This window comes from Amblyomma americanum, chromosome 4, assembly GCF_052857255.1.
Source record: "Amblyomma americanum isolate KBUSLIRL-KWMA chromosome 4, ASM5285725v1, whole genome shotgun sequence".
NCBI lineage: Eukaryota > Metazoa > Arthropoda > Arachnida > Ixodida > Ixodidae > Amblyomma > Amblyomma americanum.
Window position 1 is genome coordinate 218902647 of NC_135500.1, and position 143021 is coordinate 219045667.

Genomic DNA, 143021 nt, shown 5'->3' on the forward strand with positions numbered 1-143021 from the left:
AAGTATGTGTTGTTCTGAATAAACCCAGTCGCGAGTCTGCGCCCGTCCTTGTGCCCTTCTCGTCCATGTTTGTATTATTTTGCGCAGTACCTTTACTCAACGATGTCGTAACCATTCGACCAACGCAGCGGTGACCTACTGATTAAAACCTCGTGGCCTAGTGGTTAGAGCATCCGCGTCGTTATGTGTTCTCTTGTACAACGCTGTGTCATCTCCAGGTAAAGCGACGGACGAGTTTGAACGGGAGATGCGAGGCAGTCTGTTTGGCCACTGCAGTTAAACCGTCTAGGGAACCATATAATTCTACTATAGCTAAACCATTAGCGACGGCTTTCGCTTGAATTTAAGCATAAGCTAAACCGGTGCTTAGCAAACTTTATTATTCCCGCCTTCAGTCACTTCCGGAAGTACCGGGCATTAACTCGGCAATGGAAGACACGAGAGTGCCCTCTTTCACTCGGAAGTTTCGAAGGCGTACATTTCCAATGAACTGTGTGAGCCCTGGCGTGTGTGCTTGCCTACAGAATACATTTTAAAGGCAAGAAAACGTTTAATTTTCATTTTTTAGTCTTATGGTGACGTAATGGGACGTCACTGTTTACCCATGCTACATTGCAGTTTTTAATATGTCGTCCGCCATGTTTTGAGGCATCCAGAATCGGTCCTTCAAATCCACTCCATCCAGGTAAATTATTCGATGATGCAGCTCTCGTACCCGAAAAATAAAGTTTTGACTTCTTTGACGAAGCGTCTGCTTCCGTTCGTATGCGGTGCAACGTTTTCATCACAAAACTATGGGCACCTCCCGCAGAGCTCCTGCATGTTTTTGTAGTCGCCATGACTGCATTGTCTTATGAAAGAAGTTGCAGTGCGTAATTTTTTCTCTAGAGCACCGCTTTTTGTAGCAGCTAGACTGTTATGTTTCTCTGTGTTCGGGTTTAATAGCGACGGTTTTTAATGGTCCTTGTTTGCAGCGTGAATGAAGTGGTTTGAGCAACAGGACCAGCAGCAATGCTCGCCAACGGCCAAGAAATGAACCCCGTGTCTAATGTGAGGCATGGGGCTACTCGATCGCAGGACGATGCAATGGTCGGATACTTCTTCCAGCGCCCACAAAGTGACCCGGATTTCCAAAACTACAACAAGCAATCCCGCTGGGCATTAGGCGACGACAGCGTACTCGAAGTAAGTGCCGTCCCTCCTGACCACCACTTATCTTCGGGTGCAGTGCATTTGCTTTCGCCCGGAGAAAGATCGCGAGGACGACGCTCAACTTTCTTGCGTGCGCTTCGTAAAACCGCGTGCTTCCTCGCGCAGATGCGCACCATCCTGTCTGTTAGCTTCGTTTTCTCTCTCGGGCGTCTGAATTCTCTATCGTCGTGGTAGGCCTACGCATGAACTGTGTTTTGTTTATTGTTGGCCGTGACTAATACACTGCTCGCAATCGGCGATCGAGCTCGTGTCCCCGTGCAGCCGGCCAGTCGGCTTCCCCCGTGAATGCCTGTGGCTACTGGTGTTGACACCACTTCACCTTCGTCGCCATTTGACCAGTTTAGACAGAAAAAGCACTCGTCCTTGCGCCGCGATCATCGGTTCGGTCACCTTCTTGCGGCCTGAATGAAAACGGACCTGCGGCTTTCAATTTTGTTTTTATTTTGCCTTCTGTAGTGAACATTTTCAAGAACCGAGTGATTGAACCCTGTTTCTCACTCGCCCATCCGGTGTCGTGTTTCACGACTTGCCGTTGCTAGCGGAAAAAAACAAAAATAGAAGTCGAGGAGCCGGCGCAGGAACTTTGGGTCGTTTTGTAACACCGCCAGAACTGCCTAGTTAATCCTTATTTAGCGATGACAACCTTCCTGTAGTCTGGCGTGTTGTGATGGTGTCATTGAGCTGCTGTCAGTGCCTTGGCGATGCGACTTGCTTGCTACCGGTAAGCCTAACGTATACACCCGCGCGATTGCATCGCACTTCGGCTGTACACATACTAAACCTTCGCCGGTCTCTTCAAATCAGCCGCACAGTCACTTGATTTGTGGCGTATTGCTACTACAGCTCGGTCGAACGGAATAGCTTCGACCCGAAGAAAAAAAAAATGCGTTCGCCATTCGCGATGGGCTTGCCCAGGCATATTCGCGGGCCGGCTCTCTGTACGACGGTCAAAACCAAGTTATGCTGGTAAACTGCAGCTTGCTATTTCCAACGTCTTTAGCGGTTTTTGTTGTCTCTTGCTGCGAAAAGTTCCCACTAGTATCCACAACCTGGAAGAGACGCGTCAGTGCTGAAATGCGATGTGTCATGCATCTAAAGATAGCCTTGGCTGTTAAACGGAATTTTTGCTTGCTGTTTCGGTCTGCTCCTGTTAGCGGGAAGCGTCTGTAGTCTTATCGGAACAGCGATTGCGCTGTGTACAAGAACTGGGAACTTTATTGAATTAAAAAGCCGCCCACTATTAAGGTTTTTAGCTGGTCTCAAGGCTTACCCAGTGGCTGCCGAATCCAGTTGCTGCTAGTTTTTTTTTCTTCTCTCTTATAGTCTTTATACAGTTGCAGAACCCCTCACCTTGTTGCAAAATAAGCTGTTAGATGACCTTGAGTTGGTTGTGCAAAGGTGTATAGGGCTTTTTAGTTTTGTATTATTTCGGTGTTGTCCATATCATTTCGTGTCAACAAAAGCTAGGTCCTGGTACTGATCGAAAAATTCGGACCATGAAACTGTGTTGGTGGGACTTTTTTTTTCTTATCCACACCTTGCCACCAGTACAATGGGCCATGGTGGACTTATGCAAATGTTCATTGGAAAAAGCAGGGAATTTGCGCACTGCAACACATCTGCTGATATGAGAGTGCTGGCATTTGTGGGCAGTTCTGCTTTCAATAATTGCTTTGCAGGCATCTTGCAGACATGATGTTTGTGCGGGGCTGTTTTCCTGTTTCACCTCCCATTTATAGTTTGCTAAATGTGTTTAGGCTGTAATTTTTAATCTGCCACAGGACATCCTGTTTGAGCACAGTTAGGAAGGGTTTTAACTGAGGTTTTAGATGATGGGTAACTGTATAGTAAAACATCCAAGGAGGCATGAAAGTGACTTTGTGATGTCGTACTGTTTGTCATACTTGTTTTGTGAATAAGGTCTTGAGTGAGTAGTAGTGGGTCATTATGGAAAAAAAATTAAAATTGAGACAAATTATCAATGGTGGATAAAATAATAATTCAGGTTGTTGGCTGTGTGCCTGGAGGGCTTCGCATTACGAGGAATGAAATAAATAAAAACTAATCCTGCAGCTTTGTATAGCTTATTTGCTAAAGGTGCTTAGGATAGCTCTTTTTGTGGACTGATTTTTAGTTATCTTGTTTCATGCAGCTATGTGTGCAAGCAGACATTTTGTTAGGTGTTGGCAGTTCATTTCTTTTTCAAGTATTACTTGAAGTAATTTATTTGTAATTGTGGTAGTTATTTTTTAATTGTGAATTATCTTCATTTCACGATTATTCCATAGCTCATTTCTGCTCGAACTGAATGTAAATTGTGTTGCTAGTATAAGATGCATCACACAGTTTAATGTAATAGGTTTTGGTTGAAATGTAACTGGTTAAAGACTAATTGCAATGCACCTTAAGTGCCTTGTTTTATTGCTCTATCCTGTGATAATATTGTAGTGCAGGCTAGTGTGAAACATGTTGCCAAACTGTCTCATTTGTTATGCAAGGAAAGCAGGATTGTGCTGTATTGTAGTACTTATGTGGTGTCTGTATCAGTGCATCAGGACTGCTTACTTATGTAGGCACACACACAGATTTATTATTGCACCACTAATTTACAGTATTTTTCTACACTGTTGTTCTTTGAAAAGAAACAAGTCAAGTTTTTACTCCTTGGTTTCAAAGACAATAATTTAAGATGAATTTGTTCTGGTCGGACACTTCATGTAAAAAGTTACCAACCGTAAAACTTTGTGTGCATTGACTAACAAAAAGGTGGCATGAATGATGCTTGCATTTTTTTGTCTGTTTTCTTTTCTATTTGCTAATTTTGCTTGGATCATCCAGCCGATGTTTCCAGTTGCGAACACTAAGACCCCTTTATATATCCATGTGAGTTTTTTTTTTTTTTAAATTGGGCTCTCTGACTTGCTAAGCGTGCTGCATATGCTACACTGCAGGAATGTAGTACAACTGCTAATAAGAAATATCGTACAATATAGCAACATCCACAATATGCTAGGTCCTGAGTGATGTTAGCATAACTGATAAAGAGCTGCCATGTACAGCACAAGCTCGCCAAGGTTAACTAAAGCTGAATATTCTGCAAAAAGATTGTTTGAAGCTGGTAGAGAGTAAAATTGTAAAAGAATGATAGTTATTGGGTTAATGAAATCAACAACAAACTGAAACTGGTAAAGATTCTCCGGCAAATTGAAATCATGTCAACACCAAGAATGCTTTTTTGAAGTTATCTTATGCCGCCTTCGTATTGGACGTGTGCACCTTACACACAATCTTGTACTCATGTAACAAGGAAGTTCTCTTTGTGAACTATGTGGTGAAAGGGATCATGGCAAATCAAATCATTTTCTTTTAAAAAACCCTTGAACTAAGCAAAAAGCATTCACGGTATTAAACGGCAAACACGTTCCTTTCCACCCTGGCTTACTTTTTGCAGAAAATGCAGTAGTAAACTTATCACAAGTTGCTAAATTCTTAGAAGGAAAGGTCTAACACTTTGAAAACTAGTAGTTAGCACAACAGGTCATTCCAATTGTGCGCCTGATATTGCAAGGTTTCTGGCTTGTGAACCTCAGTACTTAAGCTGCATTGCCATCCAAGCATTCGGAGCAGGAAACAGGCAGCTGGCAGTGTTTATTTTTGCTGGGCTTTGCTTGGACAGGGTGCTATCTTGCTGAAAAGAAGGTACACTTGGAAACGGTTTTATTTTTCTTTTAGTTTTTCAATAGCCAGCTATCTTACTTTGCATACTTGCCCACCCTCCCTAAGTGGAGAACCGTCTGGTGGGGGGTCCTTTGCATTGCATTGAGGGCAGGGCTGATCATAGTCTGGAAAGCGGCACTTTGTCGCCGAGTTTTCCTTAACTGTTGCCAGCGCAGTCTGCTTTAGTGGCAGTCTTTCCCCCGATATTTTGTTTCTTTTAAAAGCTGGTTTTTCAGTTCTAGCCTGCATGCTTTAATGAAGTGGAAAAGGAGGGGAACAAATGAAATAAAATAAATTGTGTTGGCAGTGTTTTGGGAATACAGTACCCATGATGCCTTCTTTGAGGGCCAGCTAATGTGCAGCACTAAAGGAGCAGTCTTGATGTACTGTTGTACACCTAAGAGAAAGTTTCGTTACCACGTGGAGCTAGTCATGTAGACAGTATGCTACAGCAGTAGTGGCATTCAAAACATCTGTGGTGGTCAGTTGCCTTTTAAAAAGCACTAAGTGAAAATATGCCAGAAACTGCAACAAAATTGAAGGGCACTAAGGTTGTTTGAAAAGACTGGAGGCTCCCTTGTAATGATCGTGGCTCCCGTGTAATGATCGTGATGCTGATTTAAAATGACTACAGGCATTATCCGGTGAAACACCATCTGCGTAGCTGATGCACAGGTCTGTTTCGTGCTCCCATAGTGGGTCCTCGAATGTTCTTTGTGTGATTCTGCTCTGTCTCTCTTGTTGCAGTTCTGACGATAGTTTCTGAGGTTAGAAAACGGGAGTCTTTTAAACTTTTATGGACAAAAAACTCTAGTGGCTTAGGTAGGTAAAATAGGTTGCAACAAGCGTAACGCTCTTGCCATGTAACTGGGGAGGTGATTGAAACATCATTTGTGTCCTCTTTCCTGCAATTTCATATTTTTAAAAGAAACTTATCAGAACTAGTGCTGCTTGTAGGTCCTTTTTTTGCAGATAGTATCATTTAAAGTTTTGAGACTGTGTTTAAGGCCCCACAAAATGTCTTTTTCTCTTTTACACAAAGTTTGTTGTCCATTTTATCTCATTTTGCCCTTTATGCAACAGAAAAGTATACAGTTGAACCTTGCTACAACGAAACTGACGGGGCGTGCGAAAAATTTCGTTGAGGCGAGAACAGCAAAAAAAGAGAAAAACAGTGTCAGGTTGGACAACATAGTCCAAAAACATCAATTATTTCCAAAGAAGTCGGCCAGCTTCTCCTGCTCATTCTTTTTTTTTTTTTTTTTGCCACGAGTGCCGCGCCGACATTCATACTCGGTGAGCAGTTGTATCGCGACGTCGTCATCGTGAGCACCAATAAATCTACGGAGCACATCAAATCCTTCTACCACATTTAGTGCAGATGCTGGTGCTAAATCCTCTGCGTCGCTGTCGTCATCCCATGATACGTCGGTATGGCAAACGCCCTCAGTTATGGCTGCATCACTCAGCTCCTCGGAAGAAAGGAACTTACGCTTCCAAGACAAAGTCGCCATGCTCGTGTCGATTGCAGCGCTCAAGCACGAGTGAAAAAAACTAAGGCAAACGCGCTGCTGCTGTTGCCAAGCTGCTGCGTCCTTTGGCAGCGGATTGGTTGCGGCTCTGGCTAGGAAGAAAACAGGAGCTGGCACCCGGGCCTTGTCGCAAGGCAGCCAGCCCGATTGTCATCACTACCAAGCAATGGCGGTCTTCATGTTGGTTCCAACGAAAGTTTAGTGAAGCAAAGCAGCGGGACCTAGAAAAGTGCACAGATGGGCGGCGATATGCTTTTTTTATTGTAAGATGGATTTTTAAACGCGGCTTTGCATAGCAAAAATTTCGTTGAAGCGGAAACGCGCCCCAAAAATGGTTCGTTGTGATGAGAAATTTGTTCCATTACTTTCTATGGCAAGCTGACGGCGAATTGGAAATATTTCGTTTAAGTGAAAATTTCGTTTAAGCGATGTTCGTTGTATCGGGGTTTACTGTATTTCCAAATAGAGCTGATGTAGCTTGGCTGTTAATGCCTGCATCAGGATGCTGCAAGTGGTGGTTACATAGCCTGATTCTAAGCCTGTATATTACAGCATACCATTCAAAGCAGTTACGTGCTATTTCAAATTTAATGTTTTCTTTTTTTTTTTTTGAACTCATCTTGTATAACTGTTGTGCAGGTGCCTTGTTTATCATTTTACCTAAGATGGCTGCAAAATTTGCTGAAAATGTAGTTTACAGGTCTGTTCGATTCGCTGCCACTTGCTGCACCAGTTCTCTATAAAGTTTTGAAGTGGTGCCACTTAGGTGCCGCAAGTGTGCAGCGCCACTTTCGGCAGTTCAAGTGCAGCTTAGCACTGACTGCTTTCAAAACGAATGGTCGAGTGCAGGCCTGGCCGTCTGCTAGCCTTGGCGTCTCCCACCTCAACGACCTAAGGAAGTGCACAGTTTTCATGAACTTTTCCTGAACTAGACCTGCACAACGTCTGCACTTTTTTGAAATGAATGGCTTCGTGCAGAGGGTGCCATCTTGAACTGCTGAAACGAATGGCGAAGTGCAGCACCACGAGAATCAGTTCACGTCGCGCAGGCAAATCGAACAGACCTTACATGTCAGTGTACATGAATTGGCACATCTTCACGCCCCACCCCTTCATTTTTTTTCCTTTCCATATCAAAAGCTGTCATATTGCGAAGGAGTACTTAGAATCAAAGTGTTAATGCTTTACAACAGTATTGCTCTGGGCACTAAAGGATTGCTCTCTCTGCTGTTCATTCTAACCATGACTGTGACATAAACATACATGCAGTCCCTTTTTTGCATGTACTGTTCTTTAAAGCTGTGGTCTTGGAGTACATGTAGCACAAAATGTGAAACTGTGAAGCCGTTTTGTTGTAGGTTTAGTGCCTGGTTTATGATATTTACAATACCCTTAGTGGTGTTAAATGCTTTGGTTTCAGTTTGTGCAGCTCTAGCTTGCAGTGGCGGTGCAGAACGAAGAGAAGTGAACTTTGATTTTTTGTTAGGCACTGGAATGTAAAGGTTATTTTCTTGTATTTTGCTGAAGTACTGTTCAAAATACGAACTTGAACCACATGGCACCAGATATCCTAGTGCATTATCCCAGTATTGGATTGTTGTTTTCATTATGGAAAAACACCCAAGTTAACTTAAGGTAGCACAAAGCTGTGTGTTGGAGAGATGCACAGTGGCACATTGGCTCAATAAACAGCTTTGTTGTCATTTTAGTAAAATGTGCTTGCATATTTTCAGGAAAGTTTTAGGCTTTTTTTTTCTTATTCTGATTGGATAATTGGGTACTAGGGGCTGGAATTGTCTTGATACATTGTGTGTTGAATAGACTAAAAGAAAAAGTATTGCAAATTCAAGCCACGTCCAGGTTATTGTTATGTTTGAAAGAGCATGGTTCAAATTTCATTGTACACAGAGGAAGAAGAGGCAAAAGTTATTTGAGGGGGTACTAGCCGTCCCAGGAGCCGTTTTCGGACGTTCACAAGAATTGAGTTTCAGATAACGGAACGGCCTAGACTAGCATATGTAGGTAAATAATAGTTCATCAGGTGCAGCCATTAAGGGAGCTTGCATTGAAAATGCAGACAAAGCCATTTTTTTAATGGCTGCTCAGAGTGTGCTCCTGGTATTTAGCACTTTACTATGGCCACGGCTCCTTGCCATAATACATTTCAAGCGCCTGTGCAAGGTTTGCACATGTTGCAAGGTTTGAGTAGTTCACAGGTTTTTAATGAGGTAAGCAAATATTAATGGCTAAAAAACTTGCGAGGGGCAATTTCACAAAGCTTTTTACTGAGAGGGAGAGAGTGAACTTTATTTGGCTATACCAATTTCTTGCCACTCTGTGGGAGGACAGTGATTGCCTCGGTCTCCGTGGGACTCCTGAATTAGAAGTCGAGCGACTCACACTGCTCTCACCAAGAAGCCTTTTCACAGCTAAAGTTTATTCTTCTTGCAAGAATTTTTTTTAAAAAGTCTGCAGGGCTTGTAGTTCTAAAGTAGAAATTCAGGGCATGATCATCGTAAATGTGCTTAGCTAGGAAAGCAACCACTTTGATATCTCCAGATAGCAGAGGCCAGCGGAGACAGCGTCACCTTTTCGCTGCCACCATTCCTGAGCTCTGCAAAATGAACTGAGTCCTTTGAGCAGTGCTTGCCTACACAGCATGTGCTGTCAAGAAAACTCATACATGATGGTCTTTTTTTTTTCTCTCTAACCTGGCTGCATGTTCGCTTCATGCCTAGTCATGAATGTCTGCATGCTTGTCATACCAGGTGACAGAATTACATGCTATGACACAGGATTGCTGTGATATCAGGCAGCGTGACCTGAATGGGCTTTCTAGCAGCAGTGCCATCTGTGCCGTTTTGATACACTAATTGTTGGGCTAGATTGCTATCACAGCCAGCACTTCAGCACATTGGTACACAAATTATAGCTGCAAAACAAGAGGGAAATGTGGTTGCATTGTCTCAGATAAATTGATGGGCACATTTAAGGGATGTGAGTGGGTGGGTAATTCATGCCCAGCCCTGCAATGCCTTGATTGATCGCAGCGGTGGCCTAGTCGTTTGAGCATCCGCCTCGCATGCAGGAGGTGCGTGGTTCGACCCCAGCACCGCCTGGTGCTGGGCTCCTTTAGAGTGAAGTGCTTGGGAAATGGGTCGTTGACACCACCTTGAGTAGTAGAAGTAACCTTGTGCCATGGCGCTCTTTGGCCACAGATGCCCTTGCGCCATAAAAAATCATAATCATCAGCAGTGCCTTGATTGCTGCTTGGTACTCTGTAGCACTTCCTGACGGATAAGCTCCTGTACGTAATGTGTGTACTGGACTCATGGCTGGTGACATGGCAGTGGTGAAGTTTACTAGACAGTTAAGTGTTAAGTGGATTTTTATGTGACACCGCACCATCATGGGTTTTGAGGCATGCTTTAGTAGAGGACTCCTGATTAATGTGAACTGCTATGAATTTTTTAACATGCACCAAAATCCCGCAACATGGGTGTTTTTGCACTCCACTTCCACGAAATTGTGGCTGCTTCAGCAGGGACTGTACGTCCAGTCTCGTGCATTGAATGTTCATGTGGCAATACTAGTGTTGCAAGTAGTGATTGGAAGCTGTTAAGCTTTTTTGTCTGCATTGAGTGCTGCTTGGATTGGGCATGTGTGTGCCCAGTGCTGAGAGTAAAAAGGATTCCTGTTTTTCTTGCAGGCTCGTGGCACAGAAGCACCAGAACTGGAGACTGAATTTCAGGCCCTGGCCCTAGAAACTAGTCACCAACTAGAGGTGGGCTTTCCTATATTTTTTCTTTACGCTGGGTTGCCTTCTTCCCCTTAAGTCCTTTTTTTTTGTGCGTGGTTCTTGCAGCACTTCAGCACAAGGCACTGACTATTGAGGTGAATGGCTTTAGCACAGCTCAGTCTGATAACCACAGGTGTCCACATGGGCCTAGGGGTGGGAGCTCTCAAGTCTGTGCCCTGTGTGGCCTGTGGAAGAAGTGGGGTGGGGAGCTGATGCTGTAAATTTTTTTCCCTAAAAGGGGGTGAGAAGTCGGAAGGTTGTTTTAGAGCGCAGCTCTTGGCGCCTGTTCCTGCATTGAGCAGCACGCCTCGGCATTGGTCTCTTTGGTAACCGTGCGAGCGAGCACATCAGAGGATAAAAGAGGGTGTGCAGCGGAGGACGAAAGACTGCGATACCAAAGAGCGCGAGGAGGAAAGCGGAAAAGGAGGGAACGGCAGCAGTGTGAAGAGTCGTTGGCCCAAAGTGAGGCTTATTGGCGGCAGAACGCTGCGCACGCTGTCCAAGTCTAAACCCAGAGCTGCCTCCGTTTGGCACTGCATATTCTATATTCAATTGCCTACGGTTCGAGTATTGCAGCAACTGCACTAAAAAATCGCATTACCGAGAAGCGTAATCGTCTTATAATTTTTATTCTTGAGAAGTATTGGAGTATCGGGGCAGTGCAAAAGGCGTGATATATATTACCTCTAAAGGCGCGTTTATACTCCGACGTAGCGAGCGCGTGGCATGGCAACGTCACGTCGGCCAAAGCGAGACCCTCTATACTCCAACTGCACTTGACAGCTGGCACGCTCGGCGGCTTCGGCGCACTCTGACCGTGCTGGCGGAGACTTGGAGCATGTCTCTATTTCGTGCCGAGTGCGCCAGCTGCCGCCGGCCCGGCCAGACCGGTTCCGCGTGCTTGTCAGGGCGGCGCTGCTTCGCAAGCCTACGAGAGATGGCATGTCGAACGTTCTGCGCAGCCTGCGCATGCGCTACTCCTGGCGCAGCCGCTGAGCCGCGTCGGGGCGGCCGGACTGTAGGAGGGCTGAATTCGCACCTGGCGTGGCGTCGCCAACCTGACGTGACTGACCACTGCCGGCGCTCGCCCGCACGCCGAGGAAGTCTGAGTATGAGTGCGCCTTAAAGGTACGGACGGGTACACTGCCGTAAAACTGCGCGCGGCGTGCCAGCGGGGGCAAGGCGTTTGCCGCGAAACCTGCCGCGGCAGCGGGTTGATCTGCCGCTCAGCGAATGTGTCGAGGAGCCATTTTTGGCGGCTTGCCATGTGCCGCGGAGCAGGGAGACCAATGAGGGATGCCGGGCTTAGTCATGAGGGGAGCGTCTGTGCTGCCACCTCTCCGCTCCTACTAAAGTTACATGCCAGCTGCAGCGGCGGAGCCGCATGCGCTCCTACAGAATCATGGACCTCGACCGGTTTGGCATGGAGGGAGCTTTGCATGATAGCACTTTCCCGCATACTCTTCGCTGCTGGTTTAGCCTTCCCTTTCGTGGGGGGTGGTGTTGTGTTGCCAGCGGCGTGTGGGTTTTTCCGCTAACGTGTTCGTAACTTAACTGTGGATGGAATCATTACCTCAGTTTTTCTTTCACATGTGATCCCCTGTTTGCTATCTCTAGTCTCATCACTTCTTGCTGTGGATTGTTATGCTAGCTGCGTCACTATAAGAGAGCATTAAGAACAGCATTGCGTGCACCAGACTACCTGAGCTGGCTCACAGCGCACTGCTCAATAATTGCATCATACTCTCGAAATAGGACCAACTCTCATGTTAAACCAGGCAGAGATAAGCTTACACAAAACTGCTTTTTTTATTTAAGTTTTATTTAAGTTCATATACTAAGGAAAATGAATATCATGCTGTTTTACATCCAACTCATTTCCTTTTGGAACCCTTCACTACGGCGTCCCTCATAGCCTTAGTCGCTTTGGGACGTTAAACCCCTGTAAACCAAACCTTTAACCCCAGCTTACATTTAGGAGAACATGCAGTTGCAGGCCATTCATGTGACTGTATGTTCCTAGTAGAAGGAGATGTTTTAAACAAACTGACTTCTTAAAAGACTTGTAATTCTTCAGCACAGCAGACATTTATATAACCCTGTGTTTGGCACATAATAGCGACACACAATAGCCTCGGCCACTGATGCTCCATGAAACCTATCAAACCAAACAAAACCGTTTGCAGAGACTTCAGCCTTGCTCTCAACATGCATGGGTAGATGTAAAAAAGAAATTTGCTTTCATAAAGAGCATTCTTTCGGTATGGGTGTGCCTCCATCAGTGTGATATGCCTTGGCACAAACAAGAGGCTATCTGTTCCCAGTCGATAGTTTTCTGAGTAGTTGCCGCCGTTTCAGAATCTTAAGGTCCACTGAACCCTACTTATAACAGATGTGACTGTCTCGTGGCTTTCGTTTTTTATTTCGTGAAATTTGCAGCAAATGGACTCGTTAAAATGATGTAACTCAGTCTTTCGTGATGTACTTTTTGGTGTCGTGGGCAGCCATCTTTGGCCAGTGAAATTTTGGCACGCGTTTTCGAGCCTCTGCTTCTTTTCTCTGTCGATTTCAAAACACAAGCAGCTCGTGCATCTAGGTGGAGGCCGAATGAGGTCCTCAGGCTCGCATGTCTTTAGAATTTTTGTTACATCTGCATGATTTCGACTGGCTGGTCGGTTAGGCCGAGTGCGAGTCATACGATCGAAGGTTGCTTTAATTATGATGCAGTTATCATTTGGTGATATAATTCACACACGCAGACATGCCGATTTCCGCGTATACTGCACGTTGCACCTGCCAGCGTAACGGCTTTGATGAGAGCAGGTGAGCAGCTTGTGGAAAGAGCCTGTGCCGACACAACGTGCGGGAATGGCAGCAACTAGTATACAGCGTTGCACGCAAGGCAGCCAAATTTTTGGCTGCATTGCAGCCAAATGGAGCACCGCTGCTGGGAAAATTTGCTCGATGCGAGATTTTGTTCAAATGTTTAGTTTTCATTGCCAGAGCTATAATGCACATTTCAACTGGCATGTCAATCTCGTTTGTACTAAGCCATTGCGTGTTATAAATGGGCACAACTCTATGTAGTTGCTATGTTTGTGCTTTGCCATTCGTTTCAGTTGTGCATTATGGTGACCCCGGCGCTTCATCATGTGTGTAAAAAAAAAAAAAACGCTATACATTGTGCAGTGTTAGTGCAGGCTTTGTGTGCACCCCAGGCAGAATTATCATTGGTACATAACTGATCAAGACTGGCTTGGCTCATAAGGATACGGAGGAGACTGAATCTGGTCAACTGATGGAAATGACTGATCAACGCTAACAGACAGGACGGAAGAAAAGAGCACAGACACGTGCTGACTAGCAACCAAATGATTTATTTCAACAGGGAAGGCAGCAATATAAAGGAAACGTGGCAAGCAAAACACAAAGGGAAAGTCCACAATCCGAACACCACGCAACGGCACTTCTGCGGCGTCTTGCGCAGCACTGTCTAGCAAAGGAAGTACACATGAAATGCTTCCGCACAACTTTGCGCCACTGTGCGTAGAAGCTGCCTTGCGGGGAAGCTTTCTTGCCAATGCGAAAAAGGCAGGGCACCTTTGCTCTTGCCTGTGTACGGCGCTGAGATGCCAGATCGCGGAACCGTGCACACGTCACGTGCCACACGATGCCTACTGGTGGGCTAAAAGGCATGTAGTACACCCGCTCATTGACTTGGGGCTGTTGTGGGCCGGGATTGAAGCATCCCACCGCTGGTACCAGTTGTTATAAGTCGGGTAGCATGGCCGGTTGGTTCGATGCAGGGTAGCGTTGTTTGGCCGGAGAAGGGATGAGGAAGGATGGAAGCTGACATTTGGGGAAGGAAGACACAAGCAGATTTACTGGCACTTAGGGAAACATTTACATAATTTAGAAGGAAACAGAAAGAGCAAACAGTCAAGAATTAAAACTTATAGCGTCGAGCGACGGAATGGGCCTGCTCACCAAGGCCCAGAGCCACTGGTTGAGCCTTCTCGCTACGGCCCAGAGCTATCGTTCGAACTCAGGACGCTCGTTAAATACACTGAGGCTCTGCCTATTCCATCACACGAGACACAGATCAGAACAGTTGCTGCACATAGCCCGCTGAGCCCCGTGGGAATGGGCGAGGAGGATACGGAGGTCCGTGGCTACTTCTTCCGAAGCTGTCAATCACGGCCTGCTTCCCATTTCGACTGTATGCCGTCGGTCGCGTCTTGCGAGGAACTGCAGACAAAGGGAAGGTCATCTCCCCCTCTTCTTGTGCGTGGGAAAGATTCCAGCGACTGCCACCCCGGGAGGCTTTTTTTTTTTTTTTGCAGGGGTCCTCGTGGGTCAACGATCTGTCGAAATTGCCGCTTCCACGTGTTCATCCCAGTCGTTGAATCTTCGCTTTAATCGCCAGTGTGGATCCCATTCATAACAGGGCTTAAACAGCTGGTAGTCTAATTTCTAACTCACATGGTGTATAGATGGCCAGAAATCGGCGCTACATGGGCACTGCTCGTGACAGACGGAAAGGCACATGGTGCACTTGCTTGTGAAATTAATAACAGCTACACTGCGGAAGGAGCAAGATACTAGGAGAGATGCACAGCTACCCAGCTGGGAGTGTTCAATGTACTCGGAGCCTCAAAGGTCAAGTCGGGAACGACAAAAAAAATTGCAGTCTAAAAAGAAACTATGAAAAAAAAGAAAACTATAGACCACTGCTGTTGTTAAATATGATAAAATGACTTCGTTCTGTGCTGTTAGTGCTCGGCTCACTCTATGAAAAATTCCATATATGTTCAATCTGCAATTATCCTCTCAAGGTGGTCTTATTTATCGTTTTCATGTAGCACTTTTTTTGGAATGCATAGTGTGAACACATATCTGTTATGGAGGCACTTCTCTTAGAACGAACTTCTGATAAGACTGAACAAATTTTCTGGTTCCTTAAAGGGAGACTTCTGTACTTTTTGTTGCAACCACGGAAACAACTTTTGTTTTTGCTATAGGCTGTGCTGTATAAATGGAAGCTCAAGGTTGTTGCACTCTTAGCTTGCGATGCTGATGCTGGTTACTGGCGCCTGTCGGTCTGAGGCACGCATACTAGGAACGGTCCTGTGTATATTTGATAGCACTGCATCGCTGGGGCCCGGGACGATGTTGACGGCAGGTGTGTGCGGCTTGCGCCTTGCTCTGTGACGCAGCTACCGGCAGCTGCACTGTGAGAGAGAGAGTGGGGAAATGGAGGTGTCGCTTGGTGACACTGTAGCCTCCTCGTGTGGCGTGCAGATCCCCGCCTCAACCAAGAAGCTGTGGTCCCTGGAGGAGACGGGCCCCAAGCCCGAGGACAGCAAGGGCCTCTTCCTGGGAGATCAGTGGAGGGACCCCACGTGGAGCACCGGGGGACATGCCAGCACCTCTGGTACGCTCCATACTTTTTGGGCTGAGGGGAGAGCACTCTGTGTGGGCTGTTTTGCTGCTTTGCAAGATTACTGGAAATCTAACACTATCGTATGCGAGTGGCTGGCCAAGCCCTCTGGAACTTGGCCATTGATTGTGATTATTATTTTTGTTGGACGTGCTTAGTGCATGGGGAAGGTTTATGAAGAGGTTTCACAGCATGGCAATTTTGATCTGTCAGATGAGGTCGTCACAGTGTTGAAGGGCTCTGCAACACTATCCACTAAAGTTGTGGCATGCCTGGTACCCACTTCACCCAATTATAATGAACCTGGGCAGAATGAATTATGGTTTAGATCAAACACGCAAAGCTCTTTCGTCACAATTCATATGAACTGTGCAATGTCAGTGCACGTTAAAGAACCCCAGGTGGTTGTAATTTCTGGAGCCCTTCACTATGGCATCCCTCATAGCCTGAGTTGCTTTGGGACGTTAAAGGAACACTGAGGAGAACTCTATCAGATTTTTTTCGTTAGCAAAATCAGATATTTCGGCATTTCATGGCTTTGTTGCCGCTTCTCCGGGAGCGAAAGATGCATTTATTTAAAAAAAATTTGGATTCGAAGTTGAAAAAGTTTTTCCCGCCGCTCCGACTCAAACCCGAGAACTCTTATGACGTCGCAGGACGGAGTGACGTGAAACGTGATGTAAACGCAGACTCCGTGATTTTTGGTGGCTACCGGTGCGGTCTAGCAGCTGCCGAAATGAAAGCTACCGCCGGCACACGTTGAATGCATCTATCGGGGGTCGCTGCCGTCGCTTTGTTTACGTTTGCACCGGCGTCTTGCCAGCGTTACGATGGATCCCGTTCCCGAACACGACGACGTAGTTCTCGCAAAAACTGCGGCCTGCATTTCAGCGACCTCAGCCCCACAGAGCGTGCGATGCTTTTGAGGGAGCATTGTTAGGTTAGGCGCCGGCGGGTCGTTTCCCCCTTCCTCAGTGAGCAGCCGTTGCAAACTAAATATCGTAACCCGAGTTCGGGGAGTCACGGGGGGCCAGGACAAAGTCGGCGCGTTGCACCCATCGGAGGCTGGCTAGGGCTTCGGGGCCAACGGATTGTGATTCCTTGGAACGGCGCGGAAGGGCCAAGTTATTTATTTATTTTTTTGCCACAAGAAACAGGTGGGTGCTCAAGGGCGGTCGTGTTTAAAGCTGGCGACTTGAAACTAAAGCCGTTGCACGACGCTTCAACGGCTTCCGCTAGATCCAACGGGTCCACTGGATCGGGCTCTCTCGCCCACTTGCATGTGCCTTCAGATGTGTACTGCAAATGAATTAAATTAGCCGAGAGCTCGAAAAGAACAGCTCCGCCCAACTGCCAAAGCTATTGAATTACGTCACAATGTGCACCTCGCCGCGGAGCTGAATCAGTCTGGCCAGGCGGGCGGCGGCTGGTGCACTCCGCGCGAAATAGAGACGCGCTCCAAGTCTCTGCCAGTGTGGTCCGAGTGCACCGAAGCCCCCGAACGCATCGGCAGTCAAGTGCAGTTGGAGTATAGAGGGTCTCGCTTTGGCCGATGTGACGTCTCCGTGCAGCGCGCACGCACGTTACGCTGGAGCATAAACGTGCCTTAACAGAGCCTGTGCTTAACCGCTAACCAACGTATTCAGTGGCGGCATCTATGGGAGCCACTGAAACCCCCCGCCCACTCACTGAATAAAAAAAAAAATCCTGTGCTTAGGCTCGGAATCGAACCAGGGCCTTAGCTGTTTAAGGTGGAGTCGCTACCACTCCGCCACGACGTCTCAAGGTAAATTCATCAATAAAGGCGCATCTAGTGAATGCACTCTTCCAATGCAGAAATCCACGCTTTCGCAACGTATATCCTGGCCTAACAGAGCTAGTCATCAGCAATTTTTTCTTAACTGCCTTGTACCTTGGCTCCCGTCCCTAATAAATGATTTCCGTTAAGTAGTTTGAAGTTGATTGGCATAGCTGGGAATGTTTCGCCGGGCGAGCGTGCGAAGACACAAGTGCTCTTTATACTGTGAGCTGCCTTGTACGATCACCGACCATCGTGCCATCATAGTTTTTCATTGACCGTGGCGATCATCTGACAAGCCTTAACACTCCTTCAAAGGTTAATCAGCACTTGAAGCGGCACTTGGAGTTCCTCTGCTGTTTGGCACTTGTAAATCGAGGCGCGTCAAAAACAAAATCATGGAGTACGCAAAGCTCATAGATGCGAAGCACCATAATAAATCGAAACTCTCCTGGCCGCCAAGCATCGGTTTTCTTTGCTTCTATCATTCAGGTTGTCTTTTGTCTGTCTTCCGTGTGTGATAAAAATGCACTATCGGTTTTAAAACAAAACTTACTTCAATATTGAACCGCGCAACCTTCCTTTGTCAGCCTCATAGATTCGCGGCTCCATGTAGGAAGGAAAATCCCTCCAAGGTGGCATCTCTTGTCCTTTGACGTCGCCACGCTTGTACTTGGAAGATTGGCCTGTGGTGGCGATACCTGCGGTTCTTGCTATTTTCTACCTTACAAGAGCTTTGTTTTCAGTAAGAGCGGCGTTTTTGTGATCAGGAGCTGGTATTCTATCGATACAAGTCATCTACAATTTCTCCTCAGTGTCCCTTTAAACCCCCATTCGCCATATACCATCAATGATTCATTTGAAATATAATTTCTACAAAGAACTGCACATTGCATATGTCGGAACTCTGAGCACGCACAGTCCGCCCCCTTGCAGCCGTGCATGGTCACACCATTCCGGAGGGCCGATTAAGGGAAAGGGAGCCCCCTTTGAACTTCACGCCTTCATCCCGCCTTGGATTGCAGCCCTCCTATTCAGGTAGCCACCCCCCACGTGACCAACTGTGCGCAAGCAGCTTTGAGCCTGTCGCGCTTGAACCAGGCAGAAGTGGCGTTGGCCGACGGGGGGAAAAGGAAAAATTTGTTTGCAAAGGTTATGTGATGTCTCCGGTGCTACACGCTTCTGGTTTTGAGTCATTCACTATGTACTAAAAATAATAACTTCAGGTCTGCGTGCTTGTTGCTTAGTCATGAGAGACGTCACATCTGGTAGGCGATCGGTGTTGCGGCGCGAGCTGTCGCAGCTGCGTCGGCGGGGGTATCTTAGCCAGTGTCGCGGGTTGCATTCATGTTCGGTGCTGTCATGCGTGACGCTTTCTCGTTAAAGAGTGAGTGCCCTCTGTAGTTATATATATATATATCACCTCGTTGCATTCGTTGCATTTTCAGACAGGAACATTGCAGAGCCATTGAGTGGAGCAATTTTGCGTTAGGCCTGTTTTTGCCTCAAGTGGCTGCAGCGTATCATGTTCGGGTACCAATGCTCTCTTCTGCTGTTTTTTTGCCGACACTGTCATTCTTGCGATCAACGAATCGGTGCTCTGTGGGTATTTGGCAGTGGTCTCGTGCGAAAAATATCGCACGCAATATCAAACGCAACAATGATAACTGCATTGCCACTGCCATTGACAATGCTATCGTGTATTAGATAACGCTGCACACTGTCTAGACAAGTGAAATATGTTTTTAAAATAAAAGAATGTATTCGTATGTCTTAAAGATTATGGCAGACGTGATTACAAAACATAAAACTGAGCAGGGGACAAGACACAGGAAATGAGCAAGCAGGACGAGCTCGTCCTGTTTGCTTGTCTTTTGTGTCTGGTCCCTGCTCAGTTTTATGTCTTGTTATCATGTCATACCAGCTATCCCCTTATCGTTCACTCGTGGAAGACATAACTGATACCAATACTTCCATGTTTTTGCGTATTTAATAAGTAAAGAAAATATCACATGAGGTCTAGAACTATATTGGTCCGGAACCAGCAAAACAGTGCATGCCACTGATATGAAAAACGTAAAGGCCATGAAATTAGCTAGTAGAGGACAAATATTTTAATAAATGTTTGTCGTTCAAGAACCTTTACATTTTTGCACGTATCCAACGGCCAGGGAAAAATCTCAATGACGCTGTACTTCGTTCCAGTGTACTGCGCAGCAGCAGCTGTCACCGGTCATGTGTTGCGAGTAATTGCACCGAAATTTTAGTCGCAACAGCGAGCCATCGATAGGCCCTTGAAAGTTCGTGCTTGGATGGGGCCCCTTGTGTTACATGACTCCAGACGCATGGGCAATGCCACAAAATTCAAACCGAGTTAGCAATGTTCGCACCAAAATATCCATTCTAGCCTGAAAAAGACACTGCTGGTGACAAAATCCATAATTTCTGGCACCTGTGGTTGTTTTGGTCAGCGGTGCGTGACAGCTCGAAAAAATCTCAAGGGGGGGGGGGGGGGGGGTGCTGAATTCCCCCCCACCCCCGGCTACGCCCCTCACATAAGGGAATTGTTGTTTCTTTCGGGTTGAGCCAAGGCAGTTCAGCGCTCGTGTGTGCCAGTGCTTAGTAGAGTCAAGCAATGAAGAACAAAAGATGCTTTGTGTAAGTGTAAGATCTGTATTGTCAGGGCGGATACAAGAACTTCCAGTACTGGGCAAGTCATGTTAGAGATTGTGGGGTTTTAATCGTGGGATAAATAGTTACTCCCCGCTTAACCGCGGCTGACATGGTTCAAAGCCGCCCGGACCCCACCCCGTGATCGCGTACGATACCGAGCGCACGCCAACCACGGCGGGCCTTGCTTTGAGGGAACAAAGGAATGACACATTGGCTGACACAAACAGGCATTTATTGCTACAGCAACAATAACACCAGCTAGCAACAAGATATGCTAATGAATCGAGGTAGTCCGACTCACCAGCAAGGTTCCGAGCGAATGTCCGCCCGCGCTAGGGCAAGGAATATACTCCAAGGCCGGATGGGACGAGATACGGGAGCCAGTGTTCCTGCTGGCGTAGAGCGGAGCGGCGAGCGGACGTCGACGATCCCAGCAGAAGAGCCTTCCTTCCTCTCTCCCGCGCACGAGCTGCAAGCAGTCTCGCGCTGCGACGCTGGCGCCCCCTCTCGTTAGTTAAGGTAACTAACAAGGGAATGGGCTCCTCCCCGGGGCGAGGCTGCTGCTGCTGCTGTACGGTGCATTGCGGGAAAGGCTACACGGGACTTCGGGGCAGATTTCCTCAAGATTTTTAAAAAAATGTGAGGACGAAAACATGCACAACATGACCACATTGGCGACTGTCCGTCTGCTTCAACTTGTGTGAGCATAGTGGTGCCATCTCTTGGGAAGCGATGCATACCTTGTAGGTGACGCCATCGACGAGCCGACGATAGCACACGCTACTCTAATCTTCACTCTGGCACCGTTCCCTCCCTCTCCACTTTCCTCTTTGCTCTCTTTTCGCTATTGCCGTCTGTGCTCCTCCGCTGTGCTCTGTGTTTTCTCTTTTATCCCCTGATGTGCTCGTTTGCTTGTTTAGGTAGACGCCGAAGCATGCCGCTCAGCACATGAACAGGCACAGACTGTTGCCGCAGTGGCGACATTTTTCCCAGATTTGAGATTTGATTTTTTTTCCCCGATTTGAGGGCCAATATTTTGGGGTGTGGCACATACACACGATTTACAAAAAAAAAAACTTTTTTAACGTAAAAACACACCAATCAGCGCCATTTATTCTTCAATCGCCACTCGCGGTGTATTCCCACTCCGAGATGCTGCTGTGCTCCGGTGCACGCTCATCCCTCAAGAACTCGTGCAGCACGTCCTCTGTGAACGCGTAGCCGTTGTTCTGCGCTTCCATCACTTAGCAGAGCAGCTCTTTCTCCAGTTCAGGAAACTTGCACGGCTTGCCTCGGAAAGCGCGTTTTTTGCAGCTTGTGTTCCTCAATGCATCCTTTTGGTTGCACCATTGTCGGACGCACTTCTCGGCCACGTCGAATGTCCTGCCCGCCGCACGCTTGCCGGGTTCGATAGCAATGTCCCAGCCGTGTAGCTATTAAAGTGCTTGCCTTATTGTGCTAAAACTGTTAAAACTACAACGCTCCGCGGCAGCACGCGAAAGCCACAACTAACACCCCTGCCTTTGGCAGCAATAAAACGCTAGAGCTGGTGATACTGATGGCGATATGAATAGCGGGAGCTCGCGGCGGAGGAAAAGTTGACGATGATGATAATGAGCTGCTGCCTTTGGCGCCATCCGTGTGCGGCACCTGGAAGCTCTTGTGCACATGCGTCGCCTCCGTGATGAAGCGCGCCGTTGCTCGCAGCCGGAGCTGATCATGGAGGCCACGCTGCGTACATTTCGAAGGCTATTCCCGCATGGGTCATGTGGAAAGCATGGGTGCGGCCCTTACAGGGATATTATTTTTTTCTAATATTTCCTTGTGGAAAACGGTGCAGGCCATACACGGGTGTTCCCCTTACCTGTGTTTATAGGGTAGCTTTTTAGGCTGCTTGTTTTAAAAAAGTTTTAAGTCATTCAGGCTATAATTTAATAATTGGTTCCTTTCAGATTTCTTTCTTTCATTCACATTTTCTATTCTCTCAGAGTTGTATTATTTTTGTCCCTTGTACGGTAAAGAATTTAAGGTAGCCGAAATTATCTGGAGCCCTCCACTATGGTGTTCCTCATAACCTCGGTCGAATTTGGGACATTAAACCCCATAAACCAATAACTATATTTGTTACTCCTATGTGGGCTTTTGCTGCAGCTGTTTTATGTGTGGCATTTTAGCAGGCAGGATTGACTATCAACGAATGTGGATGGCCAGGAAACTGAAACTTAAACTGTTATTTTCCTGCAAATAATAAACTGGTTACTGGCTAGTCTTTGTGTGCAATACCAACATTTTCCTGTAGTTCTGGTTCTGTGTTTCATCCTAACTGGAGCCTTCAAAAGTTCCAAGAGCAAAAGTAATACATTTTTCACAATGGCAACAAGTGGTTCTTGTGGCTGCAGTCAAGCATTAAAGGGACAGAACACTGAATTTTAGGGATCCAAATTTTTTCTGATGCAACATAAAGCTTGCTGTGTAAGATGTGTGATTCTGCAACGGTTTTATTAGAAACTGTGTAGATGATTTTTACTGAGAATTTTTCTATCAGTGTGTGTGCCCGCTCTTATGTAGGCCAATACTGGAAACCATGATCATATGGGAAAGAAGGCAGAATAGGAGTCCAATATATTGTGAGACTTTTCTACTTTACACAGAATTTTCAAAAGGATAATCTGTGGGTGCTATATATATCCAGTAATTCAAAATATCTGGGTTCGACCTGTGGGCAGCCTGGACCTCTAGTGCACATTGCCAGCTGTGTGATGCTCTTGCATGCTTCTGGAGTAGCATGCCAGGCCGATAACCAGGCAGACCTCTCCTGTCCCATTAAAGTTCTCCTCCTCCTCCTGTTGCATTTGCAGAGCACGCCGTGTCACAGCCAATCATGGTTCAGCGACGCAGTGGGTCCTACCCTGGCAGTGAGGGGGCCTCTATGCTGTCACCACGCTCCTCTGAAACCTCGGGCCTGGGCGTCAAGATGGTCGAGTACGTGTTGGGGAGCTCACCCACCATCAAAGATCTGGACTCACGCATGGTTGGCCGCATGCATGTTGGGCCTCCGGTGAGTGTTCCTGTTCATCAGTGTTGCCTGGCTCATTAAGGGCTTGTTAGGTCAGGTAGCAGTTATGAAAGTAAGCAAAGTTATGAAAGTTGACAAAGTGAGCACAGTTATGAAAGTGTATGGTTGGCAGTGTCGCATTCCTTGTTAACACTGCCTAATGTCATTTAAAGGCATACTGAGGACAACTCCTTCCAGTTATTGTTCTTGGTAAAAATAGATTCTTTGGCTCTGTCTGGCAATGTTGCCATTCGTCTGGGAGGAAAAGGTGTTGCAGCATAATAATGGGGGCATACTTGGGGCTCTACTGTAGTCTGAAAAATTTTACAGAAATATACTGGTTCCTGTAAAGGCTGCACCCTGTCAGTGCCGCCAAATTAAAGGTGTGGCCCTTACACGGGTATATATGGTATCTGCAGTAATGAACTTTTGGAACCCGTGTGCAGTTGTACCAGCTGTGCCGTGTGTGAAAACTTGCTAATGCCTCTGCAGACAAATGATCCGGAAAAAGTCAAGAAGGGCAAAGAGGGCAAGCTAAAGGATGCAGACGGACGAACTGCGGTGATGCAGGCCAATGGCATCATGCATAATGGTATTGACGACGACAAGGTTTACAAGTAAGTAGGGCACAGCAGTTGGTGACACATTTGTGGCAGGTTATTCTTGTATGTCATGGTCATCACTGCTGCTTTAAGGGGACATGCTCTTCAAAAAAACTTTTTTTTTTTAATAATGAAGTTGAAATGTGCACAGCTGATATAAATAAAGCTCCTCTTGTGGTGTATGTAGTCAGTTTTTTGTAGCTGAAGTAGTCGAATATCTATGCACTATGAAATTTATAAAGAATGCCTTTCTTCTGCACACAATTTTTCTTAATAATTATGATTGAGCATTTAAAAATAGCCTGGGTGGTTCACTATAAACCAGAGAATGTTCAGATCTAGGTGAAATAATTTTATCTGTCTTCAACAGAAAAAAAGAATAAAAAGTAATGTTATTTCTTGTGTGCAACTTTTTATGAAGCTAATAAAAGTATGGTGAAACTGGTTATATAAATGATTTGCGCGCTCTATGCACCCCAAGGAATATCTGTGCTAAATTTCGTTGAGATCCAACGAGTGCAAGAGGAAACTGCTGTGTGCACAAACTTTAAAAATGGGATGAACACCAATTTGAGAAAAACTCGAGAAGTTTATTTGTATGTTAGATGTCGAAATCAGATGGCACTTGGTGCTAATATACAGTGTAATTCACTTATAATGATGACGGATATAACGATATACCTGTGATAACAATCAAATCCTTTAGATTTATCAATTCCCGCTTTGCCCCTATGTAAAAATAAACCCTACACAACGATGCAATTATTGGCAAAATAATGGATATGATGATAGGATTGTGGCTGCCCAGATGGTGTTTACCACCAAAATTTGTCTAAAAGGTTGATAAAAAATTACTTTGAAGCGAATGTAAAAACTCCCGGAACATCTGTGGGCGAGCGTTGCCTACTGGGAACCAAGTGCTATCTACCATCCTTACAGTCGCTGAGGGGGCAGTTGCTTGGCTGCTGCCACCTCTCGAGCAAATGTAGTTCCACCCGAGATGGTTGAGAATTTACTTTTCTTTTTAGCGTTCGCTTTTCTTGCACATTTTCTCGTTTGACGCGTCCTGTTCGCAGTGCTGTCCTTGGCAGCACGCCACGATGCTCTACGCCGATAACATCACAACATGTTTACCTTTGCTCCAAAGGGGGTAACGGTGGCTGGCTCCGCAAACTTGGCCTCCAAGAGGCTGTGTGCCCTTGACAGGAGCACTGGTGGGGGTGGCTACATGCTTGGGGGAATACATGGATGTGCTCTTTTTGCCGATCCAGATGTACCATATTTATTCGAATCTAGGCCGATGCTTTTTTTTTTTAAATAATCATATTCCAAACTCTAGGTTCTGCTTAGATTCAAGGATTTTAAAAAACGCACAAGTTTTTCATTTAAACTGCTAAACATGGTGCATAGCTAGCGCCATCTAGAAAAGTCAGTATCGCAGCCGCTACCAGCCGTGCCAGTAGCAACCGTACACAAGTGAAGTCACCATTTTGTCTTGTGTCGTGTCGGCAGTATCGGTGTGCAGCGTGGTGTTATCGTGATGGCACCAAGCAGGAGATGCCACTACAGTGCCGCTTTCAAGTGAAAAGTTGTGATAGCCGCTGAGGCATCGTCGAACCTTCAAGCTGGGCGGGACTTCGGCGTCGACGAGAAAAACGTCCAGACAACTACAGCAGTTTTTTGCGTGCGCCGCAACGAGGATGGCATTTAGCGGACCAAAGAAAGGCCGTCACCACGAAGTGGAGACAGTTTTGGCCGACTTTGTTTGGACGAAGAGAGCAGCTGCCCTTCCAGTGACAACAGAAGTGCTCCAAGCGAAAGCTAGAGAACTTTAGAGGGAGCGAGGCCTAACGCCAAAGGATTTCAAAGCCAGCCGGGGCTGGCTTCAGAAATTCATAAAGCGCTTCGGCTTCAGCCTTCGACGTAGCACTTCAATGACCCAGAACCTGCCAAGCGATTTCGAAGAAAAGCTGATAGCTTTTCAGCGCTACGTGCAGCGAAAGAGAGAAGCGCCAGGCTACAACCTTGGGCAAATCGGCAAGGCTGACCAGACGGCTGTGTATTTTGATATGTCAGTGGTACACCGTGAATGAAAAGGGTGCCAAGGAGGTGAAGGTGCGCTCTGCGGGCTACGCGAAGCAGCGCGCAACTGTGATGCTGTGCTGCATAGATGATGGACATAAACTGCCTCCTTATATGATATTTAAAAGGAAGACACTGCCTGCTCGAGAAACTTTCCCGAGAAATGTCATTGTGCGGGCAACTGAGAACGGGTGGATGACGGGTGCGATGGTGGAAGAGTGGGTGAAGATTGTGTGGCGACGGCGTCCAGGAGCCCTTTTGACATAGACGGGCCAGTTGCAGCCACTTGATGCCTGCATCAACAAACCTTTCAAGGATCGTCTGCTGAAATATTACACGGACTGGTTGACTGACGAAGGCCACATGCAAACGGCAACGGGCCGCATCAAATGGGCATCGCTATTGCAGCTGGCGGGCGGCTGGGTAGCTGCAGCGTGGGACGACATCCCAGGTATTTTGATCGTGCGCGCCTTTAAAAAGTGCAGCATATCCAATGCGCTTGACGGTACCGAAGATTGTGCACTGTTTGAAGGTGACAGTGACAAGGAAAACTGGGACGAGTCTAGCAGGGGCGACGGCGTTGAATGAGCTTTGCACGTTCAGATTCAGTAAATGCTGTTTGCATTTTGTGAATGCTGTCCTCGCTTTTTTTGTTCGGCCGACATTCGAGGTAATATATATATTTTTTTTGTTGGCTTCGGACTTTTATAGAATTGGGGTCGGCCTAGATTCGAGTAAATACGGTAACAATAATCGGTTATAATGGTCAGATTTTCCGGTTTTCTCAATATCGTCATACGTGTATTGCACTGTAGTTCAAAGCATGGACCGTTTGAGTAGTTTCACCTGCACAGTTTTTGTGAATCGAGTTCTCAGTACTAACTTGCTCCTCTTGGCTGCGGCGACGGGACATAGCTTCAGCAGTTAGCTTGGCAGAAATCTTTTTTATCCTTTTCTAGCCAGTTTTAAAGCCAAGTCTGACCAGTTGCGATAAGAAAAGTTATTCAAGAAAGCACTCTGGCTTTTCAGGGAAGAAGCTATGTGATGCAAGTGGAAACGAAACTGCTGGGCTGGCTGCACTGCACAGTGGCAGCCAGTGGCGGTCTCACATTCATGTCACGTGACAAAGGTCAAGTAGGTGTGCTCAGAAGATGTCGGAAAGAGACATTTTTTTATTTGTTATTTTCCCGTGCGAAAACTCTACAGACTCGCCTGTCAGAAGACTTTCTGCAAATGGTTGCAGTGGCAGCCGGTGCAAGTGGCCTGAGTGGAAGCTGCTCAGAGACGATCAAAATTTAGCAGCAATCATGATTTTTCTCAATCATTGCGAGTCATTCAAACACGTTTTTAACTACCGTAAAAAGAGGATATAGGTCGACTGCCCAACTAACCAATTCTAAAAGTGAAAAAAATCTTTTTCAGTGGAAAAAGTATTTTTCGACCTGCGTCTCCCCTTAATTCACCCCAAGTACCGTATTTACACGATTGTAAGTGAACCTGTTTTTCGAAATTTGAAAATTCAAGTGTGGGGGTCGGCATAAAATCGAAACCAAAGGATCGCACCATTAATAAAGGCAAGGCAGACAAGAGATCGGGCATGCTATAGCGTGGCTGCAATTTTGCTGTGCGGCTCCGTCGCATCGCTCTCGGTGCTGGCCTTGAGCAGCTGCTATGTCAACGCGCAGAACCAGCATCCCCACCCCACATGTGGCGGCGGATGGTGTCTGTCATTGAGCAGCAAACCGGCACCAGCCCACTTCCCACACGTGGCTGCAGATTACTGCTGCTGAGAGGCGGCGGTGGTCCGATAAAGCATTCACGTTCTACACTTAAGGGGGGACACGGGTCTTTCGGGCCAAAAATTCGCGAAAAAGTCAAATTTTCGAAATCGGCGGCTATCTATCTACCTATCTGCCAAGTTTTTCACCTCTAAGATCAGTATTTTAGTCATAATATAAATTTACATAATCTACGTCGCCCGAATTTGCGCTGAAATCGGCTCCGAAACAGCTGTGTTCCGCGCCGCATAGCTCCCGTTTCATGCGCGGCACCGCAGCCATCTTGGTCTCGTTTGAAAGAGCCGTCTTTCGTCTTCAATTTCCCGCCACTGCTGCTTCCTTTCGTCCATTGGTTGCCTAGCAAATAACAAAAAAGAAAAGGTGCCTTTCGCGAGCCTATTGGCTGCCTGGGCGCACGTGACAGCAGGTCGCCTTCCGATTGGTGGAGCTGGCTGGCATCGTCTGCTCTGCGCGGCCAAGCCGCGGGGAGACGCGGCGCTTTCTTTGTATCGAGCCGAGGCGAGAACGCACTGCGATGCCTGGATCAGCGCGCAAGTTTCATTCGCGCCAGAAGTTCGGCAAGAAGAGGAAAAAGTCCTTGATTAATAACCTCAAGAGACCCCCTGCTCCAGCTGTCTGTGCTGAGAACGACGGAAGTTCTGCGCCGAACGATCGAGTCGACGACAGTACCGAGGTCGAAGTAGGCCTAACGCGTTCCTCGGCCCGAGAGACAGCTACTGCCAGCGGCCGCATACGCCACGATACTGTGATGCTGCGGCCCTCAGATGTGCAGCGAGACGTCATCAGAACCAAGAAAAAACTCGAACTCGCGTCAACTCCAGCAACGAAGCGGAAGTCGGACTGCTTTCGCGATGACAGCAGCGCGGCGGACCGTCCGCTTGATGAGGCGTGATTCACGATCGTTAGCCTGGCGTCGCTAAACGATCTCCTGAGGCTCGCTAAGTGCAGAACGTGCGGCGGTGATATCAGCGTCGAAAAAGGTGAGCGGGAATATGGGCTCGCCGTTAAACTTGTTCTCAAGTGCGTGAACTGCGGGGACACTTCCTCTTCTTGGAGCTCACCGCGGGCCTGTGCCGATAGGAAGGTGAACCCCTTCGTAGTGAATGTGCTTGCTGCCCGTGCAATGCAGAGCACTGGAAACCAGCAAACGGCCCTGAACGATATTTTCTCAACAATGAATATTTCTCATCGCGGCCTTCATACGAAAACATGGCAAGATTACATAAAAAAAAAAGTTGACGCCCGCTGCAACTCGAGCAGCCCAAGAAATGACCGCTGACTGTGCGCGATCGGTTCGAGAGCTTTACAGTGAATTGCGGTTCGGAAACCCCGGCAACATCGCTGTTTCTTATGACGGCACATGGATGACACGGGGCCACACATCTCACATAGGTGTGGGCACAGTCATAGAACTGTTCACCGGACTTGTGCTCGACTATGTTGTGCTCTGCAATTTTTGTGCCGGCTGCGAACGAGGCCCGAAACCTGATGAACCATCCTACCAAGCCTGGAGGGCTGACCACCTCTGCCAAAAAAACACAGAAAAAAAAGCGGGGGAAATGGAGGTCGAAGCAGCCCTTATACTTTTCGAGAGGTCTCTCAAAAAGAATGGCCTTCGCTACACCACTATGCTGTCAGATGGCGACAGCCGTGCTTTCCTTGCACTGCAAGAAGCAGATGTATATGGCTACGTCAAAGTGGAAAAGGAGGACTGCATAAATCACGTCAAGAAGCGCATGGGGACAGCCCTGCGAAATTTGATTGCCAAGCAGAAAGGGACAGAAAACCTTGGAGGCAAGGGTAAACTAACCGGAAGCATGATCACTAAGTTGAGTTCCTATTATGCTTGGGCACTCAAGTTTCATAAAGGGGACGTGGACTCAATGCACAAAGCTGTGATGGCGACATACCGTCATATTACCTCTAACGATGAGACGTCAGATCACAGTTTGTGCCCATCAGGGCCAAACTCCTGGTGCCAGCACAATGCAGCGGCATCGCGAGGGGAGCCTGCACCAAAGCACCGCCACAACCTTCCACCTCATGTGTGCAAGGCATTGCTTCCCATTTACGAGCGGTTATCAGAAAGGAAGCTCCTTGAGCGCTGCCACAAGGGCAAGACGCAGAATAGCAACGAGAGTCTGCACACTCTGATATGGGCCCTGGCACCCAAGGAGCGCCACGCATCTTTGTACACTGTACAAGCTGCCGTGGCCGAGGCAGTAATGCGCTTCAATGCAGGCAGCGAGAGAACATCTAAAATAATTTTGAGAGAACTTGGTCTCAATACTAGTGCAAAAGCCAGTAAAAGGATGTCGGAAAAAGATGAGCGTCGGGAACACAAGTCTGCCCGGAAACATGCTGCGGCTGAAAATGTCCAAGGTGCTTTCAAGAAGCGGCACTTGGACAATGGAAAGCAAAGGGACTACATCTCTGGGGGCTTCTAGCCATTCTGTGTTGTAAATATGTGTGTTGCACTTGTAAATATTGGTTAAATTGTTCTCTGTTTGTTTTTTGCACTTTTCTCAAAACATAATTTGTTGACTACTAGCAGTTTTGCGGCCTCGATATCTTTGCACCCGAAGCATGTAGAGCCGAAATTCTTTTTGCAATAGGAAGCTGAATGTATGCTCTGTGAAGTGTTGAGAGCAGATTTTTTGTTTTTGGGTTCAAAATTTAAATATTTTGATTAGTTTACTACCACCTGATGCACACACTTTGTGTACTAAAATTCATAATGCTGTAAAATGAGTAATAATTAACATATCAAAAAACTGCTCCCAACACTTCATTCTTTACTCTTCTAGCTATGTAACTATTCCTTAATATGTAACTATTCCTTAAAATTCAGTTTTTACCAACTCATTGTTTTACCATTTAGGCCTCAAACAATGGAAGTTGATTATTAATTATCTTGAAAACTAACTGGCCTACAAGAAAACCAATGGCATATTTGAGATCAGCATTAAAAAATTTGTCAGGCTGTACATTTTTATTAAAATTGGCCAAAAAACAACACAAACAGCCTCAGAACCAGTGTCCCCCCTTAATAGGCGGTGGCCAAGTTTTTTTTTTTGTTTGTTTACTTTCAACCGCGCACTCGGCGCTCAAGGGAGCGTCGATAATTGATGGAAGGGCTGCTGTTCCAGTCGTGGCGGCACCCCCACTCGGAACTGCACCGTCGCCAGGGAGTGTTTGTAGCCGATGGAAGAGCTGATGCCGCTCACGCGTAGTTCCTCATTGGCTCACGCATTTGACTACTGCCGGCCATGTTTCTCAAGTTTCTAATGTAGTGCTTCGTCAGTCATTTGTGCTGCGGGTCCGGTAAGCGACCGGCGCTCGTTCACGGCTATGTCTAAGATGGCTGTCATTCTTTACTCCGAAGAAACGAACAACTGTGCTCCAGGCCTCAAGTTAGACGTTCGCAACGGGTGATACAGGTGTGGCAGCTGCAGCGAGTCTGAATTTTCAGCTATTCCACGCAATGTCGTAATATGGCTGTTTGCGAATTGCGGGATTTCGCTGCACGACAATGTTAGAACGACGAGCTGTGGGACTGCAACAGCGCTAGTGAGGACGATAGCGAAAGTGTGGACAAGTAGTCCAGTGACTAATACATTTTTGTTTTGGAATGTGCCCATGGGCGCACCCGCCTATAGCGGCTGGCGATAAGCGGAGGCCCCAGGATAATGCTGTCACGTTCTCTTATTAAAGGCCAGGCGTAAATGACCAAGTTTTTTTTTTTTTCATAAATGTGATGTGTGGGTGGTGGGGTCGGACTTACAATCGTGTTAATACTGTATTTCTCTTATAGTACTATTACAGTTAAACGTGGATGTAACGAACATCCACGTTATGAATTCCTCGATATTGTCAAGGGTCTCAATTCCCCAATGCCATCCCTATTCAGGTGCCTGTATTTGTGAACTCCATGTCACGAACGTGTTGTGGTGGTTGAACTTGATACGTCGAACTCCCTGTGCCGACTAACGTGCTGTGGTGGTTGAACTTGATATGTCGAACTCCCTGTGCCGACCATGTATTAGCTGGTGCCGAGTTGGTTGCAATTTGGCTGAATCACATGAAAGTTTCATGGGATAGGTTATAAACTGTCATGAGAGGAACAGCTGTGATTAATTACCATGAGTGACTGCAGTTGACACAACATGCCATGCCTCAGCGTGGTTGGTGCCTCTCCACTGCTTTTGCTTTTGTAACATCACAGCATGTGGTGCTACAAAAGTTTGTGCTCAAAAGTAGTGAAAAGCAATAGGACATCGCAAAAGAAGACATGGGGCGAGCTTTGCCATTATTCGGTCACTTATGTGATCACAGCGCAATAGCTGTCGCACATCAGGGACGCTACACAAGGTGTAGAGTCCGTTTCTTAGGGCAGGGGTTTGCAGGCTTCTTTTCCTCACGGAGCCCCAACAGTGGGGACAGGCCTGTGTGGTTTCCCTGATGGGCAGACCGAGGGCGGAACATGCGGGAATAGGCAGGTGCCTGGTTGGTCTAGCGGTGGCGATGTGACTGTGTGTGCTGTTCTAGTTCGAGCCCGGCTGTGGTTGCCTCAGACTTTCTCACCTTCCTCAATTTTTCCATATATATTTTTAATTTGGTTTCTGTTGTGCATTGTCCTTTACAGTCTTCATGCGAGAGATGTATGAAATGAAAACCTGGATGTAACAAAAAATTGTGGGCTTTTCTCAATTTCGTTATATCCAGGTTTCACTGTAGTCTATTATAGGAAAGCAGGCCTGTGTTTGGAGATAGCTTGGCTATTGAACTGTAAATATTGTGGGAAAAATTGCCTTACACACGGGATCTGAAATGGTTTTAAAGTGTTCTCTTAGTCATAAACTTAGTCATAAATTAAAATTCTAGGCTGATTAGAAGCAAAGTTTGAGCTTGCCAAATTTGTCAGATAGAAAGCCTGTCTTGCCATCTGATGCAAATGATTTACTTAGAAAGTGTTCTTAATTAGAGTTAGCCAAAAAAACATAGCGTCAAAGGTAGCTGAACTTGCACATCCTTCGGAAGTATAGTTTAGAGTGACCAAGAACTGTGCCATAAATACCAGTCACTGCTGCTAGCATGTGCATATGTCTCCCCTCCGCCCAGCCCCGTGGTGTACAGAGGTGGTGGTGGCAGTCGGCAGGCATCCCCCAGTGAAGACAAGGCAGACAAGCTGTCCAAGGCGCCTCTTGAGGCCCTTGTCATGGGACCCGGGGGTGCAGGCCCACCCCTGGAGGCACACTTTGAACACCACCCCATGGACCCACTGGGTGCCTTCGATTACGCACCACACGGTCTGCTGCCCACCTCCATGGAGTCTCCCGGGATGCTGGACTATGCCTCACAGGTGTGCTGGTTCAATCCAGTTCAATGAAGTTCCTTTTCCACAAAGTAACGGGAGGGTCTCTGGGGGTTTTCTGGAGGCAGTGCTTTGTTTTTGGCGGTGCTGGGTGGCTGGTCTGCAGGTTGTGCCATGGGTAGCATTGATATAGAATTAGCTGAATGGCTACTGAGGCAAGCTGCTGCAGTCTGTGCCTTGCCTTTCCCATCCCTAGAAGCCGTTATACTAGAGCCGTGGTGTTGGTTTGCAAAACCCACCACTGAGAAAAAAAAATTGGTCTGCTTGTGTACTGGTTTAATGTGGCATACGACATGTTGGTTTTCTGAGGTGTAGTGGCCATATGTGTATTGTGTATCAGCTTACAGCCCACACATTTCTTCCAAGAGAGGTGAAACTGTGCTTCTTTTCCTGAAGCAGCTGTGTTCCACTATTTCCGGGTTAGTGGCAGTGAAGATCTTTGCCAAGGCAGTCCTCTCCCTCTTTCAGTGGCTTTGAGTTCATAAATCGGGAGCTGTCAGTTTTTTAGCCCGAGGGGATTCCAGTGGCTTTCTGAGGTGCCTGGGAACCCCACGTCGGCCAGATGTGCATCCAGAGGCACCCACCCCCCCCCCCCTAAAAAAAAATAAAGCCTAAATTTAATAAATAGTGACTGGCTGTGTAGTAGTGAAAACCTTCTGCTAAGCAATTACAGTTGAGCCCACTTATTACAGCCACAGTTACAATGAACGCTCGCTTATTACGAACGAAGACTGTGCTGCCGTCAAAGTATGCACTACTGGGGCAATGGCACCACATCTCAAATTCAGTGAACAACTGTGGCCCCACTACTCGGTTATAGCAAATGAGGAGGGGCTGTCAGCTCGTCCCTGCGGTCGATAAACTCTCACTCCTCGCAAGCGCGGACACCGAGAGAGTCTCCTAGCTGCATTGACACTGTCCAAAAAGAGAGTGGCGACCCACAAAAGCAATAAAAAGGGCAGCATTCAGTCTGTTCATAACTGGCAGCCAAACAAGCGCCAGCGGGCGAGAAGGCCTGTTTCGCCGAAGCGGAGTAGGCCTAGAGAGGAGCAGACACTTGATGATAAACCAACTGCAGAAAAGTCAGAACTTGGATACAAAACACGTGACATGCCATACTGGCCCAGCTGGTCACGTGTCATGAGTCGCCTACATGATGGGCTCACCACCGTGCGCGGTGCGCTGCACTACTACTTCGCTGAATGAGCCCAGGAAGCTCAGATGAGATAGTCTAAAACCCATCTGGTGAGACGAACTGGAACTTGCGGCAAAGCGTCGTTGATCCACAACTGGTCGGAGCTGTGATTGCTGGCTGGGATGACTTCATTGGTGCATGGTAACGCCGATATCACAGAGCCTGGTGCATGGTAACGCCAAAATCACAGAGCCATGAATGACTAAGTCTGTACACGAAGTACAAGCACCCAATCGCTGGAGTATGAAGAATGTGATGATAAGCAGGCTGACCTAGCACTTACGGCCTTATACACTACAACGGCGGTTAGCTACCTTGCATCTCCAAGGGCAAATCTTTAACAGCAAGGATCTGAGTGAGGAACACATGGCTGGGCTTCACTGTATAAAGTCATGTAATTGTTGTGAAATAATAAAATAATGGGAAGGTAAATAAACATTTGAAGATGTTTTTAAGGGGGGACACTGCTCTCTCGGGCCGAAAATTCGCGAAAAAATGGGTTTTTCAATTTTGTAATATTCGGATTCACGAGGTCATTTTGCACCTGACATCGAATTTTTAGAAAGGAATAGCCAGTGTTTGCTTAGTAATAGCCATGTAAATTTCCGAAGGGGCACGATTTGCCTTTTAAGTTGAGTTCAAATCGTGCCTCATTGTCGCTCGGTACCTACGCGCTCCCCTGACGCCGTTTTGGTCTCGTTCAGAGGCTCGCGCCTCCAGCTTTTTTTTTTTAATCGGTAAGCAACGCTGGGATTTTTCAGTTCGCTGACAAAATGACCGCAAAGAGAACGTGTGCGCCGCGTTGTCATTGGTTAGAAAAGCCATGTGATCAAAATGGCGCTCTGTGATTGGGTAGGCCTCAGTTTAGGCTTGTCTGCTCCAGAAGCGCGGCGCCATTTTGAGAGAGTCTGCCGCACGGTGCGTGTGGATGGAGTATCACTCGTTCCATCGGTTCGGCGCCCGGAAACAGAAAACGCAAAACGCACAAGGAGCCTGGACTACTGCAGCCTCCGCGGAGCGAAGGTCAAAGTGTGGATGGCGCGCTGCCCACCGCACCGTGAACGACCGTGAAGGCGTCGCGGTCCCGCGCTGTCAACAACGACGCATTGCTAGTGCTGTTAACGGCTCCACTCCCGAGCAAAAATGAAGAAAACGCTTTTCAAATTCACGCTGGAATTGATGCAGCCTCAGCAGGGCGAAGGTGGAAGTGTTGTTGGAGCGCTGCCAACCGCATCGTGAACGGCCGTGAAAGTGCATCGCGGACCCGAAGTGGCGTGGCTGGCTCCGCTCCGGAGCAAAAACGAAGAAAACGCAGTTCGAGCCGACGCTGCAGTTGACGTCGCCTCAGCAGGGCGAAGGTCAATGTGTGGTTGGCGCGTTGCCAACCCCGCCGTGAACAACCGCTAAGCGCGTCGCGGACCCGCGTCCTGGACGACGCACACCTTCGGTGCCGTCGCCGGCTCTGCTCCCGGGCACAAAACGATGTGCAGCTCGAGTTACGCCAGGCGCGTACGCATCGATGCTGGAATTATGACCGATAGCGATGTGGTCGAAACTAGTGCCCGTGAACGAGTGATACTTCGTTTTGAATTGACGCTAGTGACAACGTGAAAGACGAGCATTTCGTCGCGTCTGTTTCTGAGGCTTCACCAAGAAGCAAAAGTTATCTGTGGGCATCATTAAGATTTCAAAAAGGCGACAGAGAGATGAAATGCATCCTGATTATGGCCCTGGTGCATTCCTATTAGTTCGAAATTGTTCCTGTCGCATAAAAATGGTTGGAAACGTTTTTTGTCGTTTTCTCAAAACACCCAATTTTGACACTTTTGGAGTAGTACAGGGATGATATCTCTGGTTCTAGGTGGGCTAGCTTCATAACTCTTTTTTTGTTGGAAATATAAGCTCACAGAGAGTGAAATGAGACTAAATCAAGACCAGTTGCCAACCAGCATAATTTTAAAACAATACATTTCTTCTGAGCCGCCATATTGAATTTTCCTTGGTAAAGTTTAGTGTGCTGTAACTTCTGTTCATATGAGCCTAAAACATTCATATTACCTTATTTCACACAGTGGACATTCTAGAGCATTGCTGTATACTAAACTTCACTGTGGTCTTTACTGTTACGTAATTAAATTATCTGCAAGTTTCAAACAGATTACAAGATACTTTGAGAACAACTTCTTTTACAGAAAAACTAAAAGCATATTTGAAATCAGCATATTGAAATACATAAACTGGGTAAGTTTCATGAATATCTATCAAGAAATAAGAAAAATACCGTATTTACTCGAATCTAGGCCGGCCGCGATTCTAAGCCGAGACCCGAAAGTTGAAGGCCACAGAAAAAAAGAAACTTACCTCGATTGTAGGCCGGCCGAAAAAACAACACTGTTTATACCTCATTATCACAATTATTTTTATGACGCGACACGACTGTTCTTACGTCGCCGCGCACGTGAAAGTGCGTGGCGCGAAACGACTGCACCATGTGTCTGCGCATAGGCGACTTGGTGTAGAGAGAGGAACTCGAGTGAGACACAGCGGGAAGCATCGCGCCTGCATGCTCTGCCGAAGCGTGATTGATGGCCCCGAGAGGGACCGTTGAAAAAAAAAAGCTGCCAAAGGAGCTTTGAGAGAAGAGGAGGAGGAGAGGCGGCGTTGGGCGAGGAGACATATGCAACGCCAGCCCGGGATCAGCCCCCGCTCATTCGTCATCATCATCGCTGACTTCTTTATCGCTGGCCTCCTCGAACAGTGCACTATCTTCACTGCCATCAAGTTCATTAGAGATGCAGCACTTGCGGAATGAGCGTGCAACCAAGCTTTCTGGGATGTCATCCCAGGCTGCAGCTATCCAAGTGGCTACAACTCCCAGTGAGGCGCGCTTTATTCGGCCTGTTGGTGTAAGCTCGCGCCGCTCTTCACTAAGCCAGTCCACGTAGTACTTGCGCAGCCGATCCTTGAAAGGCTTATTGAGGCACACATCAAGAGGCTGCAGCTGGCCTGTCATGCCGCCGGGTATGATGGCGACGTCGGTACCGGCTTCGGAAAGCGCAGCTTTTACGCCGTCAGTGAGGTGTCCACGGTAAGAGTCCAGGACGAGGAGGGAACGTTTGGCCAAGAGGGCCCCTGGACGCCGCTGCCAAACCATTCTGATCCACTGCTCAACCATATCGCTCGCCATCCATCCATTTTCGTTGGCGCGGACGATCACATTTCTTGGAAACACTTCCTGAGCTGGTAGAGTCTTCCTCTTAAAAATTATATACGCCGGCAGCTTGTGGCCATCCGCCGTGCAGGCCAGCATTACAGTCATGCGCTGCTTTTCGTATCCGGCCGAGCGCACTTTCACTTCCTTGGCACCTTTTTCGTTCACGGTGCACGCCACTGGCATGTCAAACCATACCGGCGTCTGGTCAGCGTTTCCCATTTGTCCTACGGCGTAGCCGTGCTCCATCCTCTTCCTTATTACGAATCGCTGAAATGAGATCAGCTTCTCTTCGAAGTCGCCCGGCAGCTTTTGACAAATGGACGTGCGACGTCGGAGGCTGAAGCCAAAGCGCTTCATGAACTTCTGCAACCAGCCCCGGCTGGCTTTGAACAGTTCCCGGGGGACGCCTCGCTCTCTCGCCAGCTCTCTTGCTTTGGCTTGCAGCACTTCCGTGGTCACTGGAAGTGCCACTGACCTCTGCGTCTCCACAAACTCGGCCAGAGCTACCTCCACTTCTGGATGGCGGCCTTTCTTGGGGCCCGTGAAAGCCGTTCTCGTTGCCGTGCAAGCAAAAATTTCGTTACGCTGCCCCCTCCAACGGCGAACATTCTTCTCATCCACGCCGAAGTCCCGCCCGGCTTGAAGATTTGACGACTGCTCTGCAGCGACTATAACTTTCCGCTTAAAGGCGGCACTATAATGGCACCGCCTGTTTGGTGCCATGGTGTTGGTGATAAAAACTACGCACGAAAACTTCACTGCTGCGAATGTGCTCACGCCACCGCACGAGAACAGAACAAGGCCAAAATGGCAGCCAGTGCTCATGTGTGCTTTGATCAGTATCGGCTACGGATAGCAACGGCTACGGATAGCAACGGCTACAGTGCTGTCTTTCGTTGGCGTTTTGTGGGGGCGCCACCTGCGTGCTACATTTATTCGTATTTTACGAATACGAAACCTCGAAACGAAATCCTCGAATCTAAGCCGACATAAGAGTTCTACATCTTGTTTTTTTGAAAAAACTATCGGCCTAGATTCGAATAAATACGGTAGTTCTAAGATAGGTGTCGGGGGGGACACTGCAAAAAACTGCAATTTTGGGCCAAAAAGTCCATTTTTGGATTATCCTAGTTTTCGATTCCCGGACTAATAAAGAAGCTCTCGGCAAAATTTTATTCACGGGCGTCCTCTAGAAACACAGAAATTCTCGTTTATCGAAAGGTCGGCTTGCTTGTTAGTGACCCAAATGAAAACCTTTGCTCTTTTATTCTTTCTTGCCCCTGTTACAGTTGTACCAACAGCACCAGCAGCAGCAACAGCAGCATCAAACACAGCACCAACAGCAGCAGCAGCAGCAACAGCAGCAGCAGCATGCTCAGCGAGGGCAGCACGGAGGCCCCATGGCATTGGTACCAGGTGCCCAGTACTCCTTGGGCCAGGGGCAGCAGCAGGGTGGTGCACTGGGGGTGCCGCCTCCCGGGGCGCCAACCCCTTCACCCTTTGCACCTCCCTCCACGCCCTACCTACTCAACCAGGACCCCTATGGAGCGCCACCTCATCCTCTGGGCATTGTCACAGGTGGGTCCCCCCACTTCTCTCAGTGCAGCCAACACGGCTCTCGTTAAAAGCAGCTTCAGTTTGGTTTTTTCTTTTCCTCAAAATGTGAATTTTGGACTCCTGTCTACTTTGTGAATGCAATGTCTCAGCGACCGATTGAAAAAAAAAAAACTATATTTTTTTCTTCAGCATGAAGTAAAAAATGTGGAGTGCAGTGTGTAGCAAGCAGGTACCGTATTTACTCTAACCTAGACCGGTACTTTTTTTTTTTTAATCTTTTACGAAAGTCTGGGGTTCGGCTTAGATTCGTGGATGCGGTTTGCCCGCAACCGCTAGACACGCAACGTCATCTTGCGGCCACAGCTTGCAGGTTTGCAGACTCCATTTTGCTTGTTGGGGCTGGCTTGTTCGAATGTTGTGAACAAAGGTCTCGCCGTCCCGTACTTGCTTGTGTTCCTCGCCATGTGACCTCTAGGAACGCCGGTGTTTGCGTCGCTATGGGGCCCACCAAGCGATGACATTACACCGTGGCTTTTAAGGGGGAGGTGGGGATCAGAGCTAACTTTTTGTTCTTTGATCTAGAGCAATGAAATTTGGTAGCCGCTCTCAAAAGTGTCTTAAATAAAGAAATAAGCAGTTTCGTTATGATACCTTGAATTGTTTTCAAGTCAATATGGCAACTAAATGAAATTTGGTAGCCGCTCTCAAAAGTGTCTTAAATAAAGAAATAAGCAGTTTCGTTATGATACCTTGAATTGTTTTCAAGTCAATATGGCATACCCCATTAGGAATTCAGCAAAATTTGTGAACTTGAAATCTAGCCAAGACGGTGGCAATACTTTATTAGTGTCTTGCCAGTTATTGCGTGAGGGCTGTAAAAGCTTAGTATAACTTAACAGTTCTCGTCCATGATGACGGTGATTTGCATTTGTACCTGACTGTAGTCTGGAGTGGTTCATGTTGGTGATCTACGCCTGTCCGGGTTGTAGTCTGGAGACCTGTCTCCACTGTGCCTCCTAGGGAGACTTTTTTTTTTTTTTTGTCCACAGTGTTGCTCAAAAAGGCTGTTGTTTTCTTCTGCTGCTCTACCTCATTTTTAAGCGGAAAACAATTATCCCATCCGGAGAGGTTTTCTCTGAAAACTTCGTTGTGCGTGCACAAGAGATTGGATGGACAAGTGGTGCCCTAGTCGAAGATTGGGTGAAGACCGTTTGGCAACGCCGTGCCGGGGCCCTGTTGTTCAAAGAGTCACTTCTAGTTCTCGGCTCCTACCGCGGCCTCTCTACAGATGCCATAAAGTCAGTGCTTTCGAAAGGCGATACGGACGTTGCTGTGATACCCGCAGGAATGATGAGCCAGCTACAACCGCTCGATGTTGCAATCAACCAGCCGTTTAAGGATAGGCTGCAGAAGCACTACAACGACTGGCTGACGCTTCAGGACCACCAGCTCACACAGACCGGGCGCATCAAGCGTGCTTCGCTTGGCCAAGTGGTGAACTGGGTTGCCGCGCCATTGGAGGAATTTCCAGCCGAACTGATTGTGCGGGCCTTCTGCAAGTGCCACGTCTCGAACGCACTGGGTGGAAGCTAAGACTGCACTGTGGGAGGAGGCCAGCGACAAAGAGGACAGCGATGTTGACGAAGACGATGAGTGAGCATTCGACGTGCTATGCTGAGCGTCGCAAGCTTAATAAAATACATGTTCTAGTTTTAGTCCATGCCTTTTTGATTTGGCTTACACTCTAGTAAGCTTTTTTTTTACTTTCTGACTTCATGAATTTCGGGGGTCGGCCTAGAATTGAGGCCGGCCTAGATTCGAATAAATACGGTAATTGCGATGTAACAGTTGAGTTTGTATTATGCAGTTTTCTATAGGAGCTAGAGCAGTACTGGCTAGCAAAAACATAGTAGCCAGGAAAAAGCAACACTAAGGAACGTAGCAGCGTGCTTCTACAATAGAACCTTTCTATAGTTGTGTCACTCATTAACAAAAGATCGCACAATACCATTGTCTTTACTTTATCATTTGTTGACGGCATGGCTCTGTGGATGCTGCCTAGTAATTAATTGGCTGCTTGCTAAACACTGAATGTTGGTTTATAAAATAAACCTGGAAATATTTTACGTCGAGGAGACTGGATATATGCAACACGCATCACTTTTGCAGCTAAACTCCAGAAACAGCGCAAGTCTTCTCAGTCTCTTGTCCAGCTCATAGATACAAAGTTCGCACCGTCCCCACTCTGGGCATGCTGCGCCGTGGTTGACAAAAATATTCACTGCACCAATATTGATGATTCAAGCTCTGATTGACTCTTCACCATTCCTACCTTCATTTTCGAACATCCTTATCTCCTTGCTTCCCAGTGCTGCGAGCATTTGCCCTGTTCTTCTGTTCCCTGTTGCTCACTCCTCACATACTTTCCTTCCTCAGTGGCGCGCGCCGCTGCCTTTCTGCATTTGTAGCTTTCTAGCCTACTTGGATTTTCCTTGTAGCTCAGCAGCCTGATGGTAAAGCCATCTCTAAAAAGCGCAGTTTCAAACCGTTTGCCTCTGAATATTGGCTTCGCGATCCTAGACTGCGCGCGTGCTGCGATGTCATCATTCCGCGGGATGCTCTTTACTATGTTTATTAAAGATGTGTTTACTATAGCAAAAAAAAAAATCTTTAATTTACAGTCACCTTTGGAAGGTGAAATGGGACAGTAGCTTCACTTGGCTATATCCGAGTTTACTGTACTGTAATATGGTCTGGCTCTGCAAGAAAAAAAACACAAAGGTTGAAGACATGCAAAGAGCAATAATGGCAGCCTTTCATCACATGATGTCAGCTGATGAACTGCTGAACTGCATCATGAACTTTCATTTGCCAGGACCCCAAGTTGGTGCAGACACTGAACTACAGAAGCTGCCACCTCACAAGTACCACCTATCATGCCATGTCGCAGCATGCTATGAGCTTAAGCGTTGTTCAGCATTAGTGTAATTAGGGAGAGGTTTCTTTTGTCTTAGCAAACTTGCATAAAACCTGTATCCGTGTATGTGTTGAGGCAGATATCCAGCTGGTACAGTATGACTGTTGCTGCTACCACTCCTGAGGTCTGCCAAAGTAAATGTTGAGCAGTTTGAGCGCCTCATGCCACCATAGCATTTGGCGTATAAAGCGCTCGAACATAGCTGCCATGGTCTCAGCCGCAGCTTCTTGAAAAATGTGAAAGGGTATTCAAAATGCTGTGTAGAGTGTGCATTTAGTCATTTGGTTATCTCTTGGCCTGCAGCTTGGAGAACATTCCCTGCAAAGTGCATGGTGTTCCATGTATTCTAATGTCTAACACCTGATTTGAAAGACTGAAAAATGCAGCTAAAATTAGGTGTCTGTAGTCCTTTAATGTAGTAGTCTGGTTTGAGTAATTATTTGCGCGTACGAAAGCATATACTTCCTCTATGCAACAAGATAAAAAGCCATGAGGTTTTATTTTTAGAAATCTAAAACTTAGAAAAGGTTATGGACCTCCTTCACCCCGCGACGTCACGAAGATGCGGTGGCGCTGATGTTAGCAGCGACTTTCGCATGGTAGGCAAAACAGGTTCCACTTGCCCGTGCCTACCGCAGCTGCCGCAGCTACCGGCGGCTGCTTCAAGCCTGTGCACTGCAGAAGCAGCATGTATTGACCAGCTGCGTCACTGCTGGATCCGCGCAGTAGCATAAAAAATATTAAATTAGCCTCGATAGGTTTCTCGCGCATAAATGCCGCATTCGGAAACTGGCTAACAGACATTGGGCCACGGTAGTAAAGCGCGAAGTCTGGGAGTCGATACGCCCTGCCACTCAATGCACTTAATGGCATGTAAGTTACTGCGTTAATTCACCTGAACTTCAGGATAGTAGGCTGATAATTGCTCAAAGAAAAAAAAGACATATGCAGCTGCACACGTACTTATCACCTTGAGCCGGAGTGCACGGGGCGCCGACAGGTTCACTCACCCCCAAGGAATGCGTTTTTTTTGTTAATAGTACCCTATGTTTTAATGGCGCGTTTTATGACATTTAATATCTATTTGAAACTGTTTCTTGATATGACGACGTAATTATTTCATTCGAGTAAAAGAAGTCTGGTAAGTTGTGTCAATCTTGCGTGGTCGCGTTGGTGTACTTAGAATAGCGTACCTTAAGTGTGCTAAACGCCGTATGCTTTTTCATTGCATCATGCATGTGTCATGTTTCATGAGGTAGTACATGATCGCGAAGCTTGTTTGGAAAGAAGCAGCCGCAGGCGTGCTACTAACAGACACGTGGCAAGATTGAGAGGGAACGTGGCAATGAAAAGTGTTTTCGTTATTCATGCATGCGATATGTAACTAAACTTGGTGCAAATATGAAATTCCTACGCTAGTTTCAGTAATTCCTTTTATATATAGCTATACCTGGTGCAGTTCTGGGTAATTTTAATTAACACCGTCGTCAAATCCCCCCAAGGTCTCAAATAATTGAGTAGATAGTGCGGCAGTTTTTTTATGCCAGCATGTACATAAAGCCCTGTTCTGTACGATGACGCGATTAGTTCTTTTTCTATGACAGTACTTATGCATGCATAGTTACATGAAAGCGTTTCTTACAAGAAATAACTAACACAGTACTGCACGTGTAGGGAAAAAAATCGAGATTTATTACGCTCCTCAACGTCTCAGGAATAGTTTGCGACAAATGGAATCATTTGATTTTCATGCGAATTAAGAAGGTGAGTGATCCAGTCGCAGAAAATGTGAGAGGTCACAAAACATACCTTAAAGTTTATGGCATCTTCGCTTTCGCTTTGGTCAAAGAAATGCGGAACTGAAATCAAATAAATTACCTCACAATTTTGGACGACCACACTTCTAAAAAGCGTAATTTATAAATTTGTACTCAATATTTTGCTATAATTTCTCGTCACGAAACTAGACTTCAGGGCTAGGAAAGAAATAATTCTAGAAATAAAAAATTTTCACCAAATCGACCAGCTTAACAAGAGGACAAGTCGGCTGGGCTGGTGCGTGGCCATGCGGCTAAAAACAGCGCTAAGCGAGACAGGAGATCAGAGACACGACGCTGTCCCCACTTTTCGCACAGCGCGACACGCATGCCAACAGATGATGAGCGCACGTCTGCTCCGACGAAACAACGCCAGCACTTTCCCTCACTATTGTCCCGAAGTAAAATCATTCCGGCTAGTGCAGAGTGTCAAAACTTGTTTTATTCAATGCCTAGCGCATAAATAAACGGCAGGAACGCTTTCTACATGTTCACTACTAACCATATATACAATACAGTGGCAAACTATTTCTCTTTATAGGCCGCACGTGGCCAACGCGAGCTCGTGTACTTCAACGAATTACCAAGTTGGAAGCATCGACCATTGCTATGATTCGCAGAAACTGGAAACGCGCCTACAAGCCTTGAAAACCCGCGCTCAACACCTATACGCGACGCCACTCCCCGACCTTTTGCCTACCACGAGCTCGCTAGCGACTGCAGCGCCACCTCGTTTGCTTACAAACATGCAGGAGGTCCATAGCTTTTACACTGATGCTGTTAAAATTTAGGGGAGGACATGGCTCTTTGAGACGAAAAAATCTCAAAGAAATCAGTTCCTTGAAAATTATATTTTCGAAATCTAATTCCTTTAATTCGTCAGCTTTCCAATCTCATAGATCAGTATTTTGGCCGCAAGATCAATTTATAACATCACTGTGAGCTGAACTCCATGAAAAACATTTTCTCAAGACACCCCTTTTTTACTTGCTAATTTGCAACAGCACTATCTTGGCCTTCAAGGCAGGTAGAATCGTATAATTTTTATTGTGGCATGTAGTTGAAAGTGCAAAGTACCCAAAGTTAGGAACAGATTGTGGAATTCACGCTTTAGAATTTTACAGTTTTGCTCTAGATCAGACATTAGGATAGCCACATTTGGAACAGTGAACTTCGAATTGCTTTGGCATTGCTAATATTTGTTACTTTAGAAATATACTCCTAACATTGTATTCCTTGTGCTTTCTAGTATCTAGCCGTTCGTCAACATCAATTTCTGTTGGGTGGTTTTTTTCATTGCTTCTGCAAATTATGAAACATTTCATTTATCTTTGTAACTAATTGGCCTATTTAAAAATTAGATATTTGAAATCGCTGTAAGAAACTGAATAAGAATAGCAAATTTCATCAAATATAAAAAGCTTTAAGGGGAGATGCGGGTTGAAAAACTCGGTTTTTTTTTCTTCGAAAATAATACGTTTTTTGTTTTCGCTTGTTTTGTGAAGTTTAATATCTCTACTATTATGAAAATAAAAATTAAAGCTGAATTCGAACTGTAACTGGATCAAAATTGCGTTTAAAGAGCACAAGGTGGCTGTTAAAAAGTCCGAAAGTGCGCCGTCTTCTGTAGCGCCGTGTAGCGTCTCTCACTTTGTTGATGCTTCGTGACTGACCGCGCAACAGTCTGCAGGAAACTGTTCGGACGGCACGGCGAGCTATCGTAAAGACGATGACAACAGCGAACACAAACCTGGCGAAACGTGAAGAGAGCGCACAAACCACAAAGACCGCCAACAACGGGAAAAGGAAAGAGCCATGGTGGCCAGTGCAGACGATGCGCCGGCCGCCGCCGAAAGGGGACCGCCTCGTCAGCGCGTGCAGCAGCCAATAGCGGCCGCGCGATCCCCCGCGTTCTCGAGGAGTGCGCCATTCGCCCAATCGCAGCCTTGCATTTCAAACGTGGAAAGCTCGAAAGGTGCTTTGAGGGCCCTAATCACAAGCGAGCCACGCTTCCACCATTCTGCCGCCGCGGTCGTCGGAGGAGGCAAAAAAAAGAGCAAGAATTCACGAACAAACAAGACCAAGATGGCGGCGCTCGGTTCACTGGCTGAAAAACGGCATGCGCTCGAAGTTGGGGTATTTTCGGTGCTTTCTCGCAGCTCAGCGGCTGCCGCGGCTTGTTCGATATTTAATTTGAAGTACTTTCACGACAAATTAGGCGTTGATATTTGCAGAACAGGTAGTTTATGACACGAACTGTCAAAATATTCACTTTTCCAAAAATCGACTTTTTCGCGATTTTTTGGTTTTCAAGGGCTGCGTCCCCCCTTAAGAACCATGCCCCCCCCCCCCCCCCCCTTCAATGGCTGTCCGTCCATCTGAGCAGCTGCTGGTGCCAGCCTTTGATGTGGGAATTGCAGAAAACTTTGAGGCAGTAATTAGCCACGAAGTAATTAAGTCTTGAAATCCATGAAGAATGGAGAGACAGCTGCATGCTTGTTTTTAGGATGCAAAAATACACTAGACAAGAGAATTTCTTCCGTGTTAGAAACAAACCATGTTTGGTTGAAGATCAGGGTTTCTCTTTAACAGCATGTAACCTTCTCCCGCTTGTATGGTGCAGGCCCAGCAATGATGCCCCAGTACTATGGGATGCCTCCATGGGGCATGTTCCCCACGCCTGCTGCAGGCCTCCTGCAGGGCCAAGGTGGCCAGGGGGGGCCTCCACAGCAGGTGCCACAACAGGTGCAGCAACAGATGCAGCAGCAGGTGCAGCAGCAGATGCAGCAGCAGATGCTCCGAGGTAGCGGGGCAAGACCCATGACACCACAGGGTGGCGGCGAGCCCCTTTCTCAAGCACCACCTGGAGGTTAGTTGACTCAGGGCCCCACGAAATTCATTGGATTGCTGTAATTGTAGGTAGTTGTCTCCTTTATGCCCGGAACTTGGATTTTTTTTTTTTTTTTTTCACATGTAGTGTTGGACCGTGGCACTGATGAAGGACGCTTTGGGTGACCTCATGATCTGTCTATATTCACTTGCAGGAGGCCAGTATCAAATGCTGGCACCTCCCTACTATGACCAGAATGGCTCAATAATGATGGGCAACACACGAGCAGTCCGCTTGATGCCACCAGTGCTGGTAAACCCAGGGGCCCCGGGAACCAGCGCTCCTAGCCAACCTGGTGAGTGGGTAAAAGGCTCGCGTAAAGACAACCACTGGGTGCCAGCCAGAGCCTACCAGCTTGGGAATTGTATCAAGTCTTGTGCTAAACATTAGCCTAATTAACTGGCAGAGGTTTCTTAGCAAACTTGCATAAAACCTATATCCGTGTATGTGCTGAGGCAGATATCCAGCTGGTACAGTATGACTGTTGCTGCTACCACTCCTGAGGTCTGCCAAAGTAAATATTGAGCAGTTTGAGCGCCTCATGCCATCATAGCATTTGGCGTATAAAGCGTTCGAACACGGTCCACCATACGTATATTGTTGGGGCTTTCGAATTCGTCTGCTTGAGTTAGATTTTTGTCCCCTCGCCATGAATGTAAGGCACCGGCTTTAAGAATAGTTGGTCCAGATAATAGTTACAATTTCACTTTTCTGACCTTCATGCCATCCGGCATCAGTGAGCCAACTCAGCTCAGCTGTGTGCAGTTTCGGGTGCTAATTGGCACGTCTTGCTAGCCTTTTCTATTTCCATTTTTTTTCTTGTCGCTTCGGCACTACTGAACGTTCTTGTCCGTATGGTTCTTCCATTCTTACAGTGTGTTGAAATTGCTGATGGATCACGTGCCGTTTGCAGTCTGTGCGTTGAAGTCTCTACACACGCACGCTTGTGATGTGTGCGACGCAGTAACGGTGGAGCTCCACCCTAAAAATAGTCATTGTTGCGCTGTTCTCATCTCAAAAGCAAGCAACCAGCGCCCAGTTTGATCACAAAACAAATTTACTGTGATGCAAGCAGTTCATGTTAAGTTTTTCTGAGATCATATGATAATTTGCACTTTTGGATAATTGAACATTATTCGGTCCCTTGAAGTATGAACTAACGAGCTTTTTCTGTATCATATTTACTTGCGTAATTTGTGCACTTCTAATTTACAATCTGGGTTTTTAAGGAAAAAAATCTATTGCTCGCATATTTTATGTTCCCTGCTGCGCCAGACCACCAGCATGCTAGACTGGCTTAGGAAGATCTGCGCGTCTGCGTCGCCGTGTGCTGTTTACCTGGCTCTTTCATACTGCCTGTCGCTTTCCCAGACAAACAGTTGTGAGAGCCAACTTACAGTAATCTCCAGCAGTGCCGGAGTTAAAAATTTCCAAAACACTTGCTGTTCGGTTTGTCACTAGTCAGCGGGGCCACAAGCTCCGACTGATTGAAGTCACTATAAAATTACCAAATTACCATGCTTAAGGGGGGACATGTGTCTTTGTGAAAAAATTTTTAATATTGAAGTTATTGCCATGAAAATTTGTAGGTACATATATTTCAGCATGCTGATCACAAATATGAAATTAGTTTCTACAATTTTTTTTCTTCCTATTGTATGTGGTTTTTTATGAGAAGAGCTTCTGACAGGGTTTTAGAGAAAACTGCTGACAGATCCTCATAATCTGTATGTTGCTAGATTCTAGAAGGATCAAGGATCGCAACAAGGGTGATAGCATGTTTCTAGCTCTTCTAGTTCAAAAGTTGTGGTCATCCAAAGTTGTGGTTAAGAACTGAAATTTTAGTTGTTAATTTTAGCAAATAACAAATTTGTGTTTACACCTAGCTACCATCTGAAACCCTTATTGCAGTCACCACCTATTTAGCTACTAAACGACACAAAAGTTACCAAAATCTGATGAGCAGAAGCAGAGATAGGCTTGTCAGTAGACTGCCATGTGACGAAAATAATCGAACTGAGAAAATTGCAGAAAAAAAACAAATTACAACGCTTCCAATGCTTTATTTACGCACAGTTATGCAAAAAAAGTAGCGTCTAGCTTCAGAATGCCCCAGGCGAGTAATGTTGATCAGTTTTTCTTTGGTGACGTCGCTTTGCGGCAGAGATGAAGCAGGCTGAGGCTTCCGCTCAGAGCCTATAGCTCTGCGAGTCTTTCTCCTGTGCCCTCTCACTGGCTATGTGGTTTTGTTCCACTTCGAGCTCTTGCAGAATGCGTGACGCACCCTCCTGTGTCCCAGAATTAAACCGCATGACTGCCTCATCATTAATTTCATTATTGTGGGATTGCGGCACGAAAATGTTTCTTTACCGAGAGATACGAAGTGCATTGGCCCCTAAGGGAATTTGCCGAGATTCATGAAATATTTCGTTGCAGCGAGAATTTCGTATTCTCGAGATTTTGTTATCGCGGGTTTCGACTGTTAGCCGCATTTAGTGTCAAAAAGTCCACTGCAACGAAGTGCGAATCCAAATTATCTTCAAAATCTTGTCCGTTGTAGCCAAATCCGCAGTAAGGCAAGTTCTGTCAATGGAAGATAGAGGAAAATCGACCAAACATCGTAAATCGGTATGTTAAATTTGAATACCTGTTGTGACCGGATGTGTTGTAACATGATTATACTGTAGTAAAGATTTTTGCTGGTCTGAGGCACTTTACTATAAAGGGGTTCTCCTCTAATAGCAAATCGGGAAACCCCTCAAATGACATACTACAAATGCTACTGTGATTGCTTGCATTTGTTTTTCTTCGGGTTGTGGTCTTTGTAAGTGTTGTCAGCTGTTCCCAAAAGAGCACTTGACAAAGTCGTGTTTATAGTTAGTGTTTAATTGCCTAATTTGCATACCACATCAATGTGCTCTGTGCCATGTTCAACCCGGCATGCGGATATTTTGAATTTGAAGTGAGAGCTTGACAAAAGCATATTGAAGAACTCATTAGGCCTTTCACAACTTTCCAGTCACAAGTGGTGACTGTTCTGGCATTTTTACTTTTCACCAAGGTGAACTTGGCATTACTGCAGACATGCACTACTTGTAGCTGCAGCAGCTTCAGTCCTACCATCAAATTCGTGAGCACCATGCGGATGGGTGTCAGCCGCGATTAGGCAAGCTTCTTGTGAAACTGCAGTAGAACTGGCACCAGTAAGTGGCTGCCTCATTGCAAGGCTTCCATCTCGCATGCACCTATGTGGCATACCAGACTTGTCAGCAAGATTACCATTTTTTGCGTCGACTGTGCTTTTCAGGGGGCGAGAAACTTTTTACACTGCGGCATGATGCTGAGGCACTCTAGCGCACAGAAGGTGCCTGATGTACCAACTGTTGAAAACTGCCGTCAAGAGATGCCCGATTTGAATGGAACTTTCGTAACTGGAGCATGCAAAAAAAACTCCGCGAGTTCAAAGTCGTAATTCAGACACATTCTGCTACAGAGATATGTGCATCTTCCCAATGGCGCAGGGTCCCTGAACGGTGGCAGCCTACGCCTACTGGGCTCGGGCAGTGCAGGTGCAACGGCTGGCAGTGGCCCGCCCCAGGGCCCCCAGGGGTCGGGCCTTTTCTCAGCAGCCACAGGCGGATCGAGCCATCCGTTTAGTGCTGCTGGCTCTGGGGGCTACAACCCGGGTGCAGCCGGTGCGTCGGCCTTTTCGGGCGGATTTGCTTCTGGACTGGGCGTAGGCTATGGAGGATCATCGTCCCTTGGGCCCATTGGAACCTCGCCGTCTGGTCCCGTCGGCATAGGTGAGGCCAAATACACACTGGCACATGCACTTGCTTACTTGCGTAACTTCAAGTGTAACTCTTCAGGGCACTCATTTAAATAGGTTTCATAACTTTAAGGAGCACTGTTTCATGACCTTCGGGCATATCGGCCTACTCTGTATTCTCATTATTTCAAACTCTGTTCAAAATGCCAGTATTTGAACTGACAGTTTGGACGTGTCTGTTAGAAGCATATAAGAAGGTTCGGTTTCTCTTTCGGGAGAAGAGAGCTTTAGACAATTCATTTTGTTACGGAAGTCATGACTATGGAATCTTCTGGGAGCATGCATTTTTGTCTGCTGATACCAGTGGGGTGGACCGATTTTTTCCTACTTACCGGGACCTGAAAAATAGTCCGTATAATTGAACAGTCCAAAAATTCCGTGAACTGCAAAAAAATTGCTTAGCTGAGAAAAACTGGCATAAAAAATTTGGAATTTCAATGCTTCCCATGTTCCTGTTGCAAGCAGTGTTAGCTTGTTATTTAAAGGGACTATGCAACGAATAAAAAGTCACTTGTAAATGTTTTCAATGCTTAGAAACGATGCTAAGAAGCATTCACACCAAGTATGAGTCTTCAGAACTGAGCCGGCAATTTATTATGAACTTTTAAAAACTGTGTTTTTCAAAATTCGCGGGCCGATTGGTGTGCTCGTAGTGACCGATATTGGAACTAAAATCGTGGAACAAAGACGTCACACAACCCACAACGTCCCCAGGCCACCACACGCTCTCATTCGCTGGAGCCACGGCAGCCACGACGTCACGGGCACACTTCCGGTAGCCGTGAAAATCGTCTGCTCGTGCTGCCGCGGGACCCTCTCGGGCAAGCGCGAGCCAGGGCATTGCCTTCGCGCATATGGTTTCAATTTTCCTCTGCCGCCTCCTTCTGTCGGGAGTTCCGGAGCCACTCGCACGGCTCTTCGTGCGCACGCATTGGGCTCGATGCTCATCGCGGCCGTAAAAGCGAGCAGTCGCACCTCGAGGTCCGTGTTTATAACTGCTAATTGCCACAGATGACAAGCAAAGAAACCCGACACGCGCCGCAATCCAGGAAGGCGAAGAGACCAGAGAGATGCCTCCACGCTGCCGACGCTGCTGCTGGGGGGCTAGGAACGACAACCGGAAGTTGCAAAATAAACGTCAGCGGATGACGTATTCATGGGTGGGGCCCAGTCCCAGAGCTGTTTTCTTTATTTTTTTTCTGGTGCTCCTCGTGCACAAGTTGAGGGGGGAGAGGAGGAGCGTAATTTTTAATAGTCTATATCTTCGCTGTTATTGATGCTAGCTCAAAAATTCTTGCACTGGGGTGACGAGTGATGAAATGCCTATCTCTCGTCTGCTTTGCGTAATCTCAATTAATTTATTGCATAGTCCCTTTAAGGGGAGACACTGCGGTTTGTCCTTTTTTTTCTTATTTCTTAAGTTATGAAGTTGAAATTTTTGCACCTGATGTAGTTTCCTCTGCTGATAACAAATATGCAATTAGATTTTACCTAGCTTATATAGATGTCAAGATATTTCAAGTGTCATGTTGGGCCACCTTGCCCAAAATTATGGCAACTTGCAGTGGAAATATTGGCCTGTATTTTACATGTGCATGCTCTAGAAGGACCAGGGAATGCAACCATAGCACAGGCATAATTTTAGATGAATCACCAAAAAAGTTACAGCCTTTAGAAATTTCCAGTCTGAAAATGCAGTTTTCTAAAACCAGATAAATTGATTGTAATTTATATTTATGCATAGAAATATGTATTTGTTTTAGTATGGTTGCACAAAGCATCTTATAAGCTTTCAAATGCAACAAAAATCATGCAAATCGGACCAGTAAACGAAGCGATGGCAGCGACCCTTGATAGATGTCACCACGGCACTGCGTCCTGTGACGTCATAAGACGACGTTGTGGCGTCGTAAGAATGCGCAGAGTTTGAATCGGAGGGCGGGAAAAACTTTTTCAACTTCGAATCCAAACTTCTTTGAAATGAATGTATCTTTCGCTCCCAGACAAGCGGCAGCAAAGCCATGAAATGCCGAACTATCAGATTTTGCTAACAAAAAAATTGTGAGTTCTCACTGTTCCTTTAATGACGTTCGTTATGTCTTAAGTGGGGCCGTTATATGTAGGCTTGACTGTACTCGTTTATTCGAGCCCTGTTAATTCGGAAATACGGATAAGTACTGTCAGCGCAGTGCCAGCGAACGCCCATGAAAAGCTATGACTTCGGACGGGCGCTACAAATTACGTGCGGAAACTTTTTTCTTTTTGCTTTGGGAGTGTCGTCCGTCATTCCACCCGTCAGTCGCCAATGGAAGCACGCGGTCAGCCGCGATCATGATGCCGGCCTTCAGCATCGCCCGGCCAGCCCAGCGCTCGGCTGCTGACCGGAAGCGGCCAGCGTGGGCTATCGCCGCGGACCAATCAGGGCGCAACCGCGTCTGACTTCCGCCCGTTTCTACAGCATGGTCGCGCCTGCCGAAGCGGCCTCTCACTTCACCACGAACTTGTTGTTGCAGCCACACTGTGCCTCATGTTCACGGCAAACAAAAGTCGCACGAAGCTTTCGCTTTGTCTGAAGATGCCTGCAGCACAAAATTTTAGCAATGAAACGCGGCAGATTTTCAGACTGCTTCTGGATTTTCAAAGCTGCTAGGCTTAGCCAGTACGCGTCGGTGACGTTAGGAAGTGCGGGAGGTTCAAACAGGTCAACTATTTCGGTTCAGAAAGGGGTCACAAAAAATAATTCGTCCTCTTTGTCATCATTGAATAAATAATAGCTTAATTGTAAATGCACAGCTGCTATTTCCAGCATTTTACTAAGCATATGGAATCTCGCCGTTTCTTAACCCGGGCGGCAGCCGCCCGTTTTCTGCCGCTTGTGGTGCTGCACGGCTGCGATGCGTGGGCATTCCGCCACGCCGCAGAAAATCTGCAGGGCAAGTTCGCTCCATGTAGGTCTTGAACTTAAAGGCGAACGTACTGAAAACGGGGCTTGCACAACCGGACAAGCGCTGGCACTCTGCCAAGTTCGCATCCCCCTTTAGCTAGAGCTAACGCCAAAAGGTAATGTAAACACACCGATGTTATCGCTGCGCAGCATCTTGGCACACTGCCAAGAAATGTGTTGTGGACCGTGATGGTGCGAAACAGAGGGAAGCGTTAACGACTGAGGCTTTTATTCTTTTCCAATTCTTGGGCTAAAATTGGGGGGGGGTGGGTGGGTTCAACTTTTTTCCCGGTCCCGTGAAGTTCGAATTTAAAATTTAAAAGTCGATATTTTTGCAAAGGCTTGGCTCTTAAAACCCATGTCGGCTTTCCTTCACTCCTCTGCTCTCGTCCTTGTGCTTTTTTTTCCTCATCATGAGCTACTAACAAGCCCAAATTGCCACTCTTTGGATGTACACAGTGTCCTTTGCATTGCGTTGCAGGTCTAGGTGGAAGCACGGAGTCCCCGAGGAGAGACTCGCTGGAGCGGCGTGATGGCGGGGCAACTATGCTGGGCGGTGGTCGGGGCAGTGGCCCCTTTGCGGCCCTCGAGTCTGCCTACAATGCAGCTGCATCTGCTGCAGCGGGTGGACCCCTGGGCGCCAAGGGGAGCCAGTTCTATGGGGCGCTGGGCACAGTGGCTGCATCCCCAGGGCCTGTGGGCATGCTGCCCCAGAGCCTGACGCCCCCTCCACCTTCCCTCAACGGGTCCACCTCCAACCTCAGTTTAGGTGAGGACTGCTTGATACAGCATGGTCTTGTCCCGTTCCTAATTTTTATTGAAAACATCATAAAAACACAAAAAGCACACAAAGAAAATGAGGTTGACAAAAGATGAGCGCTACAAAAGTTTTCTTTCCAAATTATACAAAGAAACCTGCGTTTCACTGATGCAAGCAACATCAGTTCTCTTCATGTACCGTATTTACACGATTGTAAGTAGACTCGAAGCTAAGTCGACCCCCCCCCCCCCCATATCGCATGTCCGAAACAAAAAAAAAGTTTACGCAAATGTAAGTCGACCCCCACAATTGCATGTCCGAAAAAAAAAAAAAAACACCGGTGGAGCGCTTCAAAAACGAAAATTTATTGCATAGATGGGCTATTCATCCTCACTCGAGTCATCTTCAGTGGTACTGCTGTCGTCGTCGTCGCCGCCGCTGCGATCCCACAGCACATCGTCCTCCATGGAAAGCCCGCACTTCCTAAATGACCGCACCACGACATCGCGTGGAACGGCCGCCCAAGCGGAAATCACCTACCCGCACACAGCCGCCAGGGAGGCTCTCTTCACGCGCCCCATTGGCGTAAGTTCCCGCCCTTCTGCCGCCAGCCACTCGTACTCACGCCGGAGCAAGTCCTTGAATGGCTTGTTAATGCCAACGTCTAGCGGCTGCAGCTGCCCTGTCAGACCGCCGGGAATCACCAGCATATCTGTATCTTCTTTTCGGAGCTCTGCCTTCACTTTCGCGGTAAGGTGGCCGAGAAATGAGTCCAGCACAAGGAGGTTCGGATTGCGATTTTTGAGGGATGCCCCTGTCCTCAAAAGCCACACCCGACGGTACCAATCAATAACTAAGTCGTACGTCATAAAAGTACAGGCGCGACCATACCGTATTTACACGATTGTAGGTCGACTTGAATGTCAGTCGACCCCCCAAATCACACGTCCGAAAAAAAAAAAAAAAAAGTTGACTCGAATGTAAGTCGACCCCCCAAATCGCATGTCCGAATAAAAAAATAAACACCGGTGGGCGCGCTCAAAAACGAAAATTTATTGCATAGATTGGCTATTCATCCTCACTTGAGTCATCTTCAGTGGTACTGCTGCCGTCGTCGTCGCCGCTGCGGTCCCACAGCACATCGTCCTCCATGGAAAGCTCGCACTTCCTAAATGACCGCATCACGACATCGCGTGGTACGGCCACCCAAGCGGAAATTGCCCACCCGCACAGAGCCACCAGGGAGGCTCTCTTCATGTGGCCCGTTGGCGTAAGTTCCTGCCCTTCCGCCGCCAGCCACTCGCTATACTCACGCCGAAGCAAGTCCTTGAATGGCTTGTTAATGCCAACATCTATGCAGCTGTCCCGTCAGACTGCTGGGAATCACCAGCATATCTGTATGTTCTTTTCGTAGCTCTGCCTTCACTTTCGCGGTTATGTGGCCGCGAAATGAGTCCAGCACAAGGAGGTTCGGATTGTGACCTTTGAGGGATGCCCCTGTACTGAAAAGCCGCACCCGACAGTACCAATCAATAACTAAGTCGTCCGTCGTAAAGCCTTTTTCATTCACTCGCACAATCACACCTTTCGGGAACATTTCCTTTGGCATAGTTTTTCTTTTGAAAACGATGTACGGTCGGAGCTTTGTGCCATCTGCCAAGCATGATAGCATAACAGTGAACCGAAGTTTCTCGTTTCCTGTCGTGAGAAGCTTGACCTCGAGAGCTCCCCTCACGCTCACTGTTGTGTTGCTCGTCATGTCGAAGTAGACGGGAGTCTGGTCCGCATTGCCGATTTGGCCGAGCAGGGATCGCCTCGAGTCGCGGAGCTTGAGGTAGTGCCTATGGAAGGCGAGAACTTTCTCCTCGTAAGCAGCCGGCAGCTTCTGTCATACACTAGTACGCCGACGAAGAGAGAAGCCAGCCCTCTTCATAAATTTCGAAGCCCAAGCCCTGCTGGCTTTGAAGTCTGTTCGGAGTATTCCAGCTTCCGCAGCAAAGACCCGGGCTTGTTGCGTGATGATTTCGCATGTCACTGGAAGGGACCGATCACGTATTTCGGTGACATACGTTGCAAGCTTTACCTCCAGCTCCAGAAAGCGTCCCGACTTCGGCCCGCGAAAACCTCTTCGCTTGGAGTCGCAATCGAAAATTTTGTCTCGCTGCTTCCACCACTCCCGCACCAACCGTTCAGAAACGTCGAACTTGCGGCCCGCCGCGCAGTTGTTGGTTTCTTCGGCGTAAATGATGGCCTCCCTCTTGAACGCTACAGTGAATGAGCGCCGAATTCTTTTCGAACCTGGAGAGCTCATGGCGAAGCACGCGGCCGGCAGTCGAGTCAAGAGCAGCAACTCCAAGCACCAGCACCACCAAACAGAGTGAATGGTGTCGAGGCGTCGGCTCTTCCAGCAAACATCGGCATTCCCCAGAAGCGCCGCTGTTACGTATTGCGCAACCAACTGAAATAGCGGCTCTTCCATCAGCTAACGACACTCCCGGGCGCTGGCGCAGACTCCGCGATTGGAACAGCGGCCCTTCCCGCGAGTGAAATGAAATGAAATTGGTTTTGGGGGAAAGGAAGTGGCGCAGTATCTAAATAAACTTGCTTCTAATTGTATTGAGGAAAAAATTGAAAATTCGAAACTTGGTTTTTGGGGAAAGGAAATGGCGCAGTATCTGTCTCTCGTATCTCGTAGACACTGGAATGGCATCGTAAGGGAAGGCATAAAGGGGGGATTGAGAGAATAAAGAGGTGCCCTAGTGGAGGGCTCCGGAATAATGTTGACCTCCTGGGGATCTTTAAAGTGCACTGACATTGCAGAGCACAAGGACGTGTTAACGTTTTGCCTCCATCGAAATGCAGGATTTCGAGACGGAGTGCCTTGGTTCTGGGCGCCTGGTCGCAGCCTTCATGGTCACTTTGCGCTTGTACTAATAGGGGCTAGGACTTTTGCGCTTAGGGGGATCCTTCCCCGCTGGTCCCGGAACACCTGCAGGCACGAAACACAGCTCGAAGCGTGCCTGAATGGTGCTAGGTTCGGGCAACGATTCGTCCTGTGAATCTTCAGCTATCACGCTGTAGCTCGTTGACAGTTGGGGCTCACTCGCAGGCTGCGTGTCCATGTCTCACGATGCGCCAGAAACAAAGCACACAGTCTGCCAGCGATGATGACCTTCGACCCACGTCGCCTCCAACGCTGCAATCTCGGCTACCGATTCGCGCGGCCGTATGCAAAGGTGCAAAGGTTGGTGCGTCTTTCGGTGACTGGGTTATCGGTGTCAATGGCACAGGGCGACTGTCGGCTTCGTTGCTGGAGTAACACGATGCAAGATAGCGCGGCACATTTCCGCGTGTTCAGTCGCGTGCTCCGCTTCTCCTGCTGGCCACCGTCTTTTTCTCGCCGTAGGAGGTTTGTGCTTCCGTTTTCCGGAGGCATGGTTCGTTGAAAATTTCTTTTCAAAGGAGTGACGATCCATCACTGAATTGGGAGCTTTCAGAAATTTGAATTCTGCATGTCAAATTAAGACTCTGGCGTGGTTTGCGAAGCAGAAAACAGTGGTCTGCTGTGGTCGCCAGCTTTCCCGCTGCCACAGCAGCAACCAATGGGGAGGTGCCTTTCAGACCAGCAGCCAATCAGAGGCCCGCTTTCATAGGAGGGCCCGTGTGACCACCCCTGGCATACCCGCATTTCTTTTGTGTTTGTGCGATTGTTGCAAGATGGCAATGACTGAAGTATTCAGAAACGGAACGGCGGAACTTTGAGCTTTCAAATGATACCAAGATGGCAGCGCTCGGTGGCGGGAAAGACGAAATATGGCTCTGCGAACTACCATGATTTTGCTCGATTTAAAGCTTTTTGGCCCTGAGGACTGACAAATTAAATTTTTTCGGGCACATTTAGTGCGTTTTCAGCGAAACCATTTCGATACAACGTAGATTAGGCGTTGCAGATACCAAAACGCATGGTTCCCAAAAATCGATTTTTTTTTCGTGATCTGATCTCCGCGTCCCCTCTTAACCTTGGTGCTACGAAAATGTCTAAAACGTTGTTTCTCGATTTCTCAAAACTGCATTTTTGACACATTCAGATGTTTGGAGGAGCGATATCTCCAGTTCTATATCAAGCCTTATTCGCACCAGAAATTAGCAAATAATGCGTCTAAATGAGTGATGGTCTGTGCAGAAACCGAAGATATCCCCGAAAGTTGCCCATCTTTGCACGCCTGTCATGCAAAGCACCTTCACCGCATGGCATGGCAATCGCTTGGCGGAGGTAGGCCGAGCCTTATTGTCGCCCACGAAACGGCTGCCAGTTTCGTAGTTTCGCTAAAAAATAATAAAAAAAAGCTTATTCTGCCGTCGCTTTCAAGTTTCTCTCCGATCACGTGGTGCGATTCCGCTGCCGCCATTGGCTCCGGGTGGCCGGTTTGTGCACCAAAGCCTATGCACAGGTCCTGCTGTTTCTTTCCCTGTTGCGAGCTTCACGAGATTGCCACGATCACGATCACTTCTGCGTTTCTTCTTTTTTTTTTTTTCGGTGCAATCATGGTCAGTCCGAAAAAGCGCAATGTTCGTGTGCAAAAGTTTCATACCAAATATAAATTCAAAAGGAGGAGGCGCAAGTCGACGCCGAAAACGATTAGCGAGAAGAGCGTCCCGAAGCCTCCTAGGCCTAACGACGGCAGCGGCTCCGACGAGATCGACTCCGCCGTGCACTTTGTTAGTGCATCTCAGAAGAAGATTGACCTCTTCAAAAACGAAGAAAGAAGATGCGACAGCTCGTCCAGTGCGGTCATTTGTGACATTGATGCACTATGAAAGGCGTGGAGCGCCCCATTTGTCGAGAGTGCCAACTGTGCGTCCGGGAGTCGCCCCGAAAGCGCAAGGGACTTTCGCCGTACTTAGAACTCTGCTGCGGAAACAGTGAGTGCCCCGAATCGGTTCTATCATCGTCGTACACTTCGAGGCATGCAGCGGCAAGCGGAAACGTCAGCGCGGACGTGGCGGCAAGCGCAGACACAAGCGCGCAGCGAAGTTACCTGAGCGGGAGCTCGCGCGACAGCTTTGCTGTAAATGTGAAGGCTGTCGTAGCCGCTCGTGCAATCAGTGCTGGCTACGATCAACTCATGCGGTTGTGCACTATCATCGGCCTTCCAAAACCAATGCACCAGAAGTCTTTCCATGCCGTAGCAAAGAAGGTGCATTCCGCCGCCGTGAATGCTGCTGCAAAAAATCTCGACAAGGCCCGAGAAATCGAGGCTCAAATTGGCGGCGCAGACGCCGCTGTTATGTATGACGGCACTTGGCAGAAGAGGGGCCATAAGAGTCACAATGTTGTGGCCCTTGACAGTGGCCTGTGCCTCGATTTTGAAGTACTGTCTAATTTTTGCCTTGCATGCAGTCGCCACAAAGTACTGAGCAGTGAAGAAGAGATTTGGCAAGCGTTCCACCGCCCCGTGTGCGAGAAAAATGTGGAATGCTCATCACATGGAATGGAGAAGGAGGCAGCACTTCGTATTTGGCAGAGAACGCTGTCATATGGGACGCCACTGCGTTTCACAAAGTTTTTGAGCGGTGGAGATAGTAAGGCCTATACAGCAGTCTCCGAGGCCCAAGTGTATGGCGCTACAACTATAGAGAAAGAGGACTGCACAAATCACGTTGCGAAGCGCCTAGGAACAGCCCTTCGGCAACTGAAGACTCCACTTCCACGCGGAGAGAAGCTAAAGGAGCCAACAATACAAAAGCTGCAGACTTACTATCAGATAGCAATAACTCTCAACAGGGGTGATCTTCGTGCAATGTACTGCAGTATTTGGGCTTCGTATTTGCATTCTTGCTCTAGTGCTGGGGCTAGTAGCCACAAATTCTGTCCGGAGGGCCCATCATCATGGTGCAAACACAAGCGAGCAGAAGCTCTTGGACAGCCTCCACCTGCCCACACACCCCTCTTGACGAAAGCTCAAGGGAAGGCACTGCTCCCTATATACAAGCGGCTTACAGAAGACAAGCTGTTGGCTCGTTGCATTCAAGGTAAAACTCAAAATGCAGCAGAGAGTGAACAGCAAAATTTGGTTGCTGTGCTCGAAGACAAGGTTTGCGTCTCGAACTGCTGTCGAGAGAGCCACAGCCCTTGCGGCCTTGTGGTTCAACAGGGGACACACAAGCTTCGAACAAGTATTGGAAGAGCTTGGAGTTGTTCCACCTAAAGAACTTCTTGTGCTCAGTGAGTGCAAAGACAATGTGCTCACCCAAAAGATGTCTGAACGGCAGACTGCTGAAGCACGAGCTCATCGCCGCAGCGTGGCGAAGAAGGCTCGGGTTGAGGACTGTACTCGCAAGGCCCATGAGGAAGTGACCTATGATGCTGGGGAGTTCTAGTAATGGGATATGATAGCAGTATAGCCTATGCCTCTCCCTGGCAAATTTCATACAGTTCCAGCATTCTTTGGTGAAATACAGAGTTTTCAAACTTTGAAACGCGTTTTTCTCTGTTTGCAATTTTGAGCGAATTTTCAAGTTTGCGCACAGGGTTTATTGTACTTCCACTTTTCATATCGCAATGAAACTTGGCACATATATTCTTTAGAATGTATAGCTTGCAGGTATCTATTCAGAATTTCAGTATCTTTGATGCAAGTTTACAAAGGTTTGCTACAACAGTAATGAGCCACAAGAAAATAACAATACAAATGATTATAATTTTTTTTTTTTGATACTACAAAATTCTATGACCAAATTTTGGTTAGTTATCTGGATTCTACAGTTAAGAAGCTGCAAAATGAGCTAATGCTCTTCGTTCTCAGTGAAAAATTTCTATGCAAAAGCATGTGTGCAAAAAGGCCTTTGTTTTATGCTTGTTAGCAACACTGAGCAAAAAGTATGCATGCTACAAAAAAAATTAGTTTTCTGAAAAGAGCAGAAAGATTAGTATAAGCACACAAAGTTTCGTTGTTCTGGGTCAATTATTTCAAAAAAACTTTTTTCGAGTAGCATCTCCCCTTAATGCTAACTTTAAACCAGTGATTCCTTAGGAAAATTAGGAAAACTAAATCCTTTTTCTCAGTCATCAAAATAACTTTCGTCGAAGTTGTCCTAGAATGCTCATTTGTGCCTTATTGCACTCCTTGGTGTCGCTAGGTCACTTATAAACAGAAATCTCCTCCATAAGATCTTATGTTTATTTACCAAGCTTGCTCCAAACAAAGGACATACTTTCCATGATAAATCTAAAACTATCTGCTGCAGGAGGAAACCGTTAGCATTTTTGGAATCAGCACTTGAAAATGCACGAACAGTGAAAATTTGGTATAAATCTGTCTATTAATAGGACGGCCCAATAAAACATGGCTCGTGTTGACATTCGGAGGCAAATGCATATCAAAGATAATAAAACAGTGCTCTTTGAAATAGCTTCACCACTAAGCTCGGAAGCTGTGAGGAGAAGCCAACTTCCTCGGTGCTGTGAGCCAGAGCGTGCAGTGTGCATGAAAAAAAAAAAACGCTGTGAATGCAGAAGGAGGCGCGGGTCGCTGAGAAAGTAAAGGCAGTAAAAATGCAGCGAAGAGTAGGGAAGGGAAGAAAAGGCCGAACATTAGCAGCGTGAAGCACAGGGAAGCAGCAGCACTGTGTGGGCAATACTGCCGTACCTCGACGTGTTTAACTATTGTTGCCGGTTTATATATTTTCCTCCTTTCTCAACCCTGTCTCTAAATGGAATTTCAAACAGCACAGCAGCTGCGTCTCGCAGGATCATCATTTTTAGTACATTGTGTTCTTTCTTGACATTGCACATGTTTAACTTTGATGTGTGTTGACTGTTGTGCCTGTAGGTGGTCGGCGGGCATTGAAGCAGGGTTTCACTTTTGCCATCATTTGTGACTCGTGATGCAGGCACATTTGGGAGCCGGATGATGTCGGCTGCTCCTGGGGCTGAGGCCAAGTACCTGGTGCGGAACGGGCCCCTTAGCAGTGTTCTGGGTTCTTCTAATGCTATGGTGCCCGGCCGCACACTCCAGAGGAAGTGAGTGCTTTGCTTGCTTGTGCTGCTCACTTGTTGCACTACTCTAACGAACTCGGTGAAGTGAGTTGCGATTGGTTTGTGGTGTGGATGCACCATTCATTACCCATCGACATGATCGCTCTTCCAACAAGGAAATTTTCATGGAAAGGATTCCATGATCTCAAGGGTAGTGCTCAAGAAAAGTGCCTTTGCATTCCGACCTCCTTAAAGGTGCTGCTGAAGTTGTGCCATGTAAGGGTCATCTGACGATGACGCCGGGATCACAATCAGCCCCTAACTGCTAATGTGTGCCCTTTGCTTGTCTTGCACCTCGCAGCATTCAGAAGCAAGTGTACTCTGTTAAGGGGAGAGATGGCTTCTGGGGCGAAAAAATCGCGAAAGAATTCGGATTTTTTTAGAATAGAATTTTAGAAATCGGCAGCTCTTTTTCTAATAGTCTGTGCCAGAACTCCAGAGTCAATATTTTGACTGTAATATGATTAAAGAAACGTTATCCGCGCACACTTCGGGCAGATTTTGACTCGAAAACCATGCTCATTCCGTGACACGCAGCATCATTCTCCAGCTGTGATTGCTGCCATCTTGGATCTCATTTGAAAGAGCAGCTTTTCATGTTCAGTTTTACGCCATTGCTGTGCTTTTGCGCTTATTGGCTCTGGAAAAAGAAAGGCGCCAAAAAAACTCTCAACGTGCTCTGCTATTCGCCAGTTGGTGCACATGACTGAAATGTGCATGGAAAGACGCAGAAAACGCAGACCTTTTTTGCGGTTCCTTTTTTCCTACGTCGCATACTTTGTCAGTACAAAGTAGCTGATGCCAGGAGACGTACGTTTGCAGAAGACGACGCATAGTACGTACGGGAGAAAGCGTCACCCGCCCAACGCGAAGCGTGGTTCTACGTCGGAACATTCGACCGTGCTGGGTCATTGTTCGCAGCAACAGCGAGCGTCGTCTGTCTCATCGCATGTCCTACATTCGACCGTGCCGGATGAGGATTGTTCGAAGTTACAACGAGCGTCGCCTGCTTTGTCGCCTGTGCGATGTTCGACTGTTCCGGATGAGGATTGTGCGGGTCCTCGGCTAGTGTCGCCCGCCCCAACGCCTGATGAATTTGCTCCAGAATCCAGGCCCGGTCCTAGCACGTTTTGTCGACCACGACACGGAGTTATACAAAGCGGAGGAGATCGCTGCGCACACGGAACACGCAGACATGATCAAGCCCGGCATAGGTGCAAAGTCGGCAATGCAGCCTCAGCTACACTGCAGGCTGCAGCCTCCTTTGTCGTAGCCTTGAAAAGGACCAGAGAAGGCTGCAGAAGGAAACAACAGCCTTTTTGAGCAATAATGCGGACAAAAAAAAGTCTCTAGGAGGCACAGTGGAGACGGGTCTCCAGACTACAGCCCGGGACAGGTGCAAATCACCATCACCATGGACGAGAACTGTTCAGTTACTAAGCTTTTGCAGCCCTCCTGCAATAACTGGCAAGACACTAATAAAGTATTGCCACTGTCTTGGCTAGCTCTCAAGTTCACAAATTTTGCTTAAGATGGGATGAGGGTCTTGAAAACTTTTTTTTATTTCTTAACATATCTTCCTGAATATTGGCATGCAGATATATCTTTGAATGCTAATCCCAAATATATATTCAGATTTTATATATCTCATCTAGAAATGAAGATATAGCAGAATAATTTATGCCACTTAGGTCTTTTCTTACGGGCCATTATGGTGATTTCTTAATTAAAAAACTAGTTTTAAAGTAATGCTGTCATTCTTAAGGGCCCATTGTACATCCTAAAGCTAAAGAAATTTTTAAAAAGTCATCACATAGGTCATGAATGAATAACAAAGTAGGAAAAAAAACAATGTGGGAGTAATTAGCTTACATCTGACCTAATTGCTAGTCTATTGGGTTTAATGAAAATTGGAAAGCTTTAGGATGTAGCTGAGGTGTTGCTGAAAAAAATACCTACTTCAATAAAATCAGTAGATGCAAACATTATGAAAAGTTCCGTAAGGCAAAGGCATTTGATCGAAAAAGCAAAGCTGAGAAAATTGCATTCAAAGTTTTGCTTACTCTGCCATTTTTGTTTACTGATCATATGGAAAAATTTAATGCCTTAGCATGCCGCCCAGTCATTGCTGAACACAATAACACCAAATTTACAGAAATCTGTTCATGTAAAGATTATGAAAACCTCTGTATTGCATTGGCACTTGACAAAAAAAAAGCTCAGAAAATCACCTGCTATTTTCTTTGAATCTGCCACACATTCACAAAAGTCCTGGGCAGTAGTCCTGGGTGCTGTCAGGCTTGTGCTTCTTGGCCATCCACTTCTTCACCTTTTCAGCATTGGTGTGACCTTTATCAGACCTGCACAGCCTCTGTTTATCTTTTTCAAGGCTCCTACCAATGAGGCAGCTCCCAGGCCTGTAACCAAGCTGTGCTGCAACAGCTCTGCTGGTTGTTGCCATTCCTTGGTTGAAGCGAGAAACTGCTTCTTGCGAGGGTAAAAACAGGACAGTGAGGAGTGTCTAATGCGAATGTTCAAGCTTCAGCTTAGAGCGCACGTCTTGGCGCTCTGCCAAGTTCGCCTCCCCCCCCACCCCAGGAGCTCTCCTCAAAAAAACAAAAAACAAATGATATTATCAGTGGCGGCAGCAGCTTGGCGCGCTGCCAAGGTCCGCGCTGCGCGTGCTTGTCCAAGCGTTGAGCACGCGAGCTCGGTTCAGCCGCGTCCGTCTGCACGAAGCGGCGTGCGCAAACGCCCAAGTCGATGTTAGGCTTAGGTCAGCGGCTCGGCCGCTTCCGACCACACGGAATTCGAAGCGGCTTGCAGCGTATCAAAAGTCGATATTTTCCACGGGCTTAGTCCAGGCACATCCACCGGCACTGCAGAGACTTGCGGTAACACCGAAGTTGACGGCGATCGGCATTGTCCAGCCGCGTCCACCGGCGATGCTGGTGTCAACAGGGTTTGTTCAGCCGCGTCCACCGGCGAAGCTGTTGTTGGCGAGCTCAGTCCAGCCGCATCCACCGAGGGTACAGCAGCTTGCGGCATCACCGAAGCTGCAGTTCTCGACGATGCAGCGCTCTACTTATTCCATGCGCGTCTCTTTTTGCCGACTGCTTTTCGCGTGCTTGCTTTCAAGCGCGCGTCTCGGGCCATCGTGACACACGGAACAAAGACACCAGGCAGGCAAATACACGCAAAAGCACGAAATTCGAGGCTAAAAGAAGCGATTCAATAGCCTAAATATCTACAATAACGATAAGGAAAACGGCAGAATGAAAAATACTGGGAAACAAAGAGGAGCGCGAAAAATGACGGGCATGCAGGCGAAAGCAGACGACGGGAAGGAGCCGTACAACGCGGCCGCGGGGGGCAAAGCATGTGTCACGGCCAATCAGAGGGCTGCGCCTTGAGGAGGCGCCCGTTTTACCCAATCGGCGGCTCTCTCGCGACGCTTTCCCCCTTGCGAACGGGTGCTGATAGCTCCGCTGTGCGAGGGTCTACAGCTTGCCGAGAGGCGCCAAATTGGAGAGCGGGAAACCAGCTTTCAAACGAGACCAAGATGGCGTCGATCGGTTCGCGTCGCGCGGAGCTACGGCAGCTTGAAAATGGGGCAAACCTTCGCGCTTGGCGTTCAATTTCAGCTCACCGACGTTTCTAAATTGCCGTTCTTTTCATACTTTGAGTTCGAATTCAGCTAAAATATTTTGTAGAGGCACAGTTGGGACATTAAAGACTTCAAAATCGCAATTTTTGAAAATTGCCATTTTTGACCATTTTTCGCGATTTCAAGACCCGCGTCCCCCCTTAATTCCTAATGGCATATGCCATTTTGAACTTTGATTGTCTGTGATATCTTCAGTTTTAGTTGACATGTTTAGAATCCAAAGACAGTTTTGGAAATGGGAAGAACATGTCATTTTTGGTAGGAAATATCACAGTGAAACTACCGACCATTCATATTATAACATATGGTCAAACTTCAAATGCATTTTTCTCAGTTTCATATTTTTTGTCGATCACCTCAGCCTTACGCAGGGTTTTGATAACTTCATTTTGTCTCACAAGAACAACCTTGGTACCATTTTCTTCAGAGAGAAATAAGGTACCCGATGACATTCTTACTTTTTTTTGTTTAGGCCACACATAAATAGCAATCTGCAATTTGCTTAACGAGTAGCAGTGTCAGATACTGCGACCTTTAACTCTCGGCATAAAATATCAAGATGACCTGACTTTAGAGAAAAGCGAAGATTGTCATCGGGTATGGAAACTCTCCGGCTGTCAATTCATGCAATTAAGGGGGGGGCACTGGTCTTTGGGACCAAAAAATGACCCAAAGATCAACATTTTAGTAATGACATTTTTTGAGCCTATAGCTATTATTCTTAAACTCTACCAGTTCTCTCCTCCAGGAAATCTGTATTTTCACCATAATATTAAATTTAGATCACTGTGGGCTCAATTTGTGCAGGAGCAGGCGATTTAACACCATGAAAATTTTGGACACCTGCCTGTCTTAGTACGTCAATATCTCAACGTCTAGGACAGGTAGACATGTCATACTGTTTGCTAAGGGAAGTTGAAGGCACAATGTATACAATAATCGAAGCACAATTGTTCAATCATGCTTCAAAAATTAATAATTTTGCAAAGTTTATCGATGCATGATAGTCACACTTTGAATGCGGCTTTTCGAAGTGCTGTAAAGTTACTAATGTGGGCAAAATGGAAAAACTGCTCTGATTATTGCACTCTTTACTCACCATACTATGTAGCCATGGGATAAAAATTGTTTTATTGAGCCATTCTTTTTGTACTGGGGTACTAATAGATTACCAATTAAAATTAATTATCTTAAGAAGTGATGAATTAAGAAATCAGTTTCATATTTGAAATCAGTATAAAAAACTGAGCAAAGTGATAGTTTCATTAGGATTGGACTAAATATAAGGAAAATAGGCCTAAGACCAGTGTCCCCCCTTAAAAGCAACAAAACTCAGCGAGAAAGTTCATTAAAACTGCATAAGAAATTACCTAATCATGCTCTAGTCCTTGTAAGATAGCTTTCGATCTAAACCCATCAGCTCAATTATGATTACATTTTTGGAATAAAAAGAAATAAACACATCTGTGTGCAAAATTTAATGACATTCTAGCCATAAATAAAAGTGTTTCAGGACCCTCGTCCCCCCTTAAAGGAGTACTTATTTTAAGGATTTTGAAGGCATCATTATGTCTTTTTTTTGGCCACTCTGAACAAAAGAATTATTCTTAGGTGGCTTTTATGGTTTTACCCCACACGTTTCTTGAAGATTTTGGAAATGTCTAAACAGTGCTAACATGTGGCCAGGTTTTGCTATCTATGCAATTGCATTGGGTATTTTTTTTTCCAGCTCGAGCCTGGAGAAGCCCCCTGGTCGCAGCCGACTCTTAGAGGACTTCCGAAATAACCGCTATCCCAACCTCCAGCTCAGGGATCTGGCCAACCATATAGTTGAGTTCTCCCAAGATCAGCATGGCTCCAGGTATGGCTATTATGAAAGCTGAGCTTCTATGCTTTGTGGTATCTTCTTGCACCAGCAGTTCTGTGGCAGAGTATAGTAGAGCAAATATAGTTGGATCCCTTTATAACAGACACGTACTGGAGAGCAGATTGTCTCTTACTTTGAACAGTCTTTTTTTAAGCCGGGTTCCGTGTTTTCATTTTTTACTAATGTGCTTCTACTTCGATGCGTCCGCCTGGTAATATACTTTCACAAGTGACGGCTACAAGCATGTTGCACCAGTTTATTATTTGCAAAACTAGTTTTATTTTGTCTGCTTGACGTATGGCGTTTCTGAGGACAGTTGATGGCTTGCAGTGCTCCACAGCCGCACATATACTGCCAAGCTTTCATGTGCCAAATTTCTGCAGAAGAGTGCAGTTAGCCGCGGTAACGAAAATCTAAAAACCAGAGCAATATTTCTTTGAATTTTGTTAAGATTAGCGACGCACCGAAAATTGTTCATATTGATCATTAATTCTGAAGCCTTCTCTCAAGAGCCGCTGTGGTGGCTCAGTGGTTATGGCGCTTTGCTGCTGACCTGAACAGCTGGGGCCGTTTCAATTCGATGAAGACTGAATTCGAGAGGCCCGTGTACTGTGCGATGTCAGTGTGCATTAGAAAAGCAGTGGTGGAACTGCTGCGCCAATTGCACCAAACTGCACCAAATCAGAAATCCTGCTACATGCTGCTACAAAATCGATTTTTTGCCTACTTTTGCGCCACGCCACGTCTGCGCCAAAACGCCGCTGAATAACTCTGCCGAGAGCAAAACCGAAATTCATTGTCGTGGAACCCGACATCTGTCGGCAACACTGTTCAAAACCTGTGCTGATTGGAAGAAAATGGCGCGAAGAATGTGTTCATCTTCATTAATGCTGGTCATCGCTGCCGGAGGTCATCGCAGCTCACAAGGTCTCCGCCCTGATGGATGAGTTTAGTCTTTGTGTCTCAGAATATATTAGCCAGACAATCCTAAACGACTTGTTGACTTCTGGCAAAAAATTTTTGAACTCAAGCAAGAGGATGGGGCTCGAAAATATCCCTTGTTGGCGGCACTCGTAAAAGCACTTCTGTGCCTCTCGCACAGCAATGCTCATTTGGAGAGGGGCTTGAGTGAAAATCGGCGAGTGCTGAGAGGGCGGTCGCCCTTTTCAATACAAATTGTAAATGGGCTTAGGTCTGTAATGACATATTCCCAGCGTTTCGGCCGAAATCCAGCTGCCATTCCTATGATACAACGATTAATCAGAGCGCTGAAAGTATCGTGGAAGTGAAAGCTGCAGTGGTTGGAGGCAGATGCAGCAGAAGAGACACGTGCAAAACGAGCAAAAGGCTGATGTACCGGACAAGGACACCCAGAAAAGAGGTCAGAATGATGAGAAAGTACTGGAAAAGATCAGGCTGGCCAGGAATATGATCACCAATGCTGAGCTGCTTTTCGCAAAACGCGTCAAGTCTAAAAATTTTGCAGTTGTTGCAAGCCCTTCTGAAGAATGGACAGGAAAGGCTCGGAGCAGCGCTGTCTGAGCTGGAGTCATCAAGGACAGAAAAGAAATAGTACCTTAAATTTGCAGTTTTAAGAATGGTATAATTTTTTATAGCTTTGTTGCATATCTCGTTATGTCGTCCATCTGAATAAGAACGGCTATATTTTTAGCAAAATCTCCTGTTTGCATATTTTTGCAGCTTTTTAAGGAAAGAACAGACTTTAGACTAAATTTGGGCTTGAAGCTTGTTTTTGCATGGCTATGGTCATTATAAACACCTGAGCAATTGACTGTTCCAGAAATAAAACAGGCCTTCTTTATTTAAGTGCTTCGAGACATGAAATTTTGCTAAGAAAGTTTTTTCCTCCTACAAAAGCTCAAATATCTGCTACAAAATGCCATTTTTCCTGCTACAAAACTTGAAATTGCTGCTACAAACTGCGATTTCGTCTGCTACAAAAGCTGCTACAAGAAACCAGTTGTCAGTTCCACCACTGGAAAAGCCTAGGTGGTCGAAATTTCTGGAGCCACTCACTACGGCGTCCTTTATAGCCTGAGTCGCTATGGGACGTTAAACCCCCATTAACCAAATTTTCTCTCAAGCATTATTTCGCAAAGGAGACTTTGTTACGCAAACCAGGAACTTAGTTTTAACAAAATAAACCCATTGCTGATTCCCTTAAGCTTGCCTTTGCACGCTGCCATGTACATGCTGGTGTTGTAAAAATAGTGTAAAGGCCGGTAAGGACGACGTAGACAAGCGCTGCCTGCATTATCATTTCCGTCCTTTGTGTTTCCTTCGTGCTATCATGAACGTTCAACTCACCGAGCTTTCTGCTTTGCATGCTGGTGGTCTGCCGCAGTAGGGGGCGTAAGATATGCAAGTACAAGTTCTTTTTAATAAACCCGGCTAATAAATTAGGGGTGTGCAAGTTATGCTAGTAGATATTACAGCTCTCAACCCCTCGTGCTTCTGCCGCGTGCCTGCGCCATTCTTGGTGCAGGCAAATGCCCGCACACTAGTGCCCTTGCCCCTGTTAGTAGGGGACTTTGAGATCTTTTTGCACCACTTGCACTTGAGGAGACCTTATCTGAGTTTTTGCAGTTAGATGGCCCACTCTGTATCAGTTGCAGTTTTAAAAACACTTGACTGATCGTGCCTTTTCATATCCCTTGAGCACGGATATGTGTGTGGTTTGCAAGTGATGGTGCCACATCCACAGTGTTCTCCGATAATTTAAGGTAATATGTTCATTATGAGCAAGATTGTAGATCTAATGTCTTCTATACTCAGTGTCTGTTGCAAAAGACGCCCACTCAATGGGCGAGATAGGGCGGTCAACCAAATGGGTGAAAAATGTCTTTTACAGTCGCCGACCGATTTTTCGGACTCGAAGGGACCCGAAAAATGGTCCGAATAATCGAACAGTCCGAAAAATCCGTGAAGTACAAAAAAATCACTTTATTGAGATGAAATTGGCTTAAAAATGTCACTGATTTTACCTTGCGGAAAATTTTTCTTGCTGGTGACGATTTGCGCCAAGGTTGTGCTTTCACTGTACACGCTAGACAGCAAAGTCATCGCATTTAGTTGGAATACTTCCCACGCTTCTTTGACGGACCCGGCGGGGCCATGTTGTCCACAACCCGAGTGTGCACCACACCGCTCGTTAAACGCACGCAAAGATAAGGCACTTTTCTTTCAAAGCGGCGGAACCGCCGTACGCAATCGCAAAACGGCGAACAGATGTAACTTTGTGAAGACTGAGCGCACTCGGTCAACGCGGTCAGAGAAACCCAAGTGCCGAAACGGCGAATGGCAAACGTATGATACCCGCCGCGGTGGTTCAGTGGTCAGGGCGCTCGGCTACTGATCCGGAGTACCCAGGTTGGAACCCGACCGCGGTGACCGCATTTCCATGGAGGCGAAATGCAAAGGCGCCTGTGTGCTGTGTGATGTCAGTGCACATTAAATATCCCCAGGTGGTCGAAATTATTCCGGAGCCCTCCTTTACTGCACCTTTTTCTTCTCTTCTTCGCTCAGTCCCTCCTTTACCCCTTCCCGCTGAGATGTGAGATAGCTCCGGCACAATTTCCTTCCCCCCAACAACCAATTTTCAATGTATGGGACAAGCGATAACTGCCCGCGGCAACGTCTGCGACAAAAGCATGTTGGCGGCGATGACAATCCGGCTGCCACCTCGAAGTGTCAGATCGCAGGGACCTCTACTGGCAACAATGAGGTACCGAATGTGTGTCAAGCCAAGCCAACTGCAGCATAAATCCACCTCAATCCAAGATGGCGCCTTTTGCGCCGGCAAAAAAGCCGATAAGATGGCCGATTTTGGCCTGCAGGCGGCTGAAATTAGTCTGAAAAATCGAACTTTAGGACTTTTGAAGTCCGAAATATCCGTCCCGAATATGTATGCGCTTCTATGGGGCGACTGACGGTGCCTCATCGAGGTCCGAAATATCCTACAAGTCCGAATTACCTGTCGGCTACTGTATTCCCAATTGTCTGTTAAGCCATCTCTCTCATAACAAGGTTCAGCTATATTCACGCATATCAAGTTTTGACATGGGTAACGCTTTAAGAATCCTACCATTTGTCGGATTCCAATGACTGACTTGCGTGATATCTCGGGCCTTGTTGATGAATTGCCACGCAGCTCATAGGAACATTTACAGTCTTTTGGTCAGAATCCAAGGCCACAGCGTTAGCTGCAGCGAAGTGAACGTTCCTGGAATCCTCCTTGATGCGGATCCTTCAGTACACAAGTCCAGCAGGAACCTTCTGCTAGCATTTCAAGGTCATTTGATCTTTAATAGTGCTGTAATGTTTGTGTTACGCTGCTGAAGCGAAAAAAGCATTTCACCTTAAGACTTTTAACCAAGATTGTACATGTCTACAACCGATATTTTGGACTTTGTGACTGAGTCCAAGATCTATCCTTAATTTCCAATCAGAGGAAAACAGAATTTACTGTGGACGTCTTTTTGTACACTTAATCATGAACGGTGCTCCTGGATCACAGCACTAGGCGTACTAGGAAGCTAACTGGGGCCAGCAGTTGCCAGCACTATAGACTTCTTCGCTATCTTTGCAGGTTTATCCAGCAGAAGCTTGAAAGAGCGACGCTAGCAGAGAAGCAGCTGGTGTTCTCCGAGATACTGGGAGCTGCATACAACCTGATGACAGACGTGTTTGGCAACTATGTGATCCAGAAGTTCTTTGAGTTTGGCACACCCGAACAGAAGCAGGCACTGGCGCTGAAGGTCAAGGGGCATGTGCTACCTCTGGCCCTGCAGATGTACGGCTGCCGCGTTATTCAGAAGGCTCTCGAGTCTATCTCGGCTGAGCAGCAGGTGGGCTTCTCTTTGGGCATGGCAGAGGTCTTGCGTTGTCTTCTTGCTGCCTCTCTCTTTGTTCTCTTTTTTAAAAAATCACAAGTTATGTGCTTTCATGGATGGGGTCACAGGTGACTGCATTCAGAGAATGTCACCCTGCTCTTCCTTTGCTGTCTGGTGGTGGTGTTGAGATATTTGCCATTCTGATAGGTGGACGCCTAGATAATCAGACCCTGGCTGTCCATGTAATGCTATCACATGTGCTGCTTGTTTCCAGAGGTGTTTAATTTGTTCATGTTGAAGTGTCCTTGTAGCCTGCTGTGTTATGATTTATTGTCCTCTGTTAGCACAGTCAGACCCGCTTATATAGCGTCTGTTTTTCATATCCTGGAGTCTGAATTAATCCTGCCATATGGTGTTACATACTTCATGCCATGGCATTCATCCTGTTGCCTTCATAACTCAAGCATGCCTTGACCACCGTTCAGCAGTGCATAATGAAGTGAATGCCGAGCATGGTGCACAACACAGTGAGAAAAGCACCAGCACATAGCACTCGTTTCGCAGATATACTAGCTGGTACTGGCGGATGCATCAGCCTGAGCATGTTGATCCTGGGCAAAGTTGCGGACATAGGGAGCATTTTTTCATATTGGTCTCTGATTTGTTCTGTGCAGAAGGAGGTTGTGAAAGAGCTGGATGGCCATGTGCTGAAGTGCGTCAAAGACCAGAATGGCAACCACGTGGTGCAGAAGTGCATCGAGTGCGTAGATCCTTCGGCACTGCAGTTTGTGATCAACGCCTTTCAGGGACAGGTGAGGAACGGGTTCTGTCACAGAAGAAGAAATGGGCTGCTTCCTTTGGTGCAACTTTATCATGCTCATGAATCAAGCGGCAGTAATGGAGATTGTGCAGGTTGGTCACCTTATGGGAGGGAAAGCTGAGTTTATGTGCAGATAATTAAGAAGACCTATTAGCATAGTTTGGCAACGGCGGAAAATCGAGCAGGATGTGGTCACCCTGTGGCTTTCGCTTTTCGACTGTCCTGCAACCTCCACGACTTATAAGTGTCAGTTTTCAAGCCATGGAGGTTGCATGACCGTTCTGGTTAAAAAGCCGCAGTAGCAGGACAGTTGCACACTGCTATACTCCGTTTTGCATACATCAGGTGCAACGCTGTCAAAGCTAGCACTCTTGTTTGCGCTGCCTACATTTGCGACGTAGTCGTCAAAAAATAATTGGTGTTTTGCCTGCAGGCTTATATATGATATGTTCGTCACGAGTTTGATTAAACACGTCCTTATTGCTGACAACACGCTGTTGCTTTTGTTGTTCTTTAAGGGGGGACGCGGACCTTTTGGAAAAGTGAATATTCTGACAGTTTGCTTCATAAACTACCTGTTCTGCAAATATCAACGCCTAATTCGTCGTGAAAGAAAAACACTGATGCTAAATCAGGGAGGATGGAAGTAGAAGCAGCTTTGATTCTTTTCAACCGTTCAGTCTCGAAGCACAACCTGCGTTACACAACGCTTGTTTCTGATGGAGACAGCGCCACCTTCTCAGCCCTTGTGGAAGAGAACATGTACGGAATAGTCCCCATTGTTAAAGAAGAGTGCCTCAACCTCGCCCAAAAGAGGATGGGCACGGCACTGCGGAACCTTGTGCAAAAAAGTGAAAAGTCACTGGGAGGGAAGGACAGGCTGACAAAGGCTGTCATTGATAAACTGACAGACTATTATGGCTGGGCCCTGAGAAACAACTCCAACGATGTGGCTGCAATGCAGCGTGCAGTGATGGCATCGTAATACCATGTCACATCAACTGAAGAGGAGCCTCGCCATGACTACTGCCCAGAGGGTGCCAACTCGTGGTGCCGTCATTAGGTTGCCAAGGCAAGTGATTCACCACAGCCAAAGCACAAGTACAGCCTTCCGGGCTACGTCGCTGAGGCTATGCTGCCTGTTTACCAGCGCCTCTCGCAGGCTTCTCTTCTGCAACGCTGCCTGGGTGCAAAGACGCAAAATGCGTCCGAGTCTTTCCACTCTCTCCTATGGTCCCTGATGCCAAAGGAGCAGCAAGCGTCTTTGATTGCTGTGCCAACAGCACTGCATGAAGCAGTGCTGAGATATAATGCTGGTTGCCAAAGGGCCACCAAAGAAATCTCTGTGTCAGCGGGGCTCACACCTGGCCACCTAGCCATCCAGTGAGCTGCAGAAAAAGATGCCCTGCGCATGGACAAGGCCGAGAAAAGGAATCGGGTGAAGAATGAGAGGCTGCAAAGGAAAAAAGTGCGTAAGGACACCACCAGCTATTCTGCAGGGTCATTTTAGACCTAGGAATAGGTTTGAAACTTTGTCGAGGGCCATGTTTAGAAATGACTTTTTTTCCTAGTGAGGCTGCTCATTCTGACTGCATTTCGGGAACCACTTATCGGATTTCCAGGTTTTTTTTTTTATTTCGTCCCTGAATAAATTTCTGAGGGCAAGACAAGCCCACCTTTTCAAGTTATTGTATCTGAAATTTGTCATAAGCAATTAAAATTTGCCTAATGAAGGTCTATTTGGCAACGCTAAATTCAGTGCTGTGCTAAACTTTTCCAGCAAGGAAATTTAGAAAAAGGGCTCTGTCTTGCCGTGGGGCACCTATCCAGGAATGACCACAATGAATTTCACAGTGCCAACACTATTTTCAAATTCTCCAGGCCTGGAATAAGCGACCTATGTGAACCACATTTATATACTCCTGTAACTTGAGAACCAATGCCCACAGCTCCATGAAACTTGGTAGGTCTTCAAATGGTTATGCTGTGAGCCTACCCTGAAAATTTCATTCAAATATATAAAGAAACAAAAAAGTTGGTGTTCAAGGGTAGCCTCCCCTCTAAACGACCCTTGAAAACAGAAATATCGCGAAAAAGTCGATTTTTGGAAAACTGCATATTTTGGCAGTATGTGTCATAAACTACCTTTTCTGTAAATGTCAACGTCTAATTCGTCGTGAAAGTACTTCAAATTAAATATCTGACAAGCCGCGGCAGCCTCTAAGTTGCGAGAAAGCACCGAAAATACCCAAAATTCGTGCGGACGCTGTTCCTCAGCCATTGAACCAAGCGCCAACATTGCGGTCTTGTTTTGTTTGTGAATTTTTTTTTTTTTTTTTTTTTTTTTTTTTTGCCGTCTTCGGCGGCGGCGCCGCCATGGTGGGAGCGTGGCTTGGCTCGCTTGTGATTGGGGCCCTCAAGGTGCCTTTCGAGTTTCAAATGTGAGGCTGCGATTGGGCAAAGGGCGCGCTCCTCGAGAAGGCGGGGGATCGCGCGGCCTCTCTTGGCTGCTGTGCGCGCTGACGCAGCAGGCCCCTCCAGCGGCGGCCTTTGCGTCGTCTGCCCCGGCCGTCCTGGCTCTTCCCTTTTCTCGTCGTTGGCGGTCTTTGTGTGGCTTATGCATTCTCTTCACGTTGCGCCATTTTTTTATCGCCGTTATCACAGACTACAATCTCTCGCAGTGCCATCCGAACAGTTTCCTGCGGGCTGTTGACTGTAGCGCGGTCAGTCATGATGCATCCAACAAAGCTATAGACTCTACAAGCGTTCGGTGTGCGGAAGCATGCTATGAAGTTTGTTCGGCGAAGCGTCCTGCCAACAAGGACTATGTCGATGCTTCCAGCTGCGTAGCTTCTGCTGCATCGCTACTAGACAGCAATTGCGTCGCCGCTTCCAGCGATGTACCAGCAGCTTCATCGGTGCAAGAATGCGTTGCTTCGGGCATGCCTTGTATGCCGAACGCATCAACCTCGGCGATTGCGACCTCGAGCTTCTGTCTCGCATCTACCCTCGCATCGCTCATTCTGGCTGCATAACATGAACCGCTTATCGGATTTCCATGTTTTTTTTTATATATTGTGTACCTGAACAAATTTTTGAGCTCAAGACAAGCCCGCTTTTTCAAGTTATTGTTTCTGAAATTTGTCTTAAGCAATTGAAATTTGCCTAATGAAGGTCTAATTGGTGACACTAAATTCAGTGCTGTGCTAAACTTTACCAGCAAGGAGATTTAGAAAAGGGGCTCTATCTTGCCCTGGGGCACCTATCCAGGATTGACCGTAATGAATTTCACAGTGCCAACGCAAAGTTTCAAATTCTCCAGGCCTGGAATAAGCCACCTATGTGAACCACTTTGATATACTCCTGTAACTTGAGAACCAGTGCCCATAGCTCCATGAAACTTGGTAGTTCTTCAAATGGTTGTGTCATAAGCCTACCCTGAAAATTGCATTCAGATATCTCAAGAAACAAAAATGTTGGTGTTCAAGGGTAGCCTCTCCTCTTAAACCACTTGGGCACAAAACAAGCATGGAGTTACGCGCCTCCCTTTATTTTTTCATGCGGACTACTTTCATACCTTTCACAGCATTGCACCTGATGCCTTGCAACTATGCTCGTAGGCGGTCTCACTGAATTCCACGTGCCTCTTCGAAGGCAGAGAAAAGGCTTTCCGCTGTATTATTTGAGCTTTAGAATGGTAGGTGTTGCTGTTGTCTTGTGTAAAAAAAAAAAAACATCACGAATTGTTTTATACCAATAAAATGTGATTATCGTGATCAGACCGCTTCGTGATTGAAATGTACTGCATCATCTGTTCAGTTTCGTTAATTCAAACTGCTTTGACGTCCACATGCAATTTGAATTAAGGAGGTTTTAGCGTACCTTTGTCTTCAAAAACAAGTTTTCAAGGGTGTAAAGCTCGGTGTGGTGGTTGGTCATAAAATTCGAACACAGCGAGGTGGAGTGCACACATGGATTGTGGTGGCATGTTGCGCAGGTGTTTGCCCTATCAACGCACCCATACGGGTGCCGGGTGATCCAGCGCATCTTGGAGCACTGCACGGGGGAGCAAACGGGCCCCGTGCTAGAGGAGCTGCACCAGCACACAGAGCAGCTGGTCCAGGACCAGTACGGAAACTACGTGGTGCAGCACGTGCTCGAGCACGGCCGCCCCGAGGACAAGGGCCGCATCGTGGCCGCCGTCCGAGGCCGGGTGCTGCCTCTCTCCCAGCACAAGTTTGCCAGCAATGTGGTTGAGAAGTGCGTGACGCACGCATCCCGCTCGGAGCGTGCGTTGCTCATTGAGGAGGTGTGCGCCTATGTTGATGGGTGAGTGTGACTACAGTGGCTGATTTGTTGAATGCCTCTTGCTTCTTTTTTTGAGACCATTTTAATGTGACAGTGTTAAGGGTCTCGTGTCGCAGAAAAGCCAATGCCTTCATCAGTGTTGTTAGTTTGGTATACCCCTGCCACACAGCAAATTTAATGACATTAGCACCTAAAGCCATTAATCGGCTGCTACACGGGAACATTTAAGGTCATTAGGTTGGAATGACATTTCCCATCGAATGAGTTTGGGGAGCTCAATCGCATTCAACCTCGAACTGAATGTGTACTCTAGACACCAGATACGCAGCAGAAACAAGTGACGCAAAATAATAGCATGCGCAGTTAAAAATTGCATTTATTTAGTTCTGCTATAGAAATATTAATTTTGGTGCGAACCTCTTGACACTAGAAGCTGTCGTGGATAGCTGTTACTCTCGGTCCCAGCAGCGGCCGACCGTAAAGCAGGGCCTTTACCGGGACCATCGATCATTTTGGGTTGCGTGTTTCTTGCTGGTTGGTATTCCATGTTCGTTTAGCTCGCAAGTACTTAAGGGGGGACACGGGTCTTTGCGGCCGAAAAATTGCAAAAAAAAATCAGTTTTTCAATTTTAGATTATTCGTGACCGTGAGGTCGTTCTCTATATGTGGGTGAAGTTTCAAAGCGGTGAAACCCATAGTTTTTCAGAAAAAGCCAAATAACGGGAGTATTCTGACCGAAAGTCTCGCGAAAGAACCTCAAAAACGCTCATTTTGCACTGCGCACCATTTTCAAATGACACGCCGGAAAGCCGCCATCTTGGTCTCGTTTGAAAGAGCGTCTCTTTCTCTCCATCGGAGCTGCACGTGCAGCGTCGCTTTGTTAGCCATGAAAAGAAAAAGGAAAGACGGAATCTCGCTGTGCCATTGGTCATTGCCCGTCACGTGTCAAAACCGGCGCAGCTCATTTGCCCGCGCCATTTTGTTAGGGTCCGCACTGCCGACGGACGCGACGCCATTTTGAAAAAGTCTCAGCCTGATTTCGGAAGCGAGCTATCTCTCCACCGTACCGAAAGTTCTGCAGTGCGCACAAGTTCGGTAAAAGGCGTAAAAAGCCTTCTAACAAGCATAAGGATGCAGTGGAAGGTCGTTTGTGAGCTCTCGAAGCAGGTGATCGAAGCGAGACAGTTGAAAGTGTCGCGATGGTCGTCTCCACGGTCGATTCCGATGACACAGGTGGCCGCCAGCAACGAACGTGCATAGACACTACGTTTATGAGCCCCCAAGACTTGGAGCGACTACAAGAACGAGCTGATGCCCGAATTTCAGAGCTCTCTTCTATATCTGCGACCGAGCGCAAGCTGCAGGCTCTTCGCTCTGAGAGAGGCGACACAGGCCCGGCGGCGACGGCAGCGGCAACGTACACGATCGTCGATCTGTCAGCAATCAACCGGCTGCTCGAAAAAACCGTGTGCCACAAGTGTGGTGGCGACGTGTCCATCCAGAAAAGCACTCTCAAATACGATGTTGCTGTACAGTTGTGCTTGGAGTGTTCTGTTTGCGGCGATGTCGTGCGCGAGTGGAGTTCCCAGCGTCTACCTGGAAGCGCAAAGTGCAATCCCTTCCAGGTAAATATTCTTGCTGTCCGGGCTGCGCTAACTGCAGGGAACGGCCAAACAGCACTGAATGACTTTTTTTCAACCATGGGAATCTCCCACGGGGGTCTTCACAACAAGACCTACCAAGCACACCTCAAGTCTAAGTTGAAGCCTGCCGCGATGCTAGCTGCTGAAAGTATGCTGTCTGATTGTGCTTCCTCAGTGAAAGAACTATATACAGAGAACTGAATTTCGGTAATCCCGGAAATATCGCAGTCTGTTTCGATGGAACGTGGATGACAAGAGGGCACCAGTCCCACATTGGTGTGGGCTCTGTCATAGAGCTTTTTTCAGGCTATGTGTTAGACTATGTAGTGCTGTGCAACTACTGCCTTGGCTGCAAAAATGCACCCAAAGAGGAGGACCCCAGTACAACGCATGGAAGGCACAGCATGTATACCAAAACAATACAGATTCAATATCCGGGCAGATGGAGGTGGATGCAGCTCTGATGCTCTTCTAACGATCATTGGAGCGGCACGGCCTGCGCTACACCACAATGCTCTTCGATGGAGATAGCAAGCATTTTCGTGCGGTAGAGGAAGCAAATGTATATGGTTTTAGACCAGTTGAAAAAGAAGATTGTACAAATCATGTACAAAAGCGGATGGGCAGTGCTTTGCGCAATCTTCTCCAAAAGCACAAAGCAGAAGATTGTGAAAGGTTGAGTGGTAAAGGTCGACTGACTGCAGACCTTATCACCACTCATCAATTACTATGGTTGGGCACTAAAATCTAATGCAGGCGATGTTGAGCAAATGCATCGGGCAGTAAGGGCCGCATATCATGTGACGTCGACCGACAAGCGCCCAAACCATGGCGCCTATACCCACAAGGCACCAACTCGTGGTGCAAACAGAATGCTGCGATTGCAAGGGGACAGCAGCCACCGAAATACCGTTACAACCTGCCCGACTACGTCAGCCAAGCATTGCGACCTGTGTTTAAGCGCCTTGCACACAGACTTACTCAGCAGATGCCAGCAAGGACAAACGCGGAATGCAAATGAGGCACTGCATTCAGTGATTTGGTCCTTGATGCCTAAGACAAAGCATGCTTCACTGATATCTGTTGAAGCGGCTGTCGCTGAGGCAGTCATGCGGTTTAATTCTGGGACACAGGAGGCTGCGTCACGCATTCTGCAAGAGCTCCAAGTGGAACAAAACCACATAGCCAGCCAGAGGGCACAGGAGAAAGACTCGCCGAGCTATAGGCTCCGAGCGGAAGCGTGCAGCCTCAGCCTGCTTCATCTCTGCCGCAAAGCGACGTCACCAAAGAAAAACTGATGAACATTACTCGCCTGGGGCATTCTGAAGCTAGACGATACTTTTTTTTGCACAACTATGCATAAATAAAGCATTGGAAGCGTTGTAGTTTGTTTTTTGCAATTTTCTCAGTTCGATTATTTTTGCCACATGGCAGTCTACTGACAAGCCTGTCTCTGCTTCTGCTCATCAGATTTTGGTAACTTTTGTTTTGTTTAGTAGCTAAATAGGTGGTGATTGCAGTAAGGGTTTCAGATGGTAGCTAGGTGTAAACACAAATTTGTTATTTGCTAAAATTAACGTTAACTAAAATTTCAGTTCTTCAACCACAACTTTGGATGACCACAACTTTTGAACTAGAAGAGCTAGAAACATGCTATCACCCTTGTTGCGATCCTTGATCCTTCTAGAATCTAGCAACATACAGATTATGAGAATCTGTCAGCAGTTTTCTCTAAAACCCTGTCAGAAGCTCTTCTCATAAAAACTACATACAGTAGAAAGAAAAAAAAATTGTAGAAACTAATTTCATATTTGAGATCAGCATGCTGAAATATATGTACCTACAAATTTTCATGGCAATAACTTCAATATTAAAAATGTTTTCACAAAGACCCATGTCCCAGGGGGGACACGGGTCTTTCGGGCCGAAAAATCTCGAAAAAATCAGTTTTTAGAAAATGTTATTTTCGAAATCAGCAGCCATTTATCTACCTCTCTGTTAAATTTCTCGCCTCTAAGGTCAGTATTTTACTCACAATACCAATTTATATAATCCATGTCGCCCGAATTTGAGCTGAAATCGGCGCCGAAAAACAGCAGTATTTCGCAAAGCGTAGCTCCCGTTTCATGCGCGGCACCGCAGCCATCTTGGTCTCATTTGAAAAAGCCGCCTTTCGCCTTCAATTTCCCGCCACGACGGCTTCAGTTCGCCCATTGGTTGCCGAGAAAATAGCAAAAAAGAAAAGGTAGTATTCAAAATCCTATTGGCTGCCGCGGATCACGTGACAGCAGGTCGTCATCCGATTGGTGGAGCTGGCTGGCAGCGTCTGCTTGATGCGCCCGAGCCGCGGGGAGACGCGACTCTTTGTGCCGGACCGTGCAGTGCAAGAAACGCGCAGCGATGCCTGGTTCAGCGCGCAAGGTGCACTCAAGGCATAAATTCGGCAAGAAAAGGAAGAAGTCGCTGGTCGATAACCTCAAGAGACGCCCTGCTGTGCGCCCCGACAATGATGAAACTCCTGCGCTGAACGATCGTGTCGGCGAGGCCGCGCAGGTAGGCCTAACGCGCTCCGCAGCACGGGAAGCTGTAAGCGGCAGCGCCCGCATCCGCCGTGATACAGTGATGCTGGAGCCTTCATATGTGCTCCAAAATAAGACGAAGACTGAACAAAAACTGCGAGAACTCGCCTCAACTCCAGAACGGAGCGGAAGTCTCGTTGTTTACGTGACGGCAGCGCGTCGGACTGTCTGCTCGACGAGGCAAGCTTCACGATCGTTTGTTTGGAATCGCTCAACAGTTTGTTGAAACTTGTGAAGCGTAAAACGTGTGGCGGCAATGACTTGAGCTTCGTAAAAGATTAGCGAGAATACGGCCTTGCCGTTAAACTTTCTCTTCAATGTGCGAGCTGTGGAGACGCATCGTCTGCATGGAGTTCGCCGCGGGTACGTGGCGATCAGAAGATCAACCCTTTTGTGGTGAATGTGCTCGCTGCTCGTGCAATGCAGAGCACTGGCAACCAGCAGACAGCTCTAAATTACATTTTTTCATCGCTGAACGTTTCGCACCGCGGTCTCCACAATAAAACGTGGCAAGACTATGTGAAAAAAAAGTTGACACCTGCAGCAGCTCGTGCAGCCGAAGAAGTTACACAAGAGTGTGCGCGGTCGGTTCGAGAACTTTATAATGAATTGGACCTTGGGAACCCCGGCAATATTGCAGTATCATACGACGGCACTTGGATGACACGCGGCCACACATCCGACACTGGTGTGGGAACCGTCATCGAACTGTTTACCGGGCTTGTGCTGGACTATGTTGTATTGTGCAACTTCTGTACCGGCTGCGAGCGAGGCCCAAAAGAAGGTGACCCATCATACCAGTCCTGGAGGGCTGGGCACCTATGCCAAAAAAACTCAGAAAAAAAGGCTAGAGAGATGGAAGTTGAGGCAGCCCTTATTCTTTTTGAAAGGTCAAGCCGTTTCCCGGAGTTGGAGCGTCGACTTGCAGAGTTCATTAGCGAGCAACGTTCCAGACTACTTGGAGTAAGCACTGAAATGCTTCAGTGCAAAGCGCAGGAGCTTGTGCGGGACACGGGTTTGACCCAAAACCAGTTTAAGGCATCACGAGGCCGGGTGAAGAAGTTTATGCGAACAGCCGGGTTCTCCCTTCGACTTCTATTTGCCAGAAGGTGCCCGGGACTTCGAATCAAAACTTCGAGAGTTCTAGCGCTACGTCATCGACCTTCGTCGCTCTACCAACATGCCATTTGGACATATCGGCAATGCCGACCAGACCCCCGTGTATCTGGACATGCCTATGTCCAGAACAGTGCACAAGTCTGGTGAGCATGAAGTTCGCCTTAGAAGCACAGGCAACGAAAAAAATCGGATTGCCGTTATGCTGACGGCCGCAAGCTCCCTCCATTCATCATTTTTCGCCGAAGACGATCCCGAAGGAAACTTTCCCGAAAGACGTTATCGTGCGCTGTCACGAAAAAGGTTGGATGGACTCGAATCTTGTCATAGATTGGATTCAAAGCGTGTGGGACCGAAGGCCAGGCACATTGCTGCATCCGGAAACAATATTGGCTCTGGACTATTTATGAGGTCATCTGACACCCGGCGTCAAACAAAAGCTAGAGCGTGACCGAACGCATCTCGTTATACCGGGTGGCATGACATCCATTCTCCAGCCTCTGGACGTTTGCATAAACAAGCACTTCAAGGATCGCTTGCGACAATTATACTGGGAGTGGTTTAAAAGCGGATCAACAACAACACGTGCAGGTAGGCTGAAATGCCCAAGCGCGCCTACCGTTGCCCACTGGGTTTCAGCAGCCTGGTACGGGCTGCCTCATGATTTGGGCTACCGCGCATTTAAGAAATGCTCAATTTAAAATGCTCTAGATGGAAGCGAGGACGACCTGCTGTGGGAGTCAAGCTGTGATAATGACAGTGACGGCGACAACTGCCGTGAGGATGAGGGTGTATAGGAATGCCTGTTTGTTTTGTATTTCAACAAAGTTGTCTTTGATGCACAGAACTGTGCGATGTTGGTTCTTCGCGTCACATTCGGGTTCTTTCGGTTTTTCTGTCGCACGCCCGAAGACTACCCTTGCGTTACAATCGTGGTTGCGTTACATTCGAGTAAATATGGTAACTACTTTAAACCATGTTAGGAGAACTACCGTATCTACTTGAATGTAACGCGAGTTTTTTCCCATTTTTTTCCCCTTAATGTCTACCCTTGCATTATAATCGAATACCGCACTTCGATTGGCCTAAAGCAGTGGCGCGGTGCAGCCATTTCAAGCAATCAGCTTGGTTTCGGTTTCCGCAGTTTTGCGATCTTATGCTGGCAACATGGGTACCACGGAAGCCAAGTCCTCATCCATCCAAAGTCAAAGTGTTGTTCTCTGTCATTTTTGTGTTCGTTGCGACCTCGCGCTCAGTTCGTCATTGCATCGTGTTCTTGTGGCGTCGCTCGTGGTGTATTGATTCAGTGTGCACAATGGCAATGCATCATGCTCAGTACAATGGTCGTACTGAAAACGTCGGGAATTCTGCGGCAGCTGGAAGACTTGACCTCAACGAGTCAACCATCCGCGGAGGGGCTTTTTAATTGTGCGCCCGACCACAAAGGATTTCGAGGGCCTCGCCACGGCCATCACGTCGAGCTGCAGGAAAAAGTGGCGGACTTAATTATCGAGCAGCACAACCATCTCATGGGGGTCAGTGTCGAGCTGATTTGTTGGAAAGTTAGACATTGCTCAGGAGATGGTAAGTTCAGAGCATCTCCTGGGTGGGCCCAAACGTTCATGAAGAGAAATGGATTCTCTCTGCGGCGAACAACATTGATGCGGCAGAAGTTACCGGGAGACTTCGATTGCTAAAAGGACTCCGTTTCAAAGAACTCGGCCTCCTAACACGAGGAAGATGGATAACCATGTTGGGCACGATGTTGTCTATTAAAGGTACTTTGTTTTGCGTCCTTAAGTCTCGCGTTACAATCGTGGTTTTATTTTTTCCCGCTGGGCAGCATGTAAAGTCACCCCTTGCGTTACATTAGAGTAAATACGGTACTTCTTACGTCACAAGGTGGGCAGACTTTGCTTCTTTGGAGTGCATGCCAAGCGCCGCACATTTCGCATAATTTGGTCAAGCTGACCGACAATCATAGACAGCACTGAAAGCGGCAGGCCTAATTCCTTGGCCATGTCAATGCCAAAATTCTCTTACAAACACGGCACCTTCCGCTTTCACGACATTGTACCCATTGCAGTACCTTTTAGACTGACGCGATCAATGCTCGTAACAACACACGGACAACACGCTGCACTTCCACAGACTATCTTAGCGCGCGAGGGAACAAAGAAGCAGGAACTGCTGCTGCTGCTGCGATGATCTGTGCGCTGGCTGTAGCGGAAAGCGAGGGAGTGGGGCCACGAGAAATGTGGAGAGGAGAAACATTGCCCAAAAATGACGAGAGTGGGTTGGCTGGTTCGCAGAGCGAATGGTCCAAAAAGCAGCGGCACTAGCCTCTGGCAACAACAAAGTAAAAGAAAAAAAGCAAAGAGGCTGCCGCCAAAAAGGAGAGACTGAGAAAGCTTGCACTTGCCCGTCGCTTACCTCCTCTGCCTCCCTGCTGCCGCGGAACCCCAAACTGGTACTGGCACGCGCTGTGACAGCGGTCACTCAACAGTCGCGGTACCGAAGTTCGTATCACCCGGCGCGACGCAGAAATTGTTCGGAACATCCAATTTTTGCCCACTGTACAAATGCAATTCACCCAGGGAATTTCACGAATTCGTCGTCATCATCATCATCATCAGCCTTACTACACCCACTGCAGGGCAAAGGCCTCTCCCATGTCTCTCCAACTAACCCTATCCTTTGCCAGCTGCATCCACCCTTTGCCTGCAAACTTCTTAATCTCATCCGCCCACCTAACCTTCTGCCGCCCCCTGCTACGCTTACTTTCTCTTGGAACCCACTCCGTTACCCTTAAGGACCAGCGGTTATCTTGCCTTCGCATTACATGCCCTGCCCAAGCCCATTTCTTTCTCTTGATTTCGACTAGGATGTCATTAACCCGTGTTTGTTCCCTCACCCACTCTGCCCGCTTCCGATCTCTTAACGTTACACCTATCATTTTTCTTTCCATGGCTCGCTGCGTTGTCCTTAACCTAAGCTGAACTCTTTTCGTTAGCCTCCACGTTTCTGCCCCGTAGGTGAGTACCGGTAAGATTATGCTGTTGTACATTTTCCTCTTGAGGGAAATTGGTAAACTGCCACTCATGATCTGCGAGAATTTGCCATATGCGCTCCAGCCCATTCTTATCCTTCTAGTTATCTCCCTCTCATGATCTGGATCAGCTGTCACTACCTGCCCTAAGTAGACGTATTCCGGCACAATTTCTAGGCTCTCGCTGCCAATTGTGAACTGTTGTTCCCTTGCTAGGCTGTTGAACATTACCTTGGTTTTCTGCATGTTAATTTTTAGACCCATCGATCTGTTCTGCCTGTCTAACTCGTTGATCATGATTTGCAGTTCACCTCCTGAGTGACTCAGCAAGGCAATGTCATCAGCAAATCGCAGATTATTTAGGTATTCTCCATTTATTCTTATTCCCAACTGTTCCCAATTCAGGCTTCGAAATACCTCCTGCAAACATGCGGTGAACAGCATTGGCGAGATCGTGTCTCCTTGCCTGACGCCCTTCCTTATTGGAATTTTTTTATTGCCGACTTTATGGAGGACTATAGTAGCTGTGCAGTTGCTATATATATCTTCCAGTATTTTGACATAAGGCTCTTCTACCCCCTGATTACGCAATGCCTGTATGACTGCTGAGGTTTCCACTGAGTCGAATGCTTTCTCGTAATCAATGAAAGCTATATATAGAGGTTGGTTATATTCTGCGCATTTCTCTATCACCTGATTGATAGTGTGAATTCGTATCACACTGAAATTCGTATCACCGAGATTCTACTGTTTGCGTGAGCACGCCCTTCCGCTTGAAGACAACTCAATCGTTTGATGGGGATAGGCCTAAGACTGGAAGCACGGAGCGCACAACTACCTGCACTGGCACTAAACACGAGAAAGAGCGAACAAAGCGTGCCGCTCCATGCCCTGCTGCCTGTTAGTCACGTGGCCACGTTTTTGCATCAGTTGCAAGGATTAACAGACAGATAGCGGTGGGATCGCTCGCTCCTTTGCTGGTGTCTTGGTGGCGATTGCGAGCGCTCGGTGCCTCCGAGATGGCTCTTTCATTTTGCAGTCACTGAGGCCACACAACCTCGCTACAGGTTGCGAGCATTCGTCAAGAGGTGACGCCCTCTCATCGCGCCAGTGACACTAGCTGGCATCGACTCTTGTTGGCTTGTTCTCACTGGCGTCGGTTTTTTTTTTTTTGCGTTTGCAATTAGGTTGTCGCTTTGTCCTAGTAGTTGTGACCTGTGGTTCGCGTACTGGTTGACCGGCGAGTTGGATTGCGTGATTTCGAATGACCAGTACGATCAACGCACACGCTTGACACATGAAATGATTTTAATAGCGTGTGTTTGGTGCTCTTCATAGCGTTTAAATTTAAACCTAGTATTCGATTGTCACGGGAAGGTGACATTTCCTTTCTACTTTCGGTAAAAAAACTCGCGTTACATTCGAGTAAATACGGTACCATAGCTGGCGTCAACATTGACAAAAAAGCTCATGAGAAGGCTACGAACATCGCACTCACACTGGGAATCGAAAATTTTCAGGCCAATTTTTTAAAATTTGCTGCAATGCTGACGGGTCAAAAAAGATGAAACTGACAGGTATTGGCAAGTACCAAAAGCCCTGATGCTTTAAGGCAGCCGGTCTGTTTCCCTGCAGCTATAGGGCTAATAGAAAGGTGCGGATGACATCGGCTGTTTGCAGAGTTCATCACATACTTGGACCATAGGATATCTTGTGGCACCAGTGTGTAGCCCACCCAAAACAGATGACGCTAGAGAGTGTCAAAGTGGCATTCCTGCCCTTCAACACTACAAGTCATTTGCAGCCTCTGGATGCTGGTGTTATCAAAAACATTGAGCACTATCTCGAAGGTTTGTTGGCGCGCCGCCTGCTTGTTAGAGTTGACCGTCAATTGTTTTGCAAAGTGTGGGTTTTTTAAATCCACAGTGGCCACCATCCCGCAAGGGCCAGATCGGATTCCTGTTGATGTCTGGAATCGGCTTGCCATTGGCTGTAGTGCTGACGATTCCGCCACCTGTGGTCTGCGCACAGTGGAAGACATCGTGGAGGAAGTATTGTCGCTGCCTGGAATTTCAAGCATTGGCAAAGATGATGAAGTAGTGATGACCAGCCGCCGACAGCAACCAAAACCACCTTAAGAACCGGACTATAGGTTGGACCGGAATATAGATCAACCCCCTAACTAACCAATTCTAAATAAGAAAAAAATCTTTTCAATGGAAAAAGTACCGAAAGACACCCTTACCTTGAAACAAATGCGACTCTACAGGTTGCACAATGACGGCAGTATATATTTTCATTTAAAGGGGCTGCAAAACACCGCTTGAATGGATGCCGGTTACACTTCAGATGGATTCTTTGTCACACAGATGCTGACTTGAAAAGAATTACGAGAGTCGATGCATAGGAACGGGAGTTATTCAATGAAGAAATTTCAAAATACAAACAAACAAAATACTGCCCTCAAATCGATTTTCGCGCAGCTTCCAATTCCCATTTCACTCTCCCAATGACGACACCTAGTGCGACCAATCAAAACAGCCTATCTGAGCACGTAGCGGAAGTTTGCACTCCATGGTTGCCTGTTCTCTGCAACTCGTTCATGCCAAGGCTGGCAGCGCCGTTTGCATGGTTACAACAACCATGTGAACGCCCAGCTTAACCAGCGATGCTTCATCGTCACGTCGATGGTGTAGAAGGGAGCGCTGATCAGTGACGTTCCCTTGCTTATGGATCCGAGCAGTGGCGTGAGGTACTGGGACGGTGTGACAGCCTGCGCAAGATATCAGACACATTTAGCATAACGCGTACCGCTACTGCTTACCGCCAACCATTGCCCGTCGCTCCTAGCGCGCTGGTTGGTCACGGCGAGCAAGGAGCGCGCGCTGTTGACGGGAACGTGGCGCCATCTGGCGCCGCCGCCCGGTGATCCTCCACAAGCTGACGATGCGTACTCCCTGCTAGATGTGAAACGAACGCATCCTTCCTTGGGACCTAAACAAACACTTATAGAGTTCAGTGGCTCGATCGGATAGATTCTGCAAAGCCGCTCTCAGATACACAGAGAGTAGCCATAAGTGTTGAGTGCTAGGTCGTAGGATGCTTACAGAGAGGCGCAAAGTCCTTCGATGCAAAAAGTACCCCGAGCCTCTGGTGGTGTATTTTTGTTTTACTTGCTTTACAGTGCTTTTATCTAGGGCAAACATGTCGGTTTTGTTAATGTAATATAAAACACAAAAACTTGACAAAATGTATCTCTATTTATTAGCACAATTGGCAGTATATTTACTCTTTGTCCAATCATCAAACTCCCACTAAGTGATGTCATATCCGCTGCTAAAAACCGCCACTGTGTGGTGACACCTTCAGCGCCATGAATTTGTTTTTGCGAGCTAATTAAGATATTAAAAACGGCAGTATACATGGTACGACTGATGCTAATAGCATCACTATAACTCATTCTATGCAACCATCAGGCAACACAATGCACTGAAAATGTGTTTCGGGGACCCTTTAAATGCTGCTCGTATGTACACCCAGCTAATTTTTTACAGTATTGCGCGCCCATCGACCCACATGTTTGTTTCTGGCACACACAAGTACGGCACCGTAGAGCAAAGCCCTTCCTCTTCATGAATCGCCTCACCCAGGATGGCGAGCCCTTGAATTGAAACAGTGTGAGTCTAGAGGCACGCGCGATCTCTGCCGCATTCACACGGATGCATTTGGCAGTTACAGGCAGCGATCTTGCACGCAGCGCAACCTTTCCTTCCAATTCTGGATACATTGCGGTCCGCCCACGAAATGATGTTTTCTTCTGGTTGCTGTAAGTTGTAAAGAAGACTGAGCTCCATGTACATGAAAAAGAGAGCGACGAGGCGGAGCGGCGGCAGGCAAAACGCACCTGCGGCGTGCACAGCGGACTCCGTGCTTGCATGCACGAGCTTAGTAAACACGCCCGTAACTCTCATAACTCTACGGTAGCGGTGTAGGGGCAGTGGAGATAACCAAGCCGGCGTGCTTGCGGAGACGGAAGTCACATCATGGATTCACGGGGAAGGTGTGCTTTCGTTTGGTGCCTGTGCACTCCGGCTTAGTAAAAACACTCCCATAAACTGTCAACGCAATCTGCTTGTAAATCAGCCGACTATAATATTCAAGTGAGAATGCGCGCTGCGAGTGTTTCTGCACGTATGCACAGTTGGAGCGCAGCGGCACAGTGGATCGAGCGCCGGTACCCGCGGCTCGACACGCATCTCTCCCTGCAGTACGCCTGCTCGTTTAGCACACTCCAAATGTTGTTAGGAGAAGCTGTGACAAACCATAGACAAACTGGAAATGGCTCTGTGGGGCTCTGATTGGCCACTCGCGTGGGGGACTTCCGGGTGATGAGCGAAAATTTGTTGATGCATATCCGAGCAACGAGAGAAGCGACACGGCAAAAATTCTTCGCACGACGGCGTCGCTTGTCACCGTCGCCTTCGTGTTCACATGAGTTTTCGCGCACATGGAGTTCAGGCTTAACACGCAGCATCTGCCTCCGCCAATACTGAATGCTCTTCTCGGATACTCCAAATTCGTGCCTTGCAGCCAGGTTAATGCGAGCTTCCGCGTACTCAGTCTCGTTTTTCTCGAAGGCGACAGTGAATTGCCGTCGGCTTCCACTCATTTTGAAATAAAATGTGAAAAGGCAGCCCTTCAACAAAATAGCTTTGCAACGACGGAAACGCAAAACGGCGATGCGGCGTCGCCGCGCTGCTGCTGATAGTGATGGAGGCTGTTGACTTCAGCCGCCCATTGTTGCCAGATTTCCGTAGTTTTTCCGCCAGTGACCGGTATATAAGACGGGGGGTCAACTTTTCGCCATGTTTTTTTTTTTTTTTAAGTTCGACTTATATTCCGGTTTTTATGGTATGCACGCCCTCAATATTCTGTGGTGTGCGGTGACATCCGAGAGTGTGCGTGAGAACACGACGTCCCAATTCTTCAGCTTCGACAATTCTTTGCTGGCCAACCTCGTGGAGAAATCATGGTTTAGGAACAAATTTCGCTAAGGTTTTGGCGATGCGAAATTTTGAATGAAATGAATATTTTCGCCTCTCCTTGAGATTCGTATCACTGAGATTGAGATTTGACTGTACAGCATTCTGTAAAATTTTTTTTTTTTCCGACAGAGCCACACGTATGCCCCCCAAGTCCTGTTGTGCAGGGTCACCGTTTTTCGCAGTTGTGCGAAAGTTGATCTTAATTGAAGCACATGCACACCACACTTTCGTTGCCCTTTCAAGCTTGGGAATATGACTGCTGTGCCAATAAAGAAAGCAGTCATGTGAGAAAGTGGAATGGAGATAAATCTGGAATATCCGTGCATTGCACTTATTCTGTGTTCTGTTCATGTCTTTTTTAGCAGAGCTAGCAATTCCTTCTTTTCTCCCTATTTTTTTGCAGTGGGTAGGGAAATGGTTCTATGGGCAAAAAGGAGATGTGGCCTTCCTTGTCATCATCGTAATCGCAATTCTGCTGGCGCATTTGGTAAAATATCTTGGCACTATGTTGTGAAGGTTCTTAAGCACCAAATAAGACCACTCTCATCATTTACAAATCACAGGCGCATTACATAAAATACATTGTGAATGGTAAAACAAAAACCGTGCCAGCACACACTGATGTCCTAGGCGGCTGAGACTGAAGTCGTTCTATCATAACTGAAATCTAATCGTTCTATATAGTTGTCTAACTCACCACTGTTGCTATTTTTTAAAAAATGCCATCAGAACTAACTAAATGGCTCCGTGTAGCCTTTTGTTTTTGAGGATTGCTTTTTTTTTCCAAGTTTTCCAAGCAAACTAGATGGCGCAGCTTGTCTACGAGTGCCGATTTGAATTTTTGGCGGCAGGTTCGAAGCGTCGGTCATATATAACCGATGGAATATGGCATGGTAGCAGAAGAGTTTAAAAAATTGCGGCTGCAAAAGCCTCAGCACGAGGTCAAGCGCTGCTACATGGATTAGATGAGGTAGGGAGAGCCTGCAGTTCTGTTGCCGACGGCTGAGACAGACATCTTCTGCCACCCTCTGCGAGCTGGATCGTGGACACTTGGGCCAGAACTGATGAGGAGCTTGTCGGTCGGGCTTTGAGGAAATGCAGGATATTGAATGTGCTCAACGGTACCGAATATTAGTTTCTATGGAATGATGATTGCAAAAGCATAAAATGCAGTGCAAATAAGTGCTTTTAGGGAGCTTTCATTATAGGCAAACTTTGTTTTCTTTTTTGCTAGCCCCATATTACGCCTTGTATCATATGCTGGTTTTTACAATATATTAGCAAAAACTTCAATTTTGACAACCAAAAAACAGATGTGCGCGCTGTGCGAGTCTATCCATTATAGTAAGTGCAGTGTGATTTCAGCGCAGCCACAATCTGGGATTTTTGCAATTCGGCTAATATTTTTCTTTGACGATGGTGCACGATTTGATTAAAAACTGGGCATTTGGTAGTCAAAATGAGATTTTTCGACTTGAATGTGAAACTCTGGCTTTGCTCGCAGCTGGTCGTTGTCTAGTAATTTGGTGTTGAAGACCTTGCCCCATTGTGTTATGCAGGCCGCACAGTGCCTTATACACCATGATGAAGGACCAGTACGCCAACTACGTGGTGCAGAAGATGATAGAGGTGGCCGAGCCGCCTCAGCGCAAGCTGCTGCTCCACAAGATCCGTCCGCATGTGCCCTCCCTGCGAAAGTACACCTATGGCAAGCACATCTTAGCCAAGCTGGAGAAGCACCTGCTCAAGAGCGGCGACCAGATCCTCTCCTCCTCTGGGGGAGGACAGGGCGGGCCCTCCAATGGGGCCCTCTGAGCTGGTGCCTCGACCCCTCTCGCCTCCTCTGCGCTGCCACCACCACAGCGACAACAGCGCCGCGTCACACGCGAACCCTTTTGAACATCCATGCACCCTGCCAGCGAAGAAGCGCGTCATGGCTTCCACTCGTGCACCCACTCGTATGCAGCGTGCTCTTTGTTTTGTGCACCTTTTCAATGGGGCGCACATGTTGTTCAAATGCCTCACCTCTTTGTTCATGGGGCCAACAAGTTGCGCTGCAAAAGCTGTCTGGCCAGAAGGCAAGTGGAGCGCATCTGCTTTGCACCACTCTCTTTAGCTTCATCTCATATTTCTCTCGTTTGCCCTCAGGGCCATTCATTTTGCTCTGCTTTCAGCATTGTGCTCATATTCCATTTGGCACCAACTCGTGAGCACCTGATGTGGAACGACTGCAGCTTCTTTCTGCTCATGTGCACAGGGATAAACTGGCAGATGCTGCACGCTTTTTTCTGCCCAAGCATTCATTTGACCTTACAGCATCTTACCTTCCCCTTCTTGAGCCTTCATCATGAACGTGGAGTTCACCTTTGTTCTCTTCCCATTTCGTCATCAAGGGGAGTTGTTGGAAGCATTTGTGCAATTTCTTTTTGTCTGGCTCATGACAGCCTTGGTTGGTGAGCAGAGGGCCCAGTCCTCTTAAATGTAAGGCAAGTGGCAATCTGGTGCACGCCTGCTGCTCTCTTTTGCTGTCCTCTGTTCAGGTGCTTGTTGTGCACACTCTGCTTTGCTTTGCAACACGCTCAGCAGTTCCCACTTGGCCCCAGAGAGTTTGTTCCGTTTCCTCAGGACTGCATTTTCCAGGGAAGGGAAGGTCTAGTTTGTTGACCAGTGTCTCACGTACAGCTTCGCTTCTTTCGCTTCCTGTTCCTTTTGTACAGCATCTCTCGAATAGTTTGTACAGACTCCGCAGCTCCGTCATCCCATCCTCTCGTCACTCTTTCTGCACCCCCCTTTTTTCTCTCCTCTTGCTTTTTCCCTTTTACCCATTCTCATTGCTGAGTAATGTTATGACAAAGCCGTGCTCTTTTTAAGGCTCGTGCCTTTTTTTCTCTCTCTTCTTCTTCTCTCAAGAGGGTGTGCTGGCTTTGTTGATAAGGCAGCTCCGTGCTGCATGTGTGCTTTTTGTACAGCCTGTGCATTGTGTGTTTTGTACAGCCTGTGGAAATTTGGAGCTGTGAGAGAGACATTGTAGCCTGCGGACCGCATCATTCTGTTGGGAGAGCGTTGGGCGATGAGTCTCCTTTGCAGCATTTTTGCGCCTGTAAATTGTCATTGTGGGAAGTTGGTACAGACAAGGCGCACACCATTGCACACCCTGTAAAGCACAGCGCCAGCTTTCTTTCTCTTTTTTTTTTTTACAAGCATGTTGTAATTGCACAACATTATTGCATTAGAGCCTTCACATCATGCTGGCAAGGTTTTTAGAGGAAGAAACACAATTGTGACACTCATTCTCCCTCCTGCTAGGCGACTGTTTTTAGGACACTGTAAAAAGGAATTGTGACGAGGCATTTGCCTACAAAACTTGTCCATTATGTATATTGCTTGTAAATTAAGAGGAAGATTAACAATGTTACTATACTTGCCAACCTGTCTGTCTGCCTGAATTTTTCTTCATTGCTGCTCTTTTGCTCTCTTTAACTAACCCCTTGACTGTTTTTATTGCCATTGTTTGGGGGTTGTAGATATGTGGGTGTGTAAGTATAGTGTCAGTAAGCATAGAGGAGCGCTTATTCATGTGGTGCAAAGGTTTGGCCCTTTTTTATTATTATTAATTCACCAACAAATTATCGAAGCTCTAGGGTGGATCATCTCTTTGTTTAGAGGACACAGTTTTTTTTTTTCCACTTTAGTTGCGATCTCAAGTGTGAGAAGCTTATTTATTTCCTTCTGCATATGTATGTAAACAGTGTCATATATCTGAACATATGTATATCTCTGTCCTTTTGTTTTTAGAATGTGCATAGCCAAATCGTAGTAGAAGCACCACATTTAATTATACCTTGCAGTCACTACTACACCTCAAGTCAGACAGGCTTGTATAAACTCAGTTTGGTATACACACTGTTTGAAATTGCATGCGGATTTTTACACGTTTGCATTTTTTTCCTTTTTTTTTCATGTAGGTGATAGGCCAAAGTAATTAGTCATAGATTGTTTGCATATCCAGCACCGAATAATGTTCCCGTCCATGTATGCCTTTAGGGAGTGCATCATTTAAGTCTTCTCTTTCTCTCTCTTTTTTACAACTATGCATTACGCGTCTTACTAGCAGTTTTTTTTAATCTGGTCATTGGGCTGTGAGGCGGCTGTAAATTTTTCATCCCGCTTTCTTAGCGCGACTCGTGCACTGATGTGCCACTGGGCCCATGTAACATCCTTATTGGTTCGTGCACTCTTCAGAACTGCCAAGGCTTCGCCTTGCTGCTACTTGTTAATTATTTTTTGTGCCTCTCATATGTTCAGGACATTTCATAAAGTTTGTAGTTCAAATGACCTAGTTACCATCTACTTGACTAAGTAGCTCTTTGCAAGCAGCAAACTAGCAGGTTTGGATGTGTGTGCATATTGCACATGCAGAATGAGTTTAGAACCATGCTTGGCAGTTAGTGCTGAAACACCTTCCAGTTTAACCAGTGTATGGCATTTTGTAATGTGTGCTAGTTCTTGCCCCCTTTTCTTTTGCACTCTATTTACAGAAATTTTTGAAGTTATCGTGCATTTTGTTTACATTTCTTAGGTCATGGAAGTGTTTTACTACTTCTAAGCATCAGGTTTCGAAGAGACACAGACAAAGCAAAGAGTTGTTGGTTTTCTCCTTAGTCAAAGGACATATTTTGGCAGGGCATGCAAAATCGAGTTTGTTATTTGGGTACCAAGTGAACTTTATCATTTTTGGCACTAGAAGTGCACTTCGACATTGTGGCAGTTCGTGCCGACAAGTGAGCTTGTTGTAGTATGCATTCTGTTCGACACATGGGGCACATTTTCCTTTGGAAAGAAAATTGCCTTTTGCTGATTCACATTTGTGGGCGAAGGAGATTGTGACCAATCGGTTTGAGAAAATGTTGAGCTGTTTTCAAATTTGATGGGCATAGACTTATCGGTTTTATTTTTTTCTATGCTAATTTGTGTGTTACTCCATGCCATTTGTCTTCTTAAAACATGATCGCATATTTGTCTCTCGTGTATAAGACTGGGTTGCTACCTTGGGTGTTGCCGATGGTCGCACACTTGCACAAATAGCCTTATTCTTTCTTTTTTTTGGTGTCGGCTTTTTTGGCCTCATGTGGTGTGCCATGCACGCAGTTTTGGTGTGTGTGGTTGACTTGTGACGTGCATGTGAAATCCCCCACCCCACCTTCTCTTTGCGTGGCCATATACATATATATATATATATTTGTGTGTGTATTATGCATGTAACAATGCCCTTGGATGTGTGCATGCCTTATATCCTATTTGCAAAATACCTTTGTAGGTTTCTAGCCTCTCGGGTGTCTTGCTCTGTTCATGCCCGCACTCCCCCTCCCCCTACTTCTGCCCTCACACATATGCTTCTGTGTTATACATATATTTGTATAAATATGCACAATGCATAACATGTCCTCGCCTCTACTTTGTAGGTAATGTGTAAAGCTCACAGCAGGCACACTGCTTCCACCTCCCCCCGTTTCTTTTTGTGTGCCTGTTGTACTGGTGAAAGCGGGAGTGAGGCTTGATGTGTTGTTATTGTAATTACAGTGTACAGTGTGTTGCCCTTAATTACGTTTCTCTTTTTTTTTTAAAGGCTAAGGAAAGCTAAATTTGGCACTTTTGAAGGATTTTTTTGTGTGTGTGCGTGTCAATATTTCAATCTTCGTTCTTGTGTCTCTCTCACTGTTGTAAAATGTGGAGGGACAGTTGCAACAACAAAAGAAAAATAGTTTTAACTGTAGACACTCACTACTCCCACTTCTAGACTGTTTGTGTATGTAAGCCACATTCAACACTGTGTACCATATATATATACATTTATATATATATAAATATATACATACATTTGAGCAGCAACAACCACCACTGAAGCAGACAGATGTGTCCCAGTATTTCTTTCTCTATACCATTCTTTTAGCAAATTGTACAAATGTAAATTGTATAATTTTTATCACCAACACTTTTTGCAGTGCAAAATACAGTAGGACCCGCCGACAGTGATCATTACGTCCCCACAGGGGAGCAGTTGAAACAGAACCACAGTTGCGCAGGCAGCTTTATAGTGTCACGGTGCCAGCACACATGGTGTTGCATGTACGGGGTACTGTAGGCAAGCCTGATCTTAATTTGATTGGTTCACCCGTGGCACTAAACAGGCTGAACATTTGATAGGCATGGTCTTGGTGGTAGGGAGTTGCGCATTAAAGGTTTGTGCCCACAGACTGCTGACAGATGGGTGGTGTGATCTTGATTCAGAAAGAAAAATAAAAATAGTGAGACAACGGCTGGTGGGCACAGTGTCTGAGTAGACTTCTCAGTATAATCAGCAAGCATGTGACACAGCAAAGGAAAAAAGAAATGGTAGGAAGATGCCTTACAGTACAATATATTTTGTTTGTTTGAAAGAGTTTTCTATTGGCGTCAATTATGCCTGTGTCAGCACGCTGAACTGTAAAAGATATCTTATTCCACTTTATTGTCGCAGACTATTGTAACCAGTTTACCATTTTGCCTGACATGAAATCTGCCCGTGAAGCTGAGTTAATGACCGCTAGCACGTCGTAAGACTGTCGTAGGTTAGCCTTGTGTTGGGAAAAGATGAATTTAATGACATCATTAACCATTTCAGTTTGCCATTGCAGTGCCTTTAAAATGCAAATGAACAGCCACGTGGTTGAACATGACAGGCTGCACATAGCTTGCTTTAGTCCATAGTCTGCTGCACAAGACTGGTGCTCTGGGTGGCATAAAACATGCATCTGTACAGACTTGGCTTCCACCCCGTGCATGCTGCCATTTGTGTGCTTTGGCTCAGACCACTTGCAGCTGACCTGTCGTTTCTTAGGATCCTGTGTATACCGCTTCACAGCGTACCTTTTCTTTTTTAGTCTTACCTTTGCATTCATCTTGGGGGGGTTTCTCTTGAATTGGCGGTTGTCCTTCAGTCTCTCTTGTGGCCTGTAAAGTGTGCACGTGACCCAGGGAAAGATGAGATGTCGACGAGCTTAACCTGTTGTATCATAAGAAAAACTATTTATGAATGATGAGGTAACTCTTTGTAAATGTGTGTACAGAGCTTGCTTGGGCGCTCGTCGTCGCAGGCATCTCAAGGAACCCTTGGTTTTCTGGCCCAGCGTGCCTCTGTTAAGTTGCCAGTTTCAATTTTTTTCTTGTGTGTGTGCTCCTTAACCTTTTTTTAAGTTTCTTTTTATTTCTTTGAAAGCCCTGGGAGCAAACTGTAGATAGATAGGCATTTAAGAACTTGGGTGCGGAGCATTTTTCTGTTAGTGTATATATAAAAGAAAATTCAACCAAGGAAAACGCAGAATTCTTGGGGCAATAAAAGGAAGAAAAGTTAAGCCGCGTCACTGTTTTGTATCGGCTTCTTGATGCAAGCTTGTTAGAAGGCTCCAACAAGAGGTGTATTGCCGACATGTGCAGTTCGTTTTAAATCTGTGATTCCCTTGTAGGGTTGTTCTGAAGGCTGTATGCTCTGCTGTCAAAGATCATTGCAGCCTTAAGGGCTTTAAAAGTTCAAGAAATGGCATTGCTTGGGCAGCAGCATAACAGTACATCTACTGTGGGTCATCTAGCCGGCTTGCATCCTTTTGGTTTAAAATTATAGGTTTACTTGCCCCTGTTTCGTTAGTGTACAGTTTTAATGCATTTTTGTGATGCCTTGGCTGATTTTTTTTCCTTGTAAGGCAGTTTTTTGTAAACATAGAGAAGGAGTAAATTTCAAGTCTGTAAGATAGAATGTCAATGGCAGCGCTGCATGAACTTGCAATTTTGATACATCGTTTCTTCAAATTGGATCCTGGATATATCCATTGTAAATGGTCATTAAATCACCTGTCCATAGGAAACGGTTTACCATTCACAGGCCCAGACGCGTCAATTGTCAGTCTCATACACTAACATTAAGGAAAGTGGTTTTTTAACGACTAATGACATGTTACTTTTCTTTTTGGAGGACACTACTGGGAGCAAACAGAATGCCTACCTCAAATGGGCAACTTGCTGGGTGTGGATTTAACCTGACATTGTGTGACCAAAAATGTGTGCGTGTGTTGTGGAGGCATGGCCATTTTTTTTTTTTTTCACTTGGAAGCTACATTGGTTGAGAACTTATTTCTTTTAGGTGAAAAACGGGTGCACCCACCTTTTGATGATTATTTATTTACATGAATACTAAGCATTCTGAACTTAAACTGATGTTTTGCTACTTCTAAATCTTGGAACAAATATGTGCCCTTGTTGAATGCTCTGCAGTTTTTTCTTCCTCTGTTGACCACCTATTGGTGCATAGCTAGTCCAAGTGGAATGGTGTACATGGATGAGTTCCTTTTGCTTGTTGCCTTTCATCCTGGCAGTGATCCGTTTGTGGATGGCAGACTGTTTGTTTTTCTCACATTTTTTTTATCGCACATGTGGTTTAGCTTATATATTTTTGGGACACCTCTGTTCTTGAACAAAGTGATTTTTTTTTTGCTAACATTTCTGGCCATATTTCCGCCACTTTTTTTTTTTTTCATTGTGTCTTCAGCTCCCAGTGTATCCTGATCACTATTTGGTGCACAATGTCCAGGAGAGAGATAAAGTGGTAGGCCTCCAATTGTTTTGAACAAATCTTTGCGAACCATGTGTGTCTCTAGTGTGGCACCTCCACTCCTGAGCATGCAGCTATGTGCACAACATGATGGTGGCATTTCTGTCATTGAATCTGGGTTAGGTTGTTGAGCTTGTGTTCATCAGGACTTTTTGAGAACACCTTTGGGTTGCCTTTTTGTGTCTGCTTGGTGCCAGCCAATAATGCAGCAATAGGAGAAATGCTACTATGCTTAAAAACATCACTTAGCCTATTTGTTAGCCAATTGTGTTGTAGCCAGATGTGTCAAGATAATGATGGGGTCCTGTCTGAATAATTGGTTGGCAGCTTTAGAGATTGCCACTCCGTATTGGCTTGGCTTAAGAAGGGGACTTGAATTTGATGTGCTCAGGCAAGCTTGTACAGAAATCAAAATTACCTGTCCCTGCCACCTGCCATGGTATTTGCACTCACTTGCTCATAGCAGCTGCTGACTTGCTAAAATCTGTGAAATTTGTAGTGCTTTATCATGCTCATCTAAGACAGGGGAAATGTGGGTTGGTGTGATATGGTGTACGGTTCCCATTTCCTTTTTTCAATTTTGTGCCTTTTGTAGTTGGCTGAAGCAAAGCCATGCCCTTGGCTTGAGCCAGTACAGGGCATGTCACTGCTTCAGCCAGTGACAAAAGGCATATCAGGTGGCATCAGTTTTGGAATCATTGCATTATGCTGGCATTGTTGTATATTAACTGCAGGCAAATTTAGTAGTAGGAAGATTGTGTGCAACATTTACTGCTCAGCAGGTGTGGGCGTGCTGCACTGAGGGAAACACTGTGCCTTGTCATTTTGCTGCTGGGACAGTCACAACAAACCGCGCTGGAACAGCGGTGGCCGTAGTGGTCCGGTGGTTCTTCACATTGCAGTCTTCTTTCTCTCGTCATCTGGGGCTTGTGTTGTATAATCCATTTCGCGTCTGATGTTAGCATATTGTGTAAGTCGTTGTACCATACTGATCTTGTACACGTTTGTGTTTGGATACTGTAGAAAAATAAATGCCTTTGGAGTAAAAGAAAATGATCTCGGTGTTTTCTGTATCCTCCTTCGTTCATTACGAGGAAAACAAACGTTTTTTTCTTTGGTTGAGTTTATGCCAATGAAGGATCAATTAAACATTCTATTGTGACTCACCAAACTGCAGAAATATTCATATGTAGTTAATATTTGTACAGCAAGGGGGGGACAAATCAGGAATGATAGATGAAGAAAAAGGTTATATTCATACGTCATTCATCACAACTTCTTGCAAACTCGCATGTTTTAATCTATGCTATAAGCAGCACAATAGAGAACGCATCATTAGCGGGCAAACTACCACTTCCCCAGCATTCGTAAGGAACAGGCAGGGGTCTGTGAGGAAAACTGATGCAGACGAAATGGCACTGAGAACATACCTAACATTTAGCAGGAAATTGGCGAAGAAAATATCTGATAATTCTAGGGGAAGTTCTTTGTTGTTTGAGGAAAAGATGAGAATATTGGGAACTAAGACTTGCAGAGTTATGTATTACGAATTGCAGTGCAACATGGCAGAAAAATGAGGACAGAGAACTAGACAGCTTGTTTCTGTTCTCTTTTTTTTTTGCGCTGCAGTTCAACATGGAACACCAACTGGCCTGCATCGCCTTATTGAAGTACTAAGAGGTAAACGCGTTCCGCGGCGCATGTGTTGAGATGGAGGAAATGGCTGCATACTTCATTCCTTTCTATAAAGAGCTTCACCACACAGTTAAGAGCAGCGGGACAAATTTATTCAAAGCATTGGGGTTTAAGTACAGTGGTGGAAAAATAAAACGGCCAAGCGAAGGTTATCTGACTGGTGGCTAATCAAAGGAAGAGCGAAATATTGTGATTCATGACTGGGGGGTGCGAACAAAGACCGTGCTCTGACGTAGGTAAAATGCGGTGGCGCTGCTTTCGCCGGCAGGAACTAGTGAAAAACTTCGGTAGGCTTAACCTGGGGGGTGGCCCGTGCACTTTCCTTTTCTTCCTTTGAGCAACAGCAGTAGCAGTAACCCGGGGGTGAAAAGTAGGCTTAGCGTCCATAGGAAAGCAAAAGTTCTCCAACCAGTTTAGATTTATGATTTCGCGGTGCAGCTGTGATATCCTCCCTTCATGTACACCTAGCAGATTCATCCTAGTACAGGTTCTGAAAGGCGTCATTTCGCATGACTGACTGCTCGGGGTGCGGAACGAGCCACGCTGCCGTTCCGTACACATGTAAACAAAACTGAAATATTTTCACAGTACTCGTGGAGGCGGCTGCTCATTAACAGTTGGCAAGTGCTTTGCAGAATAGTGTGACAAAGTGCGCTTCCTCATTTCGAGGCTATCTATGTAAAACGCCACGATAAATATGATTTGCGAAGCCAGGCATACCCTCAAAAGGCGCACTATGCGCTGGGTATTTCCCAGAATCACGCAAGCTTGTTTAATCCGACATGCTGCCGCGTGCGCTGCATTTTCTCGCTAATACAGTCGTTCAAACTACACAGCCTAGGCAGCATTACCTGAAAAAATGAATGTGGGTCAGCTCAGCTAAGCCATATGATATACAGAGCGAAAGCTGTCGGCGTTCATTGGCGTTGACAACGTTCTAAACGGCGATGATTCTGGGGAAAGGAAGGGCGCATAACTGGCTCCCTGGGTCAGTGGACGCCTCAATTGCGCTTTGAGGTACGTGGCGGTGGGGAGAGAGATGTGGGCTGCATGCATTTGCGCTGACAACGTTGTGGCAGACACGCGGCACTGCAGCAATAGTCCGCAGCGTTCATTGAGTGATCAACTTATCGCGATCAACCATTAACTGGCAGGGTGGGTGCGCTGCCTATCCAGTGTGTGGAACGCACTCCACGTTACAGACGCCAAGCCGCGTCTGCTCGGCTAGATCACGTGGTCAGGCAACAGCCGCCCGGCGTATCGACAGCGAAGACGGCGGCGCGGTGAGGTCACGTGTTGCGTTGCTTTGGCAGTGGCGCAGCAAGGACGTTCAAGGCCAAACTGCAGCCCACGGCGAAATCGGCGCCGCTAGGCCAGTAAACCGTTCGCTTTAATATCAGTTCTCAAACGGCATGGAGCGCACGAAAGTACCACGCACTGTAGCAGCCGGCGGAGCAGACAATACCCGCGGCCGCCTCCGCGGCTCCGGAAACTTTCAATAATAATAATAATTGGTTTTGGGGAAAAGGAAATGGCGCAGTATCTCTCTCATATATCGTTGGACACCTGAACCGCGCCGTAAGAGAAGGGATAAAGGAGGGAGTGAAAGAAGAAAGGAAGAAGGAGGTGCCGTAGTGGAGGGCTCCGGAATAATTTCGACCACCTGGGGATCTTTAACGTGCACTGACATCGCACAGCACACGGGCGCCTTAGCGTTTTTCCTCCATAGAAACGCAGCCGCCGCGGTCGGGTTCGAACCCGGGAACTCCGGATCAGTAGTCGAGCGCCCTAACCACTGAGCCACCGCGGCGGGGCGTAAGAAGGCGAAGATAGCAGCGGAGACGCACGAACGGAGAGGAATGGTTGCCAAACGGAGATGCCAGACTGCCGAGCGTAATAGACGGCGCACAGCCCCCGATATGGAGCCCAATGTCTCTCATTGCTAAACATACAGTGATCACAACAAGCTCAGCCAAGGAAACGTACCTCTCGCTACGTATATCCTGGCATAGCCGAGGTAAGTCACTGCCAATTTTTTTCACAGCTGCTTTTTCAGGTAATGCTGAAAAGTAAACAGCCTATGAGACAGAAACGTGGAGGGTAACGAAAAATTTGGAGGACGCTTAAGCTTCGTCTTTAAGGGTGAGACGCGAGAGCGTGTTGCAGCGTTGCCAAGGGGTGCACAGAGCGCCATCGCCCGTTCGGCGCGACGCGTGGCCCGTTGGACAATTTAAGGAAAGGACGCCAGTCTCGCATATCATATGGGCGGAAACCCGATCCGGGCCGTAAGGGAAGCAAAATGAAATGAAAATTGGTTTTAAGGAAAGGAAATGACGCCTGTCTCACAATTCGCGCTGGACACCTGTACCGCGCAGTAAGGGAAGGAAAATGCCTTCCCATACGGTGCGGTTCAGGTGTCCACCGAGATGCGCCATTTTTCGCTCACGGCGAACGCCGCCGCCGACACCGGCTTTTCTGCGACATGAGGTCCTTAACGCTGTGGCGTTAGGGTTCAACAGGACAGTGCAGCGAGCTATGGAAAAGAAAATGGTTTGGTCTCATGTGGTTTACCGTCCCAAAGCGACTCGGGCTATGAGGGACGCTGTCGTGGAGGGCTACGGATAATTTCGGCCTCCTAGCTGGCTTACTTAGCTTGCATTGAGATCGCACGAGCCTCTAGCATTTGGAAAATGAAATACTTATAAAGCGAAGGCTTTACTGGCCGCCAACTTGCGATTTCGCCGTGGCGGTGCTCCGAGGAGGCACATGACGTCACAACGTGCGCCTCGCCGCGGAGCCGAACCGATCTTGCCGGGCCGACGGCGGCTGGCGCACTCGGCGCTAATAGAGGCATGCTCCAAGTCTCTGCCAGTGCGCCGAAGCCGCCGAGCGCGTTGGCGGTCAAGCGCAGTTGGAGTATAGAGGGTCTCGCTTTGGCCGACGTGACGTCGCCGTGCAGCGCGCGCGTGCGCGCGTTACGCTGGTGTATATACGCGCCTTAAGAAAGCCTGCGCTTAAACGCTAAACAACGTATTCGGTGGCGGCTTCTATGGGAGCCACTGAAGCCCACGCACACTCACTGAATAAAAACAAAAACCTGTGCCGATGTTTGGAATCGAACCACAGCCTTTGGCGTTTGAGGCGGAGGCGCTACCACTCCGCCACCACGGCTCAAGCTTCAACCTTGAATAAAGGCGCATCTAGTGAATGTACTCTTCCGATGCAGAAGTCGCCACGCTTTCGCTACATATATCCTGACCTAACAGAGCTATTTGGGGGGGAGGGGGTAGGAAATGGCACAGTATCTGTCTCACATATCGGAGGACACGTGAACCGCGCCGTAAGGGAAGGAATAAAGGAGGGAGTGAAAGAAGAAAGGAAGAAAGAGGTGCCGTAGTGGAAGACTCCGGAATAATTTCGACCACCTGGGGATCTTTAACGTGCACTGACATCGCACAGCACACGGGCGCCTATTCGTTTCGCCTCCATCGAAACGCTAAAGCTTTTCTACTAGCGCACTGCTATACCACTACTAGCGCAAGCCTCGATCGGGGAGCTAACGCTCTTACTCATCAAGTTTCGAGATTTCGTGGGGGCCTCCATCGAAATGCGAACGCCGCGGGCGGGTTCGAACCCGCGTCTTTCGAGTCAGCAGTCGAGCACCATGAACACTGAGCCACCGCGGCGTTCTCAAGCCGAGCGATGTGCGAGCGGCGCAGCCAGGCGCAGCCGATTTGAGAGGCTGCGCTACCTGGTGAACTACGAGGCAACCAATGCCCTTGCTCGGAGCTTGGGTGGGTCTCGCAGTTTCCTGGATGGCGCAGCCTCTCAAATCGCTAGAACCACGGAGGAAAGAAAATTTTGAGTTGCTTGGGGAATTGGAATATCTGTGTGTAGGGTGTCTGATGTGGTGAACAGTGAATAATTGACGTAGACGAAAGAGAAGAGACCCATGGACGGGTGCTCGCCTGGTGTTGTTCCGCTTGCCTCGAATAAAATTTTCCTATAGCTGACTGGATTGTCGACAATCCAGGGAAGTTTCGTTGTTAAATTATTTATCCAAAAACGTAGACCATCAGAAGCTAGTGTGGTTGGTGCTTGAGCCCAAACAGTCGAGTAGTTGGCTGGAAATTTTTGTTCCAACTTGGACTGATAAATACAGAGCGCGCTACAGCTTGTTTCGCTTTCGTTTTTGCTTCAGACATATACACCCTAAGTGATCCTTGAATTAGCGTTTCAGGTCCCGCCACTAACGGCGAAAGAAGAAAGCTTTGTCAGGCAGCGCCACTTCCTCTTTTGTGGACACCGCTGGTAACACCCGTTTCCTCGCGTTTGTGCTGTTCAGCTGGCCGTGACGGGTCTGGGAAGGCGAAGCCGGGGATCGTCGGCTGTTGACGTCATGGTCGTGGTTCGTCGGGCTGTATCTGTTTTGTTTTGTTCGGTCCCGTAGAATGTGATGTGCACACCGGTGCTGTAGCCTGTGTCGGGCTCGTGATCTCAGTGTGGGAACGGGTGTGTGTGCTTGCCTGTGTGCATCGCGTGCTTGTGTGCGCGCGTGTGCCATGCCGGGGTGTGCCGTCTCCTGAGGAGCAATGTTCCGCTGTATTCCACTGTTCCGTGGGTGCAACCGACAAGTTGAATACATCGACAAGAGACACAGCAATTTATTCAGTATACCGGACGATGTGCTGAGGTACGCGAGGACGTTAGAAGAGCTGCTTCTAGATGCCAATCACATTCGCGACCTGCCGAGAGTAAGTATCGCGCATCTTGCCTGCTTGAGGAGTTGTACGACAGCTAACGCTCGCTAGGCCTAACCGGCCGACTAGGCTTACGTCGCTATTTTAAAAGCAAACGCTTGCCTTTGCAGGGTCTTTTTCGACTCACGAAGTTGCGGAGGTTAAGTGTGAACGACAATGAAATCTCCCAGCTCCCTTCGGACATTGCCAACTTGATGAGTCTGGTCGATTTGGATGTGAGCAAGAACGGTAAGCAGACATCATTACTAGAGCGTAGTGTGAATATATGCCATGAAAAAGCGGTGCGTTATTCTGTGCGTAAATAAACTGTGGTGGAGCTTCTCAGGAGAAGTGAGCGGCGCTGATCGGCTGGGAATTTTCGATGTGCCGCATCTCTGCAGCGCTGCCAAGAGCAGACGGAGGAAAGCCGAAAACGTAGTCACGTGGTGTCAGCCGAGCTGCTTGTAAGGCTGCGCCGTGACAGACGGAATCGCAGGAATTCCATGCTCGCTGCTTTGAGAGGTTTCCGACGGAAGTGCGGCCAAACACGTACGCTACCGAGTTGTGGACCTGGCAGGGCTGTGAACGCCGTTGTTTTGCAGCAGAAGGTTGGCACAAGCCGCTGTTCGCTTCGAAACCAAGTCAAAGCAGCCCCGCTTTCGGCCCCGCCCTGGGAAAGTGGCATTTGCCTTGTAGTGTCGTATGGTATTGCTTCGCTGTTCCAACAAGGTTTATTCCATGTTGGACGCTTTTTCCATTCGACGCCAGTGTGATCGTTTGCTCAGAGGCAGTGGTCACGGGGCGGTGGGGCGAGGCTGCGTACTCCTATACGCGCAACTTGTGCGTGGTGTAGTACGTACTACTTTCATATCTCGCGGTTACGCAAGGACTCGGTCATGCCTCCTGGATTTCTGGATTCTGTTTGGGTCGTTGCGCTGATGCCGGGATTTGTCCGCGCAGAGTATTGCTTTCATAGGGAGCGTTTCTTAGAGTTTTGTCGGGCTTGTTAACGTGAAGGTTATTTCCTCGTCCAGTTTAGATTCTCAGAGGGGTTGCTGAGCCCGTAGAGGGGTTGCTGAGCCCGTAAAGTTCTAAGGGATTCACAGTTCCGCACCTTACGTGTGGTTTCTGGGAACGATAACCTGTACTGAGAGTAAGGTTGGTGATCGCTGAGCTTTTTTTTAATGGAGAGGGCTTTGTAAAGTCGAGTTTTTGGCTTTGAGTTTTGGAGGCGACTGGTGACATGAAAAAAGTAGTTAAACTCCGCTAGACTGGCAAAGCATAAGTGTGTAGTATTTTCAAATAATGTTGTGATCATCCTGTACAGGCAGCTGCTTTCTTGCTGAATTATGGCTCACCCAGAAAAAAAATTTCCTTTCAGGATAGCCTAACCTTTTTGTTAAAGGATATTGCAACTCTCCAAGCGCAAGAAATGCATTATTACCTCAGTAGTTCACTGTTTCCATTTGACAGATAATACACTTGCTTTCCAAGCTCTGCTTTTTATCACAAAAAAATTGGAGCTTCACAGTGGGCCTATGGAGAAGTGCCTACTTAGCTGAAGAGTCTCATAAAACACCATTTAATTTTCATATCTTGTGCGGATATTTTGTTTAGCTGAGCCATTTCGCATCAGTTGCCTTTTTTTCCCCCGGCATTTATAAAGCTATGGTGCATTAGGCTAACACATTTTCTTCGCGTGATTGCTGCTGCATCTTAGCTTGATTTAAAGGACCGTTGACACCTAATTTTAGTTGCTTGCTTTCTTCTCTGCAATGATGCATAAAGCATTAGAATACATAGATCACCACAGGTCTAGACAGAAAGTCCTCAATTGAGCATCTGGGAGGATGGGAATTTTTGGTGTGCAACCGTGGCATGGGAAAATCTGAAGCTTTTAATATATTGTGCTCTCTGGATAATAATTTGTGCCTGAACTGGATGTGGCGCGATTTCCTGTCTGGCTCCTAATGTTAAGAATTAGCATTTAGGCTTCTTCACCAAGTCGGAATGAAAAATGATAGGTGTAACGTTAAGGGACCGGAAGCAGGCAGAGTGGGTGGATGACATCCTAGTCGAAATCAAGAGAAAGAAATGGGCAGGGCACGTAATGTGAAGGCAAGATAACCGCTGGTCCTTAAGGGTAAATGGAGTGGATTCCAAGAGAAGGCAAGGGTAGCAGGGGGCAGCAGAAAGTTAGGTGTGCGGATAAGCGTAAGAAGTTTGTGGAGATAGGGTGGCTGCAGCTGGCAAAGGATGGGGTTATTTGGAGAGACATGGGAGAGGCTTTTGCCCTGCAGTGGGCATAGTTAGGCTGATGATGATGAGCAAGTCTGTAACTCATAAAACCTTTGAATGCAATGCTAAAATGGTTTCATGGTGTAGCTGCCAGGCGATCCATTAAAAAGCATTGCATGTTGCTTGCACATATTGTGCACTCCCACTCCGGTCAGCTGAGTGGCTTGGGTAGAAGCACTAATTCCAAGGTTATCTTTGGAACATTCGTTGCACCATGAAGTCTCTAGCAGACCAATGCTGCACAGTATAGTGCAGAAGAATTTATAACACACACAAGAATATTGGTCCCTGCTCAATGACATGTTCAAACACCTCACTCAGAGCTGTTAATTACAGTGCTTAAAGACATCAGGCAGAATGCCGTGGACAGCTGTGGAACTTGCTTTGAAGAGAACTGGACAATTGTTTGTATATGTTCTGTCCAACTGCTTTGATCTTGTCGTAAAATTGCAGCAGTAAGTGCCAATAGTTGTGAGATGTGTAAAGGTGCAAATGAGAACGGAAGCCTTTTTCGCTGTAGTTGCAAGGCAATGTGTAGTAAGCTTGCTCTGGGAACTCGTGACGAGAGCTAATGGAGGCTTGAACATTGCTTGCATTTATGGCAAAATTTGCCTAATTTATTAGTTGTATGAACAAGGAAGATGTGTAGGCTAAGTATAGGGAGCAATTTCTATGCAGCATCGGCAGAGTGGCCTACAGCACGTCCCTTTAGTGACACTATGCGCATGATTTATTCCCTCTGGGACTGTAGTTATGAAATGAGGATACGTTAGGTTGCCAGCCCTGACCAGGCTGCTCTGAACAACCCTGCCTTTAATCAGCTGTCCTTAGTGTCATGTGTGGTGAGCTATGAATGTCACTGAATGATAACAGTTGCAATGAGACAGCACGTTAGTGTTAGTTTTTCATTGTTTGTATTCTCAATTCTTTTTATGTCTCCCATCAGGTGCCAAATATCATAGGCCTCTTACAACTTCAGATATTGAGCCTATTCGCTCTCATGAGTTGGAAAGCTTTATGAATATTGGAAATGGTCCTCATCAGTAACCTTGCAGAAGCTAGTTCTTTTCCATTTGATAAGCTGGTGAGAAAGACACTAGTTTGATCTTGGCAGTCTCATTTCGATGAAGGCGAAATTCTAGAGGCCCGTGTACAATGGCAATGCACATTAAAGAGCCACAGGTGGTCGAAATTATCTGAAGTACTCTACTACGGTGTCCCTTACAGCCCGAGTCGCTTTAGGACGTTAAACACCATAAACCAAACTGTGAGCTCACCCTGACGGCGAAGTGATTGGTAGTGAAGACAGGAGAGCTGTGAGCACAGTGCCGCTTGATAAATATGCTTGAAGGTAGATGGAGTGGGGGGGCTAAAGAACTTTACAGAGTGTGCAGAAAGAATTCATAATGGCATCAAATAAGCACAAATGTTTTCTAATCATAATATGAAAACTGTATCTTTGTCTTGGGCTGAATTGTCAAGACTACTTTTTCCTTCTTGTATGTATTAGCAGCAGCTTCTGCGAGCACTTGATCAGTAGTAGGTAGTGGTTGCAACTTTTGTGCCACTATCAAAATCTTGGTGTAGGCTAGTCGGTGGTTCATCTTAAGTGTAGTGCAGCGCAAAAAACAGGGGCAGAAGGAGCGCCAGTCATGTTGTTTGTGCCTTCTCTTTCTGTCCCTCTTTTTTGCACTGCACTACTCTTACTTTTGTGCCACTGTATGGATGGCATGTGGACGAGCAATGGTGCAGGGCTTGCCTCAGTGTCTGGGTGCACCCGGTTGGTCTGCATGCTCACGTGCCATGCATGCGCTCGCTGCTTAAAAACTATTGTGCAGACTAGCTCAGGGCTGGCCTTTCAGAGTAAGCGTTCTGTTTTCTAGTTTTATTTCTTTTGATTCATATTTGAACAGCGCAATAAAACGACGGGACACAACGAAGAAAGGACACCACAAGCACTGACTCGCAACTAGATTTTTAATTCACGTTAAAGCATTTAAATACTAAGTATGTCAAACACAAACAAGAGGGAAAAAAACCAAAAGAAAACAACACAGAAGCTACTAATCATGCCCACAACGGTGACAATCGGCACGAGCGCGAGACTACACATCTTGGCCGGATAAGAACATCATCTCTTTATCAGTTAGTGTGACAGAAGGATCACTAATGCGGCTATCTGATTCCAAGCGGATGTGAAAAGCCTCCAAAAATTTCCCGCGTTAGGCTGTCATTATGTTTTCCTTGGATGACGGTGTTAGACAACAGAGACAGTCAGTACCAACTCGCCCAGTTCACAGCTTTAATGAATGTTATTTCTTTTGTTTTCCCGAGAGGGTGGCAAGTCTATTTGAACTCCCCGCAGGCTTGAGGGGAGCTTCTTTTTAGCTGCCGTGTGTTTGGTCTGGTTGAGTGTGGGGCTTTGCTGAGGGCTAGCGCAAAATGCACCAGGCTCCATGGTTGGGACATGGTGTCCCTGGTTTCAAATTGAGGTGGTTGGCTAGGCTGGCTGTGTATAATTTCTCCTGACGATACCTGTACATACTTCCTGTAAATAATTTGCATAAAGCTTTGAGTCTCTCATCATGAAGGATCTCCAGCATGCTCTTTTTCCAAGCCTGCTCACCAAGGTTCCAATGGCGGCCACTGGGCTGACTATACTGCTGCAGTGTGTTATATTAGGGTCCAGAAATATAAGCACTAAAGAACTTTAAAATAGTCAGGCATTTCGGCCTTAAGAAGTATGGTAATGTGGGCATTTATAAACCAGAAAATAGGCATCTTCAGTAATACTCTTTTATTAACAGCAAACCAACCAAAACTACACATCTTGAATAGTACATACTTACTGCCAATAAACTAAAACGGCATTGTTAAAAAAATTACTTAGGTCGACTTTTTGAAGCTGTTAGTACAAAAGAACAGAACACAATAAGTTAGTCGAGCAGTGCAGTGTTTGCAGTCCTTGAAGCGCACCATAATAAATTAAATTATAAAGTTATAATGAAGCTCGTTCTGTTTTTCAGTAAGCATAGCTTTGTACTTTGAAAAGTTTCGTTATATATCACGTGAGGTTGTATATCGTACATCGAGTAAGACGGCAAGCTAGTGTCTCTTGGCAACTGGAGCAGGCGGTTCCGTGGTTCCCTTTGTTAGTTTTCCCATCATCTGACTGAAATATGTGCCGCCACTGTCACTGCCAATAAATTTCAGAGGCGTGCTAGCTGTCAGCCAACATGTTCAACCTGAAAAGGTTAAAAACCAAACTTTTATTCCTTACAGAAATAGTAATCGTTCTTGAAATGAACTTTGTTGACATGGACAAGCTGTAGTAGCATTCATGCACTTTTGAAGAAGCTGGTGTTGGTTGTTTTTGTATCGCTGGCAACAACGGTACTGTGCATGCTACAGCATTTTGTCACCCGGCCTGTCTTTTTTCTGCAAAATAAGTTTTATATTTTGAAGTTCCATATTTTTCCGATATAGTACTGCTCCGATTTTATTCCCCAGCGCATCACTGTGAGCGCTTCAGTTCGGAGAGTGCATGCAGCCGCCGTTCGAAGGCCCTCGTAATCTTGATATAGTTCTGCCCTACTCCGTTGACTAGATAGATTATTGACTGGGTGGTATTGGATCCGCCATGTAGCAACACTCAATTGACCATTGAGTCAATCGAGTATCAGTTGGAGGGCCTTCGAAATGCCCATGTGACAGAGGTATAATTGTTTCGTCGGTAACTAAGTAATCGCCAGCCCCAGCTCGCAGTTCATTTTACCTATTTCCTGTTTGCAGTGCAGCATACTTCACCAGTTTGCGCCCAAAGCTCATTGATCATGCCAGTTTCAAAACTTGCCATTGGGCGCATGTACCAGAATTAGACGATCCGATTGGGTCAAAACTTGGAGTTTTAGAGGTTAGCAGATTGCCGCACCAATTGGCTGCAGTCAGTTGAGCTAACTATCTAAAGTCTGTGGGTCGAGGACTTTGCTACGCTGAAGGAAAAAAAATGCTAGGGAAAACGAAAATCTGAAAAAAAAAATTCTTATGTTTGATTGTAAGAAATGCTCCTGTTATCCTGATTTTGTAAGCACCGTATCCTGCGAGAGATTTGGGAAGCATATCTGACACAGTCGTCTTGCAAATGCGTCTCATTAACCCTGACGGAAAAGGAAATCGAATTTGCCAATGTCATGCAAATAAATGGGCACCACATAGCATGTCCTGAATGACAAAAAAAGAACTGTGTTAGATATACATATGTTCCTTCTAGAATAAAAAAAAAAATACTATAGATGTACATGTGTTCCTGCTAGAATGCAGATGATAGTCTGCGCTTTGTCCTTTTCAGCTCTTGTTTCTGAACACAGCGAAAATAAGCAGAAATCAGCCAGCCTGATTTTTGGAAGGGAAAAGTTGCAGGGTGACACCACTATCTGCCGATCTTTAGGACCTGGTGGGATGTTCGTAGTGGTGGGATTTTGGTTCCAAAAATTTGTTAAATGGTGCCAGCAGAGAGCTTTGCGTGGCGCCTGGTCCCCGTTCTGCAGCTGCGATGTTGTCTTGTTCTTGTGGTGCTTCTTTGAGTGTTGCGTGTGTTCTGCACATAATTAAGGAGGCACATGGTTACCATTTTTTTGTGGTTGTCAAAATTATATCTACCTGAGCCGCCGGTGTTTGCCGTAGACATTACTCATGGGCTCTGGGTGGAGGAGGACATTTTTCTGCATTACGACTAATTCATGGACTCGCATTAGACGAGTGCCTGAGCTTGTCGCCGAATTTTTTCTTTTGTCTGACCGGCATGCACAGACGGGCAACGTCGTCAGTCTTTCTGTGTGCATCTCTTGTTTCTGTGTTTGTTTGCCATTACAGGCCAAGTGTGTTGAAAACAGTGTTTAGCGAAGGCTTTTGCCAGGTTTTTATTCTTTCTTCTGCTCATTTTGTGTTTCTCTATTCCCCATCGTCATTCTGCGATTAACAGCTTTCGGTGCGCACTGGGTTGTTGGCCTGATGGGGATTATTATAACACCGCCTTGTTTGAGAAAGTATTAGCTAATATCTGACCGAAGTTGCGCGCGCTTCGAGTAGGTTGTGAAACGACGGCGCTGGGATGGAGGCGGTGTTGCAAACGGTGTTCCTGTGTAATCCTACCCACTCCGTTAGCTGTTGACAGGACGTTTAACTTATTTTGAGGAAAATATATTTCGATCAAGAAACTCTTCGGAGATGAAAGAAAAAAAGTGCGGAACCATGATTAGCGCTCGTCCAGCGCCACGTTCATTGGTTGTTCTGCCTGTTCTTATTTTAAGTTTTGGTCGAGGGGCAGAGCAGCTTTCACTGCAAAATGCGTTTTCGCCCTCTGTGTGATGGCCGCACGCTGGCGGCGCTCGTCCTCCGTTGTGCTTCTGTGGTTGCATTGGTTGACGGCTACGCTTCTGTAACCGCTGCCGTTATCTCACTCTACGTTGATATTACGTAGTTGTGAAACTGTGCGCGTCAACCTTATAAGGCCGCACATTGTGGACGGGTTTTGCAAGAAGTTGGACTTTTATAATATTAACTGTGTTGCGAAGAGCGCTAGGTTCCTAAAAAATTCACTCTGATTTTTTCCTGTTATCACCGTGTGTATGCGTTACGTTTGTGCGTTTTGTTCTTACCGCTGCGCGGCGGTTTGCCGTCGCCACGGGCACTTGTGGCTCGCATCGTGTACTGTTGTGTATGTAGACGTAAAAAAGCGCGAAGAAAGATATACCGGACGGGCCGCCCGTAATTTCTGCGCCTTCGTTCTTACTCCGATGGCGGTCCATGAATCAATCGTTGTTTGGAACTATTTCCTTCGTGCTATACCGCCGAAAAAAAATTGGAGTTTGAAAGTGGCTTGGCTGCGGGACTCGGTATGGTAGAAATTGCGCATTTCCTTTTCTTTTCATGTATTTTTTCTTCCTGCCACGTTCATCTCACCGCTTGGCATCGCGAGTTCTGCGCTCTGCTTGTTGTTCGACGGTCTATTTTTGCGAACGCAGAGCGCCCGCTGCCCGGATCCCCTTTCTTTCGTTCCCCCGCTTTTTTTCTTGCGTTTTGCGGCCGGTAGTTGTGCGTGCGACACGCCTGGAGAAAGCCGTCCGTTCGTGCGTAACCGAGTACGTCACGTGACCCGAGGTCGGGAGGAGCGCGGTTTTTAAAAAGACGCTTCTGAGCAGCGGCAGTGAATGCGTGTGGATGCTTTTGCATGAGCGCAACAGTAAAAAGAGCGCGTGTGCGTGTTAGCGTGGATGTAATGCAGCAGTCTTAAAGGCGTGTGCGGAGACTTTCGTGCGGCTGGCGCCACGTGTGTCTCCGGTTTCTCAAGGCTCACACAAGGCGTCCGCTTGTCACTGTTTCCAACATCGGGGGCTCTCCGTGGCGTAAGAGAATTTTCTGCCATTGAAAATCAGTTGTGGGCTTAGTGCGAGGCATCCAAACTGGGCATTAGACCGTCGTGCACGTATGGCATGGCTATGATAGCCGAACCTTTGTTGCTATCGTTGGGCGAATTTCCGTGGAGGAGTTGTGCGAACGGAAAGTGTGAACCAGCCTTCCCGCCCCCTCCGTTTGTTTTCTCGTGGGAGTTAATTGTGCGACGTAACTAAGTTGGGCGTCGTCGAACCTTCCACGGCTTGACCCCTGCTTTCTTTGTAGCTTGTGTTCCCCCTTCCCGGACTGGGATGCAGCCCTGAAAATGAAAATTGGTGTTTGGGGAAAGGAAATAGAGCCGTATCTGCCTCGCATATCGGCTGACACCTGAACCGCGCCGTAAGGGAAGGAGGTGCCGTAGTGCTCTCGCTTTGGGGCATAGGAGAATAGGGGGACGCTAACGGCCCTTGGGCGTTTGGGTGATCTGGCGACGCTAACGCTAAATCGGCGAAATAGCCTGGCCCCCTAAAGCAGGATAGCGTAGGAAACATGGCGTAGGTGCGGGGCCTCTCGCTTCATTCGTCGTTGCCGCTACGCTGTGTCTCACGTTCACATAAAGGCGCACGAAGCTTTCGCTTTGTCTGAACTTGCCTGAACCACAAAATTTTAGCGATAAAACACGCCAAATTTTCAGATTGCTTCCGTGTTTACAGAGCTGCTAGGCTTAGCGAGTACGCGTCGAGAAAGCGCGGGAGTTTCAAACAGGCGTGCGCCCCAACGCGGCTCTACGTTCAGGCAACATGGCGGCGCCCGTCAAATCCAGCAAGTCTTCCAAGAAGAGAACGATCTCTTCTACTCCGTATGAGAATCGGCCGCACCTGGACCAGGTCCCGCAAGTTCAGCCACAGTTTAGCCCCAGACCCGAGCTGCCCTCAGTGCGGTGATACTGAGACCATTGGTCATCTTCTTCTCGTCTGCCCGGCATATGACGCGCAGAGAAACACATTATTTCACAATTACAGACAGCTCTGATTGCCTGCAGAAACTGAACACCACCTCCTTTTCTCCAATCGGCATATACGTCGAGCCTGTCAACATCTCCTCAGTTTCCTTGACAACACAACCCTTTCCGCAGCCCTATGACCTTAACACTGCGTCTCGCCATATACCCTTGTACCCATGTACAATTTCACTCCACATGTACCTCCCTTACCTCGCATTTTACACTCCCCCCCCCCCTTTTTCCTCTCTTCAGTTCTACAACTATCTATACCACTTCTACACCTCACACATATTTCTGTGTTGCCTTCAAATGCAAATAGACTTCGTCTCAAGACAGTACACGATCCATCTTTCTGTGTTACCTTGCAGTGCAAATGGACTTCCTCCCAAACCATGCACATTACATTCTTCTGTGTTATCATACTGTGCGAATAGAAGACTTCCTCCCAAGCCAGTGCACATCCCATTTTTCTATTTTACCACCTTAAGTTGCAAATTGTTCTCAACATCAATGCCCATTATCCTTATTTTTGGGGGTGCCACTCCTTGTCAATCCACACTGACTTTATCTTCAGTCAGACCACACCACACTTTACTATTGGTCTGTTACCTACTCTCACTTCCCACAGTGCTGTGTTATTCTCCCAAGTGTAACTTCTCAGTGCTCGTAAGGCAGTCAAAGGACCACTCCCATTCCATAACCGGAGTTTCCAGTGCTGTGTCTTCCTAACCATAACAGGACAGTCGCTGTGTGGGCAGACCTACCATCTGTCCCTCCTTCGCAGTGCAGTGTTACTGGGTGCGGTGTGGTGATAAACTCCTTTGGACATCAGCACCTGCAGTCCACATGAGACAAGTCTAATCCACCTCGTGCCTGGCTCTGAGCAGTGACCTCCGCAGAGCCACTCCCCACCTACAATGAAGAGAGAAAGAACCGGGCTTCATCACCGATTCGTTGTCTCCGCGCATGAAGAAGCTTTCGCTTTGTTTGAAGACCTTTGCACTACAAAATTTTAGCGATGAAATGCGCCATATTTTCAGATTGCTTCTGTGTTCACAGAGCTGTTGGGCTTGGCCACTACGCGTCGTTTGGTCGCCATGGAGATGATTTGGCTGGCCGATTTCGCATCCACTTCAAAACACGAAAAGTCAGTCTAAAAACACTTTATTATTATAATTTTCACAGTTTTGTAAAGAAAAACCTTTTGCACGAAATATATTCTTCTGCCTTTTCTTTTTTGCCGTTATGGCGCTGCGTGCAAACGACGCTAAGCGACCCTATTCTACTATAAGCCGTGAATGTGTACTCGTTCCGCTAACGCTATATGTGTGCAGATAGGGTCGCCCTATGCTCAGTGGCCCAATACTAAAGCTCTCTAATTTCGACCACCTGGGGACCTTTAACGTGCACTGACATGGCACAGCGCACTGGCGCCTTTTGCGTTTTTCCTCCATAAAAACGCAGCCGCCGCGGTCGGGTTCGAACCCGGGAACTCCGGATCAGCAGCCGGGTTTTTGCGCCGCTTTCTGCATTCCGTGCTCTTCCTCTACTTCGTCTTGTCGCAGCTTGAAACTGTGCGCAGTGTTCGGTGACGAGCGACGGGAGTTCGGTCTCGCCACCCGTGACGCTTTTCTCCTCGTTTTCAGCTGATCTGTAGAAAAGAAAAAGGAACTTCCCAAGTGCACTTTTTTCTAAGTTCTTCGACCCTCTGTTGCTTTTCATGGGGCTACTTACGTATACAAGGGCGTGATGCTGGCTGAAGTCAGCATTGGTCCGTACCTTGTTCAGGCGTAAGTTTGCCAGCTGTGAAAAGAAGTGGAACGGCTGAAGGATTTCGAAGCAGCCTCTTTTCAAAAAGTACGTCTCCTCTGCAGGCTTGACTGAAACTCCATTGCTACGTTCGGTCGCGTGAGCACAGACCGCGGGCTTTAACCCAGCGACCATTGGCGGGGCTGCAGGTTCCTTCCGGAAATGGAAATGTTTGCCTGCAAATGAAAGGGCTTGTGTGGCACTCTTTCTGCCACACGTGTAACGTGGCCGGTTACCGGAATGGACGGCGGCCCCAGCTCTACAGAGCTGAGCGTGTTCACTCTCTAAAGAGGTGGTCTGCAGCGTCGGCAGGCCTCGTAAGGGCTTGGAAACAGTGGTTATGCCATTATTGTTGCTGATAGTGTACACCAGTTACTTTTTATCTTGGCTGCCTTGCGGTGAGCGTCAAACGTTTTGCGGTATTCGCGTAATTGTGCAGCCGCATGCGCACTTTGGTATCGTCTCCCGGAACAGGTTGCTTACGCGTGCTATTCAGTTTAAAATGCAGACTCCGATCAAGAAATAATAAAAAAACTGCACGTGTGGGCTGACTGGCGTTTAAATACGTTTGAACAGATGACCCGAGGCACGTACTGGCGGATGCCTGTAACGATAGTTTGGCCAAACGCCCGGCTTACCAGAGTGGAACCGTACTTTGTCGAACCGCTTTGTCGAACGAAACGGAAAGGTGCATTTTTTCCCCGCACAGTTTTCGCACCACCTTCAGCCGTGGCTGTTCTGCCACCTTGAGGTCGCGGGTTCGTAACCGGCCGCATTTCGATGGAGGCGAAAACGGTCCGCCGTGTGCTTAAGATTTCGGTGTGCGCTTCTAAAGAAAATAGTCCGGGGTCCCCCCCCTCCCCTTTTCTTGCCCATTCTAACGTATCTCCCCCTCTCATCCGATGAAATCATTTGCATGCTTGGTTAAACTCTGTGCACATTCTGTTTCGTTTCTATGCTTGCCGCCGCCTTCATTAATTTCTCGCGTTCAGTTCAGTTACACCGCCGTAGTGAACGCGCGTTAAACCATTAAAGATGAAATGCTGTCGAGAGGAGGTCGCGCTCCCTGTTTGCTCTCCGAAGCGGTTGATCGCTCCCCCTTTCCTCTGCCGGCCCCGACACGGCGGGCCTGGGTTGAAAGTTTAATGGTTTTCGACATCGTTCGCGTCGCCTGCGCCCGCTCATTAGCGAAGCCTTATTGGCTACGACATCAGGTATAGTAGCAGTGCGAGTGGCACGTCGCCTAACCGAGGCTGTAACGTCGGCCGCGCTGTCACCGATATTATTACCGCAGCGGCGATGACTCGTGGAGCATTTCCGCTGCTGGCGGCTGTGTGGAAATTTTGCCACTGAAATCGCCGGTGTCACGTACGGACGCCTTTCGTGCGCGGAGTCGTCGCGCTCGGGTTTTAAAGGAGGCTGGCAGTGCATGTCGCTCTGGGAAGCTGCTCTCGGCATTTAGCGGGCTCGTGACCCCTCGAGCCGAACGCGCATTCTTAGGTCTGCGTGCTGTTGGTGCAGCCGTTCGAAGGCTTATTAGCGGTGTTGACTTGCATGCACCTGTTTTAGGCGCCGTCGTGCGGTAAACACGCGAACTGCGGCAAATGCGGCTAGGCAGAGCACGACGACGATAGCAGCGGCAGTGGCAAAAGTATAGACGCCTCGAGAAATCCATGGTCCTGCAAGCTTTCGTCATCCCCAGGCCAAGGTCACCTTTCCTTTCGTTAAATTGCTTTATCTCCCCATCCCTCTTTCCCCCGTCTGATGCAAAGCGTCATGAAGCATTCGGGGTAATCAAGAGGGGAAGAAGAGACCCACCACACCTTATGCCATTATGTGACGTCACTTCGTCGCTCCGCTTGAGTGCGAAACTCGCCGTGTATGCCTCGCGCGTTTTTCTCTCACCGGCACGCTACGAAGTCGGGGGTCCGCCCACTGGCGGTCGCCTCAATGCGGCGGACTCGGCATAGAGATGAGCTGCTTGGAAGACTTTACCTGGCGCCGCTGACTGTTGTTGGGGCCAACGCTGGGCATTGCACGTTGCGAGTGGGCTGTGGGATAATTTAGACTGCCTGGGGAAACAGCCGGGCGTCGTAGCTGCTAAGCCACTGCGGCGGGTACACAGTCGCGATTAGCACGAGGGACCGGCTGGGTGGGAAGGAGTGGGAGAATTCTTTGCAGGTGATGACTTGGGCTAAGGATTGGGCAAGGCCTGCCGTCCTCGTTATTGCGAATGGAGGTGTCGTACTAGTGGGCGATCCCTTTTGCTACCCGTTTTCTACTGGCAACTGTACTCTGTTTTGCTAAACGCAGCCGAGCAAAAGTTGGATTTCCAGCGTGGTCGCGCAAAGGTGGGGAAGGTCGATCTTCGGCCGAATCGTCGATACGCGCTCTCAAAGCGTGCACGTGCGTAGTACGTACGTGGCCGATTTCGCAGCTGACCGGGCGCCCTCCCGTCGCTTTGCACGAGGCGTCAGCTGCGTGCACTCGGCTGGCACGTGCGCGTTGCACTTGACTTGCTAATCGTCGCTGCGGAGCGCTTGACTTGCTCTCTGGTTGCCTTCCAGGGCGTCACCGCAAAAGCGCGGGGCTGGCCCAGACCGGATTGACGCGGGCTGTCGGCGGGGGGAAATGATGCTCTCTTCGTTCAGAGCGAGACCGTGGGCGGGGCGGGGGGGTCGACTGGACGATCCAGGGTGACACGACGTGAAGCACGCGTGCAGTCTTGCTTCGCTGTGCGCAGAGAACCGTCCTGTAGGGAAGGGGCCGAAGGGTATCAGTGCTGATGCTGAGTGGTTTCTGAAAGTCCTGCAGTGTCCTGTCCAGGCTGAGAGCATGCTTAATTGGAACCGATTGCCTTACTACTGCTGCGATTGTGCTCACCTCGCCTTGAGTTGACGGAAATACCTTACGCCATGGAGCTCTTTGACCGGAAAGCGAGCTCAACTCTGCGTAAAATGTTACTGCGTGAAGGTTCCCCAGGTGGGCGTTCGGCTTCGGGCGGTCCGTCTGGCGCAGCTTAGTTCAAAATTGTGCATGGCGGAGTTACGTGTGCGCTGCCGTTGTAAGCGACGCGCGGGTAACGACGCTCGATTTTTTTTTGCTTTCTCCGGACTTACTACGTCGATGTCTTCGTAACATGTCGTATCCGCAAGACTCCATCCTTTCACGCGCTGGTCAATGAGGTCTGGAGAAGTTGGGCGAAAATGCGTCTTTTTGTTGTTCTGTTTTTCTTTCTCTCATCTACTCTTCCATCCGCCTGTTATGCAAACACTGCCCTCAGCAACCTTTTTTTTTTTTCTTTCTCCGTTCCGCTCTGCCGGCGCAGAAAGCAAGAGCTTGCGGAGATGGCCGGCTGCGAGCATTCGCGGCACGCGCACGCTTGCATATCGCTGCGTCGCCGAGCCGTGGCCTCGGCTGTTTGGGAGAAGGGGCTTTGGAAGAAGGGATCGCGCTGGGAAACCAAGAAGAAGAAAAAAACAAACGTGAGCCGCCCGAGCTGGCGCATCCCACCTGGGTCGATTCGTGCGCACTTTATTCCTCAGTAATCGCGTTAAGCCTCGAGCGCTTGTTCGAGGGAGGGAGGGCCGTGCGGCGATCAGCCGAGGAACGGTCCGATACGATCGGCCCCGGCGCGGTATTAAGCTGGTCACGCTGCGGCGGTACTGCTACTCTCAAGGGCCGCCGGCGAGCATTATTGTTGGTGGTGCGCATACTGCGTTTCGCCCCTTTTGTTTTGTTCCCGCAGCACTGTCTGCGGTCCAGCTGTACAACGAGAGAAGCGAGAAAGAACAGCGCCGCGTTCCAATCTGGGAGCGGGGAAAAAAGCGGTGGCTTCCGCCGCATAACAAACACCACCGCCCCCCGCACACACAGTGAGGCCTCTCTCTCGCACGCACTGCAGGACGGCGGGGCTGGCGTAAGCGTACAAGTGCGCGCTCTCGCTGCACCGGCGGCGGCAGCAGCAAGCATAGGCGGCCAGCTGCAGACTAAACTTAGCCCCCACCTCCCAGCCTGTATAGCAATGGGCGCGGTTATCCCTTTTATTCGTTTGTTTCCGAGCGCGCTCGTTCGCTCACTTTGGTCTCAACGTTTTCCCCAGTTTTCCAGGAGAAATGATTTCGCGCGCGCGCCAGGCAGGTAGAGCGATTCGTTTTAATCGGGTTGTTTCTCTCTCTCTCTCTCTCTCTCCGGAGTTGCATTGTATCTGTCCGCCCTTAATTGCCTCTTTCCCGCGGTGACGACTGCGAATTGAAGGGCGGAGTGGGGGGGCAGCACCTGCCTATATTATACACACACCTCGGTGCAACAGCGCTGCGCCTAGGTCTCTTCCGTCGTCGGACGCTATATTGACCCTCCCGCTTGATGTTGCTTTCTCTCCTGGTGGCCTGTTCTCGCGGGGTCTTGCGTTTTGTTTCCATTAGCGGTGTGCCCGAACCGTGTGGCGCAACTAAAGTCCGATGGCTGTGAGATCTTCACATTTTGTCCTTGCCCCCTTTCGCGTTGCAAGAGGGTTGGCGCGTGCGCGCGCAGCATAAGTGCAACAGTGCGACGAGGTTATCCGCGCAGTGAAGTCCTCTTAGGGCGACGTTTACGGCGTTGTCCATTGCATCATGGAGAAAATGAGAGCGCGTCGTGTGTTAATAGGAGTTGAAATTTGAAAAAAAAAAAAAACTCCTCTCCCCGCTGAGCATGCGCGCGTGTACTCTGCACGCGTGAACAACCCAAAAACCAAAACGGAACGTATATGACTCTGTAGCCTTGGGACAAAAAAAAAAAAGCGAAAAGCGCCTGCAGAGGATCAGATTTCAGCACCGCCGTGAACATCTCCGCTCCTCAACCATCGGGTGTGTTCGTTTGTACAAAATCTTTGCCTGCCGGTGGTGGCCGGAATGAATGGGTGGTGCTGAGACGTGGCTACTTTGCAGTGTTGCTCTCTTGTTGCGCTCAGACTATTTGCACCGAATGAACACTGCGACATCTTGAAATGCTGGAGTCCGCGAGTACCACCAATCAGAGTTGAAATTATCTTTGCTCCTTGGGCATGTGTCCAGCGCTTCCCGGCCGCCTTCATTGGCGCGATTAGAGCTGCCTCGGTACGCGTCGCGCCTTCTGCAGTCAAAAGTTGTGCGTATACCATAACCTGCGTCGTGTTGTTTCTGTCGCACCTCTGATGCCTGTACAGAAAGAGATGGCCGGAATTGAGAGCTTCTTCGGCCAAGACAACACACTCGTGCGAATATTTCAATGCAGCTTTAAGCAGCGCAGCGATGCACAACACAAGGCTAGTGCGCCAGCCGAATCGTCTCATCCATGGGCAGGCATATTGGATTTTCTGTGGCGCCCCCTACAGTCCACCTAGCGCCGATTCTGGCTCGTGGAGGATGAGGCGGAAAAACTTTATTCGTCGGCAAGGGTTTGGAGATTGTTGGTCGCAACTCAGTGGCGGGAGGCCCTCGGCGAACTCTTCGGCGTTGTGCCCAACGTTGGTCGGAGCTGAGCAGCGGGGAAGTAAGGGGCTGGTCTGGAGGAGGCCAGTTCTACTCCGGAAAGAGTATGCGATCTAATGCGTCTTATCGCGCGGAACAGTGAAGGTACGCGTTTGTCCCTTCCATTCTTTGCTTTTATGCCCGCTGTTTCATGGTGCACTATCCTCGCCGGCGGCGAAGCAGCGTTAAACTCGGTTCGCTAATTTCGCTGGAGAGTTTTAGCGCAGCGGGAGCGAATCGCGCTATGGGAGAACTCTCTAAGCTGGCGCAAAACTCTCCATACTTCGATAGATACACCGCAAGAACGCGGATTGTGGGAGGTATATATGGCCCCTCCGAAATGGCTTTCGGGCTCAAAATGCAGTGGAAGCACGGTGAATCGTTGCCAAGGCGTAGGTTTGTTTTTAGTCCCAGCGCATGACGCAGAAGCACATTTTGCAACGTCGTCGTTGCAAAAGCCGCGCTGCCGCATTGGTCCGGCTGTTTTTTTCCCAACCCCCTTTTGCCCACCTGTTGCTGTGGGCGGCGAGTTTTGATTTGAATGAGAAAAGGTCGGCAGGTCGGAATGCGACTTTGTGGACCTTTCCCACCTAGCTTTTTTCCCTGCCCCCTTCGTTTCTGCAGAGAATATGAAATGCTTTTCGGAAGTACTCGTATATTTCGAGGCGGAGGTGAAACTTCTTGCCGCGCTACTGGCCGCTTCGTTTTCCCCTTTAGCTTCGTGTCAGCGGGCCAGGGAGCCGATACTTTCTTGGTCGCGCATCTATAACTGGAACGGCACTTCGACGCGTAACAAGTACTCGACATGGTCCCACGCACACAAATTGCATTAGCTGAACGCACAAACACACAGTAAACATTGACTTTCACCATCAGACTAACAGCGGTGCGTCTTTTTTTCATGACCAGCAACCATTGAAGGGCTCTGGTTTCTGTTACAAAAAAGAAAATAAATGAAAGGAATAGCTCAACGTCACTTTTGCTATTGCCGCGCTTCGAGCTTAGGTAGCCTTCTCCCGCGATTTGTGAGCGGCTCTGTTGATTTGATTAGCACCTGCTGTGTTGTGCTGATGGGAGTTTGATGCCATGTTGGAAGATGGGTTTTAATTCGCGCGCACTTTGTGGTCGCGGTGTTTTATAACGGCGCGCACGCACGCCACGAGCGGGCGGCTACGGAAAATTTGGGAAGCTGAAATTGAATTGATTAATCCGACGCGAAGGCAAATACGAGTACAAGTCCATGATTTTGCAGCAAATACAGCTGAGTGAAATCGGGCTATATTTGTGCGGAGGTTACCTCTTTTGAATACTGGGACGACTTTACCGATGCGCTAGTCACGTGGTAATGATCCTGTTGTAAGCGATTGCTGGAAGGTGGGTGGCAAAATGACGCTGCAGGCACTTTTTAGTATCTTTGCATTACTGCCATCAATATTCGAGGACAAAGTATTGGCTAATGAGTTGATAATTTTAGCAGTGTCACGCATTAAAATGAAGTGCTTTCCATGACCGGATGTTCACCGAATGGGATGTCAGGAAGGTTACGGCCGGTACATTGGTGAAGACAGAAGAAAAGGCAGAGTTAAACACACTCGCGACATAAGATTCAATAACAGCATTTCCGGAACCATCACAGAGGGAAATTACATTATGTTCTTGAGGCACGATGGTTTTCTTGGTTGTTTTTTTTTTGTAACATCGATGATAAAGTGTTGGAAATGTCGGGTTTAACGCCCGAAGCGTCACATATGGACTGTTAGTTTAGGGCTCCGGATTAATTTAGACCAGCTGGAGTTACTCAGCGTGCGCTGGCATCGCACAGTGCACGGGTATCTTGCATTTCGCCTCCAGCGAAACGCGGCCTGTGTTGATCGCGGCGGGTATGTGGGGTGCATGAGGAGGACGCAGCCATCGCTGCTCCGATCACCTGTTTGGTGCGGTCACAAGCAAAGTTTTCAGATTGGTCACAAGTAAGATATATATGGTGCGGGCGAAAGTTTGACCATATGCTTATCTGTTCACCTCTTAACACGGAAGCTTTAAGGAGATCATGAAGCGGAAGAGCCGGCGTCGCCACGGCACGCCCTTCTGAACTGTAGTAGTGTTTTGTCCGTTAAAAAGCTGTGTATAAACAAAAAAATCAAGCGAGGTAGCTGTCGGAGGTGGTGGTGGTGGAAAGTTTATTTGAAACAGGGGAGTTTAGGACACGCAGGTCCTTGGGCCCCCGCATGGCCTCACTACACTCAAACGTTCATGTCCCGGATGCTTATGACGCTGGCAGCCCGGCCTGTGGCGATGGCTTGCTTGGCCGGGTCCTCGGAGCGCAGTAGGGCCTCCCAAGTGGTAAGGTGCTCCAAGCCCCGCAGGGCAGGATCCGCCGGGCAGAGGAAAAGGATATGATCGAGAGTGGCTTTGGGGTGGTGGCAGAGGGTACAGGAGGGGTTTGTGCGGACTTGGTGATAGCGCGAGCGTATATAAGGGGAGGGTAAGGTGCGTGTTTGGAGCCGCCTCCAAAGTGTCTGGTGATAATTGTCGAGGGAGGGTAGAGCCGACGTTCGGCTTTGCAGGCCTGCGTCAGCTCACTGAAGGAATGCATGCGCTCCCGTGAGAACCCCAGATCGGAGGCCGCCGGTGCCCGGTTGAGAGAAGCTCGGGCTAAAGCGTTGGCAGCCTCGTTTCCGGGATTCCCGGAGCGGGCGGGTCGACCGGCGCTTTTCACTCGCCCTGTCTTCTCTGCTTCATCGTGCACGTTGTTGCCTTTTCGCCGCGCTTGGCAAAACGCGTGCCACTCGGTCTGTCACCACCCTCGTTGCCTGTCACGCGTATACCGTCGGCCGCTTTGTTTTGTGTGTGTCCATCCGCTTTGGAGGACGGGGAGAGAGCATGCTAGCAATAGCCGCTCAGAAATGCGTTGTGGACCACAAGCGTCGTTGGCGACGGCGTAATGATGCAAGACTATCGGTAGTAATATCGATAGCACTATCGGTAATACTTTCGAACTGTCCGAGCTACCTTTTAAACTGAATTGCCCCTCTTTTTTCGTCTCAACCTAAAGTGTTGGGTCATTTTATTTTAACTATAGCAAGCTCACACAACCCCCGAATGTTATCTTTAAAATTGGTTAACTTGTGTACAGCTCGGTGTGTAGATGAAAAATGCACTAGGCTTGCACAGTGCATGTGCCATGCGATCATGAGCCACCGCAGTTAACGTTCGTTCTTCTTCTTGCGTGGTCTTTTTGCATTCTTAGTCATGCCATCGAGTGCCTTCATTACGATGTGATACAAAAATAAATATATTTGTGTAGAACTGCTTGCTGTGATCTGTGATTTTTTGCTTATAACTTTTGTCTACGTGGTGTATCAAGATGTCCTTCTTATTTATTGTTCCATTGGAAATACTTCCGAGGTTTGAGCAATAAACCACTGCTACTGCTTACCTCACCACCGACGAAATGCTTGATAAGCATGGCCATACATTTGTACAAGGTAGATATGGCCGCGCATCTTTTAGACAAGTATGCTGCAGTGAGGATGCGACAGTTCAATATACAAAGATCGCACAGCTCAAAATCGTGCGACATTCACATGCCGCAGCTTACAACTCTGCACATAGCGAGCCAAAAATTCACCCCGATGCCCTTAGTCTGTATGCCACAACTTTCCTTCTACGAGTTTTCTTTCACGTTTTTGCTAAATCTTTTCCCAAAAACCAGTCAATGAATAACACCCCGTTGAACTAAATTCGTAGTAAAGATGTTACAAGGTTCTTCCTTCGAGGTGCTCGCTTATTTGGCATTGGACGTATAGCCGACAGCCAGATTATGGACGCTCCATGACAGACAGACATTTATAACACTTGAAATACTCTGCACAAACAACTATACACAGAAACAACAGGGGCTGCACACACAGCTACCAGAGCTGACACAAATTATCGCTCTTCGTGGCTTGCCGAAAGCTGGGGTCTGCCTACTCCGCTGCGCGAAGCCTGACCACAAACCGCGTAATATGAGGACGCAACGCGCTATTAAATAACCCAGTTCGAAGCTTTCAGAAGCGGGCACTGGAAGAGAGAGAGAGAAGGCGTTCCAGGCTGAGGCCTGTGCACAGCTGGTCGAAATCATTCGCAGAACTGCACAACGCACCCCTCATAGCCTGAGTCTCTTTTGGGGCATTAAGCCTCATAAAACCGTGAAACCAACAAGGTATCGCAAATGTTTTGGCAATATCGCTGGGCAACGAATGCAGAATATCGGTGGTCTCACTGTATCGATATTGACACTCTCGATTGTTTTTACACTGTCGATAGTCTATCGATAGTAGCACTGTTGATAGTTTTTTATACTATCGAAACTATCGATAGTAAATTTTCCGACAGTTTCGCATCACTACGACGGCGCCGCTTGTGTGCAGCAGGTTGCGTGTTCTGGCCGCGACCAAGGCACTCCTGCCCCGCGACGCGTTATCTCGGCGCCGCACCCTCGTCGACGCCGCCGCTGCGTGCCTGGGATGCCTGGACGACGACAGCGTTTGTTCCCGTGTGGTATACGGCGTGTGCTACAGTCGTCGCACTCCGCGGCCAGGGACCCCGTCCAGCGCCTGTGTGTGCATTGGCGCACGCGGCGATGATGATGCGGCGGCATTGTTCCGCGCTCCATGCCGCCGATGCATCGCGGGGCGCGGTGAAAGTGATTCGCACTGGTTTTTTTTGTGTGTGTGTGTGTGCGAGGAGGCTGTGCTGGTGCGCTAAACGGGAAGAGAGTGGGATGAAAGATCGGAGAGGAGGGAAGGAAGTGGTGCGCCTTTTGGGGTCGAGCAGGTGGGGGTCCCCCTCGTCGCCAGGTGGTCCGTCGCTGCAGGTATGAGGAAGCAGGCGGCGGGGGTTTGAGAGGGGGACTCCGCGAACGCCAGGTGCGACGGCTCACGCCGCGCGCGGCGTTGCACCATAGCGGCAGGAGGAGGGGGAGGGACAAGGTCCGCCATGCGATACAGGGGTGGGGGGGGGGGGGGGGGGGTAGTCGCGCGCATTCCGCCCCGCTCGCTGCACGCCTGTTGTGCGCAGCGGCGTCCTCCTGCTCACCTCACCTTCGCTCTTTTTTGTCTGTAGACCGGCGTTTGTTCAATTTTTGCTCGGTTTATCTGCTCGCGCGGGATGCTTGCCTGCCGCGCACGGCACCTAGCGTCGCTGCTGCGCTGCCGGCGGGGCGCCTGTGTAGTACCCCCCTTCCCCCTCACCCGTTCTTTATTTAAAAGGCCTCGAGGGGGGAAAGGGGGAGCGGCGTGGTTGCCGGGCCGAAGTAGCTGCTGGCGTGCTGTGCTGCCCGCTGGGAGCCGCCGGATCTCGGTCAGGCCTCTCACCGGGAGGGTGGTATGGCGATGACTGATGTAAGCTGCGTCTCGTCGCTGTAGCGTTGCCCCCTTCATCTCATCCTGTGCTAGGGAACATTACACGCAGCCGAGGTACATTCGAGCAGCGTGTGCTGGATGACATCAGGCGGAACTGTTAGCTGTGGCTGGTGTTTCTCTGTTTTCGAGTGTACGTCCAGTTTTAGTCCCGGCCGGACAAGTCGTGTTCTTTCGCCCTGCGAACATATGCGCCTCGTTCCGCGCCAACGGGGTGCACAGGGCCCACGACGCGCGAGACATTGTTTCATTTCTGCGAATTGGCGGCGATGTGCACAAGCGGCGCGAGGCGTGCCGTGTTTTTCTCGCTTGCACCGTTTGCCGGCGTCATTGGTTGTAACGTGCGCGCGTCGCCCCCTCCCTTGGGAAGAAGACTGGAGCGAGCGGCATTCGCTTGTTGCCAGTTGTGCGCTTGAGTCCGGGAGAGCCCGGCCCCCCTTACGCTCTTCTTCGTAACCTTGGCAGTCACACACGGGGCCAGCGTATCCGCCGCCCCGGGGCTGCTGTCTCTCCTTTCTCCGAGCCCCTTTCGAGGCGGCCGGAGGAAGACGACGGCGAGGTGACCTTGCCACGGTGTTGGTCATTTTGGCGTTGCTGCTGGGGTACCGGCGCAGACGGAGCCGACGAGCGCCGTTCCTTCCTGCTTTGTGGTGGGGGGTCATTTGCTCTGCGCATTAGGTAATCTCACAAACCGTGGCTGCACGGCGTTTTTGCGCTCGGCAGGTCTGTGTGCAGTCTCTCTCTCCCGTGTACTGAGATTCTGCGGTTTGCATTCGCAGGTGGCCTGCTTCAATGCGGAGTAGCGTCTGCGGCATTTTTATTTCGAACCTATGCCAGACACTGTTACTGCGCACGTACTCGCGTTTTAGCCAAGTGAGTACAGATATTTGTGGGCCGGTTGCGAACAAGGGCATTGGCAGACTTCTCGTCGTCATCTTACGTGTTTCGTGCGGTTCCCATAAAAATTCAAAATTCAGTTGTCCGAGCTACACCTGCCGATTCACGCCCTTGGCGGACTTTATGGATATCTGCCGGATGTTCCTGAACGTCCAGTTATAACGTCCGTAAGAAATCTACACCTTTTTTTGGATGCCGATATTTTGGGACCTGCAGCGAAATTGAAGCTGCAAGGATTATTTTGGGACCTGCAGCGAAATTGAAGCCGCAAGTATATACGCATACTACATCACTGTTCTTGCAACGCACTTCTCACTTACGCCGTCACATTAGCGTTAAAACAAACGGACAAGTACTTCACAGCACCACAATTTGTCCATTGCGTGTTGCTTGGCTCAGAAAAATTTCGACACTACACTGAAGCCGTTTGCTTGCAAACATTTTGAGAGTAACAAAGAATTGTCCTGTTACTTGCCTCTCAACACATTGTGCAGAATGATTTGACTTTAATGGGCAGCCTGGCCGAAGGGCCCCCATGCTGACGGGTTTCGGTCTGCACGATGTGCCGTCAAAGAACCATTTCACAAGTGACACAGGGCCGTGGGAAAACGCACTGGGGAAATCGAATCCTGCGCCTTTCGTATACGAGGCCGATGCTGCAGCCGTTATACCTCCGCTACGGTTGCATTGCGCACCTCATGTAAATGTTTTAATTGTGAGTTTTCTTTATCTCCTGTTATTTTGTTAAAAGTGTTCGCACTGCGATTGTGGACACCCGCGTGCACGTCCATGCCACAGCGGATTATGCCGCGATTACTTGCAGTTTGAGCGGATCTCTCCTGCACGTCTGGAGCTGAAGCCATTCGCAGTGGATATTCCGCCTTTCGATAATTGGCACTAGGCTTTAAATACCTGTGGACCTCCCACTACATTGGCTAGACTGGGCAAGGTAAAAAAATATGGCCGAGGTTTAGCTCTGGCTAACCCTAGTTGAATTGCGAAAGCTTCGTTTCCTCGGCGCGTCGTCTTCGCAGCGTCTCATTCCGACGCTCTCGAGAACTCAAACCGGTCTCTTCCGCAGTTGAAGAGTCACTCCGGGACGTGACACGACTTCTGGCGTCTCTCGAGCGCGTTGTCTCTTCCTCGCTTCGTTCTTTCGTTGTTGCCTCTCTTTCGCGCTCTCTATAACGACTACAATACACTGAGGCGAAGCGCATATATATATATATATATATATATATATATATATATATATATATATATATATATATATATATATATATATATATATATATATATATATATATATATACAGCTCAAGAACACTGGTACCCCTCAAAGAAGCCAATGTTTAATCCCATTTCACGGAGGCATCTGCCAGTCATCTGCGATGCGATTTCACACAAGTATTAATCGCGGCGTCATGAGAACCGGTCGAAGCCATTGGCTGGAGGGCCTTCGCTGAGGCCCTCCGATAAGGCGGACGTTTGGGTCTGGTGTGAGCGCAGAGTCGATGTGCTTCGTTACTTGGATGGTGCACAGCGGATGCATTTTAGCCGAATTTAAAGGGACACTGAGGAGAAATTGAAGTTGGCTTGTATCGATAGAATACCAGCTCCTGATCACAAAAACGCCTCTCTTACTGAAAACAAAGCTCTTGTAAGGTAGAAAATAGCAAGAACCAAAATACAGGTATCGCCGCCACAGGCCAATCTTGCAAGTACAAGCGTGATGACGTCGTAGGACAACAGACGCCACCTTTGAGGAATTTTCCTTACTCCATAGAGGCCACGAATCTCTGGGGCTGACAAAGGAAGGTTGCGCGGTTCAATATTGAAGTAACATTTGTTTTGAAACCAACAGTGCACTTTTATCACACAAGGAACACAGACAAAAGGCAACCTGGGTGTTGGAAGCATAAAAAACCGATGCTTGGTGGCGCCACAAGCGGCCAGGAGAGTTTCGGTTTGTTATGGCGCTTCGGGTCGATGAGCCTTGCGTGCCCCGTGGTTTTGTTTTTGACGCGCCTCGATTTACAAGCGCCGAACAGCAGAGGAAGTGCAAGTGCCGCTTCAAGTGCTAGTTAGCCTTTGAAGGAGCCTGTTAAGGCTTGTCAGATGATCGCCACGGTCGATGAAAAACTATGATGGCACGATGGTCGGTGATCGTACAAGCACTTGTGTATTCGCACGCTTGCCCGGCGAAACATTCCCGGCTGTGCCAGTCAACTTCAAACTACTTAACGGAAATCGTTTATTAGGGACGGGAGACAAGGTACAAGGCAGTTCAGAAAAATTGCTGATGGCCTAGCTCTGTTAGGCCAGGATATACGTTGCGAGAGCGCGTAGGTTTCTGCATCGGAAGAGTGCATTCACTAGATGCGCCTTTATAGATAGTTGTAACTTGAGCCGTCGTGGCGGAGTGGCAGCGTCTCCGCCTCAAACGCCAAAGGCCCTGGTTCGATTCCGAACCTCGGCACAGGATCCTTTTCGGCGCTCGGCGCCTTCGGCGGACTCTGACCGCACTGGCGGGGAGACTTGTAGCATGTCTCTATTTCGCGCCGAGTGCGCCAGTCGCCGCCGGCCCGGCCAGACTGATTCGGCTCCGCGGCGAGGTGCGCGTTGTGACGTAATTCAATAGCTTCGGCAGTTGGGCGGAGCTGTTCTTTTCGAGCTCTCGGCTAATTTAATCCATTCACAGTACATATCTGAAGGTACATGCGAGTGGGCGAGAGTGCCCGATCCAGTGGACCCGTTGGTTCTATCGAAAGCCGTTGAAGCGTCGTGCTCCGGCTTTAGTTTCAAGCCGCCAACTTTAAACGCGACCGCCCTTGAGCACCCATACGTCTTTTGTGGCAAAAAATAAATGACTTGGCCCTTGCAACCGTGGGAAACCTCGGCGCCGCCTGCTGCATCGTGCTACCGCGCCGTTCAAGGAATCACAATCCGTTGGCCCCAAAGCCCCGGCCAGCCTCCGATGGGCGCAAGGCGCCGACCTTGTCCTGACCCCTCGCGACTCCCGCACTGGGGTTATGATATTCAGCTTGCAACGGCAGCTCACTGAGGAAGGGGGAAACAACCCGCCGGCGCCTAACCTAACCGTGTTCCCTCAAAAGCATCGCACGCTCTGTGGGTGGGGCTGAGGTCGCTGAAATGCAGGCCGGAGTTCTTGCGAGAACTACGTCGTCGGGCTCGGGAACGGGATCCATCGTAACGCTGGCAAGACGCCAGTGCAAACGTAAACGAAGCGACGGTAGCGACCCCCGATAGATGCCTTCAACGTGCGGCGGCGGTAGCCTTCATTTCGGCTGCTGCTAGACCGTACCGCTAGCCGCCAGAAATCACGGAGTCTGCGTTTAAGTCACGTTTGACGTCACTCCGTCCTGTGACATCATGAGTTCTCCGTGACGTCATAAGAGTTCCCGAGTTTGAATCGGAGGGCGGGAAAAACTTTTTCAATTTGGAATCCAAATTTCTTTGAAATAAATGCATATTTCGCTCCCGGACAAGCGGCAACAAAGCCATGAAATGCCTAACTATCAGATTTTGCTAACAAAAAAAAAATTTGATGGGGTTCTCCTCAGTGTCCTTTTAAAATTGGCTTCACTTGTCCAGTGGGAAGGGAGTGCACTATATTTATGTGCCCGTCTAGTCTAAAAAGGGTGCGCAGGGACGGATTTGTGGAAGCCCCCCCCCCCATGAATTATCCCCGGGCTATGAGGACGATGTAATTGCAGGAGGCTGTCGGGAAACGAGCCCCAGTGCGGATTTTATAGTATATTGCTGGACGCAAACGAATCGCTCTGTAATTAGAATAGGAGCCATCGACACACGACGCTATCAACGGAGGACACCGAGCGAGAGGAAGGGCGTGGAGACATGTTTTAAAGATTGCAGACTCCCAATCGAACGCTCCAGCAGCGCGTCTGTTCCGTGGCAGCTGCGCTCTAGCGAATGCGATTTTATGCCGTAGGTGCAGCTACCCCGGGCACTCGCACCCTCCGTGCAGAATGCATGTGCCGCAGAGACGTAGCGGAGGTCGGGTCAAAGCTGGCCACGTCGAGCATGCTGCGTGATGGACGAGCGCGGTGCGTTGCACAGTACAGGTACCGCAGTGTGTGGTGTGCGCGGACTACAAAATGTAGGTCGTTCTCTCTGGTGAAAGCGATCATTCCCTGCGCACTGTAGTATATAGATCGGTCGTTGTTTGCCACCATTGTCAGTGCACCTAGCAAAGAGGCAGCACGCCTGGACCCAGACGGGAATGACATCACACGGGCGATCATGCCTTCGAGCGGCGACGTAGCTTCCGGTTTCGCACCGGCGGCCGCCGCCGAACGAGGCGGGGACCGTTCGTTCGGCCGCTACGTTCAGTCCCCGTCTCTCGGGGAGATGTGACCTTCGATGGCGTGCGTGCCGCCTTTCTTGCTTTGTCTGTCCCCTATTTTCTCTCTTCCAGTCGGGTCCTGTTTTCTCCCGTTCTCCTTTTGCCTCCGCTGCCCGCCCTGACACGGGCACAACCCGGCAAGGGGGCATTGTTTTGTCCTCTTTTCCTGCCTCCGCAGCCCGGCCGCTTTGCTCGCCCCTCTCGGCGGCTCCCTGCTGCCCACTGTGAATCCTAGAGCAGGGGCGGACTTCGGCACAACCCCTCCTCCCAAGAGTGATGCCCAATGGGCCAACACACGTCGGGACCAGTATCGTCCTTCATAGCAGTAACCACCACCACGATGCCGTCACGCACCTCCTCTCCACATCGATACGCGCTGATGTCGTTACTCACTTAGGCACTAACTCCACATCGATAATAAGTCGCAGTTAGTCCTTTTCACGGACCGACCATTCGTCACGTGGACTTGTACCGTGCTTTCTGGAAACATCCCTATGGCATTTAGAAAACGACTTTCCGTGAACTTCGTGACAGTGTGTTTCTGGTCATTATAGCGACTGTGGGCCACCATTTGGCGAGCTTCTTTATACCTCGGCCAGCCACCTTTGAAATGGCCTTTGCCAGTTGGGCTACTTGGTCACGTACGCTTTGCGTCATCCTTTCCACGGGACCGGCAGACGTGATTTAATTTTCTGCCAGGTTTGCGGGGGGCACTCGTACGCCGCTCAGTCGCCCCTTTGTCGCTGTCGATCCCGGTGCTCTCTGCCGTGGTACGGTTGTCTGCAACGACAGGCACTGTGGCGAGTTATATTTATGCCAGGGCCAACCGATGAATGGTTGTCGAAGCAACTCTGTGGAGCGCATGCCATCATTAATGGCTCTGAACGAATGTCGGCCGCCCGGAGTGCCTTTAAAACGCGACATCTGAACGCAAGCTCGTCCACGCACGCCCCCCGCTGGTCGGGCCACACACCTATGTTTGCCGCACTTGCTTGGAGTTGCCGGTTCCGAGTGGAGCTGTGGAGGAACTCCTCGGTGGTCGTTGTCGCGCGTGTACGCTAATGTGCTCGATCGGCAGTTCCGAAAACTCACACCCGGCGGACCTCTGGCCCCGGTCGGATCCGCGAGAACGATCCCGTCAGGGCTTTCCATTATAGTTAGCCTCTTCGGTTCCTGCAGTCGGTGCATAGGCGAAGAGAGCGCGTTCTCTGCGAAACTAGTTCAGAGACGATCTGGGGCTGCCCGCGATGTGTATGTAGCAAGCGTGCGTGGACAGTGATCGTGCCCGGACTATCGTGTAGTATCGCGGTTAGAGAAGGAAAGCCCCGAGATGTGCGGCCTCTGCGCCATTCACCGTGCGACAGCGTTCTGCAGCCTTACGCGGCCGGGCGATGCGCGTTGTTTACACTGGCGATGTGCGCGAGCCGTGTGCTGCACCCTGTCTCGGTTCTTCCGTGCGAGTATGTAGGGCGGCGGCGATTCGGGGCCAGGTCGTCTGGCCGAACGGGTTTGCTTCGTGTGATGCATCGCTCCGACCGTGCACTGCGTCGTCTCATAGCGTGCGCCTGTTGTCTGGGAGGAGGAGCCAGTGTGCCGGACGGGGAGCGACCCGCTGCTTCTCTCCTGCTCCGTACCCTCTGCGCGTTTCGTATAACGGCGCTGCCTGGGGGGAGGAGGCCGTCGGTGGTGGCGGCGGTGCAGCGAGGTGTGCGTGCGGTCGCTGGCTTCCGTCCTCCTCCGGCTGACCGTGACGGGCACGGCCGGCCTCCTGTTTTCCTTGCCGAGAGCTTTTTATCGGGCCTCGTTTTGGTCCCGTGCCGAGTTCCTCTCTGGGTTTGACCGCGGTCCGTGGATGTTCAAGGCGTTCCAGTGGGAGTGGCCAGAGGTCGTGGCGACGCTGCAGAGGAACCTGCGAGCTGTAGGCTTAACGTGCCTAACCGGAGGACGACGCAGTTCTCAGAAGCGCCTCCCCCCCCCCCCCCCCCCCCCCCCCTCATCTGACTTCAAGCTTGCTCGCTTTGCTGTACGAGCTCCGCGCCGACTGTTTGGCGGTTTAACAGAGTTTAATGGTGAAAGCGGATCCGCTCTGGGGAGTATTATCGAAGGCGTATATCTGACGGAAACAAAAAGAACTGTGTGCGTCCGTTTAGACTCTCCCAATGCCGGGAGCGCATTGTGGACACCACGTCAGCACAGGCTGCAAGCATCCGGTACATAGCTCTTTTATTATGCTAAAACAACCCTTGAGACCCGTCTGTAGATCTTTGATTAGGCAGCAATTCGGGAGAAGGGCAATCGGAGACTGGATACGAAGCTGCGTCGTTCAGACGGACTTCCAGCACCGCCCAGAAACACGAACCTAGTGGAGGAGCAAAAATTGCAGGGCACCCCCGGTAGCTGCAGGCTGCCCAGCCCCGTCGGTGACGCCACCGTCTGTTTAGAGTGGCCGCAGAGAGTGATCTGATTGCAGTGACACGGGCGTATGTGTGGCCGAGCCCCTCGGTGCGCTTTTCTCGGAATCATTTTTCGCGGTCTACGCGTCCGCTCTGTGTCCACATTATTATGCGTCTTCGGCGTTGTCGAGGTTGTACCAGCTGAGCTCAGGCCGTTGCTGCGGCGCGTAGCTAAAGCGCATTTTAAGAGTTTTAGCAGCACCACTTGAAACCTTTTATCAGTGTTTCGCCCCCCGAGAAAGCCGAGCAGCTGCCCGGGGGATGCTTTGCACCCTGCGACGAAGCGGGTTGTTTTCTGCGGTGCTCCAGCACCAGCACGCTCTACCGCGCTTGTAGGCACTCTGTGCGTAGGAACTCTCATGGGCCAGCTAGGCGACCCAGCCTGCTCTGTGCAGCTTTCTCAGCGCTGTGCACGTCTGTGCTAGTGGAGATTCACATTTGCTCTCCGCGCTTGTGTGTTCGTGCGCCGAGTGCTTTTTCGCGCACTCACCGCACCGCGCTTTCTCTTGTGCCGTTGCGGGACAGGGAAGTGGGCCGGTCTGCGTCGGCGGCCGACCACCGAAAAAGAGCGGTGAAAAACGATGCTAGACGGCGGTGCTGCGTCGTCGCATTTTTTGCGAGAGCGCTGAACTGTGACCTTTGTCTGAGCCAGCGGCGGGAGAGGGCGTGCACCTCTCCGGGTTGCGCTCCGCTTTTCACGATTGCGGACCCCGTTGCTCGTGCCTTGGCGGCCGTGTGTATACCGTCCAGGGGCGCTTCTTGCATTTTATCCGGCGCTCTGTTCTGCTCGGAACCCCCCCGGGCAACAGGAGGTTGTCTCGTGGCTGGGAGCTTTTGGAGCTATGCCTCCCCCCCCCCTTTTTTTTTCCTACTCTTTTTTTCTATTTTTTAGCCCTCCACCACCATGGTCTCCTCCACTCTGGACAATCTGCTGCTGTTAATTTATTAGCTTTTTTTTTTTTTGCCTTAACGCGATGTGCGCCTTCGGTTGAGCGCCGCCGGCTCTGGGGCTGCTCCACCTTCCGATGGCATTTCGTGCCGTGGCGTTGACCGCTCGGGCGAGGCGGCGCTGGAAACGGCGCCGGGACAGGAAGGGATGGTGGTCTTCTCTGCGGATGCTTTTTTTTTTTCTCCCCTCTTCTTCCGCGCCTGGTCCGGTTCGCTGTTATCTTTTCGCCTGGTCTGGTTGCGCCGAGTTAGGGCCAGTCCGGTGTCGTTTCTGCGAGCGGCTCGCGTTGTGAAGACTCCTTTGTGCACGTCTGTCCTCCGTTGTTCCTCGTCTTCCGAGAGCGCCGCGAATAGACGTGCGCGCGAAGATGCGGCGGGTGTGTACGTACATGGGGGCGAACGTTGCTGTTCTCGAGGAACAGAGACTGTTTGCTCGCCTCGTTGTTCGGCGTCGCCTTTTTTACTTGTCTGTGCGTACTGCATCAGCTCTTTCTCGTCCACGTGACCTTATTAAACTCATTCCCGTTCTGTAACACATCCGATATCCCGCCTGCTAACGAGCAGCCGAGGCTTCCGCAAGGTGGAAGCACTGTCCAGCATTCGAGAGCGCTGTGTGGCTAGGTAGGGTGAGCAGCGTCAACTCACGCACTTAACCTGCAGCCTAACGCGGTGAGCGTCACCGTGTAGCGTAAGCGTTGGCTTTCTGGGTCGCCCTGTTCTGGCAGTCAGTGCTCTCGTATTTAGCTGCGCGGCGTGTGCGTCGGACTGTCATTGGGGAATGAGTCTCGTCGAGTGTTGTTGTTAAAGGGACACTGAGCCCGAATGAAAGTCGGCCTGTGTCGATAGACGGCGGCAATCTGACGGCAGAGATCTCGACAGACCTCTTATAAGCTAGAAATACTGAACACAGGTGCCCCATCGTAGGCCACGTGCATGTGAACTGCCTGCGTCGACACCGATTTTTAAGCGCGGATCTCAGGGTCTATGCTGTACCGCCACTCCTTCTCGGTCTTGAATCGAGGGGCGGGAAACAAACGTCAATTAACAAAGCCAGAAACAGTCAGAGAATCAATTTTTTATGGGGAAGAGTCACCAGTGTGTGTTTAAGGAAGGTTTATTCCTTTATTACACCTGTCAGAACGTTACGCACCGAATGTTTGTTCTGTCCGTGAATAAAGTCGCAGTTGGCCATTAGTGGCAAGGAGGTGTGACGCTGGAGCGGCGAGAGGCTTACCGGCCGTCGTCTGAAATCTGCAACAGTGCGCGCATGATGATGATTCGGTATTCGCGCTAGAAGAGCTCGAGTAGGAGCCACTGCGTTCATTGAATTTCGTTCTTTACGTTTAATTGCGGTATTGTGGCGTGTTTTAGCAGAGTTTACTCGCAGGGCGTTTTGTGGCCAGAGTACAGCTCCGAATGCGCCCACGAAGTGTGCTGCCAAGAGAGCACTGAGCATTTGAAAGCGCACGCGGACCCTGCCCTTATAGTAATTTCATTAGGCGGCTAACGGACTCTTTTATAGGCTATTGATGGACGGTCTGTTGAAAATTTTGTCAGCGTCGGACGCGTGATCTGTGGACGCTTTTGTCCCCCCGAACTTACCCGATTCAGCTGTTAACGAAGCAGTCAAACCGGCCGAACAGCTTACCGACCGTCGATGCATCTAGACTGTGCACTGGTCGCACGGCTGCCGTTGCTCTGCTTTGAGCCGACGGGGTACTGCAGGCCACGATTCCTTAGCCACACCTGTGCATAGCTCCGAAACTCCCTCGCATCGGAACCCGCGGGCGGGATGGCAGATCGTCGCGCCGCTCTAGGCATTCGGATGAACAACCGCAGCGTGATCTGCTTGAAACGTCGTTACGGTGGAGAAAGTAACTGAAATCGTTTTGAATGCATCCCAGATGCCTTTGCGATAAGGGCTCCATGGGCGCTGCCTTATTGTTCGCTGGACTGTCGTGTGCACCTCCCGCTAGCACGTCGGAAGCACCAGCGGGACCGGATTGACAGATTAGCTAGAGAAGAGGCGTTTCGACAACTCCCTCGCCCGATGCAAAGGCGCCTCGATGGCAGGGTGTCACAAACAGTGCGTTGACAGACTGCTTGGATTGGCATGGAGCTTCTGAATTTCTAATTCGGCTGACGGGACAGTATTCGGTGACGTCGCGTAGCAAGGAGCCCAAAATGCTACATTTCACGATATACTAAATTGCAACGGTGCATTGTAGAGTATACCTGCCTCAGTGTGGCGCAGTCACCGCATCCAACGGCGACGCTGTCACGGACACCGTTCTCATTTCCGAGCTACTCGTCACAGTTTATTTGGTCTGCAGTTTCGCAACAGCTGTGCGGATGAGGAGCTCATCTGCGGGTCGCGTAACACCCGCAGAAAAGAGCGCGCATGCGCAGTGCGCCTGGCGGGGTCGGCCGAAGGTCGGTTTCCGCCGACTGCGTGAAAAATTGGAATGGGGAAAAAAAAAGACGAAATAGTGCTACCTGCTGCCAATCGCTCAGGAAAAATAAAATGGAAGTGTGTGTGTGTGTGTGGGGGGGGGGGGGGGGGGGGGTAGGAGCTCATCACCTTCTAGCGTCGGCAAGCACCTGGGGAAAATTCCATCTACGGGTGGGAGCAGACTTATAATTCGGCGCAGGCTTTCCAACTGCGTTTTCTTCTTTGTTGGGCTACCGCCGTGGTCCCTATAATCGGTTTGTCTGCAGGGGGCACGTGTTAACCGCGGTGCATATATGCGCGGGGCTTCGTGACTTTGGCAGGAAATTGTGAGCTATTACGGGGAGCGGAGCGTCGGTCCGTGGCGGTGGTGTGGGCGGCCATTTACGCGTTGCTGTCCTGCCCCTCTTCCACAGCTTTGTAGACTGAGCCTAAATTTCGTCATGCCCGCTTCTTTTTCCTTCCCTGCAACGTTTCCCGGCCATCCATTGGCTAAGAGAAACAGTGAGCCTTCCGCAGTGTCGTCATGCACGTGGCCATAGTAATACGGAGCTCGCATCGACCATCATAGTCCGGTCACGCAGTGAGAATGAGAAGGTATTTAATACATTTGCGTTGGTGCGCCCACGTTTAACCTCAGGAGATTTGCGTTATGTTTCCTGAACGCAACGCGTGATGGAGGTTCTAACGCTGGAGCGTGCTCCCTGTTATCTTGTCCACAGCTGTACTTGGGACGAACGAAGTGCTGCACATTGGGTCCGAGGCAACGCCGCATTGGAGGGCAGCGGATTAACGTCCACCGCCTGGGCACGTTTATATGTCCGTCTTTTTCCTCTTCTGAAGATTTCGGAGCGGAAACTCGCCGCGGGTCGGACAAACTTCCGCTCCGCACAGAATCTCTCAAAGAGCACACTGGGCGGCTAATGGCGGCCTATGGTGATGTGATTCCGCTGTGTATGGGTCTTGTTGCACTCGCGGGAGGGACGTGCGGTGCAGTTATGAACCGGGTAACGAAACAGTCAACTGTTGTTGACTGTTTCGTTCTATTCACCTCCACTAATGTATAGTCTCGAGCCACCGGAAAATAGAGTGTTGGTATAGCGGATTTTGCGTGATTAGCGGAATAACGGGTCCAGAGTGCGTATGCGGAAAACGCTAACGGGGGTGTAGCAGCGACTTTCAGAATGGGGGCACCCTATTGATAGGGAAATACTGGGGATCCAGAGTGCGGCTCAGGGCAATAGCACCCAACTGCCTTGCGCATGCGCTCTGGTGCCCCGCTATTCCCCTATCCCGCTCATTTATAGGGTTCCGCTCAATCCTAAAGGTATATCTAGTGCGCCGCCTCTCCAGTGCTCAGCATTTCCTTAACTGGATGGCGCCACTGCGTTTACGTTTCTTATTTCGCATAATTTTATTCGCCTAGGCATTGCTTGGGAATTTTGATGGCGGAATTAAGAGTTACTGTATTAATTTGCTGGCACAGGCAGGAGCTTATTGGTTTACGTTTTTTTTTTTTTTATGGCAGCTCCACCATACTTTTTGTATTAATTTGCTGTAAAAAATGGCATTTTGGCAAATTAGCGGTAATGGCGGTTACTTTAAAAGGGCATTTCGCCTGCGTGTAAAGTGGATCGCATTCAACGCCTCCGGGACGCTGTAATGAAACTCTCTATGGGGATAAGTTGCTTGCTCCACGCTAACGTAATTTCCCTTAGGTCCGCAGTCACGCTAAGGCTATACTGAAAGTATCTAATAACGGAGCTATCGGATCCAGTTGCAGCTCACGCTCACTTTTGCCGCCTAGTATAAGTCACGCGCACATCGCGCCGTTGAAGACGTGTGTGTGTGCCGGCAGGAGCATACTTCATTCAACGCAACAGGCGGACGCGCTGCAGTTTTCCATTTTGTTGGCCAGTTTTTTGAAGTTATTCTCCCGGGGATGGCGCGGCACCTGCTGTTGTGTGGATCCTGCGGCCTTTCATCTTCGCATCGGCCCCGCTCTCCTCCGCAGCGGCTCTTGTCGTCGGCTCTCGCGCGCGCATTACACCCTGATAGCGCCATAAACCGCGGCACCTTCTTCGGGCCGTATAAGCTCGCGGCGACCGCGCAGATTTGATGGAGCCGGCCTTCTTGTATCACAACCGCCTTGTCGGAGGGGGTTGCGTGGAGCCCTTTTACGCGCGCGTGTGGGCTTTACGACCGTCGCGCTGTTTGTTTCCGCGGGAAAACAAAGTGCAAGAATTCTCCGGGCGCCGCGAATGTGCTCCGGTGTGCGGCATTGTCCTCACCCCCCTCATCTCGCGCATTAATTGGTCGACCGGGCGGAAAATGGGATTTGCTGATCCGAGGGCCTTGTACCACTTGCTGCACGTAAAGAGCCCCGTCTGCGACGATGCCCATCGCGAACCGCGTTATTTGCGGGGCGGCAGAAACAGTGGCGGCTCTTCGTCCTGTACTGGCTGCCTCGTTTCGCATCCGTATCGCGTCGGGCGAAATGTCTAGCGCAGCGTAACATCGCAGGGATAGCTCTGTGGCAGGGTTGCTTCCCCGCTCGTGGCAGAGGCGAAATGCGGAAGCTCGTCGTGCGCACTCCATTCTTGCACCCACCTCGCTTTCCTTCGGTACTACGCGCAACGTCGGTGGCCTTTATCTAAGCGTCTCACTTCATAGTTTTTATGCCCTGAGGCAATAAACATCGCTTAAAAAAAAGCCAAGTTATGGCCCCCATTTTGCGCAGAGGCGCATGCGCTCTCATTGAGCAGGCTTTGACACCCTGCTGCTGCACTGAGCTTTTTCAACGGCTTACCGGGCGTTGATATACTATCGGGAAAATCGCGTTTCCAGACACACATGCAGCCTTCTCGCACGAAACAAGACCAGTGTCGTGGCGTCTTCGATATGCGCGCCCAGCTTGCCCGGTTTCCGCTGAGGCACTCGACAACACGCGAGAGTGCAGTGGCGGAACACAATCGCGGCGCTGCAAGAAAGCCGAGAGAGATTATTCCCCGCTGAACCGGTGGAAATGTCGAGGGTTGTGTGCCATCTTTCACTCAAGTTCAGAACCGGTACGGAGATGGACGTTGGTTTTCGCGCACGACATCGGCTGGTCATCGAGAGGCCGCCAGCAGCTTAGGAATAGGTAACCCTTTGTGAGCAACGAGT

General features: G+C 48.3%; 3 protein-coding genes and 2 pseudogenes across 25 annotated transcripts in view; all 5 read left to right on the plus strand.

The window, feature by feature from the left end:
• Nucleotides 1-582: 582 nt before the first annotated feature.
• Nucleotides 583-97642, plus strand: LOC144129378 (pumilio homolog 1-like). 6 transcript variants are annotated; one of them, XM_077663451.1, is made up of 19 exons: nucleotides 583-685; nucleotides 975-1185; nucleotides 10171-10245; nucleotides 15562-15694; nucleotides 18435-18536; nucleotides 23030-23229; nucleotides 23719-23843; nucleotides 32831-33071; nucleotides 38782-39070; nucleotides 46467-46712; nucleotides 46888-47028; nucleotides 50255-50536; nucleotides 53988-54275; nucleotides 62160-62289; nucleotides 67701-67832; nucleotides 72448-72706; nucleotides 73366-73503; nucleotides 77509-77840; nucleotides 92811-97642. In XM_077663451.1, the coding sequence occupies exons 2-19, from the start codon at nucleotides 1012-1014 to the stop codon at nucleotides 93064-93066; spliced, it is 3543 nt and encodes a 1180-aa protein (XP_077519577.1). In that variant the 5' UTR covers nucleotides 583-685; nucleotides 975-1011; the 3' UTR covers nucleotides 93067-97642. The 6 variants fall into 6 exon arrangements, 5 of the variants coding, with proteins under 5 accessions (XP_077519577.1, XP_077519579.1, XP_077519578.1 ...); XM_077663452.1 differs by having other exon boundaries at nucleotides 608-685; nucleotides 1078-1185; XR_013313914.1 differs by lacking the exons at nucleotides 18435-18536; nucleotides 92811-97642 and adding an exon at nucleotides 81366-81484 and having other exon boundaries at nucleotides 77509-78048.
• Nucleotides 28854-30299, plus strand: LOC144129381 (uncharacterized). Its single transcript, XM_077663456.1, has one exon. The coding sequence runs from the start codon at nucleotides 28978-28980 to the stop codon at nucleotides 30154-30156; it is 1179 nt and encodes a 392-aa protein (XP_077519582.1). The 5' UTR covers nucleotides 28854-28977; the 3' UTR covers nucleotides 30157-30299.
• On the plus strand, nucleotides 59713-60799 carry LOC144129380 (uncharacterized; annotated as a pseudogene).
• On the plus strand, nucleotides 74015-75095 carry LOC144129382 (uncharacterized; annotated as a pseudogene).
• Nucleotides 97643-105903: 8261 nt separating the features above from the next.
• Nucleotides 105904-143021, plus strand: part of LOC144129383 (protein lap4-like) — a 166815-nt gene continuing 129697 nt past the window's right edge. For 13 of the 18 annotated variants that reach the window (XM_077663466.1, XM_077663463.1, XM_077663479.1 and 10 more), the window contains exons 1-2: nucleotides 105904-106341; nucleotides 106458-106575. In XM_077663466.1, coding sequence (XP_077519592.1) covers nucleotides 106180-106341; nucleotides 106458-106575 — 280 coding nt within the window. In that variant the 5' untranslated portion in view covers nucleotides 105904-106179. The remainder of the gene's footprint in view (nucleotides 106342-106457; nucleotides 106576-143021) is intronic. The other 5 variants (XM_077663460.1, XM_077663494.1, XM_077663498.1 and 2 more) reach the window with 1 other exon arrangement.

Excerpts from the sequence above, each read along its gene's own strand:
- LOC144129381 (XM_077663456.1), top strand. The coding sequence starts at position 28,978 with ATGACCGCTGACTGTGCGCGATCGGTTCGAGAGCTTTACAGTGAATTG.
- LOC144129378 (XM_077663451.1), top strand. The coding sequence starts at position 1,012 with ATGCTCGCCAACGGCCAAGAAATGAACCCCGTGTCTAATGTGAGGCAT. Across the intron at positions 39,071-46,466 it reads TCCTCTGGGCATTGTCACAG|GCCCAGCAATGATGCCCCAG; the intron begins GTGGGTCCCCCC and ends TGTATGGTGCAG. Across the intron at positions 77,841-92,810 it reads GTGTGCGCCTATGTTGATGG|GCCGCACAGTGCCTTATACA; the intron begins GTGAGTGTGACT and ends TGTGTTATGCAG.